This window comes from Myotis nattereri, assembly GCF_964212035.1.
Source record: "Myotis nattereri genome assembly, chromosome: 3".
NCBI classification, from domain to species: Eukaryota; Metazoa; Chordata; class Mammalia; order Chiroptera; family Vespertilionidae; genus Myotis; species Myotis nattereri.
In genome coordinates this window covers 53,830,963-53,962,848 of record NC_138077.1, presented here as the reverse complement: position 1 = coordinate 53,962,848, position 131,886 = coordinate 53,830,963, and the positions used below count along the sequence as shown (strand labels likewise).

The 131,886-nt window shown below is 41.0% G+C and overlaps 1 protein-coding gene and 1 pseudogene across 2 annotated transcripts; both read right to left on the bottom strand.

Annotated features, from left to right (window-relative positions):
- Positions 1–19,651: 19,651 nt before the first annotated feature.
- UBXN7 (UBX domain protein 7) lies at positions 19,652–99,804 on the bottom strand. Its single transcript, XM_081085361.1, has 11 exons — positions 99,674–99,804; positions 63,036–63,183; positions 60,504–60,571; positions 50,729–50,794; positions 49,216–49,328; positions 42,952–43,098; positions 40,661–40,751; positions 39,427–39,554; positions 22,794–23,187; positions 22,593–22,672; positions 19,652–20,780 (listed from the first exon to the last, which is right to left on the bottom strand). The coding sequence occupies exons 1-11, from the start codon at positions 99,744–99,746 to the stop codon at positions 20,619–20,621; spliced, it is 1,470 nt and encodes a 489-aa protein (XP_080941487.1). The 5' UTR covers positions 99,747–99,804; the 3' UTR covers positions 19,652–20,618.
- Positions 83,027–83,673, bottom strand: LOC308514994 (putative high mobility group protein B1-like 1; annotated as a pseudogene). Its single transcript has one exon. The product of its transcript is annotated as a putative high mobility group protein B1-like 1 (transcript).
- Positions 99,805–131,886: the final 32,082 nt, after the last annotated feature.

The window sequence follows — 131,886 nt, the reverse complement described above, 5'->3', positions numbered from 1 at the left end:
TGTTTTTACAAATAATGGCTACTGCTTACTCAAATGGCTTAATATGGATATAATTGGATTTTTTTTTGGATCGAAAAGAAAAGGAAAGAAACACAGTATCCAGGAGAGAAAGCGACAAACATTTCGTAGTTTCTTCTCCAAAGTATGCTTATGTAGCTGGTACACCTCTCTCTCAGATAACTTTTCCCCCAGCTTTTCCATTTTTATCCTTAAAGCTGTGAGTGACGGGGCCCCGTGCGGTCCCGGCTGTCTGAGCAGCATGTGGAGGCGGGCAGACAGGGCTGCCCAGGCGTTCTTCTTGCTCTCTCAGCGACAGGGAGTGTTTGTGGGGAGAAGGTCCCTCGATGGTCTTGGGAATCCCGGGCAAGCCCCCAAATGTTATGCCCAGATTTCAAGATTCCCAAGAGCCCACCACGGAGCCAGCGAGTCCGATGCAAAAGCAAAGAGTCCTTCATTTCGAACTAGTTCGGCTCCCCGAACACACTCACCAATGCAACGGTAAGCCCAGTGACAGAGAGCGCGAAGCCTGATGGGACTGTGGGTTTTATAGGGGGGGGTGGAGTGAGGGCAGGAGAGGGGACTGTGGGCCCCGCCAATTGGCCAGGCGCAAGTCGGTGTCTCATTACACAGGATGTGGTCATAGTGATGGCGTGCACTTCCCTTGATTATCATTGGCTAGTCCAGAGAAATCCTGGGTGTGGCTAGCAGAGGCTTCTTCCAGGAAGAAGCCCCACCGAGCACATGGCTCTGCCCCAAAATGGAGGACCCAAGGTAAGATGGAGGGCGTAGCCCTTACCCAGGGTAAGATGGAGGGCGTAGTCCTCACCCTTTCAGGTACCCCATGAAGATCATGGTCACGGGCTCCATGCCATCCATGTCAGAAGGCAGCGAGTGCATGATGTTGTATCGCACGTCTTCCTCGGCCCCTGCCACATAGGAGAAAGGCTCTGGAGCTCAAACCTCCCAGCGAGCCCTCCTCTGGGGCCCGGCCTTGCCTTGGGGGAGGGCGCCTGCTTGTCCGGCATCCCGTCTGTCCCATCCGCTCCTTCCCAAGCAGCCGCAGCCTCTCTGCCGGTGGAGTCACCCATCAGTGGGGGTAAGGGGCCGGCTGAGGGGGGCTGTGTGGATGCCAGTGGTCACCCCTCTCCCCCGACAGCCCATTGTCCACGTGGTGGATGGAGTGGTTCCTGTCGCCTCTGGATCCTCTCTTGAAGGTTGTGTCTGAGGGCTGCTTTCTCCCTCTGTGGGGTGGGGGCCTGCAGAAGGGGTTGGCGTCGCCGGACTCGGGGACTGGAGCTCCTCCCGGATGCCTGTCTCAGGAGGTACTCCTCCTCCAGGGCCCCCGGCCATCGGTGCGGTTTAGTGTGGCCCTATGGTTGGACCTGACTGCGTACACCGACTTGCGCCCGCCCTCTATCTTCAGGCGCTTCTCGGAGATTTCCTCCTGTATTCTCCTTTTATCCATGGAGACGGTCACAGTCTTTCTTTCAGATTCACGTGTTTGGTTTCTTGCACCGCCCTTTCTCCACCTTGGCACTGTTAACATTTGGGGCCGGGTCCATAACATGTTTTTTAACCCTCACCCGAGGACATGTTCATTGATTTTTAGAGAGAAGGGAAGGAAGAGAGAAATATCAATGTGAGAGAGATACACCAATCCATTGCTTCTCACGCCCAACCTATGTGCCCTTATTGGGTTTTGAAACTGCGACCTTCAGTGTACCAAGCCACACTGGTCAGGGCATCATAATCTTTTTATGCAATGATTTTTATATTGCATGTTTCATTTTAGACTTTGTCCATATGCATAGCCCATTTTACATAAGCATAGTAGTTATATTGCCTTTTTCACTAGTTATGAAATATAAACTTTTCTATGATTCTACAGCTTTCATAATAATCCTTGTAATCCTATATAATAAAAGGCTAATATGCAAATTGTCCACTCAGGAGTTCGACTGACCGGGAGTTCGACCATTCGCTATGACGTGTGCTGATCACCAGGGGCGGCACAGAATGAAGGAAGGCCCTGGCCGGCAGCCGGCAGCTGGGGAAAGGAAGTTCCCAATCAGCCCTGATCGCCAGCGAGGCCTAGGGACTCTACCCATGCACGAATTTCGTGCACCAGGCCTCTAGAGTCTATATAATATTGCTCAGGCAATAATTTATCCTTTTTATTAGACATTTAGATTGTTTCTATTTTTTGGTGTGTTTTTGTTTTGTTTTGTTTTTTTACATTAGATGTGATGCATATAGCTTTCATCCTATGTTTAATTATTTCTTTGGGATAAATTCCAAAGAATGGGATTACAAGTCGATGGGTAGACATTTTTATGATTTTTAAAAAATTATACAGCATAGTGATTAGACATTTATATAACTTATGACATGATTCTCCAAAAAAGCATAGGACTCACCATGCATAGTTATTATATTATTGACTATATTCCCTATACTGTACTTTACATCCCTATGATTACTTTGTAACTGCCAAGTTGTACTTCCTTTTTTAAAAATATATTTTTATTGATTTCAGAGGAAGGGAGAGGGAGAGATAGAAACATCCATGAGGGGAGAGAATCACTGATTGGCTGCCTCCTGCATACTCCCTACTGGGGATTGAGCTCACAACCTGGGCATGTGCCCTTGACCAGAATCAAACCCGGAACCCTTCAGTCTGCAGGCCGATGCTCTATCCACTGAGCCAAACCTGCTAGGGCCAATTTGTACTTCTTCTTTTTTTTTTCTTTATTTTATTGATTTTTTACAAGGAGGGAGGGGAGAGGGATAGAGAGTTAGAAACATTGATGAACCGAAATCGGTTTGGCTCAGTGGATAGAGCGTCGGCCTGCGGACTGAGGGGTCCCAGGTTCGATTCCGGTCAAGGGCATGTACCTGGGTTGCGGGCACATCCCCAGTAGGAGATGTGCAGGAGGCGGCTGATCGATGTTTCTCTCCCATCGATGTTTCTAACTATCTCTCTCCCTTCCTCTCTGTAAAAAATCAATAAAATATATTTTAAAAAAACAAAAACAAAACAAAACATCGATGAGAGAGAAACATCCATCAGCTGCCTCCTGCACGCCCCCTACTGGGGATGTGCCTGCAACCAAGGTACATACCCTTGACCAGAATCGAACCTGGGACCCTTGAGTCCGCAGGCCGACGCTCTATCCACTGAGCCAAACCGGTTAGGGCCAATTTGTACTTCTTAATCCCTTCATCTTTTTCACCAGTCTTCCAACTTCCCTCCCATCTAGCAACCATCAGTTTGTTCACTGTATCTGTGAGTCTGTTTCTATTTTGTTTGTTTATTTTGGTTTTTGTTAGAGTCCACATATAAATAAAATCATATAGTATTTGTCTTCTCTGATCTGCAATCCCATTTTAAGAAGTTCCTATTCAAGGTCCAGTTCAAACATTCCCAGAGAAGTCTTCCCTGATTTCTTCTTTTTAAAAGATATTTTTATTGATTTCAGAAAGGGAGAGAGAAAGAGAGAGAGAGAGAGAGGGAGAGAGAGAAACATCAGTGATGAGAGAGAATCATTGATTGGCTGCCTTCTGCATGCCCCCCACTGGGGGGCCTGAAACCTGGGCATATGCCCTGCCTGAGAATTGAACCATGACCTCCTGGTTCATAGGTTGAGGCTCAACCACTGAGCCATACCAGCTGGACAATCTTCCCTGATTCCCTGATTTCTTTACTCAGAGTTAGGCACTTCTTTCTTTGTGCTCCTATTGCACTGTTGTTGTTGTTTTTTGTTTGTTTGTTTGTTTTTAAATATATTTTATTGATTTTTTACAGAGAGGAAGGGAGAGAGATAGAGAGTTAGAAACATCGATGAGAGAGAAACATCCATCAGCTGCCTCCTGCACGCCCCCCACTGGGGATGTGCCTGCAACCAAGGTACATGCCCTTGACCAGAATCGAACCTGGGACCCTTCAGTCCGCAGGCTGACGCTCTATCCACTGAGCCAAACCAGTTAGGGCTGTTGTTCCAAATTTAGGTATTACATACATACATATAGCAAACAGCACAAATTCTAATTATAAAACTTGATAAATATTTTCACATGTGCACCTAGACAACACTGCACAGATCAAAATATAGGACTCCTCCAAATCCCCAGAAGGCTCTATTGTGATCCCTTCCATTATTATCTCTATCCCTAGTGTTGACTTCCATTTGGCTTTTATCATTGACTAGAGGCCCAGTGCATGAATTCATGCACAAGCGGGGAGGGACTGCGGGAGGTTGGCTGGCCAGGGGGAGGGACCGCAGGAGGTTGGCCACTGGCTCCAAGGAGGGTGCCAGCTCTTGGCCCCACTGGGAAAGGGACCATGTCCACTGCCACCCACTCCCAGTTCCCTGTCCCAGCCCAGGGTCCAAAGGCCCCAGCAGGGTCAAGAGAGGAGGTGATGGTCGCTGGGCTGGGTGTGGAAGGAATGGACACCAGATGACGATGCTGCCCCACCATCACGTGGCTCCCCACTCCCCCCCCCACACACACACACTCTTCCCTCGCCACTATGCTGCCACCACAGCAGGCGGGTGGCCCCCAGGAAAGGGAGAGGATGGGAGCGAGACAAACCCTTGGTCGAGGGCTGACTTTCAATGGATCGCAGCAAGGGAGTTGCTCTGCTATGAACAAAACCCTGACCCAGAGGCAGGTCGTCTATGAATGCTTTAGCACCAGGGGCTGATGGGGGCTGGCCAGCTGCAGGAGGTTGGGAGCACACTGACCACCAGGGGGCAGCTCCTGCATTGAGCATCTGCCCCCTGGTGGTCAGTGCGTGTCATAGTGACTGGTTGACCAGTCATTCCAGTCATTCGGTCATAACGGTCACTTAGGCTTTTATATATATAGATTAGCATTTGGCTGTTCTTGAATTTCATAAAAATGGAATCATACATGTGTACCTTTTTGTGCCTGGCTTTCTTCACTCAGTATTATATCTGTGAGATTTATTCATTATATAATTCATTCTTTTTTATTGCTATTATCCATTGTATGACAATATTACAATTTCATCTACTGTGTTTTTTTTTGTTTTTTTACAATTTCAAATAATTTATTGACAACTATCCAAAACAGCATATAATTACAGTAGCCATGCCTTATTCTCTGGGTGTACGTTACAAGACCCCGAGTGGATGCCTGAAACTGTGGATGGTACCAAATCCTACATACAGTTTTAGGCAAAAGTAGGTTTACAGTTGTGAATAGTTGAAACACAGATTATTCTTGTATTATTTCTTAATTCTTATTTATTTGTATTGAAACTATAAACCTGATTTAGCCCACCTCTGTATATTATGTTTTTCCTGTACACACATGTCTATAATAATTTTTAACTTATAAATTAAATATTAGTATGCTGGGGTCCAACCCCAGCAGGTCCAGGGGTCCCCAAAGGTGTGAATGGAGTCGGCGAAGAAGGAACGACACAGAGGCAGCGTTCAGTTGATCAGCAGCCTAGCCAGGATCTCTAGCCAAGTTCTGGTCAGGATCTCCGGCAAAGTTCTGGTTAGGATCTCCAGCCAGGTTCTGTGTCCATGTTCTCTTGCTAGGTTCTGTGTCTAGGTTCTGTCCAGGTTCTCCAGCCAGGTTCAGTCACCAGGTTCTAGTCAGGTTCTCTTGCCATGTTCTATCCAGGTTCTGTAGCCAGGTTCTGTCTCTAGGCTCTTCAGCCAGGTTCTCTTGCTAGGTTCTGTCTCTAGGTTCTGTGGCCAGTTTCTGTCCAGGATCTTTTGCCATGTTCTCTCCAGCAAAGTTCTTCTATCTCTAGGTTCTGTGTCTAGGTTTTGTGTCCTGTTGTCTTGTTACATCTGTATTTATACCAGTTGATTCCAATCCTATCAATCTCTATTCCAAAGGTTAGGGCGTTTCTTATCTCAATTCCAGGGAGTAAAGATTATGTAGCTTAAGCATGATTGTTCGTAGTTAAAGTGATTAATTACCCGCCTGGCACTTAGTTAAGGGGTTTTATTCCCTCCCTAACTTCAGGGGAAAATCCCTACCTGGGGAAACAACCTTTCTCAGAGAGGTGACCTCGATTAAAACACATGGTGCCAAGAAGGTGAGCAAACATATTAAGAACAGTATGCCATATAATCCAGGTCCCTTGAAACAGCAAGGATGGACCAGCTCCCGGCAAATTCCCCCTTTTTTATTTTTTAAAAGCAGGCATTAAAAGGAAAAACCCCAAATGCTCTCTTGCATCCATTTTAAGAGTAGGATTGGCGCTTTCCGCTATTACCCGAGTCCTGATCTATCACCCCAGGGAGAGCTTGCCAATCCTGCACTTTCCCGGGGTGGAAAGGCTGCAGTGAGGTTAAGGACAAGGCTCCTTGGGCCTACCTCCTCCCATGCCTTTACATTTACCTTTCCTTCCTCAGAAAAGCATGGACATACTTCTTGTATAAAACGTTCTGTCTGACTGGGAGTAACCTTAATTCCTCTGCTAGCAAGCATATGTGTTAAAACATCAATACAGAGTCTTATTTCTTTAGACTCAGTATGGCACATCTTCTTAATCTAAAGATCAATACAGAGTCTTCTTTCTTTGGACTCAGTATGGCACATCTTCTCAATCTAAGTTCTGTACTATCCACCTTCTTACCCTACTTATCCTCTATAGAGGGGTCTGCAGTATCCTGGTGGAGTCCTATCCGTCCCAAGTGTGGGGTTCTCAATGGGGGGGGGGGGCTTACTTAGGGGAATCCTGTTCCAGGGGTTCCCAAAGGTGTGGACGGAGTCGGCGAAGACTATCCACCCTCTTCCTACGGTGGAGTCCGATCCATCCCGAGTGTGGGGCACTTACTTAGGGGTCCCTGTTCGGGCGCCAGATGTTGGGGTCCAACCCCAACAGGTCCAGGGGTCCCCAAAAGTGTGGACGGAGTCGGTGAAGAAGGAATGACACAGAGGCAGCATTCAGGTGATCATCATAGCCGGGGTTCTCTTGTCAGGGTCTCCAGCCAGGTTCTGTAGCCAGTTCTCCAGCCAAGTTCTGTCTAGGATCTCCAGCCAGGTTCTGTAGCCATGTTCTCTCGCTAGGTTCTCCAGCCAGGTTCGGTCGCCAGGTTCTGTCTAGGTTCTCCAACCAAGTTCTGTAGCCAGGTTCTGTCCAGGATCTTTTGCCATGTTCTCTCCAGCGAAGTTCTTCTGTCTCTAGGTTCTGTGTCTAGGTTCTCTCTCATCTGTTGATGGACATTTAGACTACTTTCAATTTTTGCCTATTATAAATAATACTGCTATGAATATTCGTATACATGTCTTTTGGAGGATGTATCTATACACTAATTTTTTCCAGGGAATATATGTAGGAGTGAAATTGCTGAGTTATAGGGTAGGTGAATATGGATATTTAATTTTGACAAATGATATTGCCAAACAGTTACCCAAAGTAGTCCCATTTGCACTCCCACCAGCAGTGTATGAGAGTTCCAGTTGCTTCACATCCTCACCAACACTTTTAATTACAGGCATTCTGGTAGATGTTTAGCAGTATCTCATTGTGGTTTTAATTCGCATTTTCATGATGAGTTAACATCTCTTCATATACTTATTGGTCATTTGGAGATCCTTTTTTGAGAACTGCCTGCTCAAGTTTGCCCAGTTTTTACTGGTTCTTTGTCTTTTTCTTACTGGTTTATAGGAGTTCTTTAGAAATCCCAAGATGAGACCTTTGTCAGATATGTGTGTGATGAATGTTTTCTCCTGTCTGTGGTTTGCCTTTTCACTCTTAATGATGTCTTTCGAGGAAGAGAAGTTCTTGATTTTTAAGTTCCATTTATTAGTCTTTCCCCTTATTGGTCACTGCTTTTTGTGTCCTGTTTTAAAAAACCTCCCCACTGCATTTTGATTTACCTGTACTATTTATGTGCCTCTTCCCCACTCCTGTGAGATCCTTGAGGGCAGAGGCTGTATCGTATTCTTCTCTGTATACCCAGAACCTAGCATAGAGCTTAGAATATGGTAGCAGTTCAGGAATACTTGATTAATGAGTTAATTCATGCACTGCGTCAAGTAACACACACAGTCTCTGGGCACAGAGATTTTACTTCTAATGATGAAAATAAACAATATTGAGAAAACCCTTGAAGCATATATATGAGAAGGAATAATTATAACTGGTTAATTCTTGAAACTGCATATGAACTGCCTTCTATAGAAATTTCTATGTTTGCAGATGTATGTATGCCTGCTGCAAAAGCTGGTAACCAACTATTGAAAAGTTCATTAAATAGGATCCAGTTTTCATTTTTATTGTAAAAGGGAATCATTTAGAATTTAAATGAATCCCTGTTTCTTCTCAGAGAATTGAATTTAGATAGAAGATACAAGCTGAGCACTCACAAAGCATTATAATATGAAGAAACATTTGTTCACTATATAAAACTATCTCATTAGATTCTTACAACAAACCCAAAGCAAGTAAAATAACTGTTAGATTAGCTTCATTATGCCGACAAAGAGAGTATAGCCCAGAGGAACTTGACTTCCTGCGTAACAGTGAGTAGGGCTGGGGAGATGATCCTATGTCATCTGACTCTACAGTCCTGAATATTGATGGTTGAGATATTTCCCCCCAATCCCGATTCCATCTTAAGGTATTTCTTCTTGAGGCAGTACTATGGTCGTTGGCACCTGAGATACCTGGATCTCAATTCCTGCTAAAATACCTATTAGTTATGTGAACTTGGGTAGTTCAGTGAGCCTCAGTAATAATTTGAGCCTATTTCTCAATTATAAAATGATGCCTACTTCACAGTTTATTTTGAGAATTAATAAGATGCAAGATGCTTACAGTGGGTTAGTCCTCTCCTTCTGTGTTTTTATATTCTCATCCGAGGATATGTTTACTAATTTTAGAGAGAGGAAGGAAGAGCGGGAAACATCAATGTGAGAGAGAAGCATCATGTGGTCGCCCTTTGCATGCACCCCAACTAGGGACTGAATCCAAAACCTAGGCGTGCGCCCTGACCTTTCAGCATAAAGGATGATGCTCCAACCACCTGTGCCACGCTGGCCTGGCCAGGGCCTCTCCTTCTGTTCTTGAATCTCAGCTTAGCAAAAATAATTTTTATATGCAATGTCTATTAGAACATCTTATAGTTGGGCAATTACAATGATCTGTTATCTGACTGCCTGGTATCACTCAGATTTTCAGATGGTATCTCTGTTCAGAACCTAATGGCTTATCTAACAGCAGACACTCTCAAATGGATATTAAAATGGTGCTTGTGAGTCAAAAGAAATCGTTGGAATTTGGCTTTAACTCCTTAAAGTGCCAAACTTAGTTGAGACTGGTGATGACAGCTGTAGATCCTTTTCCTTAGGGTAAATTTGTGACAATGAATTCAATGGTTAATCTTATGAACCAGTCACTTGTTTTGGAAACTATATAATTGCAATAGTTTTACTAAGTAAAGCCAGCTTCAGATTAAGTTCTTCACCTTCCTATAGTAGGCCCTCTATGGTAACAGAAGCCTGGACTCTGCCATGAAAAAATTAAAGCATTACCTCTTCACAGATGTATTAATAATCTTACAATTTGGCTTTGGAGACACAGCTACTAGTTATCACTTTGTTGGTGATATTTCTGAGGAGAAAGCAAATGGGAGTCTGAGAGCACAAATGGAGCATGGGTGGGAAAATAATTTGCCTAATGCCATAAAAGGCTTCCTAACGCTGAAAGGCCTGAGAGAACAGAATAGACAGATGTTCCATTCTGGGGGATATTGTGGGGTCTGGAGGTGGGATTTGAGCAAGGAATAGAGGAAGTTGAGAAAATGGAATTTACTGGCAGAAGGAAAAGGGAAAAGATGATGACAAACAGGCCAATATTCCCCAAAGAAGAGGGACAGACTAATCAGCTTCCTTGTGGGTGGGGTTCAACCTCAACTGACAGCTGACTAAACCAGAGAACACATTCCCTTAATAGGAGGGAGAGAAAAAGGAAGACAGGAGATGTTGAAATATCTGCCATTTATACCAGTCCGCCAAAGAGGAAGTTCTTCTTATTTTCTTCACTAGTATAAGAATATTACAAACTTCAACCCACTCCAATTAGGGGTCCGTCTCCATCACACTGCAAATGTTCTTGGTCTCCAATGACTTCCTGTATCTCATGAAAACTTGGCTGTCCTTTTTGACTCCTGGGCAGAATTAGACATAGCTGGTTGCAGATCCTTCTTAAACATTTTTGCTACTGGCTCTCTTGACACCCGACTCTGGTGTTTCTCCTTCCTCACTGGCCAATATTCCAGGCGGTGATCTTCAGGCCTAGGTTCTGGGCTCTCCTCTTTAATTTCTACTTATATGGCCTTATTCTTTCTCATGGAACTAAACTCTACCTATAAGGCTGACAATTTCTCAAATCTTAACTCCAGGCCACCATTCCTTCAAGCTTCAGACTCACATATCCAACTTCCTATACTACATCTGAACTTGGCTGGAAGTATCACAATTAACACAGCCAAAATGCTTTCTCCGCACCAAATCTGCTTGACCCACCAGTCTTCCTGCCTTAGTAATGATACCACTACTTACCCACCTGAAACGTTGAGTCATTCTTGGTTTCTCTTTCTTTCCTTCCCCAACATCTAATTCAACAGTCTTAATTCTACCTTCAAGGTGCATCTCTAATTTATATACTACTTCCAAGTTCCATTGCCACTACTCTGGTCCAGGCAACCTTCATTTTGTACCTTGATCACTGCAATAGTCTCTACTACTACTGCTCTCTTCCAATCCACTCTCCATACAACAAATGGTTTCTCATTGCACCTGGGACACTGCCTGAGCCCTTTACTAGGGCCTAAGGTGGCCTTCTATGATCTGGCTTTTACTCATTTTATGCCATTCCCTTTGCTCACTACACATGCCAGACACATTGGCCTTCTCTGAATACCTCAAATACATCAAAAACATTCCTGGTCCACAGCCTTTGCATTTGTTTTCCTCCTTCTCTTACTAGGGTCTTCTCATCCTTCAGATCTCAACCTTAATATTATTCCCCAACATCTTTCTGTTTTTTGTTAATCCTCACCCAAGGATATTTTTTCCCATTGATTTTTAGAGAGAGTGGAAGAGAGGAAGGGAAAGAGAGAGAAACATCGATTGGTTGCCTCCCATACTTGCCCTGACGGGGCAGGAACTGAACCTGCAACCCAGGTTCCTTTGATCAGAAATAAAATCCGTGACCCTTTGGTACTGACCACTGAGCACACTGGCCAGGAAATTCCCTACTGGCTCCTTTTCTAGTTTTCTCTCATTGTATTTGAATTAAAGCTGTATTTTTTTCATTTGCTTATTGTCTGTATCCCTAAATATAAAGGAAATTCCCAGAGGGCAGGGGCTGTGTCTTTTTTGTTCATTGCATCTCTGTCTTTTGGCACATAGTGAAGGTAGTTAAGGATAAGGATAGGTAGTTTGTCACTGGAAGAATGGAAAGGTGCCCTATTGGCTAAATCTAAGTAGAATGGCCACTTCCTGACCAGTCTATGTGGCCAGGGAAAGAAGAAGGTCTTGAAAGAAGATGGCAAGTTCCATGCGGGTACGTTGCTGAAGCATGAGGATGAGGAATAGTTCCATAAAAGAGTAGCAGCACAAACCAGGCCCAGGGGTTACTGTGAACTAGGCACCAATCCCAATTTCTACTACACAATAACATTAATGGCTTTTCTCCCATTAATTTAGCAATTACTTTTTCCTTAACTTGCTTAAGCTGAGTCCTTAATTTGTCATTATTGGTGGTTTGAAAAACTAGACACTTGAATTGCCCAAATATATCAAATATAGAATCTTACTTTCCTAACAAGACTACCAAACCCAATGATTTCATGACAATTCAACCAACATTTACAGAGCACTCACCATAAATGTCCAACTTACTACAAAGAGCAGAAAAGAAGCTACCAAGCATTACCCTTAACAATGAGACTATGAACTTTAGTTAATAAACTAGAGGCCTGATGCACGAAATTCGTGCAAGGAGCTCGGCCCCTGCCGCTGCGGTGGCTGCCTCTGCCCCGGACCCCGCAGCTTCGTCAGGAAGGTTTCCCAGAAGGTCACTCGGTCTAATTAGCATATTACGCTTTTATTATTATAAATACTACTGTCCTAAACATGAGAATATGAAAGCAAAATTTAGAAACCTGAATTGTATTAATAAAAGTAATATCCAGTCTTATCTCACAAAACAATAATACAAAAAAAACCTAATACTGAAAAGTTTTTATTTTATTTCCAAGATCAAATATTACAACAGGACATTTACATGTATTTATAAAAAAATGCAGCAGTTGAATTTATAGATCAGAGGTTTCCTTGAGTTTGGTCCCTCTCTCAGCACAGTGAGCTGATGTCTTCAAAGGACTTATCATCCCACTCCCTTCCCTCCACCCCCCACCCCCACAAATTGTCCCACCCTGCCTCCCCAATTCAAGTTGCAGTATCAATATAAAGCAACTGGGTACAACACAGCAAGAATATTCGCAATTTGGTACAGCCAAAACAAAGGATCACCGAGAGATCCTCAATTTAGAAATTATTTACCTATAGACTATGTATCTATAGATATATCACACCCAGTTATCTAAGATTTCCCTAGTTTTAGAGCAAGTGGAAGTTCCATTGAGTCTTAGCCAGCAGTTATAGCTCTGCTTTATCTAATGGCATATTTTTCTCCTCCTCCAAGTTTTAGATTTTCTACGGCTTCTCTGTGTCTTCAAATTTAAGGCTTTCCCTAGCACCTTTATTATCACTTACTAGATACACAGGAGGGTCTCTAGTGTGTCTTGAACAAAAAAATTTTAGTGAATGATCCAGTTGCACCTTACTCACTGGTCCCAAGCCTTCTTCCCATTTTTGAGAAGAGCAGCAGATGGTACCTCCTAGCACCATGGAATTAAAAGCCCAGAAAACTGAGAACTATACATGCATTTTAGGGAGCACTTGCCAGAAACACTAAAATAGAAGCACTATCTCTGTCCATTATCTTCTTGGATTCACTAACAAAGTTATGCTACAGATTGAATTTCGAGCCATCCTGCATTAAGAATGCAAATCTCTCACTAAGACCACCACTTTGTCCAGAATAAGTTGAGTATACAAACATCCCAGAGAATTTTTAAATACCATTAGGAACTGCTTGAGAAACACCTTAAGCAAATACCCCAAATTGACTTCACTCAAGTACCCAGCCCTCCCCCATCCCTATCCCCTCCCAAAATTTAATTCCTTGATTAACCTCTCTGAGTAAGATGGGAAGTGAGGTTTGAAAAATGACATGAAAAATGTTTAAAAAATACAATTAGTGAAGACATGCCAGAATTGGACATCCCAGATGATTTAAAACGCATTGTTCAAACTGAACTCACACAAAGCATGCACAGAGCCTACAAACACTCCTGAGTTTCCATGGAACAATCAATACCTACTTGAAAACAGACTATTGTTTCTCAAAGGGTTAAAAAAAAAAAAAGACACCAGATACTTAGAAATTGTTATCAAAAGGAAAACGGTCCCAAGAAAAAGATTCTTAAAGGAGTAAATAAAATTTTGTCAAACAGATTCATGCCAAAACTTAGATGGAAGCCTCAAAGTCTAAGAATCTTGTTAGCATAAACTGGTACCCATCTCTCTAAATCTATGACTAGATTTACTGCTTCCCAGCAGGAATTTTAAATCACCTTTCCAACCTGAAGAGAGAAACCCAGGAAAGTAACAAGGTTCAAGTCCCCAAATGGGTAAGATAAACAGCCCCTACTATAAGCTTACTACTCATTAACTAAAAATTGGAGGTCACACACTACTTCATTCTAATTAGCAGGTAAAATGAGATTTTCTGGTGGCAATGGTCACTCCATGTGAGGTTTAACTTACAGGGCAATAAATTATCAGTTACTCAGAGTATATGATTAATGTCAAAAACCTATTTATATTATGAATCACGCCATTTATTGATATTTTTCATTATTAAGAACACAGGAGCTTTGAGAAAGCATACTGCAAAACCATTTTGTTGAAAATAGCAACATATCCAACTGAGCATCAACATTTCGATGTCATTAACTTGAAATAGATCCGGTGGCAATGTACTCTAAAACCAGTGACTTTGATAGGAAAGAAAGGCAGAATGGCAGGGAATGGTTCCAGATCAAGAATCTCTCCCTTGTCAATTAAAATGCCCATAATGAAGCCATGAAAAAAGCAAATAAAAAAGATTTTAAGGAAGGGAGAATTCACTTCCAGGTCAGAATTTATCTAATGATTTGAAATGTTTCCCATTTTGTTTACCACATCTAATAAAATGAATGATTCATGGTAGGCTCAGTTAGATTAATAAGTTATTTTAATGGAGATAAATGTTTTATGTTCAATCTAGCTTAGCTTGACTTATTCTTATTTGAAAACCCAAGTGACCTTATAAGGGATATAAATCTTAGGGCATTTTGATCTTTATAGAGGAAATACCATTAAGCAACAAAATCTTGCTGTCTGTTGCAACAAAATTAAGTGCAAGGCAACTTCCCATATGTTAATAAATATGTGACTCTTCTTAGGCAAAATACTACCATTGGTATTTGTATCTCTAACCCTTTGAGTAAATGTGGTTATTTTTTGAAAATACTTTACAGAAATGCCAAATTGTTTTATTAATGTAGTTCCTATTGGATTACCCACTCTACTTTCAGATCATATGTCAGAGAAAGGCCTGTACCAAAAATCAGGTTCATGAGAATGACTGAGGTCCTATGCAATAATACAAGAGCCTTCTGTAGGCCAAAAAGGGGAGAGGGGTGTCATGGAGCTAGCCATTCTATATTTGGAATAAAAGCATTCTTAAGTAGACAGAAAATGAGCTATAAAAATGATGTTTGCCTCAAAATTTTCCTTTGTATATGTATAAAAATTTTTAAATGTTACCATTAAAAGAGAAGTGAATTTCTTAAACGTAGCCAATTTTATTAAAATCATGACTAATTTCCAGAGAATGGATGTTGAAAAATTAGGAACAGAGAATGAAAAAGTATAAAAGGATTAAAAGAGTTTCTAATTAAGGGTTCCATATCATTATATCCAGTAACTTTAACCACAAGTTCACTTCAACAGGAAAACTACCAAGTTAATCATAATCTCTATGAAAAATACTCTTGATTCTAAGTGGCCTCTCTAGCAGGACTGACACACAGATGAGTGAAAGATCAAAATAACCATCATTAAAATATCAAATTTCTCATAACAGGAGAAATCAACATATTGGCTTGGTATTCTCTGCTGGTTACTTTCAGGACTAAGGAATACTCTTGCCAGTATTCTAAAATGTGTACAGTGCAATTAAGTTTCATGACAATAACTCAAGTGCTAAGCAAGGCAAGCCAATAATAGCTGAATATTCACAGTACAGAGATGTCTTTAAGTAGCCTTTCATCAAGGCATCTATTTTTGGAAAACTACCATGTTCATCAGAGGGTTGATTCTTCCCACTCCCACTTACTTTTTTACACATTACTTATTCATTAATCTGCATCCTATATTTACTATTAAGTAGTTAAGTGAAAGAGGGCAAGGAAGAGAGAATGACACAATGGAGATACACTGTGTAGGATTAAGAATAGTTTTAAAACTCAGCCTAACTGAACTTGAAAAAGTTGTTTCTGCCAAAAGTAAATTTTACAACTTACACAAAACGATGTCCTAGCAATTGCTCAGTGAGTGAAGTGCTCTGTTTAAGCACACAGGTAAAATAAAACTCAACTCTGGTGTCAGCGAGGTATTTGGTTCTCATTCATTACATTTTAGTCATACTCAACAATGTACAGGAATACTGCATTAAGTTTTTTAAATTAATGAATTGTGTTTAAAAGATCATTACTAGATCTATAACCATTATACTCTCCTTTTTGTAGATTTCAGTCAAGTGAGGTTAGTTATTAGGCAAGTGAAACCTGGACACAAAAAAAGCAAAGGAACTGATTAGCAAGTATACTTTTAATTAACCTAGGGATAATATATAATAAAGAGACTAGAAGCATAAAATTTTGGAGTGGAAAGGACTTCAGAGATAATCTAATTCAGTGATCTACAATCTGTGGGTTCCTAGAGTTTCTGCAAGAGTCTGCAATTCCATATGCACATTTACATTTTATCCATCAATGAAATAAATATTAATACTTAACTCCATAGTTCCCCATCTCTGCCATATTTTAAAATCACAAGTTCTTTTACTTGAAGAGACTAAGAACTCTTGATCTAGTCCAATATGCTGTGAAGTAGTAGCGGAGCTATTACCCAACTGCACCTATGCCTACATACAGTGCCCCTTCTGCATATCATATCATATCATATATAATATATATTTAATTTGTACCTAGGTAGAGAAATTCAATCTTTCCTTCACTTTCAGTTGCTAGTGGCTCCCTCTAGTATTTTCCTAAGTGTTCAAGTGAGATCCCTGCTAGCTAACATTTTAGTCCTGGGAATCAGTAATCCTTTCCTTTTTGTGTATTAGATATGCCTTACTGATAAACGTCATGCCCTAAGTAGTTACAAAAGTTGCAACTAAAGAATACAGGTGAGTCAAAAGAAAATTTGAGCTACAGTATTTGCCACTTTTCAGTTTTACATTTTTGTGAAGACTGTCCTAACTGAAGCGTGTACTATTCGTTCCCCTTTCTAAACGTCTACTGCAATTATATAGTTCAGCCCCAGAAATGTTAAGCATTTACAGTTCTCCAGTTATCTCATGCGTAGTGTTTCTCCAACTGGGTAAAACAGGCAGGAACTACATCTTAGATTTCAAGATGTTTCCAACTTTGATTAAGAACTCATTAAATTGCCAAACCGGTTTGGCTCAGTGGATAGAGCATCAGCCTGCGGACTGAAAGGTCCCAGGTTCGATTCCGGTCAAAGGCATGTACCTTGGTTGCGGGCACATCCCCAGTGGGAGGTGTGCAGGAGGCAGCTGGTTGATGTTTCTCTCTCATCGATGTTTCTAACTCTCTATCCCTCTCCCTTCCTCTCTGTAAAAAATCAATAAATATATTTAAAAAAAAAAAAAAGAACTCATTAAATTACTGGCTTACACAGTCAAGGAAGGAGAATTTTACAGATTATTTTAAAAGATATACATAAAAGGATTTAATAATCTGGTATAGGTGGGATGCAGAAAAGATAGTTATATCTTTTCTGAAAAGTGGTTTAAAAAAAGATAAAATTCTTTTTTACCTTTCTATTTATTCTTAGCAAATAATGCCACAAAGTTACTTTTCTTTCACATTTTTATCAGTCCATCATTTCAAGAAAACAATAATCAGTCCCTCAAAATAATGGGAATTTATAGGCATAGCAGAAAGCCCACCAGCTTTACGGAAACATAACCAAATGATACCTTACAGAGCCAAACAAAAGAAATATAACTTTTCAGACTGATGCCCCTGTTAGAGGAGATAGCAGCATGGGACTGAAAAGAGCATGGACTCCGGATGCCAATTTTGATTTTGCCACGCACTGGCTGTGGCATCCTGAACAAGTTCTCTGAACTTCAATTTTATTTCTTATCTACAAAACGGGGGAAATGTTCATTTTATGGAGTTCTTATAAAGATTAAGAGAAAATGTGTATAAGGTAGCTACTACATGCTAATTACTTAAAATTAGTTCCATATCTTCCCTCACTTGACTGTTCTTTCTCTTCTCTGGTTTCTTCCTGAATCAATTTCAAAAGAGGTTTCCTGTCATTCCCCCCCCCACCCCCCGCCCCGGCCCCCACTAGTTTTCATTTTATCTCCCTGTATTTGTCACATCACTTACTCTCAAAATCTACCTTGTTCTTTTCCTCAGTACCTTTTATCTCTTTCAAGCTGTTTCCAATACCTACAAGGAAAGACTATTTTAAACTAATTTTTAATTATCTTACTAACCTCATTTAATCTATTCAATAAAACTTCTCCTCCAAAAAGCAAAGGAACTTGCAGAGAAAATAAGACAAACTAGAGGAAGTATACTCCCTAAGTGGATTAAGTTCTTGAGTAAAGCAATATTCCTTATTCACTCTTCCCATGTACAATCTATAATCCCTCCATCCCATTGGCCTCTATATCAAGCCCAGAATAATTATACTCCTGCCTCAAAGTAAAATAAAAACCTTTAGATCTTATACTCTAAACATCCCAGCTGTCTCTGAGTCAATATCTCATGCCCCATCTCTTTAATATGCTTACTTAAATCCCTTTATATATATACTTGGTCATTTCACAGTTGAAAAAGTCACTTTGGTTTCTCATGCATGGATATGCTAGGACTGAGCTTATCAAAAAGAACTATATCCTATCATTAATGAGCATGTTGTCTCAGGTTCCCTAGGTATGTTTTATAAAGAGAAGCTAACAGGTAAAGGAATAAAATAGAGTCCTACAGGGAAAGTTCTTGACTTCACATTTTTGACAGATTTGGGCTTTAGCTGTGACTTTGCTGAGTGGAGATAGGTGCCATCATAGCACCCAAACTGGGCGTACCCTCACTTCTTACCCTGTACCTCCCTGAATTTTTAGATTCTTGACCTTGTCTACTACCAATAGTCTTTTTACCCTCTAATGCATCTTTGATAGTATACAGCTCTATTCCTTAGATAGTAAGTCTATTATCCAAGTTCAGATACAATTGAGGAATTAACATGAAAACCACTATTTCCTCAATAATTCAAAAGCTGCTAGTTAGCCTCAAGAGTCTATAAAAAAACACCAAAGTGGTATTACTCAGTCACCAATCTAAAGAGAGAACTTTGACTCAAGATATAAATGAAACTGTAATTATATAAATATATTTATAAATATTTATACAATTATATACTTATACATAAGCACTTACACACACTTAGAAAAAATGTAAGAACATTAATCCAAAAGGACTCACTGAAGAATAAACAGAACTTTCCATGATTTCCTTGAGGAGAAACATTACTCATTCTTTAGGGTGGGTCCCTCAAAATTCAACCATTAGAAATCATATTCTCTAATTAAGTACTAGCAACACATAAGCATGTTTTTTTAAAATCCCCTAGTTACCAAGAGAGTGATCTTAAAATAGATGGGAACTTAAAAGGTCTCTGAGCAATAGCAATTTATGTTCCTCAAGTAGAAGGATCAATCTAAATCCCCAACTGATTAAATAAGGTCCATTTTATATTACGGTTTTATAGCAAGTTAAAGTTCTGATTTTGCCACCAGAATCACCACTACCCCATCAGAGGACTAAAGCTCAAAATGAGAACTAAGCATATAATGAAGCTGATAAGGTGAGTAGTGTTATGGAGATTCAAGATGGCACCTTCTAAACAATACTGAAAAAAGCTTTCACCAACTACAATTTGAATGTGGCTTTTGTAGGCAGAAAAAACCCCACAACATCTGAAGACTACTGGCAATCTTCCCTACCTCCCTTACTAAATGCTGTCTAATGGATTTAAAGGTTTTCCCCTTAGGCTTTCAATTTTGAGACCTTTTGCAAGAAAAAGCATGAGGATTTAAGCTCATTTAGTCACCAGAGCCTTTAGAGACTGTTCAACCAAGGGTAATAAATGAATCATTATTTCTAACCAAAGGAATATGGTTAGCTACTCTCAGCTGCATCTTTTTCTTTTTCCCCCAGGATATACATAAGTATGCCTAAAGCACATAGGACAATCAATAACCATAGTGGTTAAACTACAAGCCACTGTTTGCATGATTATTGAATAGCTGCCTTCCTACAGATCACTTGTGGACCCAAACAATGGAAGGGCCGAAGGAACTAATATGCCATACTGGCAAAAAACAGCAAGCACCTTCCTATCCCAGTCACCACAATTTGCTCACTAAAGGTCCACTCTGGGACTAGCGGGATCAATATAGTTTATAGAGTAGTAATGAAGAAAGTTGTCTCAGGCTAGGTTATTGAATGCCAACCCATGCTACTCATCCAACATTTAACACTCATTTTGCCAATAACACATCTCATGGAAATAATTCTAGCTTGGGAGGGCGGGAATCCTTCGAAATGATTTTTAAATGAGATGAATAATTATTACAAGGGATGTTTTTTCCATGTAAATAAAAACCTGGATATTCTGTTGTGATATTTGTTATATGAACAATAAAACAAAACATGTTAGAGAATTGATTTTTCCTACTAAAAACAGGGCTTACAAAAAAGGGAGGTTGTTCTTATTCTGAATCTAGCCATTCCTTTACCAAAGGAGTCTGAGGAGTAGTAACATTATCATTTGATCCCGAAAAAGTGCCATACAAGAGACCACTTATTGGAACACTCATTTCCTACTGCCAGTACTAGGAGGTGTTATCCTTATACTTCCATTTGGTCACCTGATTAGGTAAGAAAGAAAGAAAAGTAGGAAAAAGACAAAAATAGGATAGGAGAGGGGGGAAAAAAGAGGGTAGGAAGTGAAAAAGACTTATTAGAGGAGAGAGCAAGGAATAAAAGAGAAGGCAGGTGACTTGCTTGCCCAACTTTGGCTCTATGGTCCTATGAACCAAAATGCATACTCAGTGACATGGTATCTCACAGGAAAAGGGAAAAAAGGGGTAAGCTGAGAGAGGTCGGGCCATGATGTTAATTTCTTTCCTGTACAAAGACAGTCTCTTGAGGACAAAGGCCTGCCTCTTGTAATGTAATGTCATAGTCCAGATGAGAGAGTTTCCTTCGAGGGAAGTTGGTGAGAAGTTCAAAACGTTCATTTGGATATCCTTTAGACTGGACATGCTTCACCAAAGCCTATGAAAAACAAAAGATAGGATTGTTAGATGGAAATAGAGCATATTAAAGAATTACATATACTATACCATTCATTTTAAAAAGATAATTTTTATATGTTTTCATTGGTTTTAGAGAGTCAGGGAAATGGAGATAGAAACATTGATGAGAGAAAAACATCGACTGGCTGCCTCCTACAGGCCTCCGACCTGGGATCAAGCCCAAAACCTAGGCATGTGCCCTGACCAGGAATCGAACTGGCGACCTCTTAGTGTTTGGGCCAACACTCAATCACTGAGCCAACCAGCCAGGTAATATAACATTTTTTTTTTTAAATATGTTTTATTGATTTGAGAGAGAGAGGAAGGGAGAGGAGAAAGAAAAACAGAAACATCGATAAGAGGGAAACATCAACATTGATTGGCTGCCTCCTGCATGTCCCATTGGGAATCAAGCCCACAACTCAGGCATGTGCCCTGACCGGGAATCTAACCCTGACCTCCTGGTTCATGAGTTGATGCTCAACCACTAAGTCACACTGGCCAGGCTAACATCAAGTTTTATCACATTAGATAAAATATGAAATTTAAGTTATTCTTTCAGATAGCCAAAGCTTACTCTTATGGAAGGGCCAATATAATACTTTGAATGGGGAGATAATAAACGTACATTAAGTGATACTGAAATATACAGGGTTATTACTATTTTCTCAATAACAAACCCACTATCTATTTATAAAATTATTGTCCTCAGTTTTAAACATTTGATTAGTTTTCCCTTCCGTCTTTTTATCGACAAAGATGTCTTTCATTCTACCTATAGCCAATCTTGCCACCTGTGTACTAAATCTCTTCTTGCCTTCTCAGAAACCATGCCACTACCGAACATCCCTGCTTTTATAGGTATCGTCTACATCTCCCTCTCTACAGATGCTTCCCATCAGTATTTAAACATATTCAGTCTCTCCTTCAATCCTCCCTCTCCCCCTCTTATTACTGCATACCCCACCCCTTTCAAAGTTTCACAACCAAACTTCTCAAAAAGAGTTCCATCCACTGTCTCACCTCACATTCCCTTCCAAATATGAGACCTGGGAAACAGTCTGGGTATCAGCACCAGCAGCCAGATCCGACTTGCATTCCAGGCACACAGTCTTCAAGAATCACTCTCTCCCTCTCACCACAGAAAACAGCCAGGTAAAAATACCTGACCCAAAGGGGATTCATTCACAGGTATCGGATAAAAAGATGGAAGGGACTCAAAAAGCTAGTCAGACTCATTCTCTTTTCCAGGAGTTAAAAACAACAGGAAAGGTCCATGAGCTGTGAACTTTAGAGGAAAAGCCCCTCAGCATTACTATGACGTGGACCATGTACTATGACATGGACCATGTATGCACTCAGAGGTGAACAAAAGCCACCAGTAATACAGAGAGAAGAATGTTATGAAGCAGAGAATTACAACGGGGAAACCAAACAGGCCCGAGGATAGAAAAACAAAAAACAACTGCCTTGGTTCTTAACTATTTTGTAGGTCTAGCTACAAGAAAGCCAGAAGCCCCATTATAGTCTTCACTCCTCTTTTCCGGGTAATAATTTCCAGCTGGAAAATGAAATGCAGCCATGGAATAGAACAGCCTTGTCTGGAACAGACCCTATGTGACTTGTCTAACATAATTCAGGAAGGAAATATACTAATTAGAATTCAGATTAACCTGTTAAATTTCCTTAGAGGTCAGACTGAATACCTAACACTTATTTCAAAGAACAAGCCAATTACACCAATTAATTAGTTTCTCTCCTTTAAGCCAGCACTTAAATTAGATATACTTACTAGCAATTTAGCTTGCTCTGGAAGAGTGATTTGTTCCCTTTTTCCATCTGGATACCGCAACATCAGCTGTGCTTTTGGTCCTGGGGTTAAAAAATATATATATACAGGAGTTTAAGATGGAAGACTAATTAAAACAAATAAATATACATTCCTTCAGTAATATTCAAGTTTCAAGTAAAGTAGGTCCAGAACATAACTCACCATTTACATCTATGCCCTCCACTATTCCATCTGATTTTTCAGGTGACATCTCCAATATTTCTGAATCCATGACTGACAATCCTTGGTGGTTTGTTGTTGTTACAGGCTCAATTCTGGGTGGGGGCTCAGTTAGCAGCCTTCTGTTTTCCTCTTTTCTATGCCCCAAATCTTTATGGGGAGACTTTCTGGACTTGGCAAGATTCTCTATCTCCTCTTCTTCATCAGAGCCGCAAACGGATATAAATTCCTCACTGCCAGAAAAAAGTTCAGATTCAGACTCTTCATCTGAGCGGCTATCCTGTTTTGTCTGTGATGAATCAAAATGTGTCTCTTGCAAGGAGGCTCTGATGGCAGCTTCTAGCTGGCTGTCTTCACTTGCATCTATAAGACTCTCCTGCAAGACGCAGTCATAAAACACGGGTGGAAAGAGAAAGAAAACAGTTAAACCAAAAAATAGTCAAGCCAGACAAGGCACAAGAAATATGATAGTCAGCTTGCCATTATTATTCTCTACTACTAGTAAATGTATCTCTTCTACTAAATTTTCAGCTAGTTGAAGGCAACACTTTGTCTTACACAGCCAAGTTGGAATAGATAGTTTAAAAACAAAAATAAAAACTGTCATACCACCTGGCATAATGATGTTGCAAGCATAGGGAAATTTTTTACATCAAAATGAATAAAATTAAGAAAACAGTATACTGACTACCCAGAAAAAGACAAGAATTAAGGTTTTATATATAAAGCAAAAACACTAGTCTTTAACATGACTATACACTGAATGGCCAGATTATTATGACCGGCCAGATTATTATGACCACCCCATCAGTACTTCATTGGGCCACCTTCTTTGCCTTCAATAGTGTGGCGATTCTTCTTGGCATTGACCCCTCGAGATATTGAAAGGTGATGCAAGGAATCTGACACCATGCCTGATGAATAGCACTGTCCAGTTCTGTGAGATTTGATGGTTGTGGAACCAGGTGCCGGATGGCTCTTTTAACTTCGTCCCACAAATGCTCAACTGGATTGAGATCTTGTGATTGTGGGGCCACCTAAGCAAGGTAAAGTCTCCCTCATGTTCTTGAAACCACTCCTACACAATACGAGCACATGGCATGGCACATTGTCTTGTTGGAAGAAGCCATCTCCATTGGGATACGCTATCAACATGATAGGATGAACTTGATCAGCAACGATACTTAGGTATGTTGTGCTATTCAGACGTTTAAAATGGTCTGGCCCTCTAGCAACTTCAGCGCGAAATTATAGCTAATTTGCTTACAAACATCAGGTGGTCATAATAATCTGGCCACTCAGTGTATAAAGAAGCATTATCTACCTTGCTCACCATTATATTCTTCAATTAGCATTGTTTTGCCACATAGAATATCAATAAACAATTCAGTAATTATCGTTTTGCAAAAAGAACTAACAGATCTCTAACATTCAAAACAAAATACCATACAATAAATTGGGAAAAACCACAACTATTATTTTCCCCAGCTTAACACATTGTATGCGGGAAACGTATTTATACGTTTTACGTTGACTGGTAGTAGAGCATGGGACACGTATTAATACGTTTTTTATAGACTAGCGGCAGAATGCGGGTATCCTATAAATACGTTTATTTTTATACTTTTTATTGTTCTATAGGGATACTAACATGCAGATATACGAATTCCAAAGGACAAAATTTGGGTCTCTAACACATACAATGGTGAATTATGTATGTACTTCCAGATATAACGGTAATCAATCTATTCAACTGCAAAAATGGCCCACACCACCTGTTAGCGCGCGATAAAAACTACCTGCAAACAATGTGTTAATTACAATAAGACTTTCATTGTGATGATGAGAAATGCAAATTAACTAGTTTTTCTTTTGGTAAAGTTCTAATGCCACAGATTTCACTAAACTTATTCAGTCACAAAATATGGGTCATTTGCCAAAGTAATTTTGACAAAGAAGAAAAAAACTGAAGGTGTCACACTCCCTGATTTCAAACTGTTTTCCAAAGCTATAGTACTTAAACAGTATCGTACTGGCATAAAAAGACACACAGAACAAGGGAACAGCATAGAGAGCCCAGAAATAAACCCATGCTTATATGGTCAATTAATCTACAACAAAGGAGGCAAGAATATACAAGGGGGAAAAGACAGTCTCTTCAATAAATGATACTGGGAAAAGTAGATATTCACATGCAAGAAAATGAAACTAGACCACTTTCTTATACCATATACAAGAATAAATTCAAAATGGATGAAAAACTTAAATGTAAGACCTGATATATCAGATAAGGGGTTAATATCCAAAATATATAAGGAACTCATACAACTCAACATCAAAAACACAAATAATCCAATAAAAAACGAGCAGAGGACCTGAACAGACAGACATCTCTCCAAAGACATACAGATGGCCAACAGACACATGAAAAGATGCTCAACATCCTATATAATAAAGAGATAATATGCAAATTAACCCTCACACCCTCACAATATGGCTGCCTACAACCAGCCTGGCAGAGGGGTTAGTGAGGGACGACCAAATGACTGAACAAGCAGGCTGTGTGGGGCGACCAGGCCAGTAGGGGGGTTAGTGAGGGATGACCGAACGACTGAACAAGCAGGCTGTGTGGGGCAACCAGGCTGGCAGGGGGGGCAGTGAGGGGCGGACTAGGCCAGTAGGGGGAGCAGTTGGGGGCGACCAGGCCAACAGGGGGGGCAGTTAGGGGCGACCAGGCAGGCAGGCAGGTGAGTGATTACGAGCCAGCAGTCCAGGATTGTGAGAGGGATGTCCGACTGCCGGGATCGGGCCTAAACCGGCAGTCAGACATCCCCCAAGAGGTCCCACATTGGAGAGGGTGCAGGCTGGGCTGAGGGGAACCCAACCCCCTCCACCCCCCCCAACCCCCCGGGCACGAATTTCATTCACTGGGCCTCTAGTCACTAAATCATTAGGGAAGTGTAAATCAAAACCACAAAGATTATTACTTTACAATTGTCAGAATCCTATATGAGGGATATGCTAATTAGCTAAAAATATGCTAATTAGCCATGACTGGATACGCTAGTCACAATCAGCATGCAAACTGACCATCACTCCCACACAAGAGGGATATGCTAATTAGCCCTGGTATGCTAATTAGTCATGACCAGTATGCATATTGACCATCACTCCAACACACAAGATGGCCACCCCCATGTGGCCACAAGATGGCCTGCAGGGGAGGGCAGTTGTGGGCTATCAGGCCAGCAGGGGAGGGCAGTTGTGGGCAACCAGGCCAGCAGGGGAGGGCAGTTGGGGGCAACCAGGCCTGCAGGGGAGGGCAGTTGGGGGAGACCAGGCCTGCAGGGGAGGGCAGTTGGGGGAGACCAGGCCTGCAGGGGAGGGCAGTTGGGGGTGAGCAGGCCTGCAGGGGAGGGCAGTTAGAAGCAATCGGGCCAGCAGGGGAGCAGTTAGGCATCGATCAGGCTGGCAGGCAGAAGCAGTTAGGGGCAATCAGGCAGGCAGGCGGCCAAGTGTTTGGGAGCCAGCAGTCCAGATTGGAGAGGGTGCAGGCTTGGCTGAGGAACACACACACACACACACACACACACATACACACCAGTGCACGAATTTCATGCACCAGGCCTCTAGTGCTATTATAAAAAAAGACAATAAAGAACAAGTGTTGGTGAGGATGTGGAGAACAGGGAACCCTCCTGTGCATTGTTGGTGGGGTTATAAACTAGTGCACTTACTATAAAACAGTCTGGCGATTTCTCAAAAAAAATTAAAAATAGAACTACCATGTGACCCAGCAATTCCACTTCTGGGTTTTCCTCTAATGAAAACAGAAAATACTAATTAGAAAAAATATATGCAATATATACAATGATAGCCAAACCCGACCAACTGCAGCACTGTTCACAATAAAAGTAAGCAGAAACAAACTCATAAATACGGAGAACAAACTGATGTTTGCTAAAGGGAAATTGGGTGAGAGGATGAGCAAAAGGAGAGAAGATTAAGAAGTACAAACTTCCAGTTATAAACTAAGTCATAGGTATGTAATATACGGCATAGGGCATATAGTCAATAATATTTTAATAACTCTGTATGGTGACAGTTAGTAGATTTATTGTGGTGATCACTTCATAAGGTATATAAATGTTGAATAGGTATGCTGTATACCTGAAACTAACAATGTATGTGAACTATAATTTAAAAAAATTTTAGATATAGTCAAAGTTTTAAAATAATAAAACAAAAACTAAACCAAAAAAAGCACTGTTTGGGTGGAAATTATTTAGATTCCAACTCAAACAAAACTATACAAAAAATAAAATCTGTAAGATAACCAAAGTTGACCACTGGATATTTCATGATGTCAAAAATTATTAATTTTTAAAGTGTGTGTTAATGGTATTGTGATTTTTTTAATGTATTTTTATTGATTTCAGAGAGGAAGGGAGAGGGAGCGAGTGATAAAAACATCAGTGATGAGAGAATCATTGATCAGCTGCCTCCTGCACACCCTCTACTGGGGATTGAGCCCATAACCTGGGCATGTGCCCTTGACTGGAATCCTTCAGTCTGCAGGCTGACGCTCTATCCACTGAACCAAACCAGCTAGGGCTTGTGATTGTTTTTTTTAAAAAAGCCTTTGTCTATAGAGAACAGGCTGACAGCTGTCAGAGGGGAGGAGACTGGGTCATGGGACTGGGCGAAAATGGTGAAGGGATTAAGAAGAAAAACACCTAAAAATCTCATAGACACCAACAACAGTATGGTGATTACCAGAGGGAAAGGAAGGTGAGGGAAGGTAGATAAGGGTTTAGGAGGGATAAAGGGTGATGGAAAGAGACTTGACTTGAGTGGTGAACACACATTATAGAATTATATTCCTGAAACCTAATTTTATTAACTAATATTACCCCAATAAATAAATTAAAAATAAATAAAACTTTACTTGGTCTTTTTTTTTTTAAATATTTTATTGATTTTTTACAGAGAGGAAGGGAGAGAGATAGAGAGTTAGAAACATCGATCAGCTGCCTCCTGCACAACTCCTAATGGGGATGTGCCCGCAACCCAGGTAGGTACATGCCCTTGACCGGAATTGAACCTGGGACCTTTCAGTCTGCAGGCCGACGCTCTATCCACTGAGCCAAACCGGTTTTGGCAAAACTTTACTTGAAGGTCTTAAAAAAAAAAAAAAAGAGCCTTTGTCTTTTAAAGATATATGCCAAAGTAGGTATAAGGAATGAAACAATGAATTCTAAGATTTACTGCAAAATAATGTGAATAAGACGGGATACAGTAAAACAAGACTGGCCACTTGTTGAAAACTACTGAAATTAGTTAATGGATACATAGTTCAAGAAATTCCTTGTACTTTTGAATATCCTTAAAAATTTCCACAATAAAAGGGTAAAAAAAAAAAAATGGGTTGTTAACATTTTAAAAAAAACTGAAGGAATCTCATTTTGGCTTTCAGTATATGCCAATAATATAGCAAAAAATAAAGTTAAGGCTAAGTTATCACCCCCCCCCCACCCCCTCAAAAAGAGTAATAAGTACATGTGCCCATATGACCTGCAATGGCTTAGGTAGACTGCAGTTTTATGACATGACATTGCACAGCACATAGCTTGATTTTAAAGATTGTCACCATGGCAATTGCTGGCGTTCTACTCAAAATCCATTCTCTTTATTCCTTACTTACAGAAGCCTAATAATGTGCATAAAAGAAAACATATCAAGCTAAAAATGTCCATTTACCAGTTTCCCTTGTAGCTAGAAAAAGCTTGTAGTATGGAGCAAAAGCACAACTTACAGAGAAAGTATAGAACTAACTGCCTATATTAGGAAAAAATGGTCTCAATTAATTCCCTGTTTCTATATTAAATTTTTAAAAAGTACCTACATAGAATAAGAAAATAATATGAAACCCAACTACACAGAAGGAAAAAGAGAAAAGATGGAAATCAATCAATGACCTAGAAAACAAGAAAAATTCAATAAAACCAAAAGCTTTTAAATTAATAAAATTGTCAGGGAAAAAAGAAGCCACAAATTACTATAACAGGATTGAGAGAGGGCCCATCACTACAGACACTGCAGTCATTAAAGGAATTAAAAGGAAATATAATAAATAAATAAATTGAAGTCAATATATCTGACACCTTTGGTAAAATGGACAAATCCTTAGAAGACACAACCTAATAAAGCTCATTAAAGAATAGATACCTAAGGAGTCCTATATCTATTAATTAAATTGAATATGTAGTTTGTAACTTCCCACAAAGAAAACTCTAGGCTCAGGTAGTTTCACTAGTGAATGTCATCAATTAAGGAAGAAATAACATCAATTTTACACAAACTTCCAGGAAACATAATGGGAGAAAACACTTCTCAATTCATTGTAAGGCCAGCATTAAGTTGATATTATAACCAGACAAAGATATTACAAGGAAAACAAAACAATCACACACAAAACTACAAACAATATCTCTCACAAACAGAGACACAAAAATTCTTGACAGAAATATATTAAAAAATAATGCATCATAACCAGGTGGGTTTTAGCACAGTAATGAAAGGATGGATTACCATTAAAAAACCAACCAATGGAATTCACTAAAAATAGAAATCTGTATGATCATCTCAATAGATGTGACAAAACTATGACAAAATTCCCTTATATAAAAACTCAGCAAACTAGGATTAGAAGGAAACTTCCTCAACCTGATAAAGTGTATCTACAAGAGCTCTAGCTAGTTTGGCTCAGTGGATAGAGCATCTGCCTATGGATTGAAGGGGGTACCAGGTTCAATTCCGGTCAAGGGCACATACTCGTGTTGCAGGCTCTATCCTCAGTGGGGGGCAGGCCGGAGGCAGCCTATCCATGATTCTCTCTCATCATTGATGTTTCTATCTCTCTCTCCCTCTCCCTTCCTCTCTGAAATTATTAAAAATATATATTTTTAAAAAGTTTCCACTCTACAAGAAACATATAGCTAGTATCAAAAAATTTTTTTAATCCTCACCTGAGAATATATTTCCATTGATTTTTTTTTTTTTTAGAGAGAGTGGAAGAGAGAGGGAAAGACAGTGAGAAATATCAATGTAAGAGAAACACATCAATTGGCATGTGCCCAGACCAGGGCCAGGGAGGAGCTGCAACTGAGGTACGTGCCCTTGACTGGAATCAAACCTGGACCCTTCAGTCTGCAGGCCAATGCTCTATCCACTGAGCCAAAATGGCTAGGGCACTAGCATCAAATTTAATGGTGAAAGACAACTTTCCCCTAATACTAGAAACAAGGATCTCTAATCTCTTTCTACTTTTAACTTTGTACTGGAAGTCCTAAGAAAAAATAAATAAAAGGCAAGAGATTGACTAGGAAGACATAAAATAAGTCTATTTGTGGACAACATGACTATTTCTATAGAAAATTCAAAGCAATCTACAAAAAAGCTATTAGAGCTAATTAATGAGTTTAGCAAGATTGCAGGCTACAAGCTCATAATATAAAAACTATAAAATATTGCTAAGAAAAATTTAAAGCTTAAATAAATGAGATATGCTATTTGCCATGTTCACGGATCTGCAGACTCAATATTGTTAGGATGTAAATTCTCTCCAAAATGATCCATAGAGCCAATGCAATTCCAATCAAAGTCCTAGTACCTTTCTTTGTAGAAAGTGACAAGCTGGTTCTAAAACTTATATGCAAAAGACCTGAACAAAACAACTACAAAGATGGAGGACTTAACTATGACATTTCAAGACTTACAAAGCTACAATAATCATTAAGACTGAAATACTGGTGTAACGAAAGATTTATCGGGAGGAAAAATGGCGACCAGCAGGAAGGTAGGGAGGGAGAGAGTGTGAGAACGCAAGGAAGTGATAGAGGAGTGTGTGGACGTGTGTAGTGTGTGTGTATGAGCTAGGGACAGTTAGATTCTGCAGGTCTTTTAAGGGGCTGCTAAACCGGGCAGTCTGAGGCTGCGGAGTCCTGCTCCCTGCGCGGACACTCCTGGGCGGCCAGCACAGGCATAGCGACCACGCCATCTTGGGAAACAGAGCTGCTTGAGACTAGGATCCTGGCCTCAGCACCACCCAGTCTGATCTCAGACGCATACCAGGACCCTACAGCCACTGGGGACAGAGACCTGTGACCACAGCTACAGACCTGCGGACACCAAAAGTTCAGAAATCCCTGCAGCAGATCCGTGAGTAACAGAGCCCATCCCCCCTTCCTACAGGCTTGCGGGCAGCTCCAGAGTAACTAACTGATAGACCCACCCCTTGCTGGGGCCTCAGCGCTCCAGGAACTTTAGCCTGGAAGTGCACGAGCACCTTGGAACTGATCCCGCGTAGGGCCGGGTTTAGGAGTCCTGGGCTGGGAGCAATCGCGCGAACACCAGGAATTTGTCCCGCGTAGCACAGGCCCAGGGACCCCGATTCTCTGGGCAGGAGACAGCACCAAGCACCAGTGACTTGACTGTGTTTCTTATCACCTGCGCCTGTGATCCTGATTCCCTGTGCATTCATACTAAGAGCCAGTGACTCCAATTCCGGGTGCAAGGGCACACAGGGACCCTGATCCTCAAGGCCAGGTCGGACTCTGATACTGGATTCCTGGGGAACTCTGACTCTTGGCGCACACTAGGGGGCTCTGGTTTTCAACACGCTCCAGGGGGGTCTCTGTTTCAGCACAGTGCAGGCAGGGTCCCTGATTCTAAGGGCGCTGGAAACACTCTGAGCGAGCCTGGTTCCCACCAACCCACAACAACCACACATCTTAGTGTCAGAGCTCTTCAGTGACACTAGGGTGGTGGGAGGCTCCCACTGCACATGGCCCAGGCCCACGCAACTCGATGTTTGAACCATCTGGAGATAATCAGAATGAAAAGATGACACAACACCCAGAGGAAAGACAATGAGGAGTCGCCAAGAAAGGAAATTAATGAAGTTGAAGCATGCAACATGACAGAAAAAGAATTCAGAATAATGGCTGTACAATTCATTCACCAGATGGATGAGAAAATCAACAACCTATGCAAGAATCAGGAAGAAATGAAAAGTGATATAGCTACAATCAAAAACACCATGGAAAGTTTCAACAGCAGACTAGAAGAAGCAGAGGACCGAATTAGTGAGTTAGAAGATAAGGCAGAGAAACAAGCTCAATCTGAACAGCAACTGGAGAAAAAAATTAAAAAGCAGGAGGAGAGCCTAAGGGAGCTTCGGGACAACATGAAACGAAGTAACATATGCATAATAGGGCTGCAAGAAGGACAAGAAGAGCAGCACGGATTAGAAAATCTATTTGAAGAAATAATGTCAGAAAACTTCCCAGATATGGGGAAGAAAAAAGTTAGACAAGTACAGAGAGTCCCAGGCAAGATGAACCCCAAAAGACCCACAAGACACGTCATAATAACGATGGCAAATGTACAAGACAAAGAGAGAATCTTAAAGGCTGCAAGAGAGAAACGGAGAGTTACCTACAAAGGATTCCCCCATCAGATTATCAAATGATTTCTCAACAGAAACACATCAGGCCAGAAAAGAATGGACAGAAATTTACAAAGTGATGCAAAGCAAAGGACTGAATCCAAGAATACTCTATCCAGCAAGGCTATCATTCAAAATTTTAGGGGAAATAAGAAGCTTCACAGACAAAAAAAGGCTAAGGGAGTTTATCACCACCAAGCCAGCAATGCAAGAAATGCTAAAGGGACTGGTGTAAAAAGGAGAAATAAAAATCCCAGAAAGAAAACAGCCACAAAAAAATAGAAATGGCTCCAAACAAGTACCTTTCAATAATAACTTCAAACGTAAATGGACTAAATGGTCCAATCAAAAGACATCGAGTGGCTGAATGGATAAAAAAATATGACCCATATATTTGCTGTCTACAAGAGACCCACCTCATTAGAAGGGACTCACACAGACTGAAAGTGAAGGGATGGAAAAATATCTTTCAGGCAAATGGAAATGAAAAAAAAGCTGGGGTAGCAATACTTATATCAGACAAAATAGACCTCAAAGTGAAGGCCATAACAAGAAATAAGGAAGGCCACTTCATAATACTAAAGGGATCAATACAACAAGAGGATATAACCCTGACAAACATATATGCACCCAATGCAGGAGCACCCACATACATAAGAAAACTCCTGGAAGATATCAGGGGAGAGATCGACAACAATACAATCATAGTAGGGGACTTTAATACACCACTGACATCACTGGATAAATCCGCTAGGCAAAAAATCAGCAAAGAAAGAGCAATCCTAAATGACTCACTAGATCAGATGGACTTAATCAACATCTTCAGAACACTTCACCCCAAAGCCACAAAATACATGTTCTTCTCAAGTGCTCATGGGACATCTTCAAAAATAGACCACATATTGGGTCACAAACAAAGTCTCCCCAAATTCAAGAAGACTGAAATCATACCAAGCATCTTCTCAGACCACAATGGCATAATATTAGAAATAAACTACAATAAAAACAACTCAAAATACTCAAACACTTGGAAGCTGAATAGCATGTTATTAAATATTGATTGGGTTACCAATGAGATCAAAGAAGAAATTAAAAACATCCTGGAAACTAATGACAATGAAAAAACAACAATCCAAAACCTTTGGGACACAATCAAAGCAGTCCTGAGAGGGAAGTTTATAGCTCTATCTCAACAAACAAGAAAAAATGGTAGTAAATCATCTAACTCTACAACTCAAAGAATTAGAAAGAGAGCAACAAGAAAACCCCAGAGTGAGCAGAAGGAAGGAGATAATAAAGATTAGAGCAGAAATAAATGACATAGAGACCAAAAAAACAATACAGAAAATCAATGAAACCAAGAGCTGGTTCTTTGAAAGGATAAACAAGATTGACAAACCTCTAGCCAGGCTCACCAAGAAGCAAAGAGAGAGGACCCAAATAAACAAAATCAGAAATGATAGAGGCGAAATAACAACAGATCCCACAGAAATACAAATGATTGTTAAAAAAATACTATGGACAACTCTACTCCAACAAACTGGACAACCTGGAGGAAATGGACATATTCCTAGAAAAATACAACATTCCAAAACTTAATCAGGAAGAATCTAAAAATCTCAACAGGCCAATAACTATGGAAGAAATTGAAGCAGTCATCAAAAAGTTTCCATCAAACAAAAGCCCAGGACCAGACGGCTTCACAGTGGAGTTTTACCAGACATTCAAGGAAGAACTAAAACCTATCCTCCTCAGACTACTACAAAAAATTCAAGAGGAAGGAACACTTCCAAGCTCATTCTATGAAGCCAGCATCACCCTAATACCAAAACCAGGTAAAGACAACACAATGAAAGAGAATTACAGGCCAATATCCCTCATGAACATAGATGCCAAAATCCTCAACAAAATCTTAGCAAATCGGATCCAGCAGTACATCAGAAAGATCATACACCATGACCAAGTAGGATTTATCCCAGGGATGCAAGGATGGTACAATATCCACAAATCAATAAACGTGATACATCACATAAACAAATTGAAAGAAAAAAACCAGTCACATCAACTGATGCAGAAAAAGCGTTTGACGAAATTCAACACCCATTTTTGATAAAAACTCTCAGCAAGGTGGGAATTGAAGGATCATACCTCAACATAATAAAAGCCATATATGACAAACCCAAAGCCAACATCATACTCAATGGACAAAAACTAACACCATTTCCCCTAAGAACAGGAACAAGACAGAGATGCCCACTCTCACCACTCCAGTTCGACATAGTACTGGAAGTATTAGCCATTGCAATTAGACAAGAAGAAGAAATGAAAGGCATCCAAATTGGAAAAGAAGAAGTAAAACTGTCCTTATTTGCAGATAACATGATATTATACTTAAAAAAACCCTAAAGACTCCATCAAAAAAATATTAGACTTAATAAAAGAATTCGGCAATGCAGCAGGATACAAAATTAACGCCAGAAATCTATGGCATTTCTATACACCAATAGTGAATTTGCAGAAAGAGAGACCAAAAAAGCAATCCCATTTACCATCGCACCAAAAAAATTAAGCTACCTAGGAATAAACTTAACTAAAGAGGTAAAAGACCTCTACTCAGAAAACTACAGGACGTTGAAAAAAGACATAGAGGAAGACATAAAGAGATGGAAGAACATACCATGTTCTTGGATTGGTAGAATCAACATCATTAAAATGTCCATACTGCCCAAAGCAATCTATAAATTCAATGCACTTCCCATTAAAATACCAGTGGCATATTTCACAGACCTAGAACGAACTTTCCAAAAATTCATCTGGAATAAAAAATGACCTCGAATAGCTGCAGCAATCCTGAGAAAGAACAAAGTAGGTGGGATCTCAATACCAGATATCAAGCTGTATTACAAAGCCACTGTTCTCAAAACTGCCTGGTACTGGCACAAGAACAGACATATAGATCAATGGAATAGAATAGAGAGCCCAGAAATCAGCCCCAACCAATACGCTCAATTAATATTTGACAAAGGAGGCAAGAACATACAATGGAGTCAAGATAGTCTCTTCAATAAATGGTGTTGGGAAAATTGGACAGACACATGCAAGAAAATGAAACTAGACCACCAACTTACACCGTACACAAAAATAAACTCAAAATGGATAAAGGACTTAAATATACGACGGGAAACCATAAAAATACTAGAAGAATCCAAAGGCAACAAAATCTCAGACATATGCCGAAGCAGTTTGTTCACCGATACAGATCCTAGGTCATTGGAAACTAACGAGAAAATAAACAAATGGGACTACATCAAAATAAAAAGCTTCTGCACAGCAAAAGAAACCATCAACAAAACAACAAGAAAGCCCACTACATGGGAGAACATATTTGCCAATGCTATCACTGATAAGGGTTTAACCTCCAACATTTATAGGGAACTCATACAACTCAACAAAAGGAAGATAAACAATCCAATCAGCCCTGATCGGTTTGGCTCAGTGGCTAGAGCGTTGGCCTGAGGACTGAGGGGTCCCGGGTTCAATTCCGGTCAAGGCCATGTACCTTGGTTGCAGGCACATCCCCAACAGGAGGTGTGCAGGAGGCAGCTGATCGATGTTTCTCTCTCATCGATGTTTCAAACTCTCTATCCCTCTCCCATCCTCTCTGTAAAAAATCAATAAAATATATTTAAAAAAACAACAAAAAACAATCCAATCAAAAAATGGGCAAAGGACCTAAATAGACACCTTTTAAAAGAGGACATTCAGAAAGCCAAGAGACATATGAAAACATGCTCAAAGTCGCTAATCATCCGAGAGATGCAAATCAAGACAACAATGAGGTACCATCTCACATCTGTCAGAATGGCTATCATCAACAATTCAACAAACGACAAGTGCTGGAGAGGATGTGGAGAAAAAGGAACACTTGTGCACTGCTGGTGGGAATGCAGACTGGTGCAGACACTATGGAAGACAGTATGGAATTTCCTCAAAAAACTAAAAATGGAACTCCCATTTGACCCTGTGATCCCACTTCTAGGAATATATCCCAGGAAACCAGAAACACCAATCAGAAAGGATATATGCACCCCTATGTTCATAGCAGCACAATTCACCATAGCTAAGATCCGGAAACAGCCTAAGTGCCCATCTGTAGATGAATGGATTAGAAAACTGTGGTACATCTACACGATGGAATACTATGCTGCTGTAAAAAAGAAGGAATTCTTACCATTTGCAACAGCATGGATGGAACTGGAGAGCATTATGCTAAGTGAAATAAGCCAGTCAATGAAGGAAAAATACCACATGATCTCACTCATTTATGGATAATAAAGACCATTATAAACTTATGAACAAAAATAGATACAGAGGCAGAGCTGCCTCAAACAGACTGTCCAACTACAGCAGGAAGGCCAGGGAGGGTGGGGGGGCAGGAAGGGGGTGGGTAAGAGATCAATTGAAGGACTTGTATGCATGCATATAAGCATAACCAATGGACATAAGACACTGGGGGGTAGGGGAGGCCAGGGGATTGTCAAGGGCGGGGGGGGGGGGGGAGGAGACATATGTAATACTCTTTGTAATACTTTAAGCAATAAAATAAAATAAAATAAAATAAAAATGTTTAAAAGTAATCACTGTAAAAAAAAAAAAAGAAAGAAAGATATATCAATCACAGGAAAGAATAGAGCCCATAAACCAAACATATATGATCAATTTTTGATAAGGGTTCAAAGGCAATTCAATGGGGAAAGGATAACCTTTCCACAAATGATGCTGCAACAAGTGCATAGCTATGTGCAAACAACCAAAAAACCCTAACTAGACCCTACCCTAACACCATATATAAGAATTAATTCAAAGAGGATCACTGACTTAAGAGCTAAAAATATATTTTAAAAAAATTATCACATAAGACAAAAAGCATAGAATATAAGTTGATAAATTTGATTTCATCAGTAATTTAAAATTTGCTCTTTAAAAAACACTATTATGAAATGAATAAGTAACACACTAGGAGAAAATTATCTATAAACTCTATATATAGACTATAAAAAGAACCCTTATAGACCTGGCCAGTCAGTTGGAGCATGGTCCCATACACCAAAAGGCTGTGGGTTCAATGGCACATACCTATATTACAGTTTTGATCCCTGGTTGGGGTGCATACAGGAGGCAACTGATTGATGTTTCTCTCTCCTTTCCCCTCTCTAAAATTAGTAAAACACATGAGGATAAAAAAAGAAAGAACGCTTATAATTAAGATGACATGCAACCCAATAAAAAACAAGCCAGAGACTTGACTTCATCAAGAGATAGCAAAAAAGCACGTGAAAAGATACTCATATCAAAATTTGTCAAATTTTAATTTTTAAATGTGTTCAGTTTATTGCACAGTAATTATTAAGGCTATAAAAATTTAAATATAATAAACTTAAGGCTAATTTATCACACACACAGAAAAGCAAGCAGATGTGCCCACATGACATGCAACAGCTTGGACAGATTGCAGATAACACTATATACCATGTAAGTTGATTTTAAAGAACAACAGTATGACGGACACCGCTAGTTTCCTATCTCTCATCCAGTCTTCTCTGCTTCCTTATTAACAGAGCCTCCGTTATGTTTGTGCAAGAAAATGTGCCCAGCTAAAATAAGCAAAACTCTTATCCGTGGCTGTTTACCTTTGTAACAGTCAAAACCCCATTCCTCCTTGTCATGGTTGCACCTAAGAGTATAGCATCTAACTATGACCATGAGGACAAAAGCCAATAAATACTAGGGATGGATGGAGGAGGGGAATAAAAGAGGAGGAACCTGGTTCCTTGATAACATTACAAAGTCAATCCCTAGCTGCTTGCTTCTGCACTTCTTGCTGAGAAAAGTAGATGTCTTCCTCGTTTAAGCCATTATTTGTTGATGCTTCTCTTGCACACAGTTGATCAAAATTTATAATAATCAAATAATTTAGTATAGTAAGTAGAGTCTGAGGTACTAAGTGACCCAAATCATCCCTATGTATTTGTCCAATTTTTATGGTCCCACTATTTTCCATTAAGTCCCTTAATTTTTATAAGAGAGCTGGTAAAGTTGTAAATTCAATTTATGTTGAAATTCAGCAACTCACAAACTCAGGCTCTGGTTTTTTACAATATCAGCCTTATGACTGCAAAAGATAAGAAACTCTCTTAGGACAATTATAGAAACTCTGGATTTTTTAATGCCTTAAAAAAGAATTATAGGTAAGTAAAACTTCTCTTAGCAATGAAAATAAAACAAAGAAATAGTCTATAGATAAAAGTGAAACAATGTTTTAGTTCTGCTCTGTTGTGTCTGAATAATTGGGGGGAGGGGGATTCTATACCCCCTCTTTGCAAGTATCCATATAGTCTTTTATTAAATGGGTACTTTATTCTATGTGATTAGTTAAGTAACTTTCATCACTGCATGATATGGACTATTAAAGTCTTATCTTCTAAAACTAATTTTATCCTGACAATCAAACCCTAACAGCTCCTACAACCAATGTGAAATTCTGATATCTTTGTAGGTCTATGATTTCCAATTAATATTTAGACCAATTATCAAATAGGTCTGCCTAATAATAGCGTACTATAGAAAATAAGTATAGAAGTAATCTCAAGGTGGGCTAGAGAGCCAGGTCCTAAAGCTATATAACTAGTAATAATGACCACCTATACCATGAGAGTTTTCTAGCAAAAATACCATTATTTTTTTTTACTGCTGCTTAGACCTGGCAATGCTGCCTTTAAAAGAAGTGGATTTCTCCATCATCGGGGCTTGCTAAATCAGTTCCCCTCCCCACTGCTACATATTCATATTGCTTACTTCTAAACCCAGGTATCCTAACTGCAAGGGAGACTGGGAATATGAATCGTATGATTTTACTGAGAAGACAGAATCCACATGTGGGAAATTATCAAAATATAAGAAGGGCATCTAAGATGTTGTAGAGCCACAAATTATAACTGTCCAATACTTACATGAATATCTTTAAGATCTTAACCTCAAACATTTTACACAAGACATCTATATACAGTTACATTTAATTGCCCATTATCACTTCTTATTCATACTTACTGAACGGGCACATTTTTTGGGGGGACTGCTAGAAAGTCCATCCAGTTGCCCATGTTCACCCAGAAATCCCGTCACTTGGTCCAAGAAAGAAGATACGTCTAACTGGTGCCACTCTACTAGCTTCTGACCTAAAAATTAAAAAACGTGATATATAAATATAATAAAATCAACATGCCTTCTCAACATTCTCATTTAGTATTTTTTTGGCATTTGCATAATTAAAATTTTAGGAACACATATTCCCACTGTTAGGACTCAGGGCAATATAGTCCTTAATGGCCATTTGTAAGCTTCCTGCCACAGGAAAACAAAGACCAAAAACTTGTCCAAGCTTCCCGCCTCAGGAGGACAAAGACCAGAAAAATTTGCTGGACACCAGGAATCAGACTATATAAGGAATTAAAACTGTCCTAAAAACGCCTGATTGCATATCCACATTCCAAGCCCACCAACTCAGCCCACACACACTGACGACAAGAGCTTCCCACCAGTGACTGCATATAACAGTGAAACTCCAGCTCCTGGGGCAGACATCATCACCCAATATCACCTTGGCTCAGTGCTATGCAGCCCTTCCCTTTGGGATCCCTTCCCCCACCCCTTTTCTTAAATAAATTCAATTTTTCTTTATCCACCATCTGAGATGGCTATTTAGCCTGCCCAAGTACCACCACGTTAACCTTTCACCCACTCTTCACCAGTTTAAATTACATAGCGTTTTCATAATCCAAAGAATTCATCAATTATAGCCAGCCTAGAATTCCTAGCCAACTGGCAACTTCTTTATCTGCTAATATCATTTATTGGCATTTAGAAAGAAGAGATTCAAACGAAGCAAAATCTTGATAAAAATTCATTAATAATAAAACCAGTTCTACCCTCCGCTTCTCTGGTGGGATTACAACCAGTACCTGAACAATCTTAATATTTTAATAACAGAAAACCCAAGGGGATCCCTTAAAATATGACAAGATAAAATATTAGTTTTAGAAAGTACAGAGCTGCACAAATATAAAATACAATCATCTCCCCAAATTGTCAGAAACAGACTGACTCCCTAACATATTTTAATAGATGTTTAAATAAGTCTAAAGGACATGAATAAAAACCCTTCACCTTAATTATTACAAAGAATTCTGAAACTGAATCCAGTCAAATATTAAAGATCAAATATTTAGGTAATTGAAAAATGTCATATGTCAATTGCTGTAAGCTGATATAAAATAAATATTACCTGTCCGTGGATCCAAGATGGAAACATAGGGGAAATCCCCTAGCTTATAAAATTGTATGTATCTCTGACCTTCCTCACTGTCATGATAAACCTGTTAAATCATTGATATAAAAAAAAGTCAACCTCTAAAAAAGTATCAACTGTATCCTTGTTATATACCAACAACAATTCTCCAAATACACCTTTAGTATATGTTAGGATTCAATTCCTACATTAAAGAGAAAAATGAAGGTAATCTGGTGTGAACTACCTCAACTTCCTGTCCTCAGTCCCTGTGGAAACATGTATCAATCCACTTTTCCTCCCTTTCCAGTTCAGAAGAGATACTGCTCTTTCTGATCAAGTTATCTGTCCACCTATATTATTCCAAAATCTATCATATACATCTTAATAAGTCACTACATATTGAGATGATAAGCTTGGCTAACACAGTGCTAGTCAAAGAGAATCTCAACCAATAGTTGCGGAAGAGCCCAGCTGGTGTGGCTCGGCAGTTGAATGTTGACCCAGAACTAACAGATCACTGATTCAATTACCCGATAGGGCACATGCCCGGGTTGTGGGCTCTATCCCCAGTAGGGGGTGTGCAGGAGGCAGCCAAACGATGATGCTCCTCTCTCATTGATGTTTCTATCTCTCTAACCCTCTCCCTTCCACTCTCTCTTAAAAAAAAAAAAATCAATAAAAACATATTAAAAAAAATAGTTGTAGAAGAAAAGTTTACCATTGAGAAAAAATACTGAATTTAGGGGACCTGTAAAACATGAATGAATAAATTAATAACATTAACAACATATCTTATAGTGGAAAAAATTAAGTTCATTCAGATGTTTTTATTTTCTATAATTTTTCATAAAAAAATAAAAAATTTGAACAAGATTATCTAACCTTAGCTTAATAATTTATATAAAAAGAAAACAGAATCAGCAAGATTAAGTGACAATACTAAGAAATATACATAAAAAGTATAAAACTCAAGCTAAAATCCAAATCTTAGTCAAATGTTTTTCCATTACTCAAGATCTTCTACATTCACACTGTCAATTATAACAACCACTACATGTGCTATTGAAGTACTTGAAACATGGCTGGTCTGAACTGAGCAGTTCTGTACGTATAAAATATACACACATCACATCTTGGAGACTTCACACATACACACACAAAAATCAAAACATCTCATTAAGATTTTAATATTAGTTTGATATTAGATATATTTTTAAGACATTAAAATTAATTTCACCTGTTTCTTTTGACCTTTTAAAATGTAGCTACTAGAGCATTTTTAATTAAATATGTGGCTCACATTATATTCCTACTAGAGGCCTGGTACACAAGATTCATGCACTGGGGCTTGCTAAATCAGTTCCCCCCTCACTGCTACATATTCACATTGTTTACTTCTAAACCCAGGTCTTAGGTCACATGCCTGTATCCTAACTGCAAGGGAGACTGGGACCCCTGGCGGCAGTCAGACATCCCTCTCGCAGTCCAGGCCTCTAGCAGTCTGTGACCCCTTGCTCCTTACCTCCTGCCACTGCCACTGCGCTCGCCAGCGGTGAGCCCGGCTTCTGGCTGAGTGACGCTCCCCATGAGAGCGCACTGACCACCAGAGGGCAGCTCCTGAATTGAGCATCTGCCCCCTGGTGGTCAGTGACCAGTCGATTTGCATATTAGGGTTTTATTATATAGAACTAGAGGCCCAGTGCACGAAATTCGTGTACTCGGGGGTGGGGTCCCTCAGCCTGGTCTGCGCCCTCTTGCAGTCCGGGAGCCCTTGGGGGATGTCCAACTGAAGGCAGAGGCTCCCACCACCGCCACTGCACTCGCCAGCCGTGAGCCCGGCTTCTGGCTGAGAGGCGCTCCCCCTGTGAGAGTGCACTGACCACCAAGGGGCAGCTCCTGCATTGAGCGTTTGTCCCTTGGTGGTCAGTGCACGTCATAGCAACCAGTTGCTCTACCATTCGGTCAACTGCATATTAGCCTTTTATTATACAGGATTGAATAGTACAGTTGTGCACTCTATCAAGATATTTAAGCTCATCTGAGATATGAATATTACATAGTTACGCAGCTTGGTTCTTTCTTTCCTTCCCTCGAGAGTTCTTCATTGCTGCCCTAATTTTCACTTGTCCTTACTATTTCAGCCATTATGAGTGGTCTTATCTTTTCACATATCATAATTTAACTCAGTTATTAAAATTTTTCCAGTTTATTACTGAATTCCTCCTTCTCAACATCCCATACTACAAAAGTAAAATGCTACTAAAACTTTGTTTAACTCTCTTCACCTGCCAGAAAATGAAATGTTCCCGGATAATATTCTTCACAGCATCATTGCTCCATACATCACGGTTGAGGCACTGGCATGCAAAGTCTTGTACATTCTGGATGTTTATCATCAGCCACTTATTTTGCATCTGCCCACACTCCTTGGCCTATAAGAGTAAAGTTGCACAACACCTGTTAGAAATAATTTCTCCTTGGTAACTGATATGTTTCAGAGTTCAGAAACTGTTATCTTTTCATTTAAATACTACTAAGTTTTTCCCCTCAAGTATAACATCTAGAGTTTTTGGTATATATACATTATTTACATTAACTTGCATAGATATATATAATTATACTGTCCACTTTCAAGCATTTTTCAAATTTAAATAAACTGTTATTGTTATAATGGCTGGACTTTTATTGTACATTTAAACATCTGAAAAAAATTATACAAACTTATAGTCAAGTCACATAATTCTATCACATTATCTCTTTCAACCCCTATTAGGTATGTACTATTTTATAGGATCACCCTAAATATTTCTTTAAAGCTGCTAAGGGTTTTTTCTCTTCAGGTTGTTTTCCTAGGAGATTTCAAAAAATGAGATTATAGGATCAAAGAATGTTTCAGAATGATTTTGAAAAGACCCCCCCAATTTATAGCACAAATATTAATCATGAGTATGTACTTTTTGCCTAATAGTTTGTCATCACCATAAAAACCTAAAAAGTTGCTGAATACAAAGATTGGCAGAAAAGCAAACGAGCAAGCAAATGCTTCCTTAAACCTTTGTATAGGAACAATGAAATGAAAGCAATAGTTTTGAGTAATTTTGTCTTGGAACAATATTATTTCCCATACCAGATTAACACAGATCTTCAATTAACTAAGGTCGTTAACAGTTGAAAAACATACATCATTTTGGAGGTATTGGACAAAATAAAACTATCTTCTGCTTTAAGAAGGTTTACACAGTCTTACAGATAACTGTTATCCTATTTTTTGGTATGAATCCTCCAGAAAAAAATCATTTTCTAATATTTAATTTTAATTCCCCAGGTGAAAACTCAAGTTCAAAAAGGAATCCCTGTATTGAGCCAGAAAGCTGTATTACCTGGTCAAAAGCTTATTTTAAAATATATAAATATAATAAAATTATTCCTTACTCCTAGAAAGTAAGTGTTCAACTTACTTCCTTACCTATAGCATGCACATGGATTTGATAAATGAGTGATAAATGTATACTTATATGCCTTAACTGAAGAAAAAGTATTTGGGAGGGGAAAAATTTAACACACATTTCTGTAACAGGGTAAATGTACATAAGTCTGCCTAAAACTACAACATGGAGAAGAAAAAAAAGTCAAGAGTTTAAAACTGATGGACAGTCATTTGCTTTTGATTTTAAAAGTTCATTTATTCACATTTATGCTTCAATTCAGATTCATTCATTCAACAAATAAACTTACTGATACCTATCATGTTTCAGGTATAGCTATAGATGATGGAATTAAAGCAGTTACCAAAACACAAAAAACCCTGCCTTCATGAAGCATACACTGGGGAGAAATCTTATATTAATCAGTACAAGAAACTGAAGATGCTGTTAAGAAATTACTGCTGGAAGGAAAGGCCCAAAGACATGAATTTTATGCAAAGCAACAATGTTTAGAGGGAATATAAGAGAGTCTTACACAAATGATGACCCTTCCCTCTTAGAATCTATTAGACTGTTCAGAAACAACATTCAAAAGCCATTTTATGAAGACCCAAGGACAAGTGTGGCTACATCAAATAGAGACGTATGTGATATGACTTATCTGTGACAAGGGGGAAACAGTGAGAGAGTATCTCTACCAGTCCCAGACAGATCAGTAAAGTAAGAAAAAAAAAAAAAGAATAGCCCTAGCTGGTTTGGCTCAGTGGATACAGCATCGACCTGCGGACTGAAGGATCCTGGGTCCAATTCAAGGGCACATGCTGGGGTTGTGGGAATGATCCCAAGTGGGGGGTTGTGCAGGAGGCAGCCGATCAGTGATTCTCTCTCATCATTGATGTTTCTTTCCCTCTCCCTTCCTCTCTGAAATCAATAAAAATACATTTTAAAAATACAAAGGAAAAGATATTTGTTTCAATAACAGATATACATAAAGTCAAGATGAAAATATATTAAAATATGCACAGTACTTTTTAATGGAAATTGTGATTTTATTTTTTCCCCCACTGGTTTGCTATATTTGCCAACTTTGAATAAAACTAAATATAAGCTACAAATAAAGTTTATTTTTAAAAAGTTTATCTTACATATTTTGTTACTGAATTGGTTCTTTATATTTTTAGCTAAAATATTTTTACTTACTAGCAGGACTTTTAAAATTAACAAATTATTCTTAGTAATTACAACTAAGTACATGTGAATTAAATGATAACAAATAAATATGCATTTAAAATGAAAATAAGGACTATTATGGAAATTATCCTGATTCTGTACCATATACTCCAGATTATGCCATTCAATCATTTAAGAAAGATTTATTGAGGGCCAATTATGTGTCAAAAGCTCTTCTAGGCATTGAATACAATGACAAATAAAACAGTTCCTGTGTTCATGGAACTTACAAGCTACATGTTCCCTTGCCTAGGTCAGATCATTCATCCTAAGTGGGTCACTCAGCTACAGCTATACTGATTCCTTGGCTGTACCAGAAATATACCCTTTTTAGCCTTACTATCTGCTGTTTCCCTAACATTCCTATGGTTCACATTCCTTCACTTCACTCAGATTTCTAATCAAATCTCATCCTTCAAAATCTTCCTTGATCTTCCTATCTAAAACAGTCTTCTTTCCTCACAATTACAAACATATGTGAAACCTATGAAATCAACCCTACTTTTAATTTTGCTTGTTAAGTATACATGTATCTTAGTGGCTCTAAACAAACAAAAAAATTGCCCTCTCCTTCCCTTATTCTATTTTTTAAAATATTTTTTTATTGATTTCAGAGAGGAAGGGAGAGGGAGAAAGAGACAGAAACATCAATAATGAAAAGGAATCATTGATCGGTGGCCCTCCTGTACACCCCACACGGGATCCAGCCCGAAACCTGGCATGTGCCCTGACTGGGAATCAACCACAGAGCCACGCCGACTGGGTCCCTTATTCTATTTTGTTTATTTTCTCCCACTACATACTATAACCTGAAATTACACCCTATCTCTCTATATTGTATATACATACACACACACGAAATGTTTTACAAATGTATATACATTTGATTTTTATTTGTTTATAGTCTGTTTCTCCCTCTTGATTATAAATCTTTGATGGCAAGGACTTTGTGTAATGTGCTTACCACTATCTCCCAGGGGAAGAAACTGCTTATAGGCTCCAGATATCCATTTTCTTCTAAGCACCTGGATTTCCTAGTGTCCCTTGCAGTAGGTGTAACCATATTACCAAGTTCTGGTCAATGGGATGTGAGCAACTTCTAGGTTGTGCCTTTAAAGGGAAAAGGTATACCTTCCTCAGCCCCCTCCCTCCTTCATTCTGGCTAGAAAGCAAACATGGTGGTAAGTCCCCTTGAATCATATGGACAAAGGCAAGCAAGACCTAGGAAATAGAAGAAAAAGACAAAGAAAACTTGCACTGCTAGTAACTTCACAGAGCAGAACCATCCTAATAGCCTGGACTTCTATCTTGTTTAAGCTACTATTTGTTTTCTTCCTGGTCTCTCTCACATGCAGTAAAATCTATCCCAAAAAATATAATCCCTATTACCTAGAACAAGGCCTTACAAAAGGAGGCCTCGATAAATATTAAATGAACAAGTAAATTAATCAGTCTCTTCAGAACCTTTGAATATGGTCTACCTCTAGTTCCTAAACCTGTAAAACTATGGCTTAGAGCTACATCTAATATTGTGCCCAAACCCATGGGCCCTGCCAGAGCAACCAAAGAGAGTCCGTATAATTTTTAACATTCACCTCTCTAAACATCAATGACTTAATTTTGCATGTGACCTCCCTAATTTATATAAAACTAATAGATATATCATTAATTATAACGAAATGCCTATTTTTTTCTGGGAGTGTTAATGTCATTTAAAGACTCATAAATGATAAACTTTAGTATTAGTGAAGATACGAATAGATTATTGCAAACAATGCAGGTCATGAAATACAAAGAAAAAAGGTTATGTAACTTTAAAAAATGAACAAAAAATCAGATAGCAATTTCAAAAAAGATTCGGTTTACTTCAATGAACAAGCATCAGAGTAACTGCTTTTTATGAGCCCAAAGTGACAAGATTAAATCAAGCACAGAGTTATTTATTAAGCCCTAGAGCAGCTCAAAAGCTAATGAAAAGGAAAACATGTCAAAACAAACTCAGATCATTTTTGTCTTTCACATTGTTGCTACTCTCTCTCAGTGGCTATATTATCACCAGAACATTAGAAAGGATAGGCAGACAAGCGTGTGGAACACTAGAAAGTATAGGCAACTGCCATGTTAAGATCATGAGGGAAGGATGAAGAAAACTGAGGAGGTATCTAACCTGACATATGTGAGCTGATAAACACCAAAGACTCCCTCGACTCTAGACTTTTTTAGATGACAAAAAGAATCTTTTTTTAAAATCCTCACCAAAGGATATTTTTTCCATTTATTTTTTTTTTAGAGAGAGAGCGGAAGAGAGGGAAAGACAGAGAGAAATATGGATGTGAGAGAAACACATCGACTGGCTGCATTGAGGACCCGGGCCAGCGGGGAGCCTGTAACCAAGGTAAGTACCCTTGACCGGAATCAAACCCAGGACCCTTTAGTCCGCAGACACTCCATCCATTGAGCCAAACCAGCTAGGGCAAGAAACCCTTTTTTAAAAAGTTGTTTTCATTGATTTCAGAGAGAGGAAGGGAGAGGGAAAGAGAGAGAGAGAAACATCAATGATGAGAATAATTGATCAGCTGCCTCCTGCACTGCCCCTCCCCACCTACCTCCACTGGGGGTTGAGCCTGCAGCCTAGGCATGTGTCCTGACCAGAAATCAAACCATGACCTCCTGATTCATGGGTTGACGCTCAACCACTATGCCACACCAGCTGGGCAAAAGAAACCTTTGTTTGGTCAAATCACCATCCAAAAGATCATCATTTGGATCTTCTGTTACATGCAGCCAAACACTTTTAGGTTTTACAATTCAGAAAATTAAAACAGAAGAGCAAGCTTATGGTTAAATTTCTTACCCTAAATACTTCATCTAGGCTAGTGTAAAAGTATTTCAAGGAAAAAAAACAATCATAATTCACTTTCAAATATATAGCTGTAGCTACCAACATTATTTTTGTGGTTATTGTTTGGCCTACTTTATTCTAACAGGTAAGACTTAATCTTAAACCTAACTGATTTACATCAATGCAAATGCCATTCTAATGCAAAACAGCATTAACGAGCTACTCAATACATAAAAGCAAGCTGTTTGAACACCTCAACAGAAGAATATTTAAAATCCTAACTAAATTCCGTCATTTAACAAATACTAGGTCCTATTAAATGCAGAGACTAGGTCCCAAGATTTACCAAAATAAAATGATGCACATTCTTCCTGCCCTTTAGCTTATAATTCAGCAAATAATCAAATAAACTTGCTCTGGGAAGTTTTTCTTTGGCATTAACCAAGTTAAAGCCAAGAAGTAAGTCAGAATGTATTCTGAAACTACAGAGATATTCTTTTAAAATACACTGCCCTTGCTGGTTTGGCTCAGTGGATAGAGCGTCCGCCTGCAGACTGAAGGGTTGTGCAGGAGGCAGCCGATCAATGATTCTCTCTCATCATTGTTGTTTCTATCTCTCTTTCCCCTCTCCCTTCCTCTCTGAAATCAATAAAAATATATATTTTTAAAAATACACTAAGAACCTCCTAGAAATGTGGGCAAAAGATACCTACAAACAATTCACAAATAGCCAACAAACACATGCACACTATTCTCAGTAGTAATCAAAGATATGTAAACTTTAAAAAAGTAAGATATAAAATAACTATCAAAATGGCATAGATTCTAAAATACCATCACACAGGCTAATAAAATGCTTTCATTAAGCAATCTCATATACTGCTGATACAAACACAAATTAATGTAACCTTTTAGGTATCCCTCATGTTATACTTATTAGGATGCCAATTTTCTATACAGTATGCTGAAAACTTTTTTTCTCTTAGAAAAAAAAATGGCATTGAAAACGCAGAAAAATTCATAACTAGAGCTTAGAATTTCCAACTACTTACTGTTTCAAAGCTGCCTTTATGCATCAAATCAATGGGTGGCCGGAACAGATCTGCCAGGGTAGTTAGTTTCTTATCTATGGCTCCTCCATTTCTTAACTCTTGTTCTTGCCGAACTGAAACACAGAAGGATGAGGAAGCTTCAACTAACCATAAAAGGAATAAATCTAACAATATAAAAGACATGTATCAATTGCAAGAATTACTGAACAATGTGCTTGACATCAAAATGCAAATATAAAATGCTAATTCTGAAAAAAATACAAAGCAAGGTAGGGAGGGAGTCTTAAAACTTAGTGGTGGCTTTCTACCAAAAGATAAGGATAAAAGCAGAAATTTATATTAGTCTCACAATCAAAATATTTCCTTCACATATTAAAAACTAACTTTAGTATAGGAGAAAACTTTCAACTCCATTTATCTAGTTCTAAAAGTAATCTTAATTTACCTGTAGTTTCCAGCTATATTCCCAATCTTCAAAGTTTCTGGCAATAGTAAGAATGACCACTGCTATCACCCTCTCCTGGCAGGGCACAGGATTCCCTGGATAACCTGAGTCAGTTTGGGTTCCCCTTTAACACTCTCCAAAGTTACAAGACCTCCTTGTGCTTCAATGAGCTCATTATAAATCAACTACAAAATCAAACATGGTCCAAGAATTTCTCATATATTCTCTCAAACGTAACTGTCCTTTTCTTTACAGTTCCATTGCTAAATCAGTACTAATTCCTCTAAAAGTGTAAAGTCAAGATTCTCATTCTAACTTACTCCACAGAAATATATAAACCTATTCTAAACAACTGTAGCCAAAATGTTAATACTGGCTGCTTTGGGGGTGGCTTTTTCTTCTATTTTTCAATTCCCCATTGAGTTCACTGACAGATACTAGGATCTTGAGGGTAATCAGTTTTTTACTTTATTATAGTCAGTATTTGAGTGCTCATTCAAAAGCTCATTAAGTTTGTAAATTACTTAAATTTTTACATTATCTTCATTTTTCTTATTCTTCTTCTATCACCGAGTAGTTTAAAATTTAAAACAAATCAGTTCTGGAGAAACAATCACAGACTGAATTCATAATTTTATTTTTAAAATAAGGTGATTCTTCAAAGTAATTAGACCTCATATTAATCATCTTTTTGTTTTTAAGAAAAAGTATATAGACTAGCCAGTTTGGCTCAGTAGATAAAGTGTCAGCCTGCGAACTGAAGGGTCCTGGGTTCGATTCCAATCAAGGGCACATGCCTGGGTTGTGGGCTCAATCCCCAGTAGGGGGTGTGCAGGAGGCAGCCAATCAATGATTCTCTCTCATCATTGATGTTTTCATCTCTCTCTCCCTAAAATTTAAAAAAAAAAAATGTATATAAATGAAACTAAGAACTTGACCTGTTAGGGAGTGTATAGGAACTTTTCCACATTGTGGTTTTATGTGTGGGAGAGGGAAAGGGAAAGGAGGGGAAGACAAGGAGACAGACAGACAGACAGAGGGAGGATAAACTGATTCATAGATACCTACTAGTTTCAGTTTGAAAATCCCGAAAACCATCAAATATTGAACGTGCAGGCCGCCGTCTTTTAGGAGCTTTAAGGGGTAAAAATAGAATTATACAAAAATTTAAACATTAATTTTGAAACAATTCTAAAAACTTCCTTATCTATACATATTTGTTTAAAACACTCATTGATTCATAATGGTGTCCCCCTTCAAAAAAAATGAAGTGTTTTATAAACCTTCAAATAATTCATACAGAATTAACTCAACCATCTTCAGCCCAATGATTTTGTTTTACAAATGAGAAAATTAAGGTCCTGTTAAAGAGACTTGACCAAACCTGTGTAAAAGACAAGAAGAAAGAAGATTTTGCGGATGACTCCCATGGAAATGAAGTTGCAAATGTTGCCAATATCTAATTCAGGTTAGCCTAAGGCAGTGATTTTCAACCAGTGTGTCACAAGAATTTTTAAAACATGCAATGTCTGACTATTTAGTGAGGGGCACTAACCTCTTTTCCCTTAGATTGTCAAATGATAACAATAGCCCTAGCCAGTTTTGCTCAGAGTGTTGGACCTTGGATTGAAGGATCTCAGGTTTGATTCCAAGCAGGGGCATGTACCTTGGTTGCAGGCTTGACCCCAGCACTGGTCGAGGTGTGTGTGGGCGGTAACCAATCTATGTCTCTCTCTCTCATCCATGTTTTTTTCTCTCTCTCTGTCTCTACCCCTCCCTTCCACTCTAAAAAATATTAAAAAAAAAAAAAAATCAGCCGAAACCGGTTTGGCTCAGTGGATAGAGCGTCGGCCTGCGGACTGAGGAGTCCCAGGTTCGATTTGGTCAGGGGCATGTGCCTGGGTTGCGGGCACATCACCAGTGGGAGATGTGCAGGAGGCAGCTGATCGATGTTTCTCTCTCATCGATGTTTCTAACTATCTCTATCTCTCTCCCTTCCTCTCTGTAAAAAATCAATAAAATATATATATAAAAAAAAATCAATGGGAAAAATATCCTAGAGTGAAAATTACAAAAAAAAAAAAAAAGACAATAGCCCACCTGGTATGGCTCAGTGGTTGAATATCAATCTATGAACCAGGAGGTCACAATTCGAATCCCCATCAGGACACATGCTCGATCCCCAATAGGGGGCATGCAGGAGGCAGCCAATCAATGATTCTTTCTCATCACTGATGTTTCTATCTCTACCTCTCCCTTCCTTTCTGAAATCAGTAAAAACATATTTAAAACAAAACAATGACAACAGCCAACACAACAATAGCCATCCAGTGTGAATCAAACTATACTTATTTTTTGTCAGATCGGCAAAAAATATATTTTTTGGCACACCACAGAATTTTAGTAATCAGTTTATGTGTGCCATGAGATAAACAAGGTTGAAAATTGCTGACCTAAGGGATCTGACTACCCTTTGGCATAACACTTGAGTAACTAAGTTCTAAATAATAATACTTGAAACTACTTAGTAAATGGGTATACATGTAAAATTATAAATACCAAAAAACATTTAATTTTGGAAGAAAATATTTTCCCTGCAGTTACACAATGATTTAGTAACAGAAAAGCAAGTAGAACCATCTTCTGATACCTCTGTATTTTACAGGTGAAGTCTAAAAAGCAATAGTCAAAATGTTATCTTTCTATATGTGTCCTCAAACCTAAAAAAAATCTGCCAGATCATTTGTATACATTACAATAAATAAGGACATTTAATGACTCTCTCAATATGGGTAATAGTCATTGTTGGCTTATTGCATTCCTGGCCAACATGTAATCAGAACAATGTTCCATGTTAATTAATGATGATTAGTAGTAAGATTAGATAGAAAGTATAAAAGTTCCCTATCCCATATCAAAGCTTCTTTCCCAATAACCTGTTTTGCTATCATATAGGATAATTCTTTCTATCTAAGAACTATTGAGAAATAAACAAACAAACAAACAAAACAAAAATACAGAAGCACACATTAAAAATCTCATTTTCCTTTAAAGCATTATCAGGCTATATATCATTTATGCACATACATATATCAGTATTTATATTTAAAAAGCACCCTATCTCACCCTAGCCGGTTTGGCTCAGTGGATAGTGTTAGTCTGTGGGCCAAAGGGTCAAGGACATATACCTTGGTTGCAGGGTCCTCCCCGATCAGGGCTCTGGTCGGAACGCAAGCAGGAGGCAACCAATCGATGTGTTTCTCTCACATTGATGTTTCTCTCTGTCTTTCCCTCTCTCTTACCAAAAAAAAAAAAAAAAAAAAAAAAAAAAAAAAAAATCAATACCCTCGGGTGAGGATTAACAAAACAAAACAAAAAAAAGCACAATATCTCTAGCAAAGGGATTTGGTAAAAAAAAAAAAAAAAAAAAAAAAAGAAAAGAAAAGAAAAGAAAGAAACTTTCATGTTTTAGTTTTATATTGAATTTTTAATTTAAATTGAATTTTAGTTGTATTACATTTATTTAAATTGAATTTTTAAAAATTTAAATATTGCATTATTTTTCCCTCCCTCCCTTACTTTATAAAGAATCAAGGAATGTCATTCTTTTCAATCTTGAAATTATTTTTGATCAAGAGGTCCTATGTCAAATATATGTTTCTAGCAGGAATAATATATTCTCTCAAGAATGCCTTCTTAAAACTCATTATCAGATACATTTTAAGCATAATTAAGGAAGTAAGAGTGTCTTAGGAATAACTACCTAAGACAGCACCCTACTACTGGTAAAGTAGTACATGAAGGTAGTTTTCTTCTACTTTTAAATTGCCAAAAGCAGGCCAATTAATAGTCTCCTCTCTCTCTCTCTCTTCCCAAGCCTCCTTCCCTCCTCTCCCACTCTCTCTTTTCCCCCCATACCACCCACCTTCAATTTAGCTCCTCTTTCTCAGGCTCTAGATCTCCTAGTTCTCACTAGGAGGGATTCTCACTAGTTCCTCTTATTGCTAGTTTTCTACCCCAACCCCTTTTATTTCTTAGGCTCATAACCTGTTTCCCCCTTATTTATCCTAAGTCTAACCAAGAAACTCCCAAGGCCACAATAACTCTAGCCCTACAACCATTACTCTTGCCTGCCTCTTCAGTATGTGGTTTCCTGGCTCTTCCAGACCATCTGCTATAAAGTAAACATCAGTCTTATGTATTCTCACTCTGCTGCCTACATAATAAGAGTGCTGGCCACTGAGGCTAAAGAGACTAACCTACAAAGAGCTAAAAGAGCTGAAAGGAGCTTCATATTTAGGAGAGTGGGGCAGGTGAAGAAAAAAATTTAGTGAGAAGAGTGACACTGTTTCACATTTTCACAAATCTGTTAATAACTGGCTTAAAAGAAGATATCTGAATTTTTGGATGTCCTTCTGCATTCTATTCTGCAATCTGCTGCTATTCCTTTAAAGTATATGAAGAAAATTAAAATTCAACCTTACATAGTCATGTAATTGTAAAAAAGAATATTTTAATAGTGTTTTAATATAATTCCTCTGATTCTACACCAACATTCAACCAATGGTCGCAATTTAGAATCTGATATCTCATTAATGAACTTTTCATATCTACTCCATTAAAGTTGATAGGCCTATGGAGTAGGCAGTCTCTAAGACTGCTCCCAATTATCTCTATCTCCTGATATTCATAACCTATATGTGGATATCCTGAGTATGAGCAGGATCGAATAGAATGTGGCAGAGGTGATAGGATTGGATGGTATGTCACTTCCAAGATTAGATTTAAAAAGATGGTGGTGGCTTCCATTTGGGAAGCCCTCTCTGGCTCTCTCATTTGTTCTTTGATAGGGACCTGATGTCTCCAACCAACCAACAGCCACATGAGTGGGCTCAGAAAGAGAGGTCTTTCTCTATTCAAGCTATGAGATGAGTGTAGCTCAGTCTGATACCTTGATTATTCCCTGTGAAAGACACTAACCAAAGGCACCTGGTTAAACTACACCTGGATTCCTAACCCACAGAAACTGAGAAATAACAAACGTTTGTTGTTTCAGAATGCTAAATTTTGGAACAATTTATTACACAGCAGTAGATATCTAATCTCTCTATATACATATGCAATCCAATATGAGTAGATCTTTTGCCTATGTACAGTTTTATAACATCATGTATTGATCTTTTGGAATTATCTGTTCAGTCCTAGCCGGTTTGGTTCAGTGGATAAGAGCGTCGGCCTATGGACTGAAGGGTCAAGAGCACATACCTTGGTTACAGGCTCCTCCCCAGCCCATGCAGGAGGCAACTAATCGATGTGCTTCTCTCACATCGATGTTTCTTTCTGTCTTAACCTCTCTCTTCCACTCTCTCTAAAAATCAATGACAAAATATCCTCAGGTGAGGATTAACAAAAAAATTAAAAATAAAATATGTTCACTGAGTTATGCAGACAATTCAAATATTAACCATTTCATTATGCAATATTTTAAAAATCACCATTTTAATGTCACCAATAATCTCATCAGAAAGTCTTTAAAAAAAGTGAGGCACTATTAAGCTCACAATCATGGATATAAACTTTCTAAATTACAATTTCTGATTGAAAACTTAAAATAAAAAACCTCAACTGAGGATATTTTTTCCATTGATCTTTATTTTTTTTTTTAAATATATTTTATTGATTTTTTACAGAGAGGAAGGGAGAGGGATAGAGAGTTAGAAACATCGATGAGAGAGAAACATTGATCAGCTGCCTCCTGCACACTCCCTACTGGGTATGTGCCCGCAACCAAGGTACATGCCCTTGACCGGAATCGAACCTGGGATCCTTGAGTCCACAGGCCGACGTCCTATCCACTGAGCCAAACCGGTTAGGGCGCCATTGATCTTTAGAGAAAGAGTGGAAGGGAGGGAGGAGGAGGAAGGGAGGGAGGGGGAGAGGGAGGGAGGGAAGGAGAGAGAGGAAGAAATATCAATGTGAGAGAGACATACTGAATGGTTGTCCCCCACACATGTCCCAACTGGGGATGGGGATCAAACTTGCAACCAAGAGACATGTCTTTGATCAGAAATCAAACCCAAGACTCTTCAGACTAACGCTCTAACCACTGAACCAAACCGGCCAGGGCTCTGCTTGAAGCTTTTTAAAAAAAATTACTGGTAACAAATAATATCAGTTGTTTGCCTTGAAGCAATAACAGGCTTTGTTTATATTTTAAAAAATGTCTGTCCAATGCCTAAATCTAAATAACCATAGTCTGTCCAAAGGAAAAAAAATAAACAAATGGACTATATCAAACTTAAAAGGTTTTACACAGCAAAGTAAACCATCAACAAAACAAAAAGACAATCTACTAAATGGGAGAAGCAATTTGTCAATGGTACATCTGATAAGGGGTTAATATCCAAAATTTATGAAGGACTCATGCAACTCAACACCAAAAAAACCCCCCAAACAATCCAATTAAAAAACGGCAGAGGATGCCCTGGCTGGTTTGACTCAGTGGATAGAGGGCTCAGTGAATAGAGCACTGGTGTGCGGACTGAAGGGTCCCGGGTTTGATTCTGATCAGGGGCATGTGCCTGGCTTGTGGGCTCAATCCCCAGTGGGGGGCATGCAGGAGGCAGCTGATCAGTGATTCTCATCATTGATGTTTCTATCTCTATCCCCCTTCCCTCTCCCTTCATCTCTGAAAAAACTTTTTTTTTTTTTAAAAAAAAAGCAGAGGACCTGGATAGATACCTCTCCAAAAAAGACATACAGATGAACCACAGACATATGAAAAGATACTCAATGTCACTAACTGTCAGAGAAATGCAAATTGAAACCATCCTATATAATAAAAGAGAAACATGCAAACTAACCATCTTTCTGCTACACTCGAGCCACGCCCACCAATCAATCAGGAGCGAGTATGCAATTTAACTCAACTAAGATGGCTGCAGCCAAGGAGCTGGAGCGAGCAGGAGGCTTGGGTTGGCCCAGGCGATGGAGGAAGCCACGCTTCCCGCCTGCCCTGTCTGGCCCTCATCTCCGCTCAAGGCTACAAAGTTTCAATTATAGAAGACAAATAAATCCCAGAAATAAAGGAAAAAAGAAAAAAAGGAGAGGCTGGGAGCTTGGGTCGCCAGGGCCCATGGCCAGCCTCAAAACGGCCATCAGCCCCTCACCCAGGCTGGCCAGGCACCCCAGAGGGACTCCTTCACCCTGAAGAGACTGTGGGCAGCTTGAAAACAGCCATCAGCCCCTCACCCAGGCTGGCCAGGTACCCCAGTGGAACCCCCCACACCCTGAAGGGGTTGTGACTAGCCTGCAAACAGCCATCAGCCCCTCACCCAGACTGGCCAGGCACCTCAGTGGGACCCCCACCCTGATCCGGGACACCCTTAAGGGTAAACCAGCCAGCCCCCACCCGTGCACCAGGCCTCTATCCTATATAATAAAAGGATAATATGCAAACTGACCCTAATAGCTGAACGACTGGGAATGACTGGTCACTATGACACACACTGACCACCAGGGAGCAGACGCTCAATGCAGGAGATGCCCCCTGGTGGTCAGTGTGCTCCCACAGGTGGAGCTCTGCTCAGCCACAAGCCAGGCTGATGGCTGCCAGCACAGCAGTGGTGGTGGGAGCCTCTCCTGCCGCCTCAGCAGCATTAAGGATGTCCAATTGCAGCTTAGGCCTGCTTCCCGCTGGCAAGTGGACATCCCCCAAGGGCTCCCGAGCTGCCAGAGGAATGCCTGACTGCCAGCTTAGGCCCAATCCCCTGGTGAGCGGGCCTAAGCCAGCAGGTAGACATCCCCCAAGGGGTCCCAGACTGCCGAGAGGGCACAGGCCAGGCTGAGGGACCCCCCGGAGTGCACACATTTTTGTGCACCGGGCCTTTAGTAATGATATATCACCTCACACTTGCAAGAATGGCTATCAATAAATCCACCAACAGCACTGTTGGTGGGAATGCAGATTGATGCACCAGTATGGAGGGTCCTCAAAAAATTAAAAATGTTGCCCTGGCCCGTTTGGGTCAGTGGTTAGAGCATTGGCCAGAGTACTGAACAGTTGTGGGTTTAACACCAGGTCAAGGGCACGTACCTCAGTTGCAGGTTCAATAACCAGCCCCAGTGAGGGCACAAGTGGGAGGCAACCAATCAATGTGTCTCTCTCATGATGATGTTTCTTCCTCCACTCCCTCTAAAAAAAATCAATGGAAAAAATATCCTTGCTGAGGATTAACAACAAAAAAAAATTCCCAGTTTGTCAGCAATCAAGTAAAAGTAATGTCCCATGAAAAAAGCAGCTAATTTAGCTTGCAACTCAAACAACTGTACAAGAACTTTTCCTTAAAACCACAGTATCTCAATATGCAGAAGTTTTTGTGCACACATCCTATTTCATCAAACAGAATAGTTTAAAAAACATGTATTCAAGGGTTAAGATTAAATGAAATTAATTTTTACTGCTTCATCAAGATATTAAACAAAATTGTCTTTTTTAAAAAACTGCAAGTGTGTGGCAATGAAGAATTCAATGAGTAGTAAGTAGTACAGTTTGGTGCCACTACCCTGATTTAATTAAGATGCAGCAGTTTGACCCATCATTACTTTTGAGCCATCAATCCAAATATCAACACAGTGAAAAAAGCAAGTAACTTCTTGGCATTATATGAATATAATAATAGTTTTGATCTTACAGACACCCTGAAAAGGTAATGGAAACCCCTGACCACACTTTAAGAATCTCACTTTAGCCCAGCTGGTGTGACTCAGTGGTTGAACATCAACCTATGAACCAGGAGGTCAAGTTCAATTCCCCATCTGGGCAAATGCCAGGGTTCTGGGCTTGATCCCCAGTGGAGGCATGCAGGAGGATGATTCTCTCTCATCATTGATGTTTCTATCTCTCTCTCTCCCTAAGGTCCTCTCTGAAATCAATAAAAAATATATATTTTTTTTAAATCACACTTTAAATTAATACTGTCCTAAAAAGAAATAATTCTCTAAAGACCTTCCTTAAGTTATAATAAGGAACAATAGTAACAGTTTGGACTGAATTCCTAATTGTATAAAGCCATTCTCATCCTCTTCCTAATGTATATCAAACCAGAGATAAAAGGAGGAAAGTGAGATTTCAAATGGGAACTCTTTTGCCTCTGTTCAATAATAAACAACACAAAATCTATTTTCTGTTGTCTTTCTCCACTCAAAGATCTCGCCTTCTTCCTTGCAATAAAGAAAAGATAAAGCCCCCAAGGTATTACTCCTTGGCTCTAAAAATCTATTCACAACATTTATATTTTTAAAAATTATTACTTGCTTTATTCTGGAATATTAACAACACAATGGCTAAATCAAACACAGAAAGCACACATTATACTTCAATATTCAGATTTCATCATTTTCTTCCTTCCATCTCTATTTCTGAATTGAAACAGTATATTACTTTATTTCTTGCTACAGTAAACTCCAAAGTTAAAGATCAATCTTTAAAAAAAAACCACCTCTCAACTAAGGTGCTTTTTCAAATCAAAAGATATGGCCCTGGCCTGTGTGGTCCAGGTGGTTGGGCATCATCCCATGCACCAAAAGGTCGCAGGATGGATTCCAGGTCAGTGCTCATAACCCAGGATGCTCACTCGGATTCCCAGTGGGGGGCTTGCAGGAGGCAATGAATCGATGGATGTTTCTCTCTCACATTGATGTTTCTCTCTCGCCCTCTTCCTCTCCCTCTAAAATCAATGAAGAACATATTTTTAAAAAAATGATATGGTTTATACAAAACTAACGAACAAAATAGAAACAGACTCATAGATATAGAGAACAGACTGACAACTGTAGAGGGGAGGGAGCAGGGGTCTGGGTGGAAAAGGTTTAAGTAAAAAAGGATTAAGTAAAAAACAAAACAAAACAACCCTCATAGACAGATGATGGGGAGAGACAGGAGAGGGTAAAGGGGGGGGATAAGTGGTGATGTAAAGAGACTTGACTTGGGGTGGTAAACACACAATACAATATACAGATGATGTATTATAGAACTGTATGCCTGAAATCTTTAATTTTATTAACCAGTGTCACCCCAATAAATTCAATGTTTAAAAAGATATGGTTTATATGCTTTTCTTCATCCCTGTCTTTCTTTGTTCTCCTTTAGTCTAGTTTAGCTATAAAACTTTTCATAGGCCTATTTCTCTGCATTACTGTCCTCAGTATGTACTATATAGATTTCTATGCATTTGTCTACCCAACTAGATTACTTTATCTTCAATTTTTTAATATATCTTTTAATGTCTACAATATTTGGCTCACAGAAGGTAAATAAGTGTTTATGAGACTAAAACTATAAATTTTCTTTAAATCTGGTTAAACATCCTCCTATTTTCTACCATATTTTCTTTGCACCCAGATAGATAAATTTTTTTTTACATGGATAAGGTATCATTTCTTCTTTGTTCAAAATAGGAATAGCTTGTCTAGAAATTAAAAAAGAGTGAATGTAAGGCATATCAAGACAGTAAGATTATGACAGTCAGGTAGATATCCAGAACATAAAATAATTGGCATCTTTAATGAGAGATTGACTGGTTTCCATTATAAGGCAGCAGTTCTTTTTGTTAATTTTACTCTCTTTGGCTTCCTGTAACAAATATCAATGTTTTAATCTAGTTCACTCCTTGGAAAGATCAATTGTACAACTTTCCTAAAAAGAATACAGAATTACAAGATAAGAATTGACTCTATACTTGAAGTAACAATTTGAGCAAGCCTTCACATCTTTTGATTGCTTTATTAAAATCCTAGAAATAACAAAAAGTCAAACAAAACTAAGGAAAAAAGGGAAACTTACCACCAAACAAAGGTTCTGGTTCTACCAATATTTCCTGCTTTTGAGGAATTGGGGCACGAACTTCTTCTCTATTCAAAAAAGTGGGAAAATATCAAAATTAAACAGTTTTTTTGCTACCTGTTCCCTCTGTAACTATTGTGAATGCATTCAAATTAATAAGTAAAATGAGTACCAATCTTAGTGAATTTTAGGAACCACAGTGATAAATGATTGTTAGATGGTTTCCATATAGAGATCAATTGGAATAAAGTACATGGCACAGATATCTCAAATAATTTACAAAGGAAGAGAACAAAAATAAAAAGTTATTTCCCCTTTCCTCTCAAGTTCTCTACCTTAAATCCTTTCCAAGAAAAAGAGAGGGAATTAAAAAAAAAAAATCAGGCAAAAAATTTAATTGAAAAATATTGGCTTAATAAAAGCACTATTACTACCATATCAAATAAGTAATTAAATTACACTGATATAGTAAAATAAGCTTAAACAAACATGCAGTGAATTTTATGCTAGTTATGAAGATGGCCAACACAGGTATTGCCCTGAATTATTTATTAAGTAGATCCTACTATACACAAAACAGAAAAAGTAATTACTCCTCTTATAAAAGCCTATAAACTCTTCAAAGTTTACTTCTATAGAGTTTACTAATAATCTATCTCTTCCAGTAAAAAAATACTTTAGATATACTGTTAAAATGGTGTATGTTCCTTTAAATATTAGTTTATTTTATAGTTTTAACCCAAATACTAAATTCTGCTGATTAATTTTCATAGCAAATAGTAAGTTCCAAATTTATTATCTTCCTGCTTACAATAAATGTTAATTTAAGTTAGGCCCTATGTTTTCCATTCAGATGTGTCTAATAATAATAGCTGAACTGAAGGCCCTGTTTTTTGATATCTGAGAGTTGAAAATCCAAAACATACTTTATGAAATAAGGTTTGTATATTCATTTGTCAACAAGAACTAACATCCTGTAATCAAATAACTACACAAAGAAATATGCAATAAGACAAATGACTGAAGAATAAAGGATAATTCAAAATTATGTTAATACTTTTTCCTATTAGATTATCATTCACTGCTTACACACAGAATTTCATTGATCTGAAGGAACAATGTGTCTGTAAGAGGAAGCTCTTAATCCTCTTCCATCAAAGAAAAATAGGTCATTATTTTAAGAAAACTAATAATTTAAAAGACATCTTTTACCTAAATAAATCTTTCCATTATTAGCATACCTCACTTTTACATATACATATATAATTATTTCAATCAGTAGTTGTCCCTCTACAGAAAGACTTGATTACTACATATTTGAGGTTATCTGTTCCAAATTGTTAACAACCTAACAAGATGGAAGAATGGAATAGAATAAGGTGAACTGTAAAGAGTGAAAATTACAGTTTAGGAATTAGAAGCCACTATCAAATGTTAACCAATTAGCAATACAAATAATCTAAGTCAAATTATAATGTAATTCAGTAGGGAAAAACATTCATTTATCAAAATTATTTCAAACACAATTAAGGTATTTCCCAAATCTGCTGTGAATAACTGTTACCCAAGTTTCTATAAAATTAATGATGTTTTCATATTGATTTGCATGCTAAATTGAGAGAGAATGGGCTATCACACCTGAACTATATGGCCAAGATTGAGAGAGAAAAGAACTTTATAAAATATTAATAATGATCTCTAAAGTTCATGCTTCATGTGGAAACGATATTACTCTGGAACCTGGAACTATATCAATAAAAGAGGGAAAAATGTCCTGAATGTTATTTGGCCTCTAAAATCTATGTCTAATTTAGTAAAAATAAAATCCATGTCTTCTGTCTATCCCTATTTAAAGAGATTCCTCTATTATGAGTATTAAGTCTTAAGGATCTTTTAAATTTTGTGTTTTGTTTTGTTTTAAATGTTTCTTTGAGTAACATTCATTTCTAATATTTTCCAAAAACTGTTGGAATTTTGCCCAAAAGGTATTCATTTCAAACTCTCATTGGTATCAAATGTAAAGGGCAAAAAATAACAACTCTATTTAACATTTATGACTATTCTCTATATAGTGCCATATACAGTAGGTGCTTCTAATAACCTAACTACGGTATAAAAGACTAGAATTATTTTCCAAAATTTTTTCACGGCAGCTCAAAACTTTCCTAGGACAATGTAAGAAAATCCAGAATTGGGAAATCTCAACTTTATTGGGTTTTACTTCCATATCTGCTACTTAAATGCTGTGTGTGTAACTTGAGAAAATGGCCATGCCTCTGTTTCCTCAACTGTAAAACATGGGTAATAATGCCATCCTAGAGGATTCTTTTGAGAATTAAATAATAGATAAGACATAACAGTGCTTTCGAGAATTTAAAATAAGTATAAAAATTTCTATTTGACACTTTTCCAGATGCTCTCAACTATAATTTTTTTTTCAAATATTGAGAATTAACCTGATAAAAATGCAGTTACTCAATATAACAGTAACAGGAAGGGGGTTGCTCCTAACAATAAATAATAAATTCGTACTCTGTGTGTGGTCTAACAGTGGAGACACTTGCTGAACTGGTACTGGGCTCTTCAGCGATTCCACCACCATCCAAAAACATTGTGACTGCCATCTCCAGATTATTGTTGCAGGCTTCAAGCATATGTTTCCCAACACTTTCACTTGCACCTGAAATAGCAGAAAGGTTAAAGGTTAAAAAAAAAAAGACACCTTTTTATATTCAGTTCTTAGAATACAGAATTCCCCAAACAGTACATTTTCCCTTTAAGAATGAATAACTTAGCTCAACTGGTGTGGTTCAGTGGTTGAGCCCATGAACCAAGAGTTCCCTGGTTCGATTCCTGGTCAGGGCACATGCTCAGGTTGTAGGCTTGATCCCCAGTAAGGTGTGTGCAGGAGGCAGTCAATCTATGTCTCTCTTTCATAGATGTTTCTTTCTCTCTATCCCTCTCCCTTCCTCTCTCTCTAAAAATCAATAAAAACATATTTTATTTTATTTTAATATATTTTATTGAGTTTTTACAGAGAGGAAGGGAGAGAGATAGAGAGTCAGAAACATCGATGAGAGAGAAACATCGATCAGCTGCCTCCTGCACATCCCCCACTGGGGATGTGCCTGCAACCCAGGTACATGCCCCTGACCGGAATCGAACCCGGAACCCTTCAGTCCGCAGGCCGACGCTCTATCCACTGAGCCAAACCGGTTTCGGCCAATAAAAACATATTTTAAAAAAACACAAATGTCTTAAAAAAAAACCAACTATTTAAACTTCTATACTGTTGGCACATTCTCCCTCTCAGGAGCATGCCTGTGCCTTTCCCTTCCCCCTCCTCTTCCCCACTGGTGTGCATTTCCCAAACTCTAAGGGTCGCCACAAGACTTGCAACCAGGGAAGCAAATGGGCAGTGGCAGCTCAACCCAGGCTAACTCCCTGAACCTGTATCCAAGACCCTTTTCTCTAACTTTCCAGTGGGCCAGAGCAGCCCCACCTAGGCTCTCTCCTGTTGCTTTTTCTATCCTAAGCCCTTCCCTGTTTCACTGTCCCCAGCTTTAATAAACATAATCTCAAAATAATTATAAAATAAAATAAACAAATTTCTACCCTGTTGCTATAATGTGGCATAGACAGAGCTGGAAAAGAAAGTAGCCTTAGCCGGTTTGTCTTGGTGGATAGAATGCTGGCCTATGGACTGAAGGGTCTTGGCTTCAATTCCTGGTCAAAGGCATGTACCTTGGTTGCTGGCCCTGGTTGAAGTACGTGCTGGAGGCAACCAGTCACTGTGTCTCTCTCACATAGATGTTTCTCTCTCTCTCTCTCTATGTCTCCCCCTCCTTTCTACTCTAAAAAATCAATATAGGAGAAACCAAGATGGCAGCATAGGCAAACACCGGAAATTGCTGCCTCCCACAACAAATTCAAAAATACAACTAAAAGACAAAACGGACATCAACCAGAACCACAGGAAGGCTGGCTGAGTGGAAATTCTACAACTAGAAGGAAAGAGAAAAGCACACTGAGACCCAGAGGAGGTGCAGAAGTGCAGAGGTACGGAGGAGCACACAGCAGGGGCTGGCGACTGAGAACACAGCTGTCTTTTTGAATCAGGAGGGAGTCACAAGCCCCCGACTGCTCTGAACTCCACTTCTGGGTGAGTCTCTGGGGACCCAGACTCATACAGGTAGAGACTGGACTGTCTGGCAGCAGGCAGAACTCAGAAATTGAGGGCGGCTTTCTCACTTGGGGGCTTGCAGCGATTACCAGAACACTGAGACGCGGGGCCCCTTAGGGCAGGGCTGAGGATCAGCCATAGCTGCTTGTTCCACCCTGTTGATTCCCTGGGACCCCGCCCCACCCACGCTGCAGCAGAGGCTTTTGCATATGAATGCCCTGGCCCTTTGCAATCTGAAAATTACCTAACAAACTGTAGCTGGACCAGACAGACCCAGAACTTCCAAAAGAAGGCCCAAGGCCCCACAGCAGCATGCATTGCTTCACAGCTGGACCTCATTTGGGCACCTCCAAACCCCAAACAAGGAAGGGGAATCTGCAGATCTCTTCGTAGCTCCTGCTGGGTAGCCTCAGGCAGAGGCTAAATTAGCACCTCCTTAGATCCAAGAGCCAGTGTACCCAGTGGTCAGAGTGGGACCATCCAATTACAACTCCTCAGATCCATAAGGGACACACTCAGGTGGCAGACACAGTGAGCACCAAAGCCCCACTGAAGCAAGTCTTGCCTCATAAGGTTGTCTTCAGCACAGAAGTTCTCCCACTGCAGACACAGCTGACTCTCACAGCCAATTGGCCTGGAGGTCAATTCCTCCCAGTGATACCTACAATAATCAAGGCTTAACTACAACAAGACTGTGCACAAAGCCCACAAGGGGGTGTACCAAGAATGTCCACCTCAGGTAATTGGGGAGGCTGAGCCACTGGGCCCTATAGGACACCCAGCACACAAAGCCACTCTACCCACACAGGGAAGCATAAAAAATGTGGAGACAAAGACACAGGTCACAAATGACAGAAATGGAGGAAAGCAAACTCCTGGATATAGAGTTCAAAACCACACTTTTAAGGTTTTTCAAGAACTTTCTAGAAACCGCCGACAAACTTAATGAGACCCTCAAGAAATCTAGTGAGACCCTCGAGATTATGATAAAGGACCAACTAGAAATTAAGCATACACTGACTGAAATAAAGGATATTATACAGACTCCCAACAGCAGACTAGAGGATCGCAAGAATCAAATCAAAGATTTGAAATACGAAGAAGCAAAAAACACCCAACCGGAAAAGCAAAATGAAAAAAGAATCCAAAAATACGAAGATAGTGTAAGGATCCTCTGGGACAGCTTCAAGCGTACCAACATCCGAATTATAGGGGTGCCAGAAGAAGAGAGAAAGCAAGATATTGAAAACCTATTTGAAGAAATAATGACAGAAAACTTCCCCTACCTGGTGAAAGAAATAGACTTACAAGTCCAGGAAGTGCAGAGAACCCCAAACAAAAGGAATCCAAAGAGGACCACACCAAGACACATCATAATTAAAATGCCAAGAGCAAAAGACAAAGAGAGAATCTTAAAAGCAGCAAGAGAAAGAAACTCAGTTACCTAGAAGGGAATACCCATACGACTGTCAGCTGATTTCTCAACAGAAACTATGCAGGCCAGAAAGGAGTGGCAAGAAATATTCAAAGTGATGAATGCCAAGAACCTACAACCAAGATTACTTTATCCAGCAAAGCTATCATTCAGAAGTGAAGGCCAGATAAAGAGCTTCACAGATAAGGAAAAGCTAAAAGAGTTCATCACCACCAAACCAGTATTCTATGAAACCAGTATTATATGAAATGCTGAAAGGTATCCTTTAAGAAGAGGAAGAAGACGAAAAAGGTAAAGATACAAATTATGAACAACAAATACACATCTATCAACAAGTGAATCTAAAAATCAAGTGAATAAATAATCTGATGAACAGAATAAACTGGTGATTATAATAAAATCAGGGGCATTGAAAGGGAGTGGACTGACTATTCTTGGGGAGGGGGGGATGCTAGAAGAGACTGGACAAAAATCATGCACCTATGGATGAGGACAGTGGGGGAAGCGGGAGAGGATGGAGAGGGGGTGGGAACCGGGTGGAGGGGAGCTATGGGGGAAAAAAGAGGAACAACTGTAATAATCTGAACAATAAAGATTTAATTAAAAAAATCAATATAGACAAATATCCTCGTGTGAGGATTAACAAAAAAAAGTAGCATTAAAAGTTTTCCTTCATGATAAAACAAAAACTAAATATTTACCTGACATTTCTTTAAATGGACTGACTATATATTTGTTAATAAACTGAAAAAGATAAAGAAAAATCAAAGACTACATTCTAGAAAATTGAAAAATTATTAAAGAATACATTTCAGTTAGTATTTCTCTTTTTTTTTGTAAATCCTCACCTGAGGGTAAGTTTCTATTGATGTTAGAGAAAGGGAGAGAGAAACATCAATCAGTTGCCTCCCATATGTACCTTGACCAGAGATCAAACCCACAACTTGGGTTTATGCCCTGACCAGGAATCGAACCCACAAGCTTTTGGTGTAAGTCGCTCCAGCCAACAGTATTTCACTTCTATTAAAAAGGAAGCATTCTGCCCTAGCTGGTTTGGCTCAGTGGATAGAGCATCAGACTAAAGGGTTCCGGGTTCGATTCCAATCAAGGGCACATGCCTAGTTATGGGATCCATCCCCAGTGAGGGGGAGTGCAGGAAGCAGCCGATCAGTGATTCTCTTTCATCATTGATGTTTCTCTCTTCCTCTCCCTTCCTCTCTGAAATTAAAAAAAAATTAAAAAGGAAGCACTTTTCATAACAATGGGAGAGTAATGAGATAGAACATTTTTGTCAAAGATATAACTAAGTCAAAACCTGGTAAGAAATGTTAATCTTCATCATTTAAAACTGGCCCTATCACACACTTACACATTTGTAAAGCCAGCATAGTCTTCCAGATGCAATCTAAATTAGAAAAATAATTTTACAATATGTATCAAGAAACATAAAAATACTCACTCCTTTTTTTGACCCAGTAATTTGGGTTTCTAGTAAAAAGATGTATTCTCTATTATTTACTCTATATAATACATGAATAAACATACTCAGTGTAACTTCAGTTAAAATGAAAACATAAATATCCAATAGAGTCTGATTTATAGAATCTATTTGATAAAACATACTGTAGTCATTAAAAAGCATCACAGGGCCCGGTCAGTGCAGGTCAATGGTTGAGCATTGACCTATGAACCAGGAGGTCACGGTTCAATTCCAGCTTCGGGCATATGCCTGGTTGCGGGCTCAATTCCCAGTGTGCGGTGTGCAGGAGGCAGCCAATCAATGATTCTCTCTCATCATTGATGTTTCTCTCTCTCTCTCCTTCTCCCATCCTCTCTGAAATCAATAAAAATATATTTAAAAGGAAAAAAAAAAAGCTTCTCAGGCTTCCCATTGGGATGACTTTCCTTCTACCTGAATGCTGTCCCTTAAATCTACTTCAGTGAGTTCTGCTGGTTGTGTGTGTAGGGGGAGGAGAGGGACTGAAAATGTCTTTACTTTGCTGTCATTCCTGAAAGAGTTTTACTGAATACATGTTCTATTTTATTAAGGCTGACAGCTATTTTCTCTCAGTACATTGAAGATAGCATTCCAATGTCCTATAGCTTCTGTTGTTGCTTCTGGGAAATCAGTTGCTAAAGAAAAACATTTGTATAGCAATCTGTTGTTTCTCTCCAGCTGCTTTTAAGATCTGTCTTTGGTCTTCTGTATTTTCACTCTAGTTTGTCAGGGCTTATTTTATTTCTCCTTCTTGGGATTCACTGGACTTCCACGATATATAGGAACTGTTACCGTATATCAACTCTGAAAAATTCTCAGCCACTTTTATTTAATAACTAGAGGCCCGGTGCACAAAAATTTGTGCACTCGGGGTGGTGGTGGGGGGGGTCCCTCCGCCCAGCCTGTGCCCTCTCACAGTCTGGGACCCCTCAAGGGATGTCCACCTGCTGGCTTAGGCCTCTCCCCGGGGAATCAGGCCGAAGCTGGCAGTCAGACATCCCTCTGGCAGCCTAGGAGACCTCGGGGGATGTCCACTTGCCAGCGGGAAGCAGGCCTAAGCTGCAGTCGGACATCCTTAGGGCTGCTGAGGAGGCGGGAGAGGCTCCAGCCACCACCGCTGTGATGGCAGCGAACAGCCTAGCTTGTGGCTGAGCAGAGCTCCACCTGTGGGAGCACAATGACCACCAGGGGGCATCTCCTGCATTGAGTGTCTGCCCCCTGGTGGTTAGTGTGTATCATAGTGACCAGTCATTCCCAGTCGTTCTGCTGTTAGGGTCAATTTACATATTACCCTTTTATTATATAGCAGTGGTACTCAACCTGTGGGTCGCGACCCCTTTGGGGGGTCAAACTACCCTTTCACAGGGGTTGCCTAAGACCATAGGAAAACACATATATAATTACATACTATTTTTGTGATTAATCACTATTCTTTAATTATGTTCAATTTGTAACAATGAAATTGGGGGTCACCACAACATGAGAAACTGTATTAAAGGGTCGCGGCATTAGGAAGGTTGAGAACCACTGTTATATAGGATAGAGGCCTGGTGCACGGGTGGGGGCCAGCTGGTTTGCCCTGAAGGGTGTCCCGGATCAGGGTGGGGGGTCCTGCTAGGGTGCCTGGCCAGCCAGGGTGAGGGTTTGAGGGCTGTTTTCAGGCTGGCCACACCCTCTTCTGGGTGGGGGTTCCCACTGGGGTGCCTGCCCAGCCTGGGTGAGGGGCTGATGGCTGTTTGCAGGCTGGTCACGCCCCACAGTGGGGACCTCACCCCATGGGAGTGTGGCCAGCCTGGGTGAGGTGCTGAGGGCTGTTTTCAGGCTGGCCGCAGCCCCTTCAGGGTGGGGTCCCTACTAGGGTGCCTGGCCAGCCTGGGTGAGGGGCTGAGGGCCGTTTTCAGGCTGACAACGGCTGTGGGCTGGAAGCTGGTATCTGGGATTTATTTATCTGGCAACCCATGTTCCCTCCTTGAGGGGAGGCCAGGCTGGCTGGAAGCAGGTATCTGGGATTTATTTATCTTCTATAATTGAAACTTTGTAGCCTTGAGCAGAGCTCAGGGTTAGCCAGGGCAGGCGGGAAGCTTGGCCTCCTCCATCGTCGGGGGCAACCTAAGCCTCCTGCTCACTCCAGCTCCGTGGCCGCCGCCATCTTTGTGACTGGCGGAGTGAGGGAGTGACAATTAATTTGCATATTACTCTTTTATTAGATAGGACCAGAGGCCTGGTGCACGAAATTCATACAATGGGGGGGGGGTGTCCCTCAGCCCAGCCTGTGCCCTCTTGCAATCCGGGAGCCCTCGGGGGATGTCCAACTAATGGCTTAGGCCCATTCCCTTCAGGGAGTGGGCCTAAGCCCTAAGCCAGGGGTGGGCAACCCCTGGCACACGTGCCAAACATGGCATGCCAGTAACTTTTGCTGGCACGCGGAACCCTCTCTTATAATCTTCCATTTACAATTTTTTTCTTAACATCAACTTTATTTTTCAGATAAATTCAGTGTAGGTGCATCTTAGATAAATAAATAATTTTACATAACAAGTTATCTTGAGAGCTTGTTTTGGAGGTTCTAGCAGGGGAGCGCAGCTACTCGTATACCCTTGACAGAGGACCGATCCTCTCCTCTGGAGGGAAGTTTGTCCTCTTTGACCAAGCGTGCAGCCTCAGGAGAGACGCACATGGATCGGTGAGGAAGGAGGGGGACACCTGCCTAGCCAGCCAGATCAGCCGAATCAACCCTGGCAATCAATGGGGTGACAGATGTCGCAGCCAGATCGCCCTCACATCCAATAACAAGTTATCTTAACGACCACAGACATGGATTGACAAGAGAGGGGAAGAGCAATTTCTATGCCTCCGCCTTAACTCTCCCTGCCTTCCTAGACCCGACCAGTGTTTTGGTTTCATCACCATACACTTGTCAATCTTTGTTCTCAGTGATGAATTTTGTTAAGTCTCGTAATAGGAGTAGCCTGACGGATGAAAGTAGTAGCTCGTACATATCTCTGAAGGTCACGAAATATAAACCTGATGTAAAATCTCTGTCATCAGTGATGCAGCAGCAAAAGTCCCACTGATAATATCAAACGGAGTCACAAAGTTTTCTGTCGGACTATCAGTCTACATGTATACATTAAAAAATAAATGTATTTTTCATCATCATATACTGTGTTTTTGTCATTTTAATGAATTTTATTACTTCTTCAAGGTTCTTAACATACGTACACCTTAAGAGATATCAAGTAGGCATACCATGTTCTCAAAAAATTAGGGTTGGCACGGAGAAGAATTGTGAGTCAGAGATTTTGCTGGTTTTGGCACGCACTCACAAAAAGGTTGCCCACCCCTGTCCTAAGCCCACAGTCGGACATCCTTGGCACTGCCACAGAGGCAGGAGAGGCTCCTGCCACTGCCACTGTGCTCAACGGGCTTCTGGCTGAGCGGCCCTCCCCCTATGGCAGCGCACTGACCACTAGGGGGCAGCTGTTGCGTTGAGCATCTGCCCCTTGGTGGTGAGTGTACGTCACAGTGACCGGTTGTTCCGCCATCGGGCCAAAACCAGCTCTCCGACATCCTCCGAAGGGTCCCAGATTGTGAGAGGGTGCAAGCCAGGTTGAGGGACCCCACAGGTGCACAATCGGGGCCGGGGAGAGACGTGGGAGGTTGGCCAGCCAGGGAGGGATCCTGGGAGGGCTCCAGGGCATGTCCAGGCGGTCTCGCCCAATCCTGATCAGCCAGATCCCAGCAGCAAGCTAATCTACCAGTCGGAGCATCTACCCCCTGGTGGTCAGTGCATGTCATAGCAACTAGTTGACCAGTCAACTGTCTTCCCCCTGGTGGTCAGAGCACATCACAGCGAGCAGTTGATCAGCCTTAGCATATCATTAGCATATTACACTTTGATCAGTTAAACAGATGACCAGATGACTGGACACTTAGCATATTAGGCTTTTATCATATACGATTATCTTACTTATTTCTTTCTGGAACTTCAATTAAATGTATGTTAGAACTCAAGTTTTGTTTTCTGTTTTGTTTTATTTTTTTCAGAGAGGAAGGGCGAGGGAGAGAGAGATAGAAATATCAATGATGAGAGAGAATCATTGATTGTCTGCCTCCTGCACACCCAACACTGGGAATTGAGCCCACAACCAGGAATCAAACTGTGACTCCTGGTTTACAGGTGGACACTCAACCACTGGGCCACACCGGCCAAGCAAATATATGTTACAACTCTTCACTCTAGGCTGTGCTAATCTGTTTAGTGTGTTGTTTTTATCTGTTCATTGAACTTTAACTTCAGTTAATTTTCTTATATGTAGAAGTTCCGTTTTTTATTTTTTCCTAATCTGCTTTGTTGTGTCTCAGAGAGCCTTACTTCATACTCATTGATATTTCTATCTCTCTCTCCCTCGCCCTTCCTCTCTGAAAAAAATAAAACAAAACAGAAAACAAAACTTGAGTTCTAACATACATTTAATTGGAGTTCCAGAAAGAAATAAGTAAGATAATCGTATATGATAAAAGCCTAATATGCTAAGTGTCCAGTCATCTGGTCATCTGTTTAACCAATCAAAGTGTAATATGCTAATGATATGCTAAGGCTGATCAACTGCTCGCTGTGATGTGCTCTGACCACCAGGGGGAAGACAGTTGACTGGTCAATATTAATTAAACTCATTGGAATTACTAAGACAAAATATAAACTTTCTGCAGTCTCTAGGGGTCACTGTTTTATTTCTGCTGGCTCTTGCGTACTGTCCCATGTTCTTTGTACATATTGTGATTTTCTTTTTTTTTTTTTTTTTTGCTGAGATCTCATGTGCTTTGGAATTTTAACCTGTAAATTTTTGAAGCCTGGGTTGAAGGTTCCATTCCTCCTAAGAGGATATGATTTGATAGATTTTGTAAAGCACCTGTAGGCACTACCAAACAGGGACCACTTCAAAAACATTCTTGACTTGAAATTTTATAAGAGAACATGGGAAATGTGACCCTGTGTAGACCATTGTATAAATTCTCAGGGAAGCTATCTCCTGCCACTCTCCAACTACCCAGGTTGAAACAATACATTCTCAACCTCATAAAGGAGCAGAGGTCTTCTTTCAGACTCCTCTCCTTAGGAAGGCCACAAGCTGTTTCCTGTTTCTTCTGCCCTAACACACTATCAAAAGAAGTCAATGCCAATCAGTTTGGGCAGATTCCACCAGGTTGAAGGCTTGCTTTAAATCTAGCTAACATCTGCATTCCCAATTACAGTTTTTAGTCTCTGTGTATTCCTTACTTTCTTGCCAGATCAATAATACATTTTGAAAGATTTTTTAAAATACACATTTTTTTTCAGGATTTTTTTTCTCAACAGGAGTGTTATCCATGCTGTCTCTCTAGTTTAGCTCTACTGCCAGAAGGAGAAGTGCTGGTTCTACTCTTAAATAATCTGAGTGGACAGATTATTATGACCACCTGATGTTTGTAGGCAAATTAGCTATAATTTCGTGCTGAAGTTGCTAGAGGGCCAGACCATTATAAATAGGGAAGCAGGTTGTTGACCACGACAGTAGAAATGATTTTTTTTCTGAAGATATGGGTAAACAATGCGACTTAACAGCCTTTGAACGTGGGATATATTTGAACGTGAGTGACCAGATTATTATGACCACCCCATCAGTACTTTGTTGGGCCACCTTTTGCCTTCAATACTGCGGCGATTCTTCTTGGCATTGACTTCATGAGATGTTGAAAGGTGATGTGAGGAATCTGACACCATACCTGATGAATAGCACTGTCCAGTTCTGTGAGATTTGATGGTAGTGGAACCAGCTGCCTGATGGCTCTTTTAACTTCGTCCCACAAATGCTCAACTGGATTGAAATCTGGTGATTGTGGGGGCCACCTAAGCAAGGTAAAGTCTCCCTCATGTTCTTGAAACCACTCCTGCACAATATGAGCACCGTGGCATGGTGCACTATCTTGTTGGAAGAAGCCATCTCCATTGGGATACGCCATCAACATGATAGGATGAACTTGATCAGCAACGATACTTAGGTATGTTGTGCTATTCAGACGTTGTTCCACACGAATTAAAGGGCCCAAATCATGCCAGGAAAACATGCCCCAAACCATAACAGTGCCCCCACCAGCTTGAAGGGTTGTACTCATGCGTGTGGGGTGCATGCTTTCATGCTGTTTCCGCCAAATTCTCACTCTGCCATCTGCATGATGCAACTGGAAACATGATTCATCAGACCACATGACTTTTTTCCATTGCTTGACTGTCCAATCCTTATGTTCCTGTGCGAATTGGAGACGTTTTATCTTGGTAACTGCACACAGCAAAGGTGTTCGAACAGGCCTTCAGCTTCCATATCCCATACGATGCAGTATACGGCTAATTTGCCTACAAACATCAGGTGGTCATAATAATCTGGCCACTCAGTGTGTGTGTGTGTGTAGATAAAATAAATATATATATATATATATATATATATTCCATGTTCAAAGGCTGTTAAATCACGTTGTTTGCCCATATCTTCAGAAAAAAACACTTCTGTCGTGGTCAACAACCTGCTGCCCTATTTATAATGGTCTGGCCCTCTAGCAACTTCAGCGCGAAATTATAGCTAATTTACCTACAAACGTCAGGTGGTCATAATAATCTGGCCACTCAGTGTATATCTCATGTTTTCTCTACTACTATCTCTAAGATTTTATTTCCTTTTCTTTTTTAAATATCTCTAAGGCTTTAAAGCAAACCCTTAATACTTCTTACTTAACTACCACAATAGGCTTCTAACTAATCATCATTCTATCTTCCACCTGGTTGCTGGGGTTATGTTCCAAAATACAAGTCTGATTGTATCATACCCCAATTTAAATTCTTTAATGATTTTCTGACATCTACAAAGTCCTTATGATCTGGAAAAACCTTTGTGATCAAGTCTCAGCTATCTTTGCCTCTCCTCTTCCAAATCCTACACAATTCAGTAAGCTAAATTACATGCTTGGAATATCCTTCTTCTCCTTATATCCCCCCTCTCCTACTTCATCTCGTTCATGCATACTCAACAATCTCCCTAAGTGTTACTGTGTCAATTTGTGTGCTAAGCATTCTCTACACTACCTCCTCACTCCTATCCCTCTGACACTCTCTATAATCTATATATATAAAGCCTAAGCAACCATCCAACCGGTAGCTATGACACGCACTGACCACCAGGGGGCAGATACTCAACGCAGAAGATGCTGAGCTGTGGTGACTTGGCAGCTGCAGTTCTTGGGAGGGAGCCAGATTCTGGGGTGCATCACCCAAGAACTGCCTTCTTGCAATCCGGGACCCCTTGGGGGATGTCAGAGAACCGGTTTTGGCCCGATCCCCACAGGCCAGGCCAAGGGACCCCACCGGTGCACGGGTACCGGGCCTCTGGTATAATTAATATGCATGGATATACTACTAAGCAGTAAATGTTGGTTTACTTTCTGGCTCCTCCAAAAGAAAAGCTTCTTAAACATGGGGACTGGTTTTTTGTCTTGGTATTCCCAACATCTAGCAAGTTTGCTTGCATGTGATCAGTGTCTAATAAACTGACTTAAAGCTACCTCACAGCACTCAGCTCACCAGTTATTACACCAGGGAAGGGCCAGCCTTCAGCTAAAACAACTCTTCTATATATCCTTTGAATTTTATACTGTCTGCATATATTCATATTTTTATAGTTACCCCATAGAAATCACAAACTACAAATGAATACATAGGATAAATGGAGGAAAGATAAAAGTTCCAATGAGAGCACCATGTACAAATTTTAAAAGTGCTATATCTCAATGTAAAATGAAAATCATATGCTCCAAAAAATTGTCAGATGACATAGCTTTGTCTGATAGCTGACAAAGACATATTCCTATGATGTGAATGAACAAAATTATTTCATGAAACATGAGTGGAAAAAAAGCATTAATATACAATATCATGATTTAACCAGAGGCCTGGCACATGAAATTCGTGCACGGGTACAGTCCCTAAGCCTGGCCTGCGATCAGGGCCATCTTCCCTGGCTGCCGGCTCCGCCCCACACTGCCACCCACCCCTGGTTCCCCATTCGCCATCAGATGATCACAGCATGGGGGGGGGGGGGGGAAGGACTGAGAGGTTGGCCATTCCTGCCCACTCACCAGTCAGCCCCACCCTCCCCCATCGCCACCCACTCCCAGTTCCCTGTTCCCCATTGGGCGATTGGGGCCTGCGAGCTGGAGGCACCTCCTGCATTGAGCGTTTGCCTCCTGGTGGTCAGTGTGCATTATAATGACCAGTCGTTCAGCCGATTTGCATATTACCCTTTTATTATACAGGACTAGAGGTCTGGTGCACAAAAATTTGTGCACTTGGCGGGGGGGGGGGGTCCCCTCAGCCCGGCCTGTGCCCATTTGCAGTCCAGGACCCCTTGGGGGATGTCCACCTGTCGACTTAGGCCCACTCCCCGGGGGATCAGGCCTAAGCTGCAGTCAGACATCCTTCTGGCAGCCAGGGAGCCCTCGGGGGGTGTCCAACTAAAGGCTTAGACCCCCAAGGGAGCTGTGATGGGGAAGCTGGGGTGACAGAAGAGCCATGCTGTCCCGCCCCGCCACCTTGGGTTGGGTCACACACAGGACGCCCGCCGCCCCGGGTCGCAGATAGTAGGCCCGGATGGTGGCGGGGCAGACGGGATGGTGCTGACCTGCCCTGCCCACAGTACGCAAATTAGCCACCATCTTTGTTGGCGGTTAATTTGCATATCATGCTGATTAGCCAATAGGAGGCATAGCAAAGGTACAGTCAATTACCATGTTTGTCTATTATTAGACAGGATGTTAAATAAAGATAGTATAGCCATGGCTCAATGGTTAGAGCATTGCCCCCCCAACTCCCCCCCCAGCACTGAGGGTCTCATGTTCAATTCTCAATCAAGGGCACATACCTGGGTTACAGGTTCACTCCCCACCCCCAGTCAGGCAGTTTGGCAGTCAGGGCAACTAGTCAATGTGTCTCTCTCACATCAATGTGTCTGTCTGTCTGTCTGTCTCTCTCTCTCTCTCTCTCTCTCCCTCTTCCTCTCCCTCTCCCTCTCTTCTCCCTCCTTCCCTTCCACTCTCTCTGAAAAGCAATGGGGAAAAAAATCCTCATGTGATGATTAACAAAACAAAATAGGACATATTACAAATAAAGCATCTGACCATTTCACTTAAATCTCTAGAAAATGACATTTGTGTTGGCCAAAAAAATTTTCTTGGGGAACTGGACAAATATAGAATTGCCTTTTATTTGGGATTTGCCTTAGATATGGGTATACGTAGAGAGCTGCTATAGGGTCAAGCCTCGGACTAACCTGTGGCAGAGCCACATATAAGTCCCAGCTTGGAGGGCAGGGCCCTCCTAGCACAATTAAGCTTGACCTTATAGTCTTCCCTTATTCGTAGGTAGCTAATGGGCTGTGGGAGGTGCAGCAAGTGATGCCAAAACACGGCTTGAGTAATGAAATAGATTTGAATCCCGCAAGAACATTGTAAACATGTTGACCACTCCCCTTGTTTTGCTTTGTGTGATCTGACTATAAAATAAAGCTTTGGCTTACAGGCTGGGTCACTGTTTCCTGATTCAAGCAGTGATCCACCTGGTCCCAACTGTATTCTCTTGTCTGTCTTCTTCAATCCGTCTTCTTTAATCCTTCACTGCACCTCCTCAGGTTCACCCCTGGCCACCATTCAAGTATATGGTTACTTAAGGACCAGGAATGTTTTTGTCCCTTTAAAGGAGCTACATATATTGCTAAATATGAGAAACTTTCTTCAACTTTTTTTTCTCCTTCAACTGCAAACATCCCATCAAACAACAAATCCTACAGTTTCCATCTAATCCTATCCATTCTGTCCTTTCTATGCCCATTGGTTCAAGCTTTCAACATCTCTTACAAGAACTATGTCATCTCTCCACTCTTGGCTGTATTCACTTTGATGTACCTTCTACACTGGAAAATAATGTAAACTTAATTGTCTCCTCTGTTCAATAGTTCTGCATTGCTGGCTGGAAAAGTTTTCATCTCTCTTGAGCTACATACAAGATTTGGTCATTATTTACTGCTCCCATTTCATATCCCTATGCTTTCATCTCACCTCTATCCCATTCCCTCCAGCTACACAGATCTATGCAATCTAGGGAGATCCCTTGGTGGTACTTGACAATGCCATGTCTTTGCATGATGTGGATAGTGATATCAGTTGCCTCCTTTTTCTTGACACCACACCAAATACCCACCTTTCTGTTAAGTATTAGACCTTCCTCCTCCCTCTTCACCCTAAAATAGGTACAGGAACAGATACACCCTTTTCCATATGGTCTTGATCTCTATTGTTGTCTCTACTACCTTTTCTATCTTGCAAACTTTAAAAACATGGTCCCTGGCCAGTGTGGCTCAGTTTACTAGGCTTCGTCCAGTGCATGGAAAGGTTGCCAGTTCAATTCCGGGTCAGGGCACATGCCTGGCAGCTCGATCCCCAATTGTGGTCATGCAGGAGACAGCCAATCTGTGTTTCACATCAATGTTTCTCTCTCCCCCCGCCCCCACTTCCTCTCTCTCTAAAAATCAATTAAAAAAACAACAACAACACGCCCTGGCTGGCTTGGCTCAGTGGATACAGCGTCAGCCTGTGGACTGAAGGGTCCCAGGTTCGATTCCGGCCAAGAGCACATGTCTGGGTTGCAGGCTTGATCCCCAGTGGGGGCCGTGCAGGAGGCAGCCAATCAATGATTCTTTCTCATCATTGATGTTTCTATCTCTCTCTCCTTTTCCCTTCCTCTCTGAAATCAATAAAGAAATATATTTTTTAAAAAAACAAACACAAAAAACCTCACTCAATTGGCCCAGTTCTCACTTTTCTCAGGCTAGTTATTTTTTATAGTTGATTTCAGAGAGGAAGGGAGAAGGAGAGAGAGATAGATACATCAATGATGAGAGAGAATCACTGATCCGCTGCCTCCTGCATGCCCCCTACCAGGGATTGAGCCGCAACACTGGCATGTGCTCTTGACCAGAATCAAACCAGGAACCCTTCAGTCTGCAGGCCAATGCTTTATCCACTGAGCCAAACTGGCTAGGGCTCTTTTTTTTTTAATCCTCACTTGTTATTTTCCATTGATTTTTATTTCATTTTTTAAAATATAATTGTACTGATTTCCGAGAGGAAAGGAGAGGGAGAGAAACATCAATGTGAGAGAGAATCATTGATCGGCTGCCTCCTGCATGCCCCCTACTGGAGATCGAGCCCACAACCTGGGCATGTGCCCTGACCAGGAATCAAACCAGTGATCTCTTGGTTCCTGGGTCGATGTTTAACCCTTGAGCCACACCAGGCTGGACTCCATTGATTTTTAGAGAGTGGAAGGGAGGAGAGACAGAGAGTAACATAGATGTAAGAGAGACACATCAATTGGTTGCCTCCTGCATGCACCCCAACCAGGGCCAGGAGCCTGCAACCGGAATCGAACCCGGGACACTTCAGTCCACAGGCTGACAATCTATCCACTGAGCCAAACCGGCTAGGGCCTCATGCTAGTTATCTTTTAAGTTCTCAATCAAGCTAAACCAAACGTTCTCAAATTCTAATATGTACAAATTTACATTCTCAACATCAGAAAACACACTTTACAGAAATGAAATCCCCAAAACAAATGCAACTTTTTAAGGGCATAAAAATTAATAAAGAAAACCGCACTAAAGTGGAATTGGGAGGCCAGAAGGGGGAACTCTCACACATACCACTCTATGTCAATTACAGGAAGAATTGTCTATTACAGACTCCAACAAAAGAAATCTTCAACAGCCCTGCTCAGAGTGACTCAGTTGGTTTAGTGTTGTCCCATGCACCAAGAGGTCACTGGTTGGATTCCAGCCGTGGCATATGACCAGATTATTGGTTTGCTCCCCAGTGGGGGCGGCATGCAGGAGGCAGCAGATGGATGTTTCTCTCTCTCTCTCTCTCCCTCTCTCTAAAATCAGTAAAAACTTTTCTTTTAAAAAAGAGCCCTAGTCGGTTTGGCTCAGTGGATAGAGCATCGGCCTATGGGCTGAAGGGTCCTGGGTTCAATTCAGGTCAAAGGCATGTACCTCGGTTGCAGGCTCCATCCCCAGTGCCAGTCAGGGCACATGGCACATGCAGGAGGCAACCAATTGATGTGTCTCTCTCACATTGATATTTCTCTCTCTCTCTCTCTCTGTGTCTCTCCCCCCTCCCTTTCACTCTCACTGAAAAATCTATGGAAAAATATCCTTGGGTGAAGATTAACAAAAACAAACAAATAATAACAACAAAAAGAAATCTTTAACAGGAAAAATAGATTATAGGCCCCAACAGGAAAACATGTACATTGCACATTGCATCTCCTATAAGAAATCGATTACCGGGGTGGGGCAGTGGGAAGAGATTAACCAAAGAACTACATGCATATATGCATAATCCATGGACACAGACAATAGTGTGGTAGGCCCTTGGAGGGAGGTGCGGGGTGGAGGAGCGTCTATAGGGTGTGGGGGAAAGGGGCACATTTGTAATACTTTCAACAATAAAGATACATTTTTTTAAAAATTGATTACCACAGCAACTCTGCCAACAAAAAATCTTCATGTCCTTGAACTGTCATCTTCCTGAATTATTTATTGCTTTTCTCCAACAGACTTTCAAAACAACCCCTCTCAAATTTTTCCTTTTTCTCCATAAAATAACTTTCCTGTTTGTTGCACTTGCCTGTGGCTTCTGCTATAGCATGCTTGTCCCAAATTGCAAGTATCTGCTGTTCCCAAATAAATTCATTTATGCTGGTAAAATAACTTTTATTTTTAAGGTCAACAAAGGGAAGGAGAAGTTCACATAGCCCAATAACCAACTTTATGTTAGATAATTAAGTACAAACCATTGGGACAAAAGCAGCACAAATTCGGTGAACAATTTCAAGATTCATGCGCTTCCATTTGTCAGAAAACCTGAGATTTTCAATGCTTCCCTAATATTTTTACACCATGTCCAGTTATACTGTGCTGTATTATTATACTTCTTAAATGCTAATCTAAAAGTTCAGTGTCTATTGTACTCCACCATTTTCATTTACTTATCTACACAGCAGCTTCTCACAGTTAAAATGTTGCTATAGGTAGACTGCTCTGGAAGCTTGTTCTCACACAGAGATCATGAACTGTTACATTTGCCTCATAATGAACCCTAAAGCTAGCTTCTGAAGGCATGTGTTGATCTCTCTCTTTTTTTCATAGAATTTACTAGCTGAGTTCATACCATTTTGTCTCTTGTCCTTGTGTACTCACATTGTACTAAAGCACCACAAAAAGCACAAAGAACATGCTGATGGACATTGAAATTCTCTTCTACCACAATAGCAACCAATGCTGGCAGCTTTTGCTCCTTTGTAAATTTATTTGTTCATACGGAAATTCAACTTAAAAATGACCACAGCATACAAATAGTTGCTGTCCACTACCCTCCAACTATCATAACTCCAATGCCACTAAATGGGAACCATCAAGAGAATTTGTGAGTTGTGAAATAAAAGATGCTATGAAAAATCAAAAACTTGTTAAGTCAATCCTCAGGGAATCTAGCCTATCAACAATATGGTCTGCCTATCCCAAGTCTTTTCTTAACTGCCTAAATTTTTTTCACTTTATTATGCTGCCTAAAATGCTACCATTTAAGACAGGAGTGGAGAACCTTTTTTCTGCCAAGGGCCATTTGGATATTTATAACATCATTCGAAGGCCATAAATAATTATCAGCTTAGCCTGGCCAGCATGGCTCCGTGGTAGAGTATCAACCTATGAACCAGGAAGTCACGGTTCAATTCCCGGTCAGGGCACATGTCTGGGTTGCAGGCTCGATCCCCAGTGTGGGGAGTGCAGGAGGCAGCCAATCAATGATTCTCTCTCATCATTAATGTTTCTATCACTCTCTCCCTCTCCCTTCCTCTCTGAAATCAATAAAAAAAAAAATTTATTATCAACTTAAAATTAGCCTGCTATATTTGGTCCAACATTTAATTAATTCATCCCTAATGACATAGCAGGGCCAGACCAAGTGATTTCTCAGGCCTTATATGGGCATCTCCCAACCCTGATTAAAGAGATTAATTTGGGTAAGCAGACATCCTTTTTAAAACTATAAACTTACGCCCTGGCCATAAGTGGTTAGAGCCCTGGCTCTGAGCACCAAAGGGAAGGGTCTCGGTTTCAATTCCCAGTCAAGAGCAGGTACCTGGGTTGCAGGTTTGATACCTGGCCTGGTCAGGGCACTTGTGGGGACCTGGGGGGACGAACAAGGAAGGATATACTTAGAGCATCAAAAAGACACAAGGTGTCCTGGGGAAAAGATACCAAACAACTGGAATGAAGGTATCAAAATTCTCCCTCTGGCCAGTCCTATATCCAGTAATGAAGAGAAAACATTCTTCATATTTTCTTCCGTTCTCTGGCTAGGGAGTTATAGATAGTATAAACATTATGAGCCTGGATAGTACTCAGATAAACCTGAGTTTGAATCCTAGTTCTGTCATTCACTAATTATGTTGTTTTGAGATAATTACTAATTTATTTAGCCCTGTTTCCTCAGTTATAAAATGGGGATGTTACCAACTTCATGAAGGAGATTAAGAAAATTCACATTAAAATAACTTGGTCCAACTCCTCGCTGGCAAATAGTTGACTATTAATAAAAAAAATAAAAGACTGCCCCAAATTATATGGTACTCAAGATATATCAATGACAAATGAAAAACACTGGAAGTATTTTTGTATAGCTTATGGAGATCCACACTGTCAGATAATAAACAGACAGAGTAAGACGTTTCAGTTTTCTTTTTTTTAAATTGATTTTAGAGAGAAACATACATTGATTTGTTGTTCCAGTTATTCATGCATTCATTGGTTGACTCCTGTATGTGCCCTGACCTGGGATTGAACCTGCAACCTTGGCATATTGCGATACTGCTCTAACCAACTGAACTATCTTGCCCTCCAGGCCATCAGTTTTCTTTCCCTCATTCATCTGATGCTATGAACATGTGTTTCACTCACATTAAATACTCTTTTTCATTAAAAAAACAACTGTATTTACTTAAAAGCATTCATAATGTCAAATAGCTGCAAACTTTTTTTTGCAATTACACAGTGGTATTAACAGAACAATTATTCCATATAAGCTGCATCAGAAAGCTGAAGATGAAAAACTACCATCCCCATATATAACTAATTTGTTCTGCATACTGCACCAGGCAAGATTAGTGGCTACTGAAAATACCACCAGGACAGGTATCCAAAGACACATTTGGTAGTGTGTTAACTATAAAAAAAAAAAAGTTTAAAAACAAACCTTACACGCCTTACATTTTCTTTAAAAAAGGAGTTGTGTACAAAGGGATTAAATGCTTTATAGACAAGAAAAAACTGCACTAGAACTAACATTCATCATTATCATCTTCCTCATTTTCTTCCTCTTCCTTTTTTTTTTTTTTTTTTTTTTTGCTTTTTTCAGCCGTGATGACTCCATATTTGCCACATAAGGCTTTCCTTTAGCTTGTATTTCTCCTTCAGCTTAGCAGCCTTCCTTTCACCAAGCCTGTCACCTGCAGCAGAGCAATGTTATTCCACATCTCTCCCAGCTTTTTTGCAGCATCACCAATGGATAGGCCAGGATGCTCTCCTTTGATTTTGGGGTATACTCAGAACAAAACAAGAAAAAGGCCGAAGGCCTCGAGTGCATTGGGATCCTTGAACTTCTTTTTTGTTTCCCCTTTAGGAGGGATGTAAGTTTTCATTACTCTTTCATAATGGGCCGTCTTTGCCATGTCTTCAAATTTTCCTTTCTCTTTAGCAGACATAGTCTTCAAGCTCTCTAAGAACTTAGAAAACTCTGAGAAGTTGACTGAAGCATCTGGGTGCTTCATCTTTGTGCTCCATCCAGAAAGTTTGCACAAAGAAAGCATATGATGACATTCTGCCTCTCGTGTCTTAGGATCTCCTTTGCCCATGATTAATTATTTTTCCTCAGTGCTCGTCCAACTCGCACTTACGCCAGTGCTGTCTCCATGGAGCTCAATGTACTGCAATGGCTGTGAGAGTAGGGGCCAAAAGCTAAACATACGTTTTTTAAAAAGTAGGGATGCAATTTAAAAAAAGCAAAAAGAATATTACTCTAGAAAAAAGTGAATGTTATGGATAAAATATAAAATGATATATGAAAGGGATCTGCTCCAAAATTTGTGGCAACTAAACAGCATTCTAGTACAACTGAGAAGCATCAAGAGCTGATATACAGCCCTGGCCAGGCAGCTCAGTTGGTAGGAGTGTTATTGCGGGTTTGATCCCCAGTCAGGGCGTGGAGAGCAGGCAACCGATCAATGTTTCTCTCTCTCGTCTCCCTTCCTCTTTCTCTAACAATCAATAAAAAAACATATCCTTGAGTGAGGATTAAAAAAAAAAAATTCGCCGTAGCTGGTTTGGCTCAGTGGATAGAGCGTCGGCCTGCAGACTGAAGGGTCCCAGATTCAATTCTGGTCAAGGGCATGTACCTTGGTTGCGGGCATGACCCCAGTGGGGGGTGTGCAGGAGGCAGCTGATCGATGTTTCTCTCTCATTGATGTTTCTAGCTCTCTGTCCCTCTCCCTTCCTCTCTATGAAAAAATCAATAAAATATATTTTTTTAAAAAATTCAACCAATAATGCATAAATAAGTGGAACAATTATAAAAAAAAGAGGTAATATACGAAAGCAGAAAACTTAAAAGTACATTAAGTATTTCAAAATTTTCAAGGTTCATAGGTCTATTGAACTATAGATTAAAATAGGATTTGTGAGATTTGGCGGGCAGATAGTGTCAATACTAGAGGCCCAGGTTCCCATCCTATCTATAGTACACCATTTATTTTATTAAATAAAGGCAAATTATCTGTGCCATAATCAGTCATTCTTAGTGTATCACTTGTTGCATCACTTAGTGCAGTGGTTCTCAACCTTCTGGCCCTTTAAATACAGTTCCTCATGTTGTGACCCCAACCATAAAATTATTTTCGTTGCTACTTCATAACTGTAATTTTGCTGTTATGAATCGTAATGTAAATATCTGATATGCAGGATGGTCTTAGGTGACCCCTGTGAAAGGGTCATTCCACCGCCAAAAGGGTCGCGACCCACAGGTTGAGAACCGCTGACTTAGCGTATCATTTTAGAAACAGAAGATAACTGAAAGATAATTAAAAGTACCAGCAGTTCTTAAGGTCCAGAAGTAGTAGAGACATGTAGTAATGTGAAAGACCACTTTTGGTGTTTCATGAATTGGGGGTGAGGGACATTACTGGCATATAGTGGAGAGAAGCTAATGGTGATGTAGTAGGTTCAAAAATGTCCATCTTCCCCCAAAGACTCCACATGCCTTCATTATAGACTTCTGGCCTCCAAAACTGTGAAAATAAATGTGTTAAGTCAGGGGTGGGCAAACTTTTTGACTCGAGGGCCACAATGGGTTCTTAAACTGGACTGGAGGGCCGGAACAAAAGCATGGATGGAGTGTTTGTGTGAACTAATATAAATTCAAAGTAAACATCATTACATAAAAGGGTACGGTCTCTATTTTTTTTTAGTTTTATTCATTTCAGACGGGCGGGATCCGGCCCGCGGGCTGTAGTTTGCCCATGGCTGTGTTAAGCCATGCAGTTTATGGTAATTTGTTACAGCTGCCACAGGAAACTAATACAAGTGCTAAATCTTCTGCAATGGATGGAATAGTCCTATGCAACAAACAGTTGCCCTAACCCCATGGTCTGCAAACAGCGGCTCGCGAGCCACATGTGGCTCTTTGGCCCCTTGAGTGTGGCTCTTCCACAAAATACCACGTGCGGGTGTGCACGTACAGTGCAATTGAAACTCCGTGGCCCATGCACAGAAGTCGGTATTTTGTGGAAGAGCCGGTATTTTGTGGAAGAGCCACATTCAAGAGGCCAAAGAGCCACATGTGGCTCGCGAGCCGCGGTTTGCCGGCCACGGACATAGGGGAAAGGAACAATGATAGTTACAAGTTTTACCTATATGTTAAGTGTTAATAGCAATTTTTGATGGGTCAGCTGAAAAAAATTGAACTATCTTATTATATTCAGAATAAAAAATATTTTTTAAAGGAGGGACTAAGTTTGCAGATTTAAATTATCTGGAAACTTGATTAAATAGGCTTTTTTTGAGGTTCCAATATTATAGGTAGCAGCAGAATAGCTTAATCTAATCCAGTGTTCTTAGTTTGTTCAGACTGCTATAATAAAAATACTATAGCCTGGCCAGTATGGCTCAGTAGTTAGGCATCAAGTCATAAACTAGGAGGTCACGGTTTGATTCCTGGTTGGGGCACATGCTCAGGTTGCAGGTTTGATCCCCAGTAGGGGGCGTGCAGGGGGCAGCTGATGAATGATTCTCTCTCACTGATGTTTCTTTCACTCTCTCCCTCTCCCTTCCTCTCTGAAATCAATAAAAAAACGTATTTTTTAAAAAATACTACAGACTGGGTGGTTTAAACAGAAAACATTTCTTTTTCACAGTTCTGGAAGCTGGGCAGTCCAAAATAAAGGCTCCAGCAGATTTGGTGTGTGGTACAGGCCCACATCCTCCTTCATAGACAGCTATCTTCTCACTGTGTCCTCACACTGGCAGGAACAAAAGAACTCTCTGGGTTTTCTTTTCTAAGGACACTAATCCCATTCATGAGGGCTCTATCCTCATGACCTAATCACCTCCCAAAAGCCTCCGCCACCTAATACCATCACATTAGGTGTTAGGATTTCAAAATATGAATTTGGGGGGAGGAGGGACACAATCCATAACCCATGGCAGGAATCCCACTTTACTGTTTCTCAACACATGTACCCTTTTTATTTATCCCTTATCTTTTTTCCTTCCATCTCTTTTAAGTTTGCTAATGGCACCAAAATAACATTATTTAACTCAGCTTGTGGCACACAATTTATCAGTGGCTATTTCCTCCCTGCTGTATCTTAGTTCACACTCTCTCTCCATTAATGATGATACAGGAAATAGCCCCAAACCTATAATGCAGTCCCTGTCTCTACCACAGCTGGAAGAATCAAGACTTAGTAGTACCTTATGTCTAGTCTCTACTCTACTTTCAGGGCCCAAAGAACAGTCTCTTCACTACTATCAAGGAACCAAGGTACAGCAATCACAGAGTTGAAAAGGAAGGAAAAAACGAAAGGAAGGAAGGAAATTCCTCTACAGACCCCCTCTTGACCCAGAGGGATAGACCACAGAAATGATAGAGACACAAAGAGGTTACTTTTTGTGTGTTCCTACATTTCCCCCAGAATTGATAACACAGTAAGCTAGACTTCCCATCAAGGAAATGGGAGTGGGTGATAGTTGTAAGAAATAAGGTGAACATTTAACTTCCTCATCAGTCTCCCATCTTGGAGTTATTAACCAAAACATTAAAAAAAAAAAAACCTTATATGAAGAAAACTAAATTTATTAAGTACAAGAGGAATGAGATATTAAGGTAAGGGGAATAAAATAATTAAACAAAGCAAATTTTATTTGGGTCAACAAAAGGAGCCTATAGAGAGGGAAAGTGGTAACATGGAGGAAAATGGATGGGCCTGGGAGTAAAGAAAGCAGAGTTCTAGTCCCTGTTCCACCATTACCTACACCAGTGCGGAACAGCTACCCATCACTAGCCCATGAAAAAATAAAAATAGAAATTCCAGTGTAAGAATTTAAAAACTTTTACAGCAACGGAGTAATTTTATGTCTGTTGAATCTAATAATTAAAAAGTTGGGGCTTGAGCCCTAGTTGGTTTGACTCAGTGGATAGAGCATCAGCCTGTGGACTGAAGGGTCCCAGGTTTGATTTTAATCAAGGGCACATACCTTGGTTGCAGGCTCCTCCCCGGGTTGCGTGCAGGAGGCAACCGATCAATGTGTTTCACATGAATGTTTCTCTCGTGTCTTTCCCTCTCTCTTCCACTCTCTGAAAATCAATGGAAAAATATCAAATATCCTCAGGTGAGGATTAAAATAAATAAATAGTTGGGTCTTGAAAGATTTATGGATGGCAAATTATCAGATGAAAAAATGACCCATATTATTAATCACTAGGGAAATGCAAATTAAAACCACAATGCCGCCCTGGCCGGTGTAGCTCAGTTGGTTGAGAAACGTTGTCCCATGCACCAAAAGGTCACTGGTTGCTTCCCCCATGAGGGAACTCCCAGTTGCAGGCTCGATCCACAGTGGGGGGCATGCAGGAGGCAGCCAATTAATGTTCCTTTCTTACATCAATGTTTCTCTCTCCCTCTCCTTTCCTCTCTCAGTAAAATCAATAAAAAAACATTTTAAGAAAAACCAAAAACACACAGCTCAATGTCATACCATTAGGCACCTATTAAAACAGCTACAAAAAATTAAAAGTACCAAATGGGCAACTGGAACTCTCATACATTGCTGATGGGAATGTAAAATGGTAATTATGACTTTGGAGAACTGTTTGGCAATTTCTTAGTTATGTACCTATTTGGCAATTTCTTAGTTATGTATGATCCAATAAGCCCATTCCTCTGTATATATCCAAAGGGAAATAAAACTTATATTCAAACACTTAAACACTAATGTTTTTAGCAGCTTTATAACCCCCAAACTGGAAACAACACAATTAGTCAATCATTTAATGAAAGGATAAACAAATGGTAGTATATCCATACAACGGTATACTACTCATCAATAAAAAGGAACTATTCATACACAACAACATGAATGAATTTCAAATGTAGTATGCTAAGTGAAAGAAGCCAGACTCAAAAGGTTAAATATTGTGTTTACATTTATGTCACATTCTGGAAAAGAAAAACAATAGACAAAAAGATTAGGCTACAGGTGGGGTGTGGGGTTAACTACAAAGGGGCAGGAGGAATTTTTTGAGAATGATACTAGAGCTATTGTATATCTTACAGTTACATGATTGTATGTGCTTATCAAAACTCATAACTATACACTAAAAAGGGTAGATTTTATTGTATGCAAACTTTTTCTTAATTTTAAAATAGTGGGCTTATATGTTGCCTATCTTTTTTTTTTTTTTAAGTACAAATAATATATTTTATTTCATCCCTGAAAAAAAAACAAAAAACTAAAATGTCCACATCTAATAAGAAATACGTTGCTTATCTTTATTTCATGTTCAAGCAATTATTTTTTTAGTATTTTTTACAAAAGTTTTGGTCCATGAAGATTGAAAATTTTTTTTAAGTCCTTTTCTACAAATAAATTTGAGAAGCACTGACGTTAAGTCAGTTCTTTTTTTTTTTTTTTTTTTTTTAAATATTTTTTATTGATTTTTTACAGAGAGAAAGGGAGAGGGATAGAGAGTTAGAAACATCGATGCGAGAGAAACACCAATCAGCTGCCTCCTGCACACCCCCCAGTGGGGATGTGCCCACAACCAAGGCACATGCCCTTGACCGGAACCGAACCTGGGATCCTTCAGTCCGCAGGCCGACGCTCTATCCACTGAGCCAAACCGGTTAGGGCTTTTTTTTTTTTTTTTTTTTTTTTTTTTAAAAAGTCAGTTCTTTTATGGGTCTTTAATGTCTCATTTGATTAACTCAGAAATGGGTTGAAACTCAGAATGGTTTCTAAGAATATCATCCAGCTCGAACCAAAAAAAATACGGAATATACTTACATTCTACTAGTGGCCCAGTGCACAAATATGTGCACATTGAAAAGAAATTAATTAGAAGAAATATTTCAATATCACTATTCGCCCTTTCTCTATAATAGAAGTGTCAACCAAAGTCACGAATGACAAGACAGAACACACACTTGAGACTGGTGCCAGCGAGAGCTTTATATGTATTGTGCATGCATGAGTCAACTTAGCCTTTTATACAGAATAAACTTGCTTAATTAGACCTGCTTTCTGATGCTGCTAAACTTTTTCCAGCCCAGTGAAGCACCCCAACTTCTTTCATGTAATTGTCAGCAACACAGAAGTAAATATAAACACGAAGCAGATTATTATTGTAGATCACTCAGGGAGAACAAAGGGTGAAATATTTAACTGTAGCAGTTTTTGACTATATTCTGCGCAGTGAGAAAACCTGAAGTCATTATCAAGGTCCATCATTTCTTATTTCTTTTCAGTCAGGTCAAATTTCTAGGCTTTCTAAATCTCCGTTTTCCAGCTAATGAAATGAAAATAGGATTCCACTGAGTCTCCTATCTACCTACTCCAGGACTTCTGTGAGGAAAAAATGAGATGAGGCACAGAAAACACTTCACAGACATTTGGATACGGTGTAAAATGCTTCCACCTGGCTATAAAGCAAGTGTTCCTGTGCTGAAGAAACTCCAAGGAGGCTAGTCGCTAGGGAGAGGAAGCCAAGCGTTGCTGAGTGATATCATTACCTGGACAGACACTGGGCATATTAGACTTTTATATATACAGACTAGTGACCCAGTGCACTGATTCATGCACATTGAAAGGGAACTAATTAGAAGGTGAGATGGGCCAGACACACTCTGGAGCCAACCTCCCGCAGTCTCTCCCTGGCATCTGCAGAGTGAGCGGGGGTCCCTCTGGCAGGTGGTGTCCCTTGGCCTGGCCTGCGGGGATTGGGCTGATACCGGTTCTCCAACATCCCCTGTGGAGTCCCAGAATGCAAGAGGGCACTCTGCAAAGTTGCTGTCATATAGGATGTGAAATGCAAACGCAAGTGTGCAGTAAACCAGATTCGGGGCCAACAGTCCCCAGCAACAACATAACCCACGGCCAAAGGTAGAATTGTGCAGCCCCGCAAAGAATCAGGCTCCCTCCTCTCTGGTTTCAGGGTGCTTCACCCAAGAACCACTGCTGCCAAGTCACTGCAATTCAGCAGCTTCTGCGTTGAGCGTCTGGCGCTGGTGGTCAGTGCGCATCATTGCGACTGGTCAGATGGTCGGACACTTAGCATATTAGCCTTTTATATATATACTAGAGGCCCAGTGCACAAAAATTTCTGCACTCGGGGGGGGGGAAGCAAGGTCCCTCAGCCCGGCCTGTGCCCTCTCGCAGTCTGGGACCCCTCAGGGGATGACCAACTGCTGGCTTAGGCCTGCTCCCCGGGGGATTGGGCCTAAGATGGCAATCAGACATCCCTCTGGCAGCCCGGCAGCCCTCGGGGGATGTCAACTTGCCAGCAGGGAGCAGGCCTAAACTGCAGTCGGACATCCTTAGCACTGCTGAGGAGGCAGGAGAGACTCCCACCACCACCACTGTACTGGCAGCCATCAGCCTGGCTTGTGGCTGAGCAGAGCTCCTCCCATGTGAGAGCGACCTGCCCACCAGAGGGCAGCTCCTGCATTGAGAGTCTGCCCCCTGGTGGTCAGTGTGTGTCATAGTGACCAGTCATTCCCAATCTTTCTGCTGTTAGGATCAGTTTGCATATTACCCTTTTACTATATAGGATAGAGGCCTGGTGCACGGATGGGGGCCAGCTGGTTTGCCCTGAAGGGTGTCCCGGATTGGTAGGGGTCCCGCTTGGGTGCCTGGCCAGCCTGGATGAGGGGATGATGGCTGTTTGCAGCTGGTCACACCCCCTTCAGGGTGGGCGTCCCCACAGGGGTGCCTGGCCAGTCTGGGTGAGGGGCTGAGGGCCGTTTTCAGGCTGGCGGGTGACTGAAGCTCCCAACCTCTCCCTTTTTTTCTTTTCTTTTTTTATTCTGGGATTTATTTACCTTCTACAGCTGTCACTGGAGCTGAGACCCAGCTTTAGCTCTGAGGCTCGGCTCCAGCTCTGAGACCTCGGCTGCTGAAAGCAGGTATCTGGGTTTGTTTGGGTTCTATAATTGTAACACTGCTGCGGTCCTGCTGGCTCCAGCTCTGATGGCTGAAAGCAGGTTTCTGGGCATTGTTTAACTTCTATAATTGCAACATAGTTGCTTAGAGTGCAAGCTCAGAGGCCGGCAGCGGCAGGCGGGGAACCTTGGCTTCCTCTATCACTGGAGCAAGCAAGCCTCCTGTTCGCTTCAGCTGCCTGGCTGCCGGCTGCCATCTTGGTTGGCAGTTAATTTGCATATCTCACTGATTAGCCAATGGAAAGGGTAGCGAGTTACAGTTAATTACCATGTTTCTCTATTATTAGATAGGATATATAGACTAGAAGCCCTGTGCACAAAAATTTGTGCACTGGTGGGGGGGGAGCCCTCAGCCCAACCTGTGCCCTCTTACAGTCTGGGACCACTCGGGAGATAACCACCTGCTGGCTTAGGGCCGCTCACCTGGCGGCAGATGGCACACCCAATCCCGCGGTGTCTTCCCCGTTTCCCCCAGGCGCAGATGGCAGGCCTGGATCCCGCGCTGGGGCGGGCGGTGGCTCGGGATCGCGCTGAGGTCCCTGTGGATGTTCAGGCTCTGAAAGCGTACTTTGCTTTCTTGGTTTTGTTTTTACTTCTTGAAATTAAAATGTGTTAAAAAAAATTCTTTTTTTCCTGCACCTTTTCGGGTCCCAGGGACCCCGCCACGCACCAGCTGTCCTTTCCCAGCTCGGTGCTCCTCAGAGCTTTTCACAGAGGGGCAACCTTTTAGGTTGCGGGGTGCGTTGAGAGAAGCCCGGCTTTCTGAAAGCGAGTGTTTGATTTGGGGATTTATGGTCTGGCTGAGGAGCCCCCAGGGTCCACTCAGAACAGTGGGGGCAGCCACAGTGAGTGACCAAAGAAACCAGAGAAAAGTTAGGAGACAATAAACGGTTTGAATTCTAATTCCGCACATTGCAGGAGCCTAGGTGCGCCCTGGATTTTCCAGGGAGAGAGTGAGCGAGTGAGTGTCCACTGTCCCTCACACAGCCGGCCACTTGGAGTATGACTTTTGCCAGCAAGGGCGCCTGGGCCTTGTTCCCGCCTTTGCAGATGCATGTGTGTGTGTGTGGAGGGGGGAGAGGCAATTAGGACCAGGAGGCGGGTTCGTGCTCTGGGGGTCACGAGGTCAGCGAGGCCTAGGTACACCGAACACGCAGGGGCCACCGCCTAGCTGTTGGGGCCAGCAGGGAGCCGCAGTGGCCACCAGCCCCCGGGGTAGCTGGGAGCCACGGCTGCTCCACAGCACTCTGCTTTCCCCACCCCAGGAGGCGCTGTTTGTCAAACTTGGCCGCCTTGGCAGGAGGCGCCTGCCTGCATGTTCTCACCGGGAGAATTGTTCCCTTTGCAGTCCTTGGATCTGGGCTCAGGAACCTTAGCCTCACAGAATGATGGGGGGGAGGGGGGGGTGTGCAAAGAAAAGGGGTCTGGGACCCATCAGTGTCTGTGTTTTACCTGTGAATCCCGCCAGGCCTCCCACATTCCAGGGCAGGAGAGAGGAGGCCACTGGTGCTCCCCATGCATTTGGGGCGCGGTGCCCAGTTACTTGCCTTTCAGTGCGAGCAGGACTCGGCCTGGCTTGGGTTCAGTCACCACATGTCTCCGGAGAGCCCCTTGGCCACCGTCTCGGCGCAGAGAGCGAAGGCGCCTTCCCTGGGCCTGACAAACCCACCCAAACGTGGCCTCCCCACATTTGTGCGAAACTTCACAGGTTCGGGTGGCCCTTGCTTGCCCGGCCCACAGGCAGCGTGACCCCGCGATGCAAGGCAAAGCCCAGCAGCACTTGGGGCCCACGTCACTGACCCGGGGCGGGCAGGGTTTGCCTGTGTGTGGCTGTTCTACTCTCTCCTGCAATTCACTGCACTTTCCAGGTGCCTCCTCCTGGGATTTCCCTCTTCTCAGGCTCTCCTGGCCCCTACAGCCTCCTTCCCTCCAGGGCCCAAGGTCAGTCCAGCTAAGGGTTTGGGGTTCTTCCTCTGCCCTCCGCCTGTGCTTGGCGCTGGCACCGACCCCAGGCGGGAGCCAGGCTGGAGGCGGGTAGCCGGGCAGTATGAGCGTGACCCCAGGGCGCGGAGGACGTGGGGGCGGGCCACACCTGCAGTTCTGCACTGGCCGGGAGAGCGCGAACCGCCGGCCTTAGGCGCATTGGCTCGCACCGGTTCCGAGCACTCCGAGTGGCCTGGCACACGGCCTGGGCCTGAAGCCACCAGCCCTTGGAGGGCCCCGCGCCTGTCTGTGCCCACGCACCCCCGGCCTGGGTTTCTCTTCACCAGAAATGCACTTTATTACACTTTGGAAGGCTGGAAGGATGCTAGCAGACTCCTCGGGCTCTGCTGCGAGTAGGAAGGGGCACCCAGGAGTGGGCCCCCTGTCTCTGGTGGGCAGGCATGGGGGAGGGGGAGGGGATGGACACCGCTTGCCTTCGCACCAGCCTTCGCACCAGCCCCCGCCTGCCCCCGGGGTCGCACACGGGAGTGGGCCCTGTGTCTCCGGTGGGCGGGCGAGGGCTCAGGCGAGGCGCTCAGCGGTTGCTTTGCCTGAGCCCCAGCCCCCAGGCCACACATGGGGGCCTGGATGGCGGCTTGCGCTGTCCTGCCCTGCCTGAAGTATGCAAATTAGCCACCATCTTTGTTGGCGGTTAACCGCCATCTTAGTTGGCAGTTAATTTGCATATTTCGCTGATTAGCCAATGGGAAGCGTAGCGTAGATACGGTTAATTACCCTTTTGTCTTTTATTAGATACGATGATTTCTGGTTTCCTAAAGTGCCTATATATTTGAGGTATTTTCATACTCCTGATGTTGAAAGTACAATCACACTATCCTGGTTTTTCTCCATCTTTGGTTTATCTTTGCAGTCTGTGTCAGATGTTAGTGTTCCTTCAGCTTTGCATTCTGGAGCCTAATATTTTCTCTCCCCTGGCAAGCTGCCATCGACTTTTAGTTTCAATTCCCATCAATATGACTGACTCCTCAATCACTACTCCTTCCAGACCCAAATACTCATTTGCTTATTAAACAGCTCCAATTTGAAGTCCCACAGGCAGCAACTAACCTAACAGTGAACTAATCATCTTCTCCCTACCCAAACTTCTACTATCCCACACCTTCATAAATGGCAGCATTATGTACCTAGATGTCCAAAACAGAATCCTAAACTTCATTCTGACTTCTCTGACTCTTCCCATATCTTTCAGAGTCTACTTTCCTGCCACTAATTTATTTCAGGACACCAGTTTGTCTTTTCTGCACTAATGCAGCAGTCTTCTGATCTCTATGCCTGCCTCTTCTCCACTATGGCAAGTAGCTCTTTCTAAAATATCCAAATCTGATTAAGTCACTCCCCTAATTAAAACTTCATGGATTAGCCCTAACCAGTTTGGCTCAGTGGATAGAGCATCAGCTTGCGGACCGAAGAGTCCAGATTCGATTTCGGTCAGGGGCATGTACCTCGGTTGCAGGCTCCATGCCCAGTCCTGGTCAGGGTATATGCAGGAGGCAACCAATCAATGTCTCTCACTCACATCCATGTTTCTTTTCTCTCTGTCTCTTACCCTCCCTTCCACTCTCTCTAAAAATCAATGGAAAAATATCCTCAGGTTAGGATTACCAAAAAGAACATTTTTTTAAAAAAAAAATGGAACATTTAATCTCATTTAAAAAAACAACAACAACTTCATGGATTATAAACTAGTAAATGAAGGTTAGATATCAGATTTATAAAATAAGGATTCCAGTCCCTAGGGGTGGGGGAGAGGACATTACATTTGGTATACACTACATAAAGTAAATCCCCACATATATTATTTCTTAGTTTTTATAAAAATGTTGCTATATAAAGAAAAAAATAAAAACTTCATTGATTCCCACTACACTCAGAATAAATGGAAGATTTCTTAACATGGGTTAAAGCCCCTCCTAATCTGGCATCCAATTAATCTATTCAGCTCCATTTATTGCATCTCCCACTAGCTATGCTCTACTCATTTGGAATTATCAATTCCCTAAACCTATTGTCTCTGCTTTCTTGTTTCTGTATATATGCCTGCCCTATCTCCTCCAGGCTTTTGCACATGTCCCTCCTGCTAGGAATATCTCTCCTCTAGGCTTTATTTTATTTTTATTTATTAATTTGAGAGCGAGAGAGATTTGTTGTTCTACTTATTCATGTATTCATTGGTTGAGTCCTGTATGTGCCCTGACCGGGGATCGAACCCCCAACCTTGGTGTATTGGGACAACGCTCTGATCAACTGAGCTACCTGGCCCAGCGCTCTCCTCTAGGTTTTAGCTAAGAAGTTATTTCTTCTGAGAACCCTTTCTTGATCTCCCGCTTTTGTGAACCTTACCATTTCCCCGCTGTGTTACAATACTGATGTATGTGTCTGTATTTCCGTTAATCTTTAAGCTTTTTGAGGACAAACATTCTGTCCTGCTCATGGCATTATCTGCTGGATCTGAACAATGCCTGGCACACTGCAGTCTATCACTAAATACTTAATTTATTAGTAAGATTCTATTCACAACTCAACAAAAAAAAAGTTCCTCACAAAATTTCTGTTCAAACGTCATTATCACCTTTTGAAATAGTTCTTAAAATCCCAAAGAGTTTTCTTTTGACATCTAGAACATTTGCAACCACCTTTCCTGAAAGAGAACACATTTTAATACCCAATAGAAATGTATTGTAGAAAAGACTATGAATGGAAATTGGCCACAAAGCCAAATACCACACACACCAGCTCCTAATTTCTGTAACAAATATTCATTCAACAACTTTAGAGAAACATTAAACTAAGGTCTCTTTTACAACTGAGGTTCTATACTTTCATTAAGTGCATAAATGTCTACTACGCACAAAGCTTTAGCATTCTATAGTAACAAACTCGTCTTCTCAGAGTATTTCCTCTTCCCTCACATATTGTCTACCTTCTGATTACCTATTAATTTTTACCTATTCTATAGTGTCTGTGTATCCCTTATCTCAAGAATTAATCTGATTGCCCTGGCGAGTATGGCTTAGTTGGTTGGAGCATCACCCCGTACACCAAAAGGTCTTGGGTTGAATTCCTGGTCAAAGCTCACACCCAAATTGCCAGTTTGATCCTTGGTCGGGGTGCATATGGGAGGCAACCAATCTCACATCAATGTTTCTCTCTCTCTCTCTCCCCCTCTCCCTTCCTCTCTCTCTAAAGTCATATATATATGTCATACACACACACACACACACACACAAGAAATTCGTGCAAGGGCTTGGCCCTCGCAGCCCCGGCTTCATCTGGAAGGTCTTTCGGCTGTCCAGTCTAATTAGTATATTATGCTTTTATTATTAAAGATACATAGCCTCAGGTGAGGGGGAGGGGAAAATTATTTTGATTACACCTGTGTATTTTGTATATGTATGGCTGGATGCCAGCCCAAGTTGGTATTAATGGGTAATGCCACAGTTCAAAAAATTTTTTAAAACAGTACTTTTGGTGTTACCTTCAGACCCAGCAGCACATTTTTTCCTCATATTTTGGGAACTGATATGACTTTTTTTATTTTATTTTTTAAATATATTTTATTGATTTTTTACAGAGAAGAAGGGAAAAGGATAGAGAGTTAGAAACATTGATGAGAGAGAAACATCGATCAGCTGCCTCCTGCACACTCCCTTCTGGGGATGTGCCCGCAACCAAGGTACATGCCCTTAACTGGAATCGAACCTGAGACCATTCAGTCTGCAAGCAGACACTCTATCCATTGAGCCAAACCGGTTAGGGCTTGTGATATCTTTTTAATAATTTTTTAAATCATAGTCATTACGTCATACTCACATATCACACAGAGCGGTATGTTCTATTTAGTGAGAAATAAGACTTAAAACTCTTTCAACTTTCTATTCTATTTCTAAATGCTACAGAAAAGGTAAGACTCACTTTTTTTAAATGTATTGCTTTTACCAGAATGCTGAGCCTCCAGATAAGAAAAATCTTTTTGAAATCAGAGCATAAGCTCTTAAGGTCAGTTTAATTCATCCAGCAATGAATAAATATCAAATATTCTTTTACCATAAATACTACAATTTAAAAATATATGTGGTCAGAACCCCAAATTTTATTAAGATACATGAAAAAGACTAATGGAGTCAATCATGTTTCTAATAGTTCATCACTATTTGTAAAAAATAAAAAAGTTTAAAAATCCTCAAAACTTAATAGAAATTCATAATACATTAAGAACAATCTAAGGTATTTTCCCTTTTGCCTTCTGTACCATAGTCTACTGAAGGTCTCCAACTTGATTCAGAAATAGAAAAGCTTGTGACCAAAAAATAAAGAAAGAAAGAAAAGCAAAAAGAAAAGCTTGTGACCAAGAAATAAGTCATGTAGATAGCAGACAGAAACAGAATTAAAGCAATTAAGTGAGTCACTGCATCTCACCACACTCTAGGCTTTGTCTATATCTAACAAAAATGTTGCATTAGAAGAAATAATGTGAGGTTAAAACAATCTGAGTTCCTTAAGGGGTGGTAGGATGGCATAAAAACTGAAATTAAACAGGTAGCATAATAAACCGTCTCTAAAAAACCTGAATAAAAGATTAATAATCTGCAATATCTGATTCACTACAAAGGTTTTTCTATATATAAACACAATCAACAATTTGTATTAACTTATATACTCAATAATTTTCTCAATAACAATGATTTGCTTAACCATTGGGAAATCCATTACATCTTTAATCACAAAAGTTTTTAAATATTAAGAAAAGTTATCCCACTCTTCATCCCAGTTTAATTACAAATTTTACTTTGCCAACTCTGGCGTGATGTTTCCTACCCACAGGCTAATGCACCAAACACCTAGCTACTGTTGCAGAGCAACAAAATAAAACCAGCTTTAATTGTAAAACAGCAACTTGCATGCAACCTGCAGGACTTAAAACAACGTAAAATCTTATTTAACCAGGCCTTGCGCCTCTCAAACACTCCGTACAGGAACAGCGGAGCCGTTCTCTGCCTCTAAGAAATGACCAGATAAAGGGCAGATCTCCTAAGTGAAGAAGAACGAATATTCTGACCTCCTTCCAAAACGACCAACTCGAACGGCAAAATTACACTCGCCGCACGAGGAACGCTTCCCTCAAATCACTCCACGGAGAACTTCATCATGTGCTCCGCCCTCTAATAACTCATGCAAAAAAAAGTTCAGCACCATCAGAGACACAAGCCCTCGAGAATGCACAGAATGGCCGAGGGCCTTTCCTCCGGGCGGTGAGGGGCTCGGCGTGTGCCCCTCGCCAGGGCCCAGAGGAAACGGGAAGCCGAGACTGTGGGGGATGGATGACTGACATCCAGAAACTGATTTTCCCTCGAAGAAGTTTCTGCCGCCATCCCTATTTTATCAGCAGGAGGCCCCGGCGCCATGGTCTCAGCCTCGGTTTCATTATGGGGAGGTGGGAAACGCCACCCCGGATTCCTCCGGGCCTTCCCTATTAAGTTGGGGGGGGGGTCCCCCTCATTCTTCTCTGAAAACCTCAGTCTTGAAGGCACTCCTCAGCCCCCCTCCCTCTCGGGCGGCCTATCCCGCGGGATCGGGGAAGGCGCCGCCGACACCACCGGCGTCGCCGTTAAGACGGGAGGCCCCAAACACTCCAGGGCCACGAGCGATGGTTCCGAGGGGCCCCGAGAAGGGCAGGGCAGGCCAGGGACGGGGGGAGAATGACCTGGCCGAGGCAGGAAGGCAAGAGGTAAGGGGATGCACTGCACCCCATGGATGCACGGCAGAGAGAGGAGGATGAAGAAGGAGGAGGGCGGTGGCCCGGGCGCGGCCCCCCACCTCTACCGCCCCCAGGTCCCTGGGCCGGCGGGGGCGAGTGGGCTCGGCCCCTTCTCCGGGTCTGGGCTGACAGGGGGCTGGGGAGCCTCCCTCCACACTACGAGGAGACCGAGAACCAGGGTGTGGGGTGCGTGGGGGGAGGGGGAGGCCGTCTGCCGCCTGGACCCGGAGACCCAACGCCGTCGTCGCCTCTTCCTCAGGAGAGAGGACGGGAGCGGTGGGGAAAGCCCGAGGGAGGACTGCAGGGAGGTACGGGGAAGCCCGGGGCAGACCTGCCGCCCGCTCCAGACCCCACTCTCCACCTTCCGGTAACCGCGTCTCTTACCGGTGATGGCGGTGAACTGCTGAATTAACCCCTTCAGCGCCGAGGACGCCGCGGAGCCCCCGTGGGCAGCCATCTTACCGCCGCCGCCGCTGCCGCGGAACAACAACACAGACACACGGGCCGCCCTCCCCCACCTCGCCGTCCGGTCTGCGCAGGCTCAGAGGCCGCCACCGCGCTCCGCCTCCCGCGCCCCGCCCCCCCGCCCCCCCCCCCCGCCCCGCGCGGTCTGCGCAGGCGCGCTCGCAGGCGCGTACAAGAGTGGTCTGCTCCGCGGGTTCGCTGTTCCGTTGCTGCCTGCGGCCGCGATCTCCTCTGCAGCCTCTGGTGCCTTGCTCTCCAAGCTCCCAGGCCGTTCTCCTAGAGTAGACGCAGTATTGTTTCTGGTTTCCGAAGGAATGTTCGGGCTTGGCAGGTAGTAGGCTTTTCGCGTTTCAGTTTCACAAGCCTTATTGGCAGACCCAACTGCCCAAGACATTCTTTTTCTTCTTTTGCAGCTCCATAGCCTTCTGCTAAGTCTCCTGTAGCTCCCATCAAAATACAAATTCTACATCATCGCACCGAAGCGACTTTCTCCGTGCTTCTCACCCTCTAAACTAATTGCATAGCTAACCTAGTGCGGGGACCCATCCAACAGAAGTAAAATACCAGAACCCTTCGCGCCAATAAAGCACTGGGTGCAGAGTCTGACACATGGTAGATTCTAATGAACTATTGTCCAGTCCACTTTCCTTCAGTAAATTTGTCAATATGTCTCCCCTCCAGGTTTCACTTAGTTTCCTCACCTACAAAGCGAAGAGGTGTCATTTTTGTGAAAAAATAAAAATAAAAATGTGTGTATGTATATGCAGAAGAGGGAAAAAAAATGTATAGAAAGGGTACTGACAAGGTGTCCTCAAAACGATAATGGTTTCTCCTAGAGGAGAAGGCAATAGACGGGTGATGAAAGGGGATTTTGCGGGGGTTCTTATCCTATTTATTTATGTATTTTTGCTTTGTTAATCTTCACCCGAGGATATTTTTCCATTGATTTTTAGAGAGTGGGAGGGAGAGGAAAAGACACACAGAGAGAAACACACATGTGTGAGAAAACACATCCATTGGTTGCCTTCCACAGGGGATGGGGATTGAGCCTGCAACCAAGGTAAGTGCCCTTGTTCGAAATTGAACCCAGGACCCTTCAGTCCACAGGCCAACACCCTATCCACTGAGCCAAACTGGCTAGGGCTATCTTTTATTTCTAAACAAAGACAATATTAGTACTTTAGTTACATAATTTTAAATATTTTAAAAATCCTGTTGGAAGAACCAAGATGGCGGCATAGGTTAACGCCGGAGTTTGCTGCTTTGAACAACTACTTCAAAAGTGAAACCAAAAAACGGAAGGGACATCACCCAGAACCACAGGAACGCTGGCTGAGTGGAAGTCCTACAACTAGGAGGAAAGAGAAACCCATACAGACACTCAGAGGAGGCGCAGTGCTGAAGTCAAATTCTGAGGTGCGGAGTGCGCGGAGCGGGCTGGCGGCGGAGGGCTCGGTTGGTGTTTTCAATCAGGAGGGAGTCGCAGACTCTGAGCTCCAGATAAGGGCGAGTCTTTAGGGACCCAGACTCAAACGGGAGAAGCGGGACTGTCTGGCTTCGGTCAGAGCGAGTGCAGCTTTCTCTCCGAGGTTTGCAGTGGTAGCTGGGACTCAGAGAGGCAGAGCCCCTTGGGACAGGACTGAGAGCCGCCATAACTGCTCTCTCCGGCCCACCCTATTGATCCTGTGCGACCTGCCCCGCCCAAGCCCTGCACAGAGGCATTTGCCGGATAGCCTCAGGCAAACGCCAGATTAGCACCTCCCTAGAGGACAGAAGTTCTCTCACTGCTGACACAGCTGATTCTCATAGCCACTTGGCCTGGAGGTCAAACCCTCCCTGGAATTAGCTACAACAATCAAGATTTAACTATAAGACTGCGCACAAAGACCACTAGGGGGTGCACCAAGGAAGCATAACAAAATGCGGAGACAAAGAAACAGGACAAAATTGTCAATGGAAGATATAGAGTTCAGAACCACACTTTTAAGGTCTCTCAAGAACTGTCTAGAAGCCGCTGATAAATGTAGTGAGATCCTCAAGAAATCTAATGAGACCCTCGATGTTATGATAAAGAACCAACTAGAAATTAAGCATACACGGACTGAAATAACGAATACTATACAGACTCCCAACAGCAGACCAGAGGAGCGCAAGAATCAAGGCAAAGATTTGAAATGCGAAGAAGCAAAAAACACCCAACCAGAAAAGCAAAATGAAAAAAGAATCCGAAAATACGAAGATAGTGTAAGGAGCCTCTGGGACAGCTTTAAGCGTACCAACATCAGAATTATAGGGGTGCCAGAAGATGAGAGAGAGCAAGATATTGAAAACCTATTTGAAGAAATAATGACAGAAAACTTCCCCCACCTGGTGAAAGAAATGGACTTACAGGTCCAAGAAGCGCGGAGAACCCCAAACAAAAGGAATCCAAAGAGGACCACACCAAGACACATCATCATTAAAATGCCAAGAGCAAAAGATAAAGAGAGAATCTTAAAAACAGCAAGAGAAAGAAACTCAGTTACCTACAAGGGAATACCCATACGACTGTCAGCTGATTTCTCAACAGAAACTTTGCAGGCCAGAAGGGAGTGGCAAGAAATATTCAAAGTGATGAATACCAAGAACCTACAACCAAGATTACTTTATCCAGCAAAGCTATCGTTCAGAATTGAAGGTCAGATAAAGAGCTTCACAGATAAGGAAAAGCTAAAGGAGTTCATCACCACCAAACCAGGATTATATGAAATGCTGAAAGGTATCCTTTAAGAAGAGGAAGAGGAAGAAAAAGGTAAAGATACAAATTATGAACAACAAATATGCATCTATCAACAAGTGAATCTAAGAATCAAGTGAATAAATAATCTGATGAACAGAATGAACTGTTGTTTATGATAGAATCAGGGACATAGAAAGGGAATGTACTGACTATTCTTGGGGGGGAAAGGGGTGTGGGAGATGTGGGAAGAGACTGGACAAAAATCGTGCACCTATGGATGGGCCGGCGGGGGCGAGTGGGGAGTGAGGGCGGAGGGTGGGTCGGGAACTGGGAGGAGGGGAGTTATGGGGGGGGAAAAAAGAGGAACAAATGTAATAATCTGAACAATAAAGATTTAATTTAAAAATAAATAAAAAATAAAAAAATAAAAATAAAAATCCTTACCTAGGATATGTCTTTATTGATTTTTTAAATATTTTTTCTTGATTTCAGAGAGGAAGGAAAAGAGAGAGATAGAAACATCAATGATGACAGAGAATCATTGGTTGGTTGCCTCCTGCTGCCCCCTACTGGGGATCCAGCCAGCAATCCAGACATGTGCCCTGACAAGGATTAGAACCATGACCTCCTGGTTCATAGGTCAACACTCAACCACTGAGCCACACTGGCCAGCTTTATTGATTTTTTTAGAGGGAGAGGAAGAGAGAGAAAGAAAACATTGATGTGTGAGAGAAACATGCACATCCCAACTGGGGATCGAACCCACAATCTTTTGGTGTATGGGACAATGCTTCAACCAACTGAGCCACCTGGCCAGACCTTAATATTTTTTTAAAAAGTTGTAGGGGTGCACTCAAATCTGATGATCTCCCACCTTGAGAATAAAGTGAAAGAGACTCAATTCTAGCTTCCCACCTCCCAACCCCACCTATATATTTGGCATCTACATGTGAAATGGTCCATGAAAAGATGGGATGAGTCATTTGGAGAATTGAGCCATCCTAAGAGTCTGTAAATGTGTTATTGGGGTGAACAAAGAGCTAGCAAAGTCAAGGTAACTATGAGGTTATATCATTTCAGGAAGATACGACTGGTGTATAAGAAAGCAGATTCCTGCCCCAGCGGTTTGGCTCCGTCGATAGGCAGGGGTCCTCAAACTTTTTAAACAGGGGGCCAGTTCACTGTCCCTCAGACCGTTGGAGGGCTGGACTATAGTGTAAAAAAAAAACTATGAACAAATTCCTATGCACACTGCACATATCTTATTTTAAAGTAAAAAAACGGGAACCAATACAATATTTGTATTTGCATGTGGCCCGCGGACCGTAGTTTGAGCACCCCTGCGATAGAGTGTCGGCCTGTGGACTGAAGGGTCCTCGGTTCAATTCTGGTCAAGGGCACGTACCCGAGTTGTGGGCTTGGTCTCCGGTGGGGGCGTGCAGGAGGCAGCTGATCAATGATTCTCTCTCCTCATTGATGTTTCTGTCTCTTCCTCTCTGAAAACAATAAAAATTCAAAAAATAAAGCAGATTCCTAATCAAGAGCATTGCCAGTGCAAAGATTGATTCTGGCACCACCTTTCAGGTTGCTGCAGTTCCCTATGTGGGTTTAGGAATCCCAGGGACCAATCACAGGGACCAGTCATGGATTTGGGGAGCTGTTTGGTTAACATTGACACATAGGTGCAAAAAGGGGGAAACCAGAGCAAGAAACAATGTGATCTCTGACTTCCTAAGGCCTTAATCTGAAAGGCTGTGTCAATAAAACCAAACATGCAAAATCAGGCTCCAAATAAATGGTATAATCCCATTGACTACAATAACTAGATGTAATTATCACTGCACCTCCATTAAATGGAGAGGCTAATAATGAGATCTGTATGTTTATTTCCAAGGTCTTAAAATTCAAAAATACAGATTTTTTTATTTATTTTTACCCAGGAATTTAAATTTTTTATAATTATTTACTGTTGAAAGTATTACATATGTTCCCGTTTTCCCCCCATTGACCCCCTCCAGCCTGCCCCCCCCTCGCCCCTGCCCCAGGCCTTCACCACCCTATTGTCTGTGCCCATGGGTTATGCATATACATACAAGGCATGCATAGGAGGTCTTCGGTTGTTTACTTACCCCCCGCCCCCCGCCCCCCGCCTTCCCTCAGAGATTCTGCACACTGTTCCATGCTTCCATGCCTCTGGATCCACTCCATTCACCGGTTTATTTTGTTACTTAGATTCCACATATGAGTGCCATCATGTAATATTTGTCTTTCTTTGACTGGCTTATTTTACTTAGCGTGATACTCTCCAGGTCTCTCCATGCTGCCTCAAAGGGTAAGAGATGCATCTTTTTAAGTGCTGCATAGTATTCCATGGTATAAATGTACCATGGCTTTTTTATCCACTCATTTACTGATGGGCACTTGTGGGGTGTTAAAGTCCCCTACTATGACTGTATTGTTGTCGATCTCTTCATTAAAATCCTCTAGAAGTTTTTTATATATTCAGGTGCTCCTGTATTGGGTACATATATGTTTACCAGGGTTATATCTTATTGTTGGATCGATCCCTTTAGTGTTATGTAGTCACCTTTGTTGTCTCTTGTGATGGCCTTTGTTTTAAAGTCTATTTTGTCAGATATGAGTATTGCTACTCCAGCTTTTTTTTCTTTTCCATTTGCATGAAAAAAAATTTTTTTCCATCCCTTCACTCTCATCCTATGTGTGTCTTTTGTTCTGAGGTGGGTCTCTTGTAGACGGCATATGGTTGGGTCATGTTTTTATATCCATTCAGCTATGCTATGCCTTTTGATTGGAGCATTTAATCCATTTACATTTAGGGTTATTATTGATAGGTACTTATTTATTGGCATTTTAATTCTGTATGCCTAGGTTTCTCTGCTATTTCTTCTCATTACAGCAGTCCTTTCAGCATTTTTTGTAATGCAGGCTTGGTGGTGATATACTCCTTTAGCCTTTTTTTGTCTGGGAAGCTCTTTATTTTACTGTCTATTTTGAATGATACTCTTGCTGGATATAGTAATCTTAGTCTCAGATCCTTGCTTTCCATTACCTTGAGTACTTCATGCCATTCCCTTATGGCCTGTAAGTTTCTGATGAGAAATCAGGTGTCAGCTTTATGGGAACTCCTTTGTAGGTAACAGTTCTTTTCTTTTGCTGCCTTTAAGATTCTCTCTTTGTCTTTAATTTTTGGCATTTTAATTATGATGTGTCTAGGTATGGGCCTGTTTGGGTTCTTCTTGCTTGGGATTCTCTGTGCTTCCTGGATTGTTTGACTTTTTCCTTTACCAGATTAATAAAGTTTTCTGCCATTATTTCTTCAAAAACATTCTCTATCCCTTTCTGTCTCTTCTAGCACACCTGCTATTCTAATATTGTTATGTTTCACATTGTTCCACAGCTCCCGTAAGCTGTCCTCTTGTTTTTTAATTGTGTTTTTCTTTTTGATTCTGTGATTTAGTGATTTCTTCAACCCTGTCTTCTAATTCACTGATTCAATCCTTAGCTTCCCCTAATCTGCTGTGTAATTTTTCAATGTATTTTTTATTTGTGCTATGTCATTATTTATTTCTGTTTTTATAGTTACTATATCTTTTTTCATGATGTTGAACATCTTTACTATCATTACTCTGAACTCTGTTTCAGATAAATTTTTTATCTCTGCTTCATTTATATCTTCTGGAAAATGTTCTAGTTCTTTCATTTGGGGGTTGTTTCTTTGTCTCCTCATTTTGGCTGCCTGTTTGGGTTTGTGACTATATATTAGGTAGATCCTCTACACCTCTTAATCACTAGTGTAGGACAGTGTCAAATGCTGTTTCTAACTAATTAGGTCAGGCAAAGACTCAATGCCTTCAGAGACTGCCTCTGCCTACAGACAGATAGGATTCCTCTTGAATTTCCCCCAGGAAATTGTCCTTAGTTGTGATGAGAATTTTTTTCAGCAGGGTGCAGCAGTTGCTACTGCCTGGAGCAGTGGTTCTCAACCTTGGCTACACATTAGAATCACCTGAGAATCTTTTTTTTTTTTAAATAAGGCTTATTTTCTTTTTCTTAAAATATATTTTATTGATTTTTTTACAGAGAGGAAGGGAGAGGGATAGAGAGTTAGAAACATCGATGAGAGAGAAACATCAATCAGCTGCCTCCTGCACACTCTCCACTGGGGATATGCCCACAACCAAGGTACATGCCCTTGACCGGAATCGAACCTGGGACCCTTGAGTCCGTAGGCTGACGCTCTGTCCACTGAGCCAAACCGGTTAGGGCAGGGAATCTTTTTAAAATCCTGATTTTTGGGCCTCATCCTCCGGAAATTCTGTTTCTTTGCTACTAATGTTGTGGCCCCACCCCATCACAAAGAAACAGAATTTCTGGAGGATGAGGCCCAGAAATCAGGATTTTAAAAAGATTTCCAGGTGATTCTAATGTGCATCCAAGGTTGAGAACCACTGGCCTAGAGGCTACTTGTTATTTTTAGTCTCTTAAGTGGCCTCAGGGCATGGTGTTTTCCAATAGGGTGGGTCAACTGTCTTCCCCAGGCAAGGCAAATGTCTGTGGGAGAAATATGTCCTTTGCTGGGTGATGGAATGACTCAGCACAGGAAACCAGGGGTGTCTGCCTTCTGAGCTCTAACCCCTGAGTCTCCAATCCTGTCTCCTGATCACACAGCTCTAGTCCACTCTGCCCTCCCTCTGCCAAGGGGGTGGCTCCACAGGAAATTTTGTGCATTGGCTCTTTAAGAGAGTGCCTGAAATTCCAGCTGTCTCTCCCTGGCAGGCAGCAACCCCACTGCTTTTCACAGCCAGATATCATGTGGGTATCCTTCTCAGTTCTGGTACTCTCTGCTGGGGGCCCCAGTTTGGGTATTAGAGTTCAGAGTTCTCAGTGGCAACCCCCCACAGCTGAGATATCTCTGGAACTTCAGTTGCTGTCTGTGGGTGCCCGTCCTACCAGTGTTGCGCCTCCACCCATCCTCAGTGTCTATGTGCAGTCCTCACTTTCAGTGCTCAGGTGTCAGGGTTCTTTCCAGCGAGTCTTCCGTTGATTATTCAGGAAGCTTTTCTGTATTTTAGTTCTACAGTGGTGTGATTTTTTAGGTTAATCTTGTAAAAAAAGTAAGGATTCTGGCATCAAACAGTGAGCTCCTGGTGTGTGAGTCAATGCTCAACCACTGAGTCACACTGGCCATGCAATAAGGTGATTTTTAAATTCAGGAACAAAAAAAAGGATAAACAATAGTCAAGACACTTTTGAAGTAGAATGAGATGGAATTTTGCCCTACTAGATATCAAGAATTATTATAAAGGTAGAGTAAGACTGTGTGGCATTTGTGGAGCATAGACAGAGTATAGAATAGAGAGTCCAGAAACCGACACAAACATATATGGACACTATGACAGCAGTGACATTACAAATAATTGAAGGAAAAGATGGAATAATGGATCTATGACACTTGAACCAAATAAAATTGGATCCAAACGCCCATATAATATACAAAAATAAATTATAGGTAGTTTGTTTATTTATTTATTTATTTATTTATTTATTTATTTATTTACTTATTTATTTATTGTAATCCTAACCTGAGGATATTTTTCCCATTGCTTTCTAAAGAGAGTGAAAGGAGGAAGGAGGAGGAGAGAGAGAGAAAAACATCAATGTGAGAGAGACACATCAATTGGTTGCCTCCCACACACCCCCCTAACTAGATGCAATTATCACTGCACTTCCAGGTATTATGCTCTTGACCAGGGAACCTGCAACCCAGGTACATTCCCTTGACCAGGAATCTAACTCACTGACCCTTCGGTCCATGGTTCTAACCACTGAGCAAAACCAGCCAGGACATAATTATAGATTTATTAAATGTTTAAATAAGAATAGCAAAACGTTGCAACTTTCAGATGAGACTATTAATGGGGGTGATGGAAAAACATAAAATTAAATATTTTGTTCAAAACAAAAAGAATGAAAGAGGGAGGGAGGTGGAGAGAGGAGAGGGAGAGAAAAGGAGTGAGGCAAGTGGAGAAAGGGGGAGGGAGGAGAGTGGCAGAGAGGGAGAAGGAGTTGAGAGGGAAAGACAAAGAGAAAAGAAAATAAGTCAAGAAATAACAGATCAGGCATAAGAGATGAAGAAGGAAAATGAAGGACAACCTCAAGTTTTCAAGTATAGGAAGAGAAGGAATTGTGGTTTCTCTCAAAAAAAGTCTAAAATAACAGTGAATTTTCAGAGAATGACCCTGAGTATGGTTTAGAGTAGCACTTTTCAACCTTTTTTTTTCTCATGGCACACATACAGTATTCTAATTACTCAAATATTGTGGCACACCCAAAAATATATTTTTTTGCTGATCTGGCAAAAAAGGCATAATTTTGGTAGATTTACTAATAATAATAGGAATTACCTATCCTTTTTATTCCAAAGTAACTTTTTAAAGGATCAGGTGCCGAGAGATTAAAAATGGCAGCAGAATAAGTGGATGTGCATGGACATGCTCCCAGGAACAAACTGGTCTTATAATTAATTACAGAAAAACTTCCTGAATAATCAACAGAAAACTCGCAGGAGAGAACCCTCACACCCACGGACTGAAAGTGAAGACCGCATAGAAACTGGTAGGAAGGGCAGAGGCATCAAAGGGTTAGCAGGCCACTCACAGACAACAACTAAACTCCAGAGCAATATCTCAGCTGTGGGGTGTTGCCATTGAGAACTATGGGATCTAATTCCCAAGCTGAGCCCCCAGCAGAGAGCACCAAAACTGAGGAGGGTGCCCACATAACATCTGGCTGTGAAAAGTAGTGGGGTGCTATCTGCCAGGGAGAGACAGATGAAAATTTAGGCACTCTCTTAAAGGGCCAATGCACAAAATTCCCTGTGGAGCCACTCACCTTGTGCTCTGGCAAAGGGAGGGCAGAGTGGACTGGAGCTGTGTGAGCAGAAGCCAGGACTGGGGACTTTGGGGATAGAGCTCAGAAGGCAGACACTCTAAGTTTCCTGGGCTGAGTCATTCCCTCACACAGCAGAGGCTATCTTTCCCACATAGACATCTGCCTTGCCTGTGGGGAAGACAGTTGACCCACCCTATTGGAAAACACCTTGCTCTAAGGCCACTTAAGAAACTAAAAATAACAATTAGCCTCCAGGCAGTAGCAACTGCCCCAACCTGTTGAAAAAAACTCTCAGCACATGATGATTGCCTGGGGGCAATTAAAGTCAGAATCCTATTAGTCTATAGGCAGAGGGGGTTTCTGGAGGCTATGAGTATTTGCCTGATCTAATTAATCAGAAACAGCCTTTAACACTGTCCTGCCTAGAGATTGAGAGGTATAGTGGATCTACCTAATATATAGTCACAAACCCAAACAGGCAGCCAAAATGAGGAGACAAAGAAACAACCCCCAAATGAAAGAACTAGAGAATTCTCCAGAAGAATAAATGAAGCAGACATGAGAAATTTATCTGAAACAGAGTTCAGAATAATGATGGTAAAGATGCTCAAGAGCATGAAAAAAAAGATATAGTAACTACGAGATAAAGAATGACACAGTACAAATAAAGAACACATTAAAAGGATTACACAGCAGATTAGGGGAATCTAAGGATCAAATAAGTGAATTAGAAGATAGAGTTGAAAATATCACTCAATCAGAAAACCAGAGGAAAAAAAACAGGAGGACAGCTTAAGGGAGGTGTGGGACAATGTGAAATGTAACAATATTAGAATAGCAGGTGTGCCAGAAGAGGAAGAAAGGGAGAAAGGCAAAGAGGTGTTTGAAGAAATCATGGCAAAAAACTTCTCTAACCTGGCAAAGGAAAAAGTTACACAAGTTCAGAGGCACAGAGAACCCCAAACAAGAAGAACCCAAACAGGTCTAGACACATCATAATTAAAATGCCAAAAATTAAAGACAAAGAGAGAATCTTAAAGGCAGCAAGAGAAAAGAAAACTGTTACCTACAAAGGAGTTCCCATAAGGCTGACACCTGATTTCTCATCAGAAACTTACAGGCCATAAGGGAATGGCATGAAGCACTCAAGGTAATGGAAAGCAAGATCTGGAACCGAGATTATTATATCCAGCAAGAGTATCATTCAAAATAAATGGTCAAATAAAGAGCTTTTCAGACAAAAAAACAGCTAAAGGAGTATATCACCACCTAGCCAGCATTACAAGAAATGTTAAAGGTATTGCTGTAATGAGAAGAAGAAACAGAGAAAGAAATCAATCAAATTTTGTTTAATGGATAAATTTGCTACAGAAAAAAAAAGAATCAGTTGCCTATACATGTATATAATAATTTTTGATAGCAAGAATTAACCAATCAGACACAACCTTATTATGTGACATGACCAATAAGATTCAACTCTATTATATAACCTATATATTTATGTTTGAAGGCAAAGCATTTATACCAGATGGCTATTGATGTGTTGGCTGTTGTTATTTTTTTAAATTTGGCAATTTAAGGGAAAAGAGGTAAGTGTCCCTGACTAAATAGTTTGGTATTGCTTGTTTTAAAAATTCTTGGGACACACTGGTTGAAAATTGCTGGTTTAGAGTGATAGTAAGACAGTAAAGGGTAAGAAAGGATAACATTTTCAGTCAAATGAGAGCTACCATATAGTAAGTATAAATCTTAGTGCACAAACACATATAATAAGAAATGTAATTTTATTTTTCTACAACTCAATTTAACTATTATCATTTAGGGAATTTTTATGTAGTCTGGGGTAGCCTGCATACTAGTCACCAATTAGCCTTCTAAATCTATTGTCCATACCCTGAGGTTTTTTTTACCACCCTGAGGCCTAGGGGCTTTTTCTTTCTTTTTTTTCTAAATATGTTTTTATTTATTTCAGAGAGAGGAAGGGAGAAGGAGAGAGATAGGTACATCAATGGTGAGAGAGAATCATTGATCGGCTGCCTCCTGCACACCCCACGCTGAGGACTGCGCCCACAACCCGAGCATTTGCCCTGACCGGGAATCGAACCATGACCTCCTGGTTCATGGGTTGATGCTGAACCACGGAGCCACAGTGGCCCAGCTCGGCAGCTAGGTTTTAAATTCAAAAGCTAAGAATTGGCTCCTTTTGTTTTTCCTCTTTCCTACTATGTCATTGACATTTGTTAGGAATGCTTTGGGCTGTCAGTAACAGAAAACTTGAATACCAGTGGTTTAAGTAATAGTTGTTTCTCATACATAACAAGATGTCTAGGGTAGGCAGGCTGGTACTGGTTCAATGAAGTCAGGACTTGGCCTTTTACTCATACTTTCAAGATAGCTTTCGCAGCTCCAGCCATCACAACTATGTTTGAGACAAGAAAAAAAGGGAAGGAGGGAAAAACTTTCCCAGAAACCCCCAGCAAATTTCTGCATTTTTGCTCATTGGTCATGTTTATGTTTTAGGGCATAATTGCAAAGAAAATTACTTCTCATCCAAAAGTCCCTGACCTTCATGATTATGGGACCTGGGTATTTATCTTAAATTAGATTTTACAGGACATTAACTCTCTTACAAAGCAGCTCAGGACTGTGTTCATGATATTATGTGATGAATTTTAAAAATCTTCAAATTCTTTGCCATGTTTCCCTTCCAAAACTGACACCTAATTCTTCTCCTCTTTGATATAGACCAGACTGTATGGCTTGTTTCTAATGAAAAGACTGTGACAGAAGTGACAGCATGAGACTTCCAAGATGAGGTCATAAAAGGCATCCCAGATGCTACCTTGCTCCTTCTTGGATCACTTGCTCTGGAGAAAACCAGGTGCTATGTCATGAGGACACTTAAGCAGCTCTGTAGAGAGACCCACATGGCAAGGAGCGGAGGCCTCCTGCCAACAGCCAGCACTGACTTGCCAGTCCCAGTCAAGCCTTCAGATGACAGCTTGTCTATAACCTGGTAAGAGCTCTACCCAGAACAACCCATCTAAGCCACTCCAGAATTCCTGACACACAAAAACTATGTGAGATGATAAATGTTTGTCATTAATTTTTGGAGTCATTGGTGATGCAGTAATAGTTAACTAATGCCACATTCCCTCTGGGCTCCTTGGGTTCTTGGTAAGCATAGCTCCAGGGCAATATGCTCACCTGCATCCATGTGGATGATACCTCTTTGGAATCCCCTGAAGAGTCTTCCTACTGGAATATTAGTTCCATTTCCTCTACTTCCCAGAGATGTGGCCTTCCTCAGACTGGTCTCATACAGCTAGAACAGTGGTTCTCAACCTTCTGGCCCTTTAAATACAGTTCCTCATGTTGTGACCCAACCATAAAATTATTTTTGTTGCTACTTCATAACTGTAACGTTGCTACTGTTATGAATCATAATGTAAATATTGATATGCAGGATGGTCTTAGGCGACCCTGTGAAAGGGTCGTTGGACCGCCAAAGGGGTCGCGACCCACAGGTTGAGAACCACTTAGCTAGAAGGAAGGGTAGAGGCACTGATTTGGTTTAAAGGCAGCAGGATTCAGCCGTGTCATCTGCCATCTTTTTTTTTCTCTCAGACAATATAGGCGTTCTGGGGCCTTGGGTCGCTACCTAACAGGGAGAATGTATACCAACACAATTAGGTATTGTGGGGACTCTCTGGTCGTTTTCTGGCTCTGAGACAGTGTTTTCCCTAAGGCCTGACTTAGCTTCTGCATTATTAGTGGTAGGTTCTCTTTGTGAATGTAGTTGTCCATTTTTACCACGAAGTAGTAGTAGTAGTAAAATGCCTGCACTTCCCTAAAGTCTTAGCAGCAATATTAAGGTCCTAAATAATTAAATAATTTCTCCCCTGGCCACTGGGAGCTGGACAGTGCTGTGGAGAGTAACTCATCCTCCAAAACTTGGTTTCTCCCCACATACCCTGGCCCCCGTTTTTACAACAGATTAAGAGGTGTGCCAGCTTTGGAAGGGTTTTGAGGGCTTCTCTACTTTGGCAGCTGAGGCTAGTGCCATTGAAATTATTCTGCCGTTCCCAAAAAGAGGCTCCGTTTTTAAAAAATCCACCCTAGGACAAGGGCATTATAATGGCTTCTTAGTTTCCTCCGGCTGCCACAAGAAATTACCACAAACTGGGTGGCTTAAAACAACAGAACTGTATTCTCTCACAGTTCTGGAGACTAGAAGTCCAAAATCAAGTAGTCATCAGGATGTTGGGAAGAATCTAGGGAAGAATCTATTCTATGCCTTACTCTTAGCTTCTGGTGTTATCAGCAATCTTTGTAGGCATTCCTTCGCCTATAGCTATATAACTCGGGTCTCTTTGCCTCTGTCATTATATTGCATTCTTCTTGTGTGTCTGTATTCTCACATGGACATTTTCTTATAAGGACATCAGTCATATTGGATTAGGGGCCCATCATAATCCAATATGACCTCATGTTAATGATTATATCTGCAATGATCCTATTTCCAAATGAGGTCACATTCTGAGGTAATGGGGATAGTGTTTCAACATATCTTTGGGGGGGCATACAATTCATCTATAACAATGACTTTATTCATCTCTGATTTAGAAAATTTAATCATGAATACAAATTCTAACAAGGGTGCTTCACCTCCCCCCCCCCTCCATTTTTTTTTTAGAGAGAGAGAAGAAGGGAGAGGAAGAGAGAGAAACATCGATGTTGGAAAGAAACATCAATTGGTTGCCTCCTGCACACGTCCCAACCGACCAGGGATCAAACCCACAACCTGGGCATGTGCCCTGACTGGGAATTGAACCTGTGACCTTTCAGTGCACAGGACTATGCTCAAACAACTGAGGCACTCTGGCCAGGGCATTTCACCTTTTTTTTATCAGTCGTCCTGTATCTGTCTAGGGCAGTGGTCGGCAAACTCATTAGTCAACAGAGCCAAATATCAACAGTACAACAATTGAAATTTCTTTTGAGAGCCAAATTTTTTAAACTTAAACTATATAGGTAGGTACATTGTTAATAACTTAATTAGGGTACTCCTAAGGCGTAGGAAGAGCCACACTCAAGGGGCCAAAGAGCCGCATGTGGCTCGCGAGCCGCAGTTTGCCGACCACACGTCTAGGAATTTAATCTTTCTGTAGGACTCTTTCATACTTGGTCTCATCACTGTCTACTGGCATTTCGGAAATCAGCAGGCTTTTGAGGGGTCATGTCAGCAACACACAGCACATTTCCAGCCAGATCATGGCCTTTGTGTCAGGATGACTTGACTCTAATCCTAGTCTAGGGTTAGACTATGTCCTCAAGCTATATGGGCTACCTCTGAAGTCTAAGACATCCTGGATGAGCTCTACAAACAGGTGATACTAATCTTGAACCAGAAGAACTTGTCCAGTAGCTTTACTCTTCCTTAATTCAACTGAATTTCTACTGTGAGCCCCTGATATCTGGGGTGGCAAAATTTAGTTTCAGTTAAATTGGCTTCCTCTTGCTTTACCTGAGTTGTGCATAAGTTCTAGGGGGTCTTGCATTAGGCTCCTAGGGAATGCATGTGATCCTTGGTGGTTATCTGTTCACACCAGCACAGTCTATCTGGTGCTTAGTGGCCCCCCACACCATCTGCAGGATTTCGTTGGGTTCAAAAACCCTCTGGGCATACAGAAAATGTGTCACCATTGAGCATACAGAAAATGTCTGTGTCACCATTGAGCATACAGAAAATGTTCTACCGCCCCCAGCCCACAGTGGAGCAAGGGAAGCTCTAAGGTTGTTGAAGGTCATCTGCTCTGTTTCCATGTTGTCTTAGATCTTTCAGAGACAGGCAGGGGTCTGGGGCGCAGGGTCTCCCTCTCTAGGGACATATATGTATTACACCTGGATTTGTAATACTTCCCCTCCTCCTCTACCAGCCTATAGATTCTTCATTTTGTTTGAGGTCAGGGAAGCCTGTCCTTCTCATGTAGGGGAGGAAAAATACTTTTTTTTTTTAAATATATTTTATTGATTTTTTACAGAGAGGAAGGGAGAGAGATAGAGAGTTAGAAACATCGATGAGAGAGAAACATCGACCAGCCGCCTCCTGCACATCCCCCACTGGGGAAGTGCCTGCAACCCAGGTACATGCCCTTGACCGGAATCGAACCCGGGACCTCTCAGTCCGCAGGCCGACGCTCTATCCACTGAGCCAAACCGGTTTCGGCCATTTAAAATAATCTTAAAAAAAAAAAAGACTTTATACCAAGTGGTCTACTTGGAGGTGACATACTCCAATCCCCTTCACTCAACATCAGATCGTCTTACAACTCTATTATTCTTTTTAAAAATATATATTTTATTGATTTTTTTACAGAGAGGAAGGGGGAGAGATAGAGAGTTAGAAACATCGATGAGAGAAAAACATCAATCAGCTGCCTCCTGCACACCCCCCACTGGGTATGTGCCGAAACCAAGGTACATGCCCTTGACTGGAATCAAACCTGGGACCCTCAGAGTTCGCAGGCCGACGCTCTATCTACTGAGCCAAACTGGTCAGGACCAACTCTATTATTCTTGTGTTGTAAGTTCTCTCTGGAGCTAGATTTCCCAACTCAGAAGCCTAGAACTAGCTGCTGCTGCTTCTTCCTCTTCTCCTCTGCTTTTCCCTAGGTGAACCTTCTCCGAAGGAATAAATGTCGAATAGCCCAGCTGACTAAATACGGGATGGACCAAATAATGTCAGGACAGGGTAAACTCATGGTTACTATTTCAAAAACTTGTCCTGCCACACATGCCGTATCATTTCATTATCTCAACAACTCTGTGAAGAAGATTTTTTTTGGTGTGTTTTAGTTGAGGAAACACTCAGAGAGGTTAGGACTACACAGCTAGGAGCAAAATTTGAACCTACGTCTACCTGATTTTAGAACCTAGTCTTGCCATCTCACCTTACACTATCTTTAGGCATGCATCGCCATGGAAGTACAACCTGAATGCTCCAGGCCTTATCAACCTGTGGGTGCAAATGAGGTCACATTAGCACTTATACAAAATTGTGCCAATAGGTCACTAGTTCACACAGCATCTCAGCCTCCTCTAATAGTCTCCCAAGAAGATTCTCATAGATGTTCAAGAACAAGTTCTCTTGTCTCTTCTCCTTGGCAAGAACTGACACAAAAATGATCCTCATGCTGCATATTGTGCCATGAATGATAAGGTTCCTTTTTTTCTGACCCAGGAATCTCCTATTAACCTGTATCCATGAAACAGTAATAGGCTAACTTCGGAACTTGTAAGTAGGGTAACATCAAATCCCAGACCTGACACCTGGCACAGGCTTGAGGTCAGGTGCTATGTGGTAGCAGCCACATGAGGCTGTTCAGAGTCCAGGCAGAACTGGTTGCTGTAGCAGTGGCTGGAATAAGAGGCAGGTTATGCCAAGGGGATCCAAATAGGCTGTAAAATAAGTAAATATAAAAATATAGCCACTTTAAAATGGAGCCGGAGCTGCATCCCAGAGGATCTGCCTTGCAGGTCTCTTGCCTCAGATCTTTGCAGTGTTAAAGCAGGGCAAAATGACCTTTGGACTAAAGCAGCTTGTGTCCCAAAGAACTATTTGCAAAGATAATAAGAAAGCAAATACTATGACTGCCACATTGAAAATTAAAAACGTTTAAAATCAGTGTCACTGTGTTAGCTTATCTGCACCTATAGAAATACCTTTCTTCTATTGATGTAATTGTTCCCCTTCCCTGTCTCATAAATACTCACTGTCTTTATCTCCTAATTGGAACTCTTTTGGGGTTACTGCCTGAATCAGTGCTTCCTGAATAGCTACTCCTTGTGATCTCAAATAAATGCTTGTTCCCTTTCACTTTGGCCTTGTATATTTTGGTTAACAAGGTGATGGAAGAGTCCCTACAATGTTTTTCTCTCCTCAAATCTTATACAGACACCCTCCCTACTCACTCTCAACTAAGAATAGGAAAATTGGAGCCATCAAGCAAGAACTACATTGACCTGTGGGCATAAACCTAACAAATCTTTAAATTTCATTCATCCTGTTCCCTCTTTCCCTCTCACAACAACAACAAAAAATCTATCTCGCCTGTTCAGTGTTGCTCAGTGGTTGAGCATCAATCAACCCATGAACCAGGAAGTCAGCACTTGATTCCTGGTCAGGGCACATGCCCAGGGTTGTGGGCTCAATCCCCAATATGGGGCATGCAGGAGGCAGCCGATCATTGATTTTTCTATCTCTCTGACCATCTCTCTTCCCCTCTGAAATAAATAAAAACATATATTTTTTTAAAAGTCATCTCCTCTTATGCAGGACTTATCCCTTTTTTTGCCTAGGTGTGTATAGGAAAATGTTCCTTCTCAACTGGACGCTCTCTATTGACACTTTTAAAAAAAATTTTCAAGTACAGTTTACATTCAATATTATTTTGTATTAGTTATAGGTGTACAGCATGGTAGTCAGATAATCATATACTTTACAAAGTGTTCCCTCCGATATTCCCAGTACCCACCTGTCACAATACATAGCCATTACAATATCATTGAGTAGATTCCTTATGCCGTCCTCTACATTCCCATGACTATTTTGTAAATTCCAATTTGTACTTCTTAGTCCCTTCACCTTTTCACCCAGTCCTTCAACTCCCTCCCTCTGACATTTAAATATGCCCAAGTGTTCTCCCCTTCCCACAATAGCTACACCCTAATCTCTCTACCTTCTTTCAGAACCAAACTTCTCTACATTGTTGTCTGTACAACCATCTCCATTTCTTCCCTCCCACTCAAACTTCAGAACTCACTCCAGTCTGATTTCTGCTCACACTGTACCCAATCCACTTTTACTGGGGTCATCTAAGACTTCAAAATTATTAATTCCTATAGACATTTATCTGTCTTTATCCCAACTGACTTCTCAATGGAATTTGGCATTTGCTCATTCACCCTTCTTAGAACAGTCTCACTGTCAGCTCCCACACCAGCTGACTTTTCTCCTAACTCTCTGGCCCTTTCTCCCCTCCCCTGCAGCATATTGTTCGCTACCCACCACTCTCTGTGTCCTCAGGCTTGCCCGGGCCCACCTCTCTTTTCTGCTGTAGGATAGGAAATCTTACTATCCCTCAACTTTAATCACCAGAAATAAATATGATTTACAAATTTCAGGTGTTATACAAGTATACTTAACCCTTATATTTTTAAAATCTAACTTATATTTAAGAAGGCAGTGCATTTTGCTTGAAAGAACATGGACCTTGGACTCCAATCTGGACACAAATCCTGGCCTTTTCCACTTGTTATCAGAATCCCCTTGAGAAGTGTCAACTGGCCTGGCCTCAAGTTCTTCCTCTATAAAATAGGGTATACCATCCCTTTATTAAGTGTTTAGAACTGTGCAATCCCTTCCTTTTCCCCTTGTAAATCATGTCGTGGATTATTTCCTTTTTGAATAGAATAGAGTAGTAAGTCTGAGTTCAATCTCTAGAGAGTCAAATGCTGAATCAACCTCTTGCTATCTGACCTTCAGCAAACTATTTAATCTCTTTGAGTTTCCATTTTTGTCATCTGTAAAATAGATGTAGTAATAGTGTCTACTTCATAGAATTGTTGAAAGGATTAAAGATGATGTTAAGCACATAGCACAGTCCATAGTTAGTTTTCAATATGTTAACTCTTGGAAATGTTATCATCTCATACCTGTAGGCAGTCATATTTTAGTTTTCATTAGTTGGAACTCTATAGTTGTCCCCAAACAAGACATAATTTAGAGGTGATGAATCAAATTGAATAGCTTGGGGCTCTTGACATACATTTTACCAAAGTGAATATTAAAGTAAGTTATAACCATAAGTGTGATTCATAACAGTAACTTAATTCAAAATTCAGATATTTAATGTTTATAATGGGTATTTTTTTAAAAAAATAATTTTTATTTCTTGAAGTATTACAAAGAGTATTACATATGTCTCCTTTTTTTCCCCCCCTTGACATTCTCCCAGCCCCTACCCCCAATGGGGATTTTTTTACATATAATAACTTAATTTCTTTAGAGTAAGGGTGGAGGAATTTAATAGCTTTCAAATTTAACATCTTTACATTTATACCAAAAAGTATGTGATATTTTCTGGGCTGGTGAGGCTCAGTGTTTGACCGTCAATCTATGAACCAGGAGGTCACAGTTTGATTCCCGGGCAGGGCACATGCTGGGGGTTGCAGGCTCAATCCCCAATAGAGGGGGTGCTGGGGTCCAACCCCAGCAGGTCCAGGGGTTCCCAAAGGTGTGGACGGCGTCGGCGAAGAAGGAATGACACAGAGACAGCATTCAGTTGATCAGCAGCCTAGCCAGGATCTCTAGCCAGGATCTCCAGCCAAGTTCTGTTCAGGATCTCCAGCGAAGTTCTGTAGCCATGTTCTCTCGCTAGGTTCTCCAGCCAGGTTCGGTTGCCAGGTTGTTCAGCCAGGTTCTGTCACCAGGTTCTAGTCAGGTTCTCTTGCCATGTTCTATCCAGGTTCTGTCTCTAGGATCTTCAGCCAGGTTCTCTTGCTAGGTTCTATCTCTAGGTTCTGTGGCCAGTTTCTGTCCAAGATCTTTTGCCATGTTCTCTCCAGCAAAATTCTTCTGTCTCTAGGTTCTGTGTAGGTTCCGTGTCTAGGTTCTGTGTCTCTTGGTTCTGTCTTCTAAGTTCTGTTTCTAGGTTCTGTCTCCAGTTTCTGTCCAGGATCTTTTGCCATGTTCTCTCAAGCGAAGTTCTTCTGTCTCTAGGTTCTGTCTCCAGTTTCTGTCCAGGATCTTTTGCCATGTTCTCTCCAGCGAAGTTCTTCTGTCTCTAGGTTCTGTGTAGGTTCTGTGTCTAGGTTCTGTGTCTAGGTTCTGTGTCTAGGTTCTGTATCCTGTTGTCTTGTTACATCTGTATTTATACCAGTTGATTCCAATCCTATCAATCTCTATTCCAAAGGTTAGGGCGTTTCTTATCTCCATTCCAGGGAGTAAAGATTGTGTAGCTTAAGCATGATTGTTCGTAGTTAAAGTGATTAATTACCCGCCTGGCACTTAGTTAAGGGGTTTTATTCCCTCCCTAACTTCAGGGGAAAATCCCTACCTGGGGCAACAACCTTTCTGAGAGAGGTGACCTTGGTTAAAACACATAGTGCCAAGAAGGTGAGCAAACATATTAAGAACAGTATGCCATATGTGCCAGGTCCCTTGAAACAGCAAGGATGGACCGGCTCCCGGCAAATTCCCCCTTTTTTATTTTTTAAAAGCAGGCATTAAAAAGAAAAACCCCAAATGCTCTCTTGCATCCATTTTAAGAGTAGGATTGGCGCTTTCCTCTATTACCTGAGTCCTGATCTATCACCCCAGGGAGAGCTTGCCAATCCTGCACTTTCCCGGGGTGGAAAGGCTGCAGTGGGGTTAAGGATAAGGCTCCTTGGGCCTACCTCCTCCCATGCCTTTACATTTACCTTTCCTTCCTCAGAAAAGCATGGACATACTTCTTGTATAAAACGTTCTGTCTGACTGGGAGTAACCTTAATTCCTCTGCTAGCAAGCATATGTGTTAAAAGGTCAATACAGAGTCTTATTTCTTTAGACTCAGTATGGCACATCTTCTTAATCTAAAGATCAATACAGAGTCTTCTTTCTTTGGACTCAGTATGGCACATCTTCTCAATCTAAGTTCTGTACTATCCACCTTCTTACCCTACTTATCCTCTATAGGGGGGGGGGGGGGGGTCTGTAGCACCCTGGTGGAGTCCTATCCATCCCGAGTGTGGGGGTTCTCAATGGAGGGGGCTTACCTAGGGGAATCCTGTTCGAGGGCTTCCCAAAGGTGTGGACAGAGTCGGCGAAGACTATCCACCCTCTTCCTATGGTGGAGTCCTATCCATCCCGAGTGCAGGGAGCTTACCTAGGGGAATGGTGGGCTTACCTAAGGGTCCCTGTTTGGGCGCCAGATGCTGGGGTCCAATCCCAGCAGGTCCAGGGGTTCCCAAAGGTGTGGACGGCGTCAGCGAAGAAGGAATGACACAGAGACAACGTTCAGTTGATCAGCAGCCTAGCCAGGATCTCTAGCCAGGATCTCCAGCCAAATTCTGGTCTGGATCTCCAGCGAAGTTCTGCCGTTTATTGTCTTGTTACATCTGTATTTATACCAGTCGATTTTAATCCTGTCAATTTCTATTCCAAAGGTTAGGGCGTTTCTTATCTCCATTCCAGGGAGTAAAGATTATGTAGCTTAAGCATGATTGTTCCTAGTTAAAGTGATTAACTACCCGCCTGGCACTTAGTTAAGGAGTTTTATTCCCTCCCTAACTTCAGGGAAAAATCCTTACCTGGGGAAACAACCTTTCTCGGAGAGGTGACCTTGGTTAAAACACATAGCACTAAGGGGAGCAAACATATTAAGAACAGTATGCTATATACACCAGGTCCCTTGAAACATATGCTGTGCAGATGTTTCTTTCCTGCAGCAACTGTGTCAAGCAGCAAGGATGGACCGGCTTCCGGCAAGGGGGGGTGTGCAGGAGGCAGCCCATCAATGATTCTCTCATCATTGATGTTTCTCTCTCTCTCTTCCTTTCCCTTCCTCTCTGAAATCAATAATATATGTATATATATTAAAGTATGTGATATTAATAATGCAGTCTTTGACTAATGTCCAAGTTAAAAAAGACCAGTACATGCACAACATCACACAATCTCTTTTTTCCTTGACACTGCATTCCTCCTGCATCTCTCCTCACCTAGAGCCCTATTACCACATGAAGCCCTTCTAGACATTTAATGGAACCTAGGAAAGCAAAAACAGGAGAGGTATTTTGAAAACCTGAGACAATTCTGGAGAAAGTGACTTGAGAGGGAGAGTGAATGCTGGGATCATCCCAGGTAAGGTCATTTTTCAACAGCATTTTCAGAAACATTCTGAAAATATTTTCTTGAAATTAATAAAAAATATTTTGGACACAATAGGTACTCACGTAATAGTAAATGTGAATGCATGTCCTTTCTTCCTTATTTACTGGTTGAAAATAGCTAAAATGAGGTATAATAGAGAGTAGAAGAAAGAGATAATAGTCCCCAAATTTAAAGACTGCCATTTACTAAGAACCAGAGACAGGAAGAAGAAACAGAGAAACACACATACAGCTGAGGTTGAACTCTCTTAGTACCTTCAGATTACAAACTTTTAAAAATATACCTTTATTCAAGACAAATACCATATGTGGAACTGGCATAATGTGAGCAAGCTGTGAAAGTTTTAGGTTCTTTTTCTCTCTGTGAAGTATTTTTCTTGTGGTTCAGGGATCTCTTGAGACATTAGGAAGCATGTAGGCAGGGATCTCTTGTGACATGGGAACTAAGCAAAGGATCACGGAGTGACATACAGGAACCAATGGGCATGGGTCACAGATGGGACGCATTTTAAAAGAATCAACTTTATTGCTCAGTCGGTGTGGTTCAGTGTTTGAGCATCAACCTATAAACCAGGACGTCATGGTTCAATTCCTGGTTGGGGCACATGCCTGGGTTGCGGATCCCCAGTAGGGGGCATGCAAGAGGCAGGTGATCAATGATTCTCTCTCATCATTGATGTTTCTAGCTCTCTCTTCTTCTCCCTCCCTCTCTGAAATCAATGAAATATATATTTTTTTAGAAATCAACTTCGTTGAGACCTGGCCAAGTGGCTCAGTTGGTGTGAGCATCATCCTGTACACCCAAAGGTTGTGGTTTTAATCCCTGACAGGACCTATACGGGAGGCAGCCAATCGATGTTTCTCTCTCTAAAAACAAAAAAATACATAAAAAATAGCCTTGGGTGAGGATTTTTAAAAATTTTAATTTTATTGAGGTATAATTAACACAATAAAAATGTACCCATTTTGGAAGGTGGGGGTGGCTGGAGGGAGTTAATGGGGAGGGGGAGGAAGAGGACATATGTAATACTTTCAACTAAAAATATTTTTTAAATGTACCCATTTTTTTAAAAAAAATATGTTTTATTGATTTTTTACAGAGAGGAAGGGAGAAGGAGAGGAATAGAGAGTTAGAAACATCGATCAGCTGCCTCCTGCACACCCCCTACTGGGGATGTGCCCACAACCAAGGTACATGCCCTTGACCGGAATCAAACCTGGGACCTTTCAGTCCGCAGGCCGACGCTCTATCCACTGAGCCAAACTGGTCAGGGCTAAATGTACCCATTTTAAGGGTACTATTCAGTTACCTTTCAAAAAATGGGGCATTTCCATGACTTTTAATATTGGGTATGCTTCGTCATCTAGCTAACAGTATCAGTCAGGGGCCTGGTGAGAAATAGAGGGCTCAGCTAAACTGGATAATTTGATATTTTCAAAGGCCTGGGCATAGTGTAGGGAAAGCACAAGATGGTTCTGTGTAGGAATGCCAGAGAGCTGTTACCACTTCTAGAACAGAGGAGTAGAGAGGAGGAAGCAGATACCAAAATCTGGAAAGAGAGGCTGTGTGGGGAGCACTACCTACAGGAGTTAGGACTTTCAGTTTCGGGGCACAGCCAGACACAGACTGGGGTGATCCGCAGAGGAGTCAGGGAGGTAAACACTGCAATCATACTCTCTGATTTCCTGCTGGGCGACCCTTGTCATAATTCAACCAGAAGTCAGAGGGTAGGGGAGCCCCTTCATTCAGTCCTTACAGGCTACCCTCTTAGCTCTCATCTTTTTGGCTGCTTTTATTATCATGAATATTAAAGTTGCCACTTCTTCCTCTGTAAAGACATAAGTCTTAGGTAATTATGCCTTTTATCTATTTTTGTTGTGTGACTTGTTCTTATTGGCTCAAAGGAAAATTTCTTCTTCTGAAAATAAACCAGTTAAATTCATATGATTTTAGCCCTAACCGGTTTGGCTCAGTGGATAGAGTGTAAGCCTGAGGGGTTGAAGGGTCCTGGGTTCGATTCCGGTCAAGAGCACATGCCCAGGGTGTGGGCTCAATCACTAGTAGTGGGTGTGCAGGAGGCAGGTGATCAATGATTCTCTCTCATCGTTGATGTTTTTATCTCTCTCTCTCTCTCTCTCCCTCTCCCTTCCTCTCTGAAATCAATAAGAATATATTTTTTAAAATTCATGTAATTTTAGCTTTATACAAATAAATGCTTTAAGTATAAGTTTCATAAACATTTGCCAATAGAAGGGATCAAAATACATGGTTTTTGTTGTTTACAAGGTGTTTTGCCAGACAATCATTCTTGAGATCTAGAGATTTTTGAACACAGTTTTCAGTTCAATAAACTTAGAAGACAGTTGTATAAATTACAACTTGGTGGTGACTGGTTTTAGAGGTTGCTGCGTGTTTCACCATAGATCAAATTTTAACCATTAAGTTGCCATTCACTTTCAGAATCTTGTGTTGGTTAACTTTAAATGTTTGTGCTTTGTTTCATGTGTCTGTGGGGAAGTGTCCTTTAAAAGGAGTTTGTAGCCCTGGCCGGTGTTTCCCAGTGGTTAGAGTATTAGAACAAACACTGAAGGATTGTGGGCTCGATTTCTAGCTAAGGGCATGTACCTGGTTGGTTCCACTCCCCGCACCCCCTGCCCAAGTCCGGGCATATGGGGGAGGTAACCAATTGATGTGTCTTTCTCATATGGATGTTCCTTTCTCTCTCCCCCTCCCTCCCTTTCTTCCTCTCTAAAAAAAATAATAATAATAAATGGAAAAAATATCCTTGGGTGAGAATTAACATAAATAAAATAAATAAATAATAAATGGAGTTTGTATCCTTAAGGTGCTTAAGAAACTGTAAGCTGCAGCATTGGTCCAGTTCCCATTATTGTAGTATATTTTATTCATGCCTGCGTGTTTTCCTAAAGTACTAATTGCAGAAAGAGCTGTTCATGGGTACAGCACTAGTCATGCAACACTTTTGCCAGTTTCAGTCCAGTCAATGCCCTTTAATACAGGTTGAAAAAAAAAGGTTACGAAAAGAACTCTTTGGAAGTGGATTCTTACATGTTAAAACCAAATTGACTTAGTATCATCTGTGTCTCTTGCTAACGTTACTTCCCAATTCCTCTGTCATCTATTTTTTTTTTTTTTGCAATCTAGGATTACTCTGGGGAGTGACTTCATTATGATCTATTTCAGTTACTCAGTTGCCCTTCTCTAAATCTTGTGTTCTCTTCTTATTTCTGGGACACCCTCCTAGGAGCTCTGGGAATTTAGCGATGATGCCCAGTGCCTTAATTTTCCATAGACATTTTCTAAGACATTTCAGAGAGGGGTTCTTTTCATTCCAGTAGGTGAGGAATTGGAAAGTGTGTAGGGACTCAGGGCAATGATGGCTTTAGTTTAGGTCAGGGGTCCTCAAACTACGGCCCGCGGGCCACATGCAAATACAAATATTGTATTTTTTCCCGTTTTGTTTTTTTACTTCAAAATAAGATATGTGCAGTGTGCATAGGAATTTGTTCATAGTTTTGTGTGTTTTTTTAAACTATAGTCCAGCCCTCCAACGGTCTGAGGGACAGTGAACTGGCCCCCTGTTTAAAAAGTTTGAGGACTCCTGGTTTAGGTGATCATTAGTCTGTGTGAGGGATGGCGCACACAAATAATCTTCTGAAGCATCGGCTGCAGACAAGATAGGGACGCTAGGGTATAACCAGGGCAATAGAAACTAAACAACTGGGAGGGCTTTCTACAGGCACCCGGGAAGGTTCTCTACAGTTTTCTCCCATAGATCCTTAATGAGCTTTTACCTCACCTGGGCATGTTTAAGCATCATTTTCCCCACACATATTACCCCTCCATCTTGTCAGGAGGGTCGCTTTCCAGGTTTTTGCTTTAGAAATTGTGGTATCTTAGTCCTAGAATCCATTAACCGAAAACATCTGTGGTAATTTTCCCCACCCGCTTCTTGTCTCTCAGGTCCAAGTTTGGCATGCCAAACTCTGCTTTGATATAAAAAACACTTTCCCAGACGCCTTTGTCAGTAAGCTTCCTATTAAGTTTTATTAATAAGAGATACTAGGAGGAAAGGGAAAAGGGACAGCTTTTTTATTTTTTCTCCCAGGAGTGGCAGTTGACTCCCCAGCTTCCAAATGCTTCCAACTCTTCTAGAACTAGACTCACTAGGCCAGTGATGGCGAACCTTTTGAGCTCGGCGTGTCAGCATTTTGAAAAACCCTAACTTAACTCTGGTGCCGTGTCACATATAGAAATTTTTTGATATTTGCAACCATAGTAAAACAAAGCCATATTTTTGATATTTTACATATTTAAATGCCATTTAACAAAGAAAAATCAACCAAAAAAATGAGTTTGCGTGTCACCTCTGACACGTGTGTCATAGGTTCGCCCGCACTGCACTAGGCCCTGTCAGCGTACCAGCATCTGGGAGGTGCTTCCTTCTCAAAGGTCTGAACGCCAGGTCTGCAGGGTCCACTCTCCCCTACCTCCTGAGCTCCTCCTGCTAGTAACCAAAACCCAGCCTTAGCGGGGGGAGTCATGTCCTGCAGCTGTCCTCTCTGGGTTTGGTGCTCCCTGACCTGCCTAACCAGTTCCTTGTAGCACTGCATACCCTCTGCTGAAACACTGACTGTGTTCTTAACTGGACCCCAGTCAGTACACCCAGCAGAATCTACATTTGTGTGGTAGAGACAGAGCAGGGAGTGGGGTTCTCATCCTGAGCCTGGGGCTCAGAGTTAGTCTAATCTGCAGTGAAAAACAGACACCCCAGACTTTCTATGGGTGATCACTGACTGAAAGCCTTGTGTACTGAACTAGCTCCTTGGAGAGCGCCTAACTGTGGCAGCCTGGGAGCCCAAAAGCCAAGTTGAAGAGAAATGTAAAGTAAGTAAATTGTAAAGAACAGGGTCCCCTCAGGTGAACTCAGGGCCCATGTTGCTCCAAGTACGGTCTTCTTAGGCAAAATATTCTGTGGAAAAAGAAATCAGACTCCAACTTTAAAGTCATCATTGTTTATTAAGATCTTTACACAGGAATAAGTAATGGGTCAACATACAGTAGAGGTTCAACTTCCTGGTGTCTTGAATCTCTTTTTAGTGTTTTACATGCCTTTGTGCAAACCAAATGTGTGGAAGTAGTATAGGAATTAGAGGAAGCCACGAAGTATCTCTGAGAACTGGTTTCCTCTGGAGCCAAGATCTCTAGGGACACAGGGAGCTGTGGACACATCTGGCAGGGGAGAGGTGAGTGGAGTCTTCTTCAGTGGACAGAAGTTAACTGCAATGTATTTATGCCACATAGGGGGTACGTAAGAGGGCATGAAGCACTAAATGAAAGTGGACTGGTGGATATGGTGAGTAGCCAGGAGGCAAAAACGATCACTCATCTTCTCTTTGACTCAGGGTCTACGCCAGGTGTTGTATGTACATTACTAAACTCTGAGAGCAACTCTGCTGACATGCTTTCCATTTACAAATTAAGAAAGTGCGGTGATGAAAGTTAAGTAGCTCACCTAAGTTCATACAGGTAGAGACTAAGAAGGGAGTTTCTTCCTACACTACATGTCCTTGTTTAGATGGCCCAAAACTTGCACAAATTACTGGTCCGACAGTTCAATTCCTTGTGGATTACATACTTGTGAGCTAAGGACTCTAAAGGCTATTTGAAGCCATTCTTGGCTCACAGGCCCCACAAAAAATAGGTGGCATACAGGTTTGGTCCTTAGAATGTAGTTTGCAGACCCCTGTTCTAGGGCTTTGAGACCCTGGTGTGTTAACAGGCTTCCTTACCTTGGTAGGTATCGAACTTTACTTTTCTCATTAGCACTATAAGCCTGATGACAACTCTCTCTGCTTTTCAGAGGTTTTTAGCCTTTTAGCTTCTGCCCTCAAATTTCAAAGCACTGAGATGATCTTGATGGGAAAGCTGGCCTTGTGTTTGATGACCCTCAAGCTTCACGAAATGACCAAGATTCTGAGTTTCTCTGCCCACCACCAGCGGCCCTGGTTCTCAGCCTGCGTTCAGAAGAGGCGCGCGCTCGCTGCCAGTAAAAAGTGATTACAAACCAGTTCCCCTCTTAAGTCTCCACTTTGTAGACTCTTAGCCTCTGTATTAGTTATTGTTTCAGTAGCTGATAGTTTTGACAATTTTACATTTCTTTTTTAAAATATATTTTTATTGATTTCAGAGAGGAAGGTAGAGGGAGAGAGAGAAACATCAGTGATGAGAATCATCTATCAGCTGCCTCCTGCACACTCTGACAGGGGGCCGAGCCCGCAACCCAGGCACGTGCCCTTCACCAGACTCTAACCTGAGACTCTTCAGTCCACAGGCTGACACTCTACCCACTGAGCCAGACGGGCCAGGGCCCATTTTACATTTTTATGTGGCTTTGCTCAGTGTTCTTAGCCATGCTACCTAGAAACATAAGCTTTGCTGTTCAAGTATTTTTAAAATAGTACATTAAAGCTAAATAAATTCAAATTCATTCACTTGTGCTATTTCCAAAAATTAACAATGCTATTGTTTTTTTTAAATCCTCACCCAAGGATATGTTTTCATTGACTTGAGAGGAAGGGGGAGAGAGGTGAAACATCAATATGAGAAACATCAATCGGTTGCCTCCCGTACACGCCTTGACCAGGGATTGAACCCAACACCTTTCAGTGTTTGAGATGACGCTCCAACCAACTGAGCCACATTGGTCATAGCACACAATGCTATTTTTTCATGCTGAAAAAAACTTTCCTGAATTATGATTCTTAAAATTTAAAGGCAAAAAAGGACCATTTAGAATAGTACAGGCTGAAATGTATAAGCTTCCTTTATCTTGCAGTTATTTTAAGAACATTTTTTTTTTTTACTAGATGATATAGTCAGTATGACTGAAAACTCAAAAAGTATAAAAACATATAGTGAAAGGCATTTTTCCAGTCCTATCATACGGCTACCCAGTTTTTATCCCTGCTGGAAGAATTGTTTCTCCTCCTAGGAATATTTTATACAAATACATATGTTTCTATTTTTTGGACAAGTTTGCACACTACATATGCTATTCTACATTTTGTATTTTTTTTATTTAACTCTGTATCTGATAATTCTTTTCATATCTGTAAAGCGATGTTTTTTTAATGGCTATATAGTCCTCCACTATACCATCTTTTACTCAGGGTCCATTGATGCAACATTACAGCGGTTTCTAAGTTTTGTATATGTCATTCTACACACGTGTGAAGACAGCTTTCAGAAACCCCTAGAGGCAGAATTGCCAAGTTTACCTCCAAAGGGATTTAAATTTTTCCATTCATACCAACCAACGTGTAAGAGTGCCTATGTCCCTACAACAAGCATGTCAAACTCATGGCCCGTGGGCCACAGGCAGCCCAGAGTATTTTTGCGGCCCAGCCAATATAACAGTATGTAAGAAATGTTTTAATAAAAAATTCGTAACTTAATTTTTACAATATCCTGTTATAATTATTAATAACGAACTACAATGTTCACTAATGACTGATTACTATAATCATGTTGCATTCATTTCCCTTACACACCTTACGTGCAGGCGCACCATTTCTCTCCACTAATACTAGCAGTGAATACTTCAGCAGCTGATTGCCACAACATTAGTCTTGGACTGACTTGCTTGGTGTGGGCAACAGAAAGTATTTCGCTTTTGGAGAACAAAAGAAATAGGTTTATTTGCGTTACGCTTATTAATTTGTGCAGTTATTCAGTGTCTGGTAAGTTAATATTCAAGAAAAACTATTAAATTTTATTAAAATGTTCTATTATTTTATGTTAACTATTACTCATTTATTTCAGCCGAAATAAACCTACATTCCTATGAAAACAGAAGCTTTTGTTTATTTTGTGGCCCAAATAAACTTAAACCTTGTTTATTTGGCCCGTATTAGCCTTTTGAGTTTGACATGCTTGTCCTACACTCTTGCTAAGATTTTTAAAAACCTTACACAAAATCAAAACAAAACAAAGCAAAACAGCATCTTTATCTCTACTAATCTTTTTTTTTTTTTTAATATATTTTATTGATTTTTCACAGAGAGGAAGGGAGAGAGATAGAGAGCCAGAAACATCGATGAGAGAGAAACATCGATCAGCTGCCTCCTGCACATCTCCCACTGGGGATGTGCCCGCAACCAAGGTACATGCCCTTGACCGGAATCGAACCCTGGAGCCTTCAGTCCGCAGGCCAACGCTCTATCCACTGAGCCAAACCGGTTTCGGCTCTACTAATCTTAAGAGTGGAAAAATGTATGAGCAAAGTGTAAATGATATCATGCACCTTTTCACATATTTAAGAAACATTTCCTTTCCTGGGAACTATATACCTGGGGATCAAACTTCTCTAACCTTCCTTTTGGGGTAGTAGTCTTTTTCTTAATGTATTGACAGACACTTTATATAAAGGAAATTAGTTCTTTGTAATTAAGTGCATCTATTTCTTCCCCAGTCTGCCATGCCTTCCAATTTTCCTTAATGGTAGTTTTTGTAAAATATACATAATAATCCATTTTTATTTTTAATATTTAATTTTTCTGATTCTCAACTTCTGCAGTTTTAGTACTCCCTGAGAAATTAAAGGCTCTCATATCCCTTCTACAAAAGAGGGAAAAGTAGCAATACATTCTAATGACTGACACAAAACATTTGTTAGTTTCTAACAAAAAGGCATATACATAGGACTATCATTAAGACTAATAGAGAAATTTAAATTTATCTTAAAACTAACTTTAGTCAGGAAGACTTCTTCACAGACAAGTGGTTAAATATATAAATCCTATGTACATCACAGTATTACCTCCCCCACCCCCCTTTTTGGTCATGGAAGATTTAATTATATAACTTTTCATTTTTGAAGATACAAAGTCTTCCCTAAAATGTAAAGTGAAATCACTCTTAGAAAAATATCAGAGCCAGGTGGAGGGGGGGAAAAGCAGGGGAAATGGAAGACATCTATAATACTGTCAACAACAACAACAACAAAAAGACAAAAAGCCACTGGTGTGGCTCAGTGGCTGAATGTTAACCTACAAACCAGGAGGTCACGGTTCGATTCCCGGTCAAGGAACATGCTTGGGTTTCAGACTCAATCCCCAGCAGGAGGTGTGCAGGAAGCAACCAATCAATGATTCTCTCTCATCATTGATGTTTCTATTTCTCTCATTCTCCCTTCCTCTCTGAAATCAATAAAAATCTATCTTTTAAAAAAGACAGAAAAATATCAGTTTGATAAATAAATTTTTGACAAATTTTGTTAGTTTCTGACTACATTTCAACACAATCATTACACAGAAGGCAATCATTTTTTTTTTTTTAGAAAGGGCAAAGTAAATTTTAAATCAGCATCATAATTCTACCCCTAATTATCTACCCAAAAATACTGAAGTAGATGGCATCAAGATTAACAGAATTTCAGTTACAACATCTGGAGGAAAAAATTTTCAAAAATGTATAAAAATATTAACAAATTAAAGCTAGACTTTTGCTCTAGGACATTTTATTATATTTTTACCTTAAAAG

Bases quoted from the DNA above. Each gene is read 5' to 3' on its own strand.
- UBXN7 (XM_081085361.1), bottom strand. From the start codon at position 99,746: ATGGCTGCCCACGGGGGCTCCGCGGCGTCCTCGGCGCTGAAGGGGTTA. The intron at 39,555-40,660 runs GTAATATTTATT...TTTAATTTTTAG, and splicing joins CATCTTGGATCCACGGACAG to GTCAGAAGCTAGTAGAGTGG. The intron at 23,188-39,426 runs GTAAGTATGAAT...TGCGTCTTGCAG, and splicing joins CCAAAAAATGTGCCCGTTCA to GAGAGTCTTATAGATGCAAG.